General features: G+C 32.7%; 3 protein-coding genes and 1 long non-coding RNA gene across 4 annotated transcripts; 3 read left to right on the top strand and 1 right to left on the bottom strand.

Moving 5' to 3' along the window:
• The first annotated feature begins 29,701 nt into the window (after window positions 1-29,701).
• LOC117692275 (uncharacterized) lies at window positions 29,702-31,205 on the top strand. Its single transcript, XR_010712648.1, has 3 exons — window positions 29,702-29,822; window positions 29,967-30,286; window positions 30,887-31,205. It is a non-coding gene; the product is annotated as an uncharacterized lncRNA (long non-coding RNA).
• A 25,739-nt stretch (window positions 31,206-56,944) lies between these two features.
• On the bottom strand, window positions 56,945-63,734 carry LOC109620440 (protein TANC2). The gene is made up of 2 exons (XM_066082652.1): window positions 63,092-63,734; window positions 56,945-62,460 (listed from the first exon to the last, which is right to left on the bottom strand). The coding sequence occupies exons 1-2, from the start codon at window positions 63,369-63,371 to the stop codon at window positions 61,574-61,576; spliced, it is 1,167 nt and encodes a 388-aa protein (XP_065938724.1). The 5' UTR covers window positions 63,372-63,734; the 3' UTR covers window positions 56,945-61,573.
• A 2,057-nt stretch (window positions 63,735-65,791) lies between these two features.
• Window positions 65,792-78,362, top strand: LOC105342197 (HAUS augmin-like complex subunit 7). The gene is made up of 10 exons (XM_066082653.1): window positions 65,792-65,891; window positions 66,373-66,479; window positions 67,110-67,186; window positions 71,063-71,124; window positions 71,405-71,523; window positions 72,373-72,543; window positions 73,313-73,412; window positions 73,890-74,099; window positions 75,838-75,940; window positions 77,953-78,362. Exons 1-10 carry the CDS (start codon window positions 65,826-65,828, stop codon window positions 78,075-78,077), a joined length of 1,140 nt encoding a protein of 379 aa, XP_065938725.1. The 5' UTR covers window positions 65,792-65,825; the 3' UTR covers window positions 78,078-78,362.
• A 5,209-nt stretch (window positions 78,363-83,571) lies between these two features.
• On the top strand, window positions 83,572-103,700 carry LOC105317739 (interferon-related developmental regulator 2). The gene is made up of 12 exons (XM_034449505.2): window positions 83,572-83,786; window positions 84,772-84,903; window positions 85,619-85,694; window positions 85,857-85,937; window positions 86,225-86,420; window positions 86,785-86,835; window positions 90,228-90,406; window positions 94,000-94,108; window positions 94,243-94,377; window positions 94,669-94,797; window positions 95,450-95,539; window positions 102,155-103,700. Exons 1-12 carry the CDS (start codon window positions 83,765-83,767, stop codon window positions 102,242-102,244), a joined length of 1,290 nt encoding a protein of 429 aa, XP_034305396.1. The 5' UTR covers window positions 83,572-83,764; the 3' UTR covers window positions 102,245-103,700.
• Window positions 103,701-116,248: the final 12,548 nt, after the last annotated feature.

Here is a 116,248-nt window from a genome sequence, read left to right on the forward strand (position 1 = left end):
TATATTGATTCCTCTCTTTGATTGTAGCATTCCCGGGACATTATGCAATATTAATTGAAAATGATGCAGTAGATGATGTGGAATATTTTGCTGTATTTTAAATGAACTGGAAATACATTTCTACTGATACTATTCCGTGAAAATAGATCAAAATAAAGCAAAGCAGATAAAGGATAGCAAAAAAAAAAAAATTTGCTGAATTTCAACGAAAAACGGGATATGTTTCTTTCCTTAAAGTATTCATTTCAAATTGTTACATTCATTATCAAATCAAATCAAAAGTTTTGCGTTGCAGTGACGGATGATACAGAGTATTGGACTATCAACATTTTCTCAATTCTAAAGTTAAAACTCATAACAAGTTTTTAGATGTCTATCTTTTTTCTTCATCTATCTATCTATCTATCTATCTATCTATCTATCTATCTATCTATCTATCTATCTATCTATCTATCTATCTATCTATCTATCTATCTATCTATCTATCTATCTATCTATCTATCTATCTATCTATCAATCAATCCATCCATCCATCCATTCCGGACCTACATATATATCCAAACTATCATTGTATAAATACAATTATATATATATATGAACTACTTCTGGTAGACTGGCATATGTATCAATATAAAAAACGTATCAATACATGATATGATATAAGAATTTTGGAATTAAGTAACTGCATGTTCTTTTTTATGTACCATGGGATACAAATACTGGTTATTTTGTTATGAGGGTATGCGGCGATATTGTACATTTGAGAATAAGACTGTAAACATTTTTTTTAAATGGCTTGTTTCTGCCCAAAACTGGCCAAAAATGTCGCCAAAAGGTAAAAAAGCAATAAATATAAAGTCCTATATGCAATTTTGTTTGAAAAGTATGCAATCAATACCAGGACAATGCCATTTAAATTACCATGAACAGATGTTGAACTGCGCAGCTACAGACTTATTTACGTCCACCATGTTGCCGTATAAATTTTAACGCCTGTCGTGTAAAGCAATTTATAAGGCAATCACGTGACGCGATCCATCCAATGACGTCGAAACATTCTAGTCCGAGGCAAAACAAAATGTAATGATTTTCCATCGTGTTACGTAATCAGGTGTTTTTGGGTCAGAAGTCAAAACTTTGAGTTAAAATATCTTAGAAAGGAAAAAAAAATTATTTATATAAGTAGTAAAGAAGAAAGGATGCTGTACTGAAAAATATTCAAACATCAAAATTTCGATAACCGGTCCTGATAAGGAGGTAAGTGATTCGTTCCTAAAACGTACTTTCTTAGGTATTTCAGGAATATAACGGATTTCTAAACACTTCTTGAAGAAAAAGTGTCCATTTGACAAAAAGGGAATAATTTGAATTCTTATAACTAAATACCATACGTTTTTGCATATCACCCTACATTGTCGGATACCCACATGTGATTTTGTCTTTTGCTAAGTAAAAGACGCGATCATCCGTGGGTATCCGACGATGTTGACCTTAGTGACTATCAGTTTTGGTTTTTGCTTTGTCTTACTCATATGGATTTTGAAAAATGTATTTAAAAAACCGGTTGTGTTTATGAAAATATTGCAGTTACCTGGCCAGACATTTTGGCTGCCATGTCAATGATTCGTTTGTTTTATCTATTGTAAGTTAAGTTATGTGAAGAAAAAGAATTAAAAACTACGATTTCTTGTTTTATATTTCTTTTACTGAAGACTTATAGATGTATAGATGGCGGGCTAAATAATTCAATTTGTTGTAAATAAACAAGAACAGGAAAAAATCCTACCAGTGAGTTCACAACGTAGATTTGTTGGCAATAACTTCATGTTCATTGGTTTGAAAAGCATCATGCAAAAAGGTGTAAGATTATCAAGCGAAACGTGTAATATGTTTAAAAGTAATTTATCATCAATCAGGCATGAAGCAAAGCCCCAACACTTGTACTTGACCAGGTTAAATATGGAAATGAGCAGTGTAAATGAAGATAGAGGTATTCATCCCCTAATTTGGATTTACAGGATTTTGGGGAGTAGCATCTTGTCCCCTGGTTTTGTTTTTCAAGCTTGTTTGGTTGAATCTGCCACCCCTACACTTTCAAAAACGATGATACGTGCCTGTTGTAATTATTTTTATCATCCTTTTGCAAATCGAGTTAGTCAGATCGTTGTTCTTTTAAAGATGCATTATCCGTGCACCTGTTATTTATTCCTTCTGTACACTTAAACACATGATATAATACCGAACTATTTTTCTCTTTTGTAATTTTAAATGCATGCCTCTGACACGCGGGTTTCTGTGTTTATGTCGCAAACCAGAACAGAAGTTATTGTTAGTTATACCGATATGGAATTCTGCAAATTACTCATCGCCGTCAATGAAACACACAAAAACGCTAACAAACCATAAATTGTCATTCCTTATCCAGAGACCGAAAAGACTGAAGATTTTATCTTCTTCTTGAAATGCGTCTCAGAATCACGTACTTTGAGCTCAATATAAATATAAAAAAAAAACAGACTAAAGGATGCAGAAATTTAGAAAAAACAATGTATTAAATTACCAATTGTATGATGTCAAATCAAATTCGCTAATAAAAGTCCATTTATGGACGATTGCTTATCACCTTCAACCGGACAGAAAATGAAATATTAGAATTGTTTACATCAGCAATGCATATCACAAACTCGAAGTACACGTTTGACCTCTCAGAAAAAAGCGACCATTTTCTGGACCTGATATCAAGTCATATGTTTAACCAACAAACACTTTTCAAGATCTACACAGAAAAAGCACCCACAGCCCTTCTGTTTTTAAAGGGTTAATAAAAGGCGAATACATCAGACATATACTAGCAATACCAGTGATCCTTTTATTTTATCTACAATTCCAACGGATTTCAAGACACACCTATCAAAGAGAGGTTACTCTGGTAAGGAAATAAATCGCAATATTTATGAAATGGAAAAACAATAGAAAAAATTAATTGATTAGAACAGATCCGCAATGCAACCAATGGCAACCAAATGTCATGATTACCAAGTATAAACCAATATATTAAGGGTCTTAAAAATGTATTCTCAAATATTGGAATGTCCTTAAACTTGATGCAATATCTAAAGAAATATTAACCGATGAACCTTTCATCTCCTACATTAAACACAAGAACATAGGTGAGATGATAATTTAATGACGCCTACAATAACGTAAAAATCATAATAGGTTGACACCTGATTAGGCGGAGTTAAAATCAAATATAACTCTATTAAAACCTCCGAAACACTCTATGCATCCATAATAACAATATCAGTGTATAACGTGTACTCATAATAACAAAATCAGTGTATAACGTGTACTCATAATAACAATATCAGTGTATAATGTGTACTCATAATAACAATATCAGTGTATAACGTGTACTCATAATAACAATATTAGTGTATAACGTGTACTCATAATAACAATAGCAGTGTATAACGTGTACTCATAATAACAATATCAGAATACAACGTCTACTCATAATAACATTATCATTGTATAACGTGTACTCATAATAAAAATATCAGTGTATAACGTGTTCTCATAATAACAATATCAGTATATAACGTGTACTCATAATAACAATATCATTGTATAACGTGTACTCATGATAACAATATCATTGTATTACGTGTACTCATAATAACAATATCATTGTATAACGTTTACTCATAATAACAATATCATTGTATAATGTGTCATTTTACAAATCGCCGATGATTTATTAATACAAGATAAGATTTCTGGGTCCAATTAAACAGAGCAGGAGAACAGTATTACATCATGTTTGTAATACATAACATTCAGACATTGATATCATAGAAAGTACATAACATTCAGACATTGATAATATAGAAAGTACATAACATTCAGACATTGATATCATAGAAAGTACATAACATTCAGACATTGATATCATAGAAAGTACATAAAAATGTTGATTAAATGGGAACAAAGGTAAAAAAAATGAAATCCAGTCTTTTCGTGATCTTGGAAGTCGCTACTGACATTTCTAGTATTATCCTTCTATATTGAATACGAAGCCTTTAAATCGCTAAACGAGGAAAATTCTAAGAATGTTTCATACCCGAAATATAATTCAAAGTATGGTATATGTCTGCTAAGTCTTTTTCAATCTACCGCTTCTCAAACGTTTTTGAACCCCAGGTCAATTTTTTACCGGATCAATATGTTATCATAATGATTACAATGAGTACGCGTATGGGTACTGCATGATAAAGTCGATGACTTCCGATTGTTGTTCTGAAGGCCCCGAACATTGAGATTTTTTTTAAAATTGGTAATTGCACTACCACTACGGGATAAGCACTTAATGCTTTCAAAGTGAAATTGTTCACTTTATTCCAATATACTTTCAAGCAACATTTTTGTGAGATTCGTGAGAACTTCGTCACTGCGAATATTTCACGCCACATAGTCGTCCTCAAATGTTTCTGAGATAGGATAATCAAACAAGTATACATCTTGATCACGAAAAAATGGTTGCGAAAATTAGTTTACTTCCGGTTAATGACGAAAAAAAGTCGTTGAAAGTAAAAATCGCTTTACAATAACCCTTATTATTTTCATCAAAATTGACAAAAAAAGTCTTTCTGCTCAGTTGTTATTTGTAAATAGGAAATCAAGTGAATCATGAAAATGATTGGTTGTATTTATGATTTTAAAAATAGTTCATTCTAAGATGTACCTTTCTCTACAATAATCAATTTGCTTGTTATTTATGCAAAAGATTACAATGGTACATTATCAGATTTTCCAGCAAAGGAGGGGGATGATTGTTCACTGAAAATTATTCACTTTGAAGTGTACAGTTCTTTGTGCATTCGAGCTTGATGCAGTAGAGTACACGAAATAGCTTACTGAATTTTAAATCAAACACATTACAAATCCCTATTAAATGTTCACCTCCAAAATTACCATTCCATTTAAACCAATCAAAAAAGTACTAAAGAATAGCTATGCGGTAATATAGTTTTTTGCAATTAAAAAACATAAATAAAAATATAAAGTTCCTTGATCTTTTGAAAGATCTCAATTTAAACAAATTACAAATACAACTGCTTCCATTGGAAAAATATTAAGAATTTTGATAGAATAAATTTTATCACGTCATTTTAACATCAAATGCTCTCATTCTTTCTCAGAGAGAGAGAGAGAATGAGAGAGAGAGAGAGAGAGAGAGAGAGAGAGAGAGAGAGATTATTAAATTTAGAAATGTGTTGTTTATCAAGAAGCAAATTATTTCAAATAAACAAAAAACTTAAAAAAACCAATGTTTTCAAAACATTTCTTTATTTTCCTTGAATGATTTATGAGGATTTAAATGGATTCCACATTAAAATACAAAAACAACCAACCTTTAACACATAATTACGTCTCTGAACGTAACAACGAAAACGTCACGAAAATTTTCTGTTTTATTTTGAATTTGTTTTTAAAAAAAATGTTTTAAATGCACACTTATATCATATATGTCATTGTTATTCTCACTATATAATGCTATAAAATGAACTGTAGTCAATACTTGTGATATTTGCTCGTCCGAAAAATATTGACCGGTCGATATGTTTTAATACTGCTGGTTAGGAATGATATCTAGAGGATATCCGTCAATTTTATTAAGGAATGAATTAAATTCCTACTGTAATTTCATGCATATCTTTTACAATTTAATGCTGTGCTATGGTATGCGATTTTAATGATATGCTATGAGATTTCAATGCAATGCTATGAGATGTGTATGCTATGCTAAGAGAAATCGAAATCGAAGACTTAATGATATTTTATGTTATGCTATGGTATGCTATGGTATGCCATAAGATTTGAACAAAAGCGCCTCTATACACAGAAGAGTTCCACTCATTTGGAAGAAAAATTATAAAAAGCCAACGTTAACCACTAATCTGAAGTGTGAGCATTTATTCTTCCAAATAAAAACATTTAAAACCAAGTTAAAGTTATATTGTATTCTAAGCTATGGTATGCTATGGTATGACGAATGGGATTGTATGCTATGGTATGAGATTCCAATGCTATGAGATTTCAATGCTGTGCTATGAGATTTCAATGCTATGCTATGCTATGGTGTATGTTGTAAAAGATATGCTTGAACTGACTCTACCTATGTTATACTATATTATATAACATGGGACAGTTTACGCTTTATAAACTGCAAAAGGGTCTATAAAAAAGCATAAACTGTTCCAAGTTATGTTATACTCGTATACCATAGGTAGAAATTAAATTTATTCCTTATATTTTAATTTTCTACTACTTAAATAAGATATTCCGGTCAATTATTTGGTTAAAATATGTGATTTGTACAAAATTTAAACGTCAAGTGGATTAATACGTTTCGCACGCGCGTCGTATTGTGACGTAGGCAAGTTATGTTATACGATATATATGAATTTTTTTAGCCAATCAAATTTAAATTATTCGTTTTTAATTTGTTGATTCGTAAACAGTGACGTAAATAAACCTTCGACACTCCAAAACAAGGTGACGTCTTAATAGGCAATCAGTCAAGTAAATTAAACAACGTAAACTATGCTCAATGGGACGGTTGCTTTCATAACGGATATAAGGATTTGCAAATTACAATGTACTGTGAAGTAAAACAAGGTAGAACTTCCGGAAATGGATTCATACGGGCGGTAGAATATTACCAGTGACCGTTTGATGCCGACCATATTATGGAAACGGACTTTGCGCAAAACTGACATCGTGAATTCTTTGTTGGGCTGAAAAAATACGGTGATACTGTATGTTTTCAAATACCTAATTTTTTTTGGCTTGTTTCGTCACATAACAAAACAAAAGTTGAATGTGTATTCAGACAACATTGATCATATAAGCTACCTTGGAACGAAAATATTGCCCTTAGCTTCGTGTCCGGCATTTTGACCCTCGGGGTCTGATATACATGTAATCAATGTTCCCCTCAACCCCAGTCAATATTTGTATACTGCTACATTTTGTTTCATTTTTATGATATCTAGTTACTTTTAATAAGACACCCTCTAAGAGCAGTGTTTCAAAGGGTTCAGTAAACAAAGATTCTGGCTAAACGAGACCAGTATACAATAGTATTGCATAAACACTTGGTTATTTCTACAAAATGTAACATTACAATACATCACGTCAGAAACTATTCTAAAACTGACCGCCTGCTGGTCGCGAGTAATAATAGGACTTATATATCCTGCAACAACTTCATGCAGTTCAAACGGCTTCATTAAAATCAAATTATTTTTGGTAGTATATTACCTATGCTTTTTCATTACTAAACTTATCTCACTTATAAAGGTTCATTTGACAAACAAGATCTTAAAATACCACTCAATTTGCTTTAGAGATTCCATTTGGTATCTTTGTGACTTCTGTTAAAGGATTGTTCGACGAAGGTTTGACTTTTTGATAAATAAAACAACACTCTTAACTAACTTTTGCTTTTATTTATAATCCCAATTAAAGCAAAACAACTTCTTTAGAAGTTTTAAATTTGTTAAAAGGTTATGTTGTCTAAAAGTTTTATTGAACTAATTTTTGTTTCTTTAACACTAAATAATTATTGAAGACTTTATCTCGCTTATTTAGTATTGTAAACGTACTGTCATAAAGCTCCCATCCGATATCCACACGACTTCTATTAAACTCTCTCTCGACGAGAAGAGTTTTTAAAAGATGACAAGTTCCTGTCACCCTGTTATACAGAAATCCTGCGCAGTATTCACAAAAGCCTGCACACTCAATCCGAGTAAGATTGAACTGTGTCTCTGTGTAGTTAACACTACCAGTGATAGGAAATAAATCTTTGAAAGTGTCATCTCTCTCGAAATCAAAATTTCTGTTGAGTGTCAAGATATCACAAACCAAGAAACAACTCAGAAGAACAGCAAAATACTCGGAATAAGTCCGTATCACAATCATTCTTATATATTGTTGAATCTGTGAAAGTTTGCAAATGTTGTTTGTGAAACTTTGTAATGATCGTCAAACTACACTTCTTCCAGCTTGTTGCTGTATGTATAGATTTTGACTTTCCCAAACAGTTAATATTGGTTTTAAATGTCATTAATGGAATACAAATATCGTTACAAACCAACAGCCAACCAATTTTTTCACCATTTTGTTATGATTCGTCAAACACTGACTGTGGTGTATATGTATGCAATGTTACAATATCAGTGATAGGAAGTAGACTTTTGAAAGTATCATCTCTCTCAAAATACAAATTCCTGTTATCTGCCATGATATCAATTACCAAGGAAAACTCATAAAAACAGCAAAAAGAAAAAAAGATACACAATCCCTAACAGAACTATCCTTAGAGAACACTTTTAGTGAAAGTTTGTTGTTTAAAGTTTTAAATGATTATTTAACTACAATCCTAACACTCTATGGCTCGTCCTTATATGTATTTTATCACAATTTCAAGCAGTTAATTTCAGAAAACACATCTCATTGGAAACAAAGAGCTTACAATAAAACTCAATATTCTTCAATATCCATTCAATTGGAAAGCTTCGATCTGACGTCAAACAACCGTAACTCTCTTGACAGGTCCATACACTCATATACATATGTAGCAGTAGAGGAACGATTAAGAATAATACGGCATTTACACTACGGCCAACGCGGATCCCTTTTTTTCCCACGAAACGGTGATGATGTTTTAATCCTTTTCGCGATACACCGTCACGGTATTGTCATCCCGGTGATCCAGGGGCCACGATTTTACTGCGATGGTGTAAGACACCGTAACAGGTGTGTGTTCTATATCGGTGATTAAACCGAGAAGAAGAAAAAAAGCACTGATTTAATTATTGTTAGAAATTAGGTAAATATATTATTAGACGAAAAAATCATTATTTTCTTTGAATAATTATTGTTGTAACAAAAACTTCTATGACACTATTGCTACATGTATAATGGTAAGATTGTACAAGAGCCCCAAACATAGCAATGTATTACGCAAAAAAGTCATATACATAAGAGATATAGATATTATTTATTTATGTCTCTGATATACATGTACTTGAGAATAAGTAATATTTTAAAGTATTATTTTTTTTGCATATTATGATACAACCAGACGAGGCTTTGCAGAGTTCTAGACAGTGAATCTTGTCCCCTCGGTGGAAATCCACTATCCCACACACGTAATAATGAATGATACTAATAGTCTAATTGCAGGGAAAACAAGTTATCATGGACGTTCCCAACCTTTTTGTACATTATATGTACCGTTTAAATTGACCTAGACACGATTTGAGGTGAAAGTTTAATTTTTAATTTTTATTTTTCACTATCCCACAAAAGTATATAATAAATGATTATTTTTCTTGCGTTATTTTACATTAAAAAAGATGTCTGACAACTTTCTGTTATGTTGTTCAAAAGATTACTCTCAGTTGTTGTTCAAATAGTGAAAGTTAAGAGTAATGAGAGCATACGAGTTTTTTTCAATAAAAATATGGTGAAGTATATACCATTAAGCAAAACAATTACTTATTAAATAATCTCTATCGATCATTTTGCATTTCACTACAACAGACAACGCTTCTTTACGTTCTAAAGCGGCGTAGTAATACACAGTGTAAGACAGAAAAATCCCCCACCGCCGTGTCACACTAGACAAAGTTAACTTATTTCACACAGGTGATAATGCGAGATATAATTATCTTGCTTGCTCATAAGCTGTTCTTACAAATTAATATTATTTATCTTGTTCGTTAAAGGAATGAGATAACACAATTTGTAAGATACCAACAACTTAAAAAACTTAGATTTTATGTAACGTATCTTACTTTACCATTTAATGTAGCACACAGTTACTGAACTATTTGATGTAGTGTGTAATTACTTTACCTTCTGTAGGTAGTAGTTCCTCAAGCATTTACCGCGTAGTTTACGTTATTTAAGGAATTTTAAACTGTTGTCAAATTATAAAGGGAAAATGAGTAACTAAATGCAGTACTCAAAATTATCTCTAATTACTCTAAAAAATCCCGATGCTTTAAGAGCAACTGCTAGTGTATGTTCCAAATCTGACATTTTCTTCAAATATTTCAACAATTACCAGTCATCATTCCAAATACATGTTCTACATTGGTACGTGAAGTTGAGTAATATGTATAAATTGCTTTTGAAACTGAGATACAGGAATACATGTACCAGCAAACAAAGGCCTTATGATTGTCACTTGTCAAGGCTGGGGTTTGAAATCATGACTCTTTGGATTCCACTCTCCTATAGCAGTGAGCGGCTACCACACTGACCACTCGGCCATCTCAGCAAGACAGAAATCATTACACGGTCGTCAGAGATACAGATGTAACACAGTTGAATGACAGTTTGAGAGGATCAAAACGATACACATTGCATAGATAGATATTTAATTAGTACAAACATTGCAATTAAATTGAATAATAACAAACATTGATATACATGTATAAAAAAACAGTTATTATGTGTTTGTATAAAAGCATTGCTATGTCATTCACCATTATATTTTTATTTTTTCCAAGTACAAGAGCGATAGTAAAATAACTCATAAGGAAATGAAATCATCTCTTGATTCCATTGATTTTAATTTATTTCCTTTATAAAATGATACATAATTCATGAAAACAAGGTACTATGAAAAGAAGATTAACTGTAGCATAAATGTAAACCGAGTGCTGTTATTTTTGTTTCAATTTCATTGCTCAAAGATAAAGAAAAATGCATTACTTACCAATTAAATAATTCTGCATTAAGGGGTGTGTTGTTCTTAAAATTATATAGAAACAACGTTTAAAAATTTACTCTTTTGTCCCTGATACGGAACGTTAAATAAATAGTGAACATTGATTTCTTTAGAAAGGTTAATATTGAAAGTTATAAAGAAGTGGAGAATTTTTGTAACTGGTCTACCTTTTTAAGCATCAAGAAAATAGTCTAATCCACACTTTGCAAAGTGTGCGGGGTCAACTCAAAGGTCAAAAGGGAATAAAAAAAACTTTTTCCTTCTTTATGCTACCAAATATTTAAGCATCCTGTGATAAAACCTCGTTGAATTTGATTTATTCCTTCGATGTGTGGGTTGCCCCATACTAGGACAATCAAAATACACAACAAAAACAGAATTGTATTGTCAAATGACAAACTTACAAACCTCTAAACTACAAAGGGTACGGTGGGAAACCCATGGGTTTTCCCTAAAGATGGCGGCCAAGGAATATAACTTTTGTAAAGTGTGGATTGGTCTTTATTTCTACATCAAAACTCGTGGGAACCTGTATACATGTACAAATAAAAAGAAAAAAGATAAACAGATTCAGATAAGTTTAAACGAAAAAATATCTATCTATCTATCTATCTATCTATCTATCTATCTATCTATCTATCTATCTATCTATCTATCTATCTATCTATCTATCTGATATTCTCTGCCATACATTATCTCCCTCTCTTTGCTAAACATCTAATATATCTCTCTGTCTGTCTCACTGTCTGTCGATCTCTCTCTCTCTCTCTGTCTCTCTCTCTCTCTCTGTCTCTCTCTCTCTCTCTTTAAAAAATTATAAGGCTTACATTTTTTCTAAATTTCTAATGTTTGGTATGTTTTAGTTGAGTGATTGAGGGTTGTGTATTCACTGTATTAAAAAAAAAATATAGACTGATTGTTACCGCCAATACTGCAATTAGTCATATCTATGCTGGTACTGCAGTTAGTCATACCTATGATGTCATGTCATCAGTTTTTGAGCTCAATATTTTTGTGTGTAGAGCCCGTAAACATGGTAGGCGGGCTCATGTTCAAGATCACTTTGTACTGAATGTACTTTTTACTGGAGGAAACTACTTAATTGGTGAGTGTTAAAATATGTATATTGTTAGAATGTTTTCCAATGCATATGTACATTGTGCAGTAGAATTATATTATAGTACATTTGATAATTTTCATACTTTAGTGTAGGTATAAAGTTACTATTTATGCATATGCATGGATATTTCAAGGTTATTATTAATAATACATTGATAAAACTATATGAAGGTACTTATATGTAATTATGAGGCACGTGTGTGCAACTTTGCTAGATTATGTTAGGTTTACAATTGATATATTACGGGAGGTAACTCCATTTGCAACATGTATAATATCATTTAGTTGTCTAGAGATATGCCTCTTTGTTTACATTTGTCGGTAGCCATACTTTGCTAGGGCATTTCAGATTTAAATATCTAGATGCATATCTTACTATGATTAATTAGTTTGTACTGATATATCTGATAGTCATATGTATTATCATTGTCAACATAAATTTGCTAGGATGAATTAGTATGTGTGTGTTTTTGAATTAGTTTATTTACAATATTTTTTCTCTATTTTTTTGTAGTAAAACGTCGTACGTCTATTGATTCGTCTATCGTCTTACGTCTTACGTGTTTTGTACAGTCCAAAATAAAGACGCATTTACAAAAGTATCCAAAGTTTCTTCATTTTACTGGCCAGTAAACTGATACAATATGATGCAGTATCGGATGGGAGAAACTGTGAAATATTGATAAATTTATCAATATTTTGACTTACCTTTAGAGTGTACACGTTTTTCAATTTATGTTATTTCAATTTCTTTTTGAGAGATAATTATATGCACTTATAATCAGTGTAATACACAGATGAATCGTTCACAAAATTTTATCCAGGGGCATAACAATTTTAATTGTAATCTAACTGCTTTATTAAAAAACTGGTAACTTTTTACAATTCATCAGTTTCACGAAAACATCGCCACAAAATAAAGCAATCAGTAATTGTTGATAAAGGCCCCAGAAAATAAAAACAATTCTACAATTGGAAACATTTACTATGTTTTATATGCTTTTACTGAGGTCTTCCTTTCCAACAGAAGACCATATTGTTTTCTTTCGGTTGCCTTCAGGGTCTTCCGTTTCCAATGGAAGACCCTCTCGATATTGTACGCTTTCTTTATTTTTAAGGCTTTTCGTTTCAAATGGAAGACCCTCTTGTTTTTTAACGGTTTCTTATGTTGTTTTCGTCATTAATTTTCATTGGACATTTTCTGAGAGCTATAACTCAGAAACTCTTTAGTACATTTTCTCCAAATTTGCGAGACCGATAGAGCATCAACTGTACCTGCCATAATAACATTTTGAGTTGATGACGTCACTTTCAGTTTGAGATTTTGAGGATTTTTTGAATTTTTAAGGACCATTTTGTCCACGTTACTCCTCTGAAACTAGCAATGATAAAAACGTGAAATTTATATGGATATTAGACAGATGTTATATATGATCCCCTGTATTTGACATTGTGGAAAATGCGCCAGGCCCCGAAGCTCTTCCTTGCTCAAAAATGAACACCATTTGAAGTTTTGGGCAAAGTTTTGTAAATTACGTTTTAACGGGTATATATTAGGGTAAGATATGTTATGCAAAAGTTGTTTTGATTTACCCGGGCTTCATCTAATATCAAGAAAACGTGGCTTGTCTCTGAAATTAAGGCCCAAAAGACTCTAGACTCTTTTACTTGTAAATTTTTACTGAGTTATGATTTATTATTAATCATAGAAGCAAAATGTTGATTGTAAGCTGTTTATGTATACAATATCCTTTTTGAATCATATTTTTCCTTATCTTATTCTTTACAATCGAAATAAAAAACAAACTGCATTGTAGGGTATTCGTAGGAGCGGGCAGGGATGAAAATCTAAACTGAAATGATATATAAATGTATGTGGCCTTAATCCTGTTTGCTGCAGCTGACTGAAAAAAAATAAACTTTTTTATTGTATTTTTTTTTTATATCAGTGAACAGGTATTAAGTATATCTCTTCTCTTAATTTGGATCTTTTGGTCAAACTTTAATTTTCAACATAATTTGTATTACTCTCCCAAATAAGAATTTCTGACAACAAACCGTTTTGAAAAACATTCTGGAGTGGGGGGGGGGGGGCATCCCCAACTTATAGACGTAGAATATACACTATTCTGTTCATTAATGTTAACAAATTAATGTCTCAGGTTTACAACCAATCTGTCGTGGTATAAAAAAAAGTATGAAATTAAAACACGCCAGGTCATGCATTATTATCCATTTGCATGCATATTTTAAACCAAATTTGTAAGATTCAAAATATCTGGCCGATGGTTAACTCGCCCTACACTTTCCGCCATAATGTCAATTAGTCAATCCGTTCCTGGGCACCCCGTTCTGGAATGATCTTTCCATTAATACTAAAATCGCATTAATTGTTCCTTTTTATTTGTTAACTTCTTGAATTAGTAGAAGTCCAATCCAAGGTATCTGTCCGCGATGCATGATGAACTTGTCCTTCACTTTTCGTTAATTAGTCAATTCGCGTTCTTGGATACTCCGTTTTGGGAAGTTCCCAAGCGAATGTGAATCAAAACTAAAAACGAATTGACTCATTTCATTTATTCAACAATTGTGAAATCTTATTTTCTATGTATTCTCTAAATAGGCTCACAGTAGATATATTCACTCTATACGTAATCATTTAATATTATTTCATTGCAAGTATACTATACCTGACTTGGATCCGCCAAAGCGTGTCCATAACCTTACTCTCATGTTTGCTATTTCGGGCTTGTTTATCGAAAATGAAAGTAGTTTTTCTGATTAATTTTACAAAAATAACTTATCAGTTAAAATTCAGTTATATCTTACGGACATCATCCTACATGTGTTGAAATACCAAATGTGTAAGCAAGTACTCTGGTACAGACATTTAGTAGTTTATTTGCAAAATGCCTTCATTTATAAGTATAGATTTTATTAATTTGTGAAAAGGAAGATGTAAATATAAGCAGTAAAATGTTTGGGTTTTTTTTTTGTGGGTTATGAAGGTAGCGATCATTGCTGAAAAAACCACTAACGCTGTTTATGTACTTTTACTCCATTGTCCACCAACTTCACATTCCGCATGAATCACCAAAAAAAAAGCAATTGATTATTTAAAAATAGAGAGAGAAATGATAACATGTGTCATTTGTGTCAAATTTCTTTAAATCAACACTCCAGTAAATGTGGTCTTTACGATTAACCTTGGCGATATAACAAGTGAAGCAAGGAATCGTACTGTAATAATGGTTTTTGAAATATAAACGCCTGTATTTTGTTTGTTTGTTGTTTTGTTGTATATTTCATACCATAATCAAGGTCTACGCTAAAGTGAAGACATTGCTTTGTTTCTTTTTATCCTGATTATTCTTTTTTTAAACTCAGTTTTGTGGATGCGATTTCTCGAGAACAGCATGGACAATTTTTATGAAACTTTTAGAACTAATAGATACTGATCGGAATCTTACTGGAATGCTGATGTCAATTTTGTGTTTGAGATATTGACGTTTTAACGATATTTACAGGGTCGGCTTGTCCGGGAATTTTCTCCTAAACGAGCAGAGATACTGAGTCATTGTCATTCCAAACATTTAATCTATCCTATTGTATGTGATGGTTGCAACCAGTTAATTTTGGCGAGACGGAGAACCCGTGTGCATAAACAGTAGAATAAAGACCACGAATATCGTTAAAAAATTAAAGTCATTCGTGTATGCGGATGTCGGTGTTTCAAAGTGTTTCCTTTTTAAAAACTTTTACAGAGAGTGTAACAGAAAGAAAAGAAACTATTTTATTCAAACTTTAAAAGCTTGAATCAACAGAGTGAATGTAATTTAACTGTATTGATATTGTATAGATATTTCAAATTACTGCTATAAATTACGCGGCATTATCCCTCTATAACTATGACTTCATTGTATTGTAGACATCAGCAAGAAACGTTACTGCTGAAGATAATGAAAGCACTAACGTTTGCTTAGTGTTTTCTTTCATTTTTAAAATTTTCTTTATATCTATATATAGGCCTTCTACCTAAATTCTGAATTCCATGGACCATTTCATTGAATCAGAGGTTCAGACCCAAGGGCGGGGCCAATATGGCCATATAGTTAAAATGTATAAAATCTTAGAAAATCTTCTTCTTTACTCACAAAATAAGTTAAGAAAAACTAAATGCTCGATTCTGATTTCAACGAAGTTTTCAATATAAAATGTGAAATTCATGGTTCCTGGGACAAGGGTTCAGGCCCTAGGTTGAGGCTTACATGGCCATAGAGTTAAAATATATCAAATCTTAAAGATGTTCAATTCCACTCCCATATATTTGAGAAAAAAAATAAATGCATGATTATGATACCCATGAAGCCCTCTACCTAAATTGTGAAATGCATGGCCCCTAGGTAGGCCGAGACCAATATGCCCACATAAAAAAATAATGTACTAGTATTCATTTTTTTGTACTGTCACAGTCATGGGAGATAAAGTCATGCATTGTTAAAATGTTCATAATGCCCTGATGAACCTGCATTTTTACTTAGGCTGTTTGTCATTCATTTCAGTTTTTCCTCCATCTTCAAAACAACATGGCAAATTGTCACTTGGCAATATTGAATTAAGTATGTGTTCTATTTTTGGTAAATTTTCTTTAATATCCTGAATATTGTATACTTGTAGAAAAAAAGCTGTGTGCATTTTTGGTGCAATATAAATAAAATTGTGAATATTGTAAAAGATTGACTATTTAAGGCCTGCGGGTCTTTTATTATCAAAAGTTTACAATTTTTGGCCATTGGAGCTTAGAAATAGATAATCCAAGATTCCGCTGACTCTTGTAACCCTACCCTCCACCACCCCACCCTTACCCCCTCCCCAACATTTCCATGAATTTATGTTTTTTAAGCATCAAAAAATAAAAGTGGGTTAGTAGTCAGATGAGTCTCAGATTAGAATTTAAATACCAATATGAAGCTTAAAATGCAAACATGAGACTCTGACATATCAAACTATGGGCTATAGTACTCAGGTGACTCAAGTTCTATAAGTCTCTTGGATTTTTTGAGCAACGGAGAATTTTTTAGCACATGATTTTATGTTTGTCTGTTCATTTATTTCCAAATTCAAGAGCAAGAGTAAACAGCTTATAGGAAAATAAATTCAACGCTTGGTAAAATTGGAGTTTTTCTTTTCAATCAAATGATACATAATTCATGAAAACATGAAAATTATTATTTTATAGCATCGAGATGGAAAACAAAAAACTAAAAAAAAAGCGAGTTTGATTATTTATGAAGTTGTATTGTTCTTAAACATTAGAGAGAAACATTTTACCAGTAATCTATATTTTGTCTGTAATATGAACTTTGAATAGAAATTTATCGTTGTGGGTGTATTAGTTGAATTCTTTTATTAAAAATATGGTTGAAGAGCACAAGTAACACTATCATTATTTATTTCACTACCACATTTTATTTCATTTTTTCATGATATAATTCATATTTAGTTACTTTTAATCAGACACTCTCTGAGAGCTATGTTTCAAAGTGTTGCGTAAACAAGTCTAGCTAAACGAGATCAGTTTACAATAGTACTGCATAAACACATGGTTATTTCTACAAAATATAACATTACTATACATCACATCAGAACCTTTCCTTTTTTTTTTCAACGACCGCTTTTTTGCCGTGGGTAATAATACGAGTTATATAGCCTGCAACAACTTCCTGCGGCTACAAAGACTTCATTAAAAACTAGATTAACCAAAAACATATCTTTCACAGATGATGTTGAAAGTTTTGTTACAAATGTTATCATTCCACTGACCATCACGACACAATGAAACACAATCTTCATTGCCATTGGCGTCGTTTGGTTCATATGGCTTCCAGTTTATGAATACCACGTTTTCTTTGTTTGTCCACTGGAACACTTCCTCCTTAACTTGGTCACTGGCTCCGATCCACGTATCACAACAGCTGTATGTCGTGCTATCATAGCATAATTCTAAATGGTAGATAAAAAATTTATACGTTAACACAACATTTGACCTTAGTTTTGGTTTCAATAAAAAGGAGTGTCAGATTGAGCGCAAACAATTTGTCCAGACGTAACAGAGACTCAATAGTGGTTGACATAACAAAGTATTCTATGAAGGATAACAGGCATTGAACAGTATGTATCAAGGCCATTAAAATTCGACTCTGATTAATTCTTTTTAAAGTAATCAGTTCATGCTTTTCATTGAATATAAGAATTATGAAAGTTTACCGGGGTCTGCTGGTAATAGATTTTCTTTTATCCATTCGTTTTCCTCCCTTGATTCTATTTGAACAAGATAGGCTTCGGTTTTGTAACAGTGATCCTGTATATAAAACAAGAAATATGTCTAATAAACAATTTTTATCAATATTTTCGACATCACAGTGTTGGCCAGCATCGAGTCGACATTGTGTTAATATCGTATATTTACATTCAACTGTGTTTTTCCATTAAATTCAGTGATGGTTAAATGCCTCTAAATGCAACACCTATTCACTGCGTATGAATTTACGAGTAATTTACATAAGTAGTTCTCAAACAGTAATTTCTATGTTATCGGTTAAAAAATGTATTTTATAAATGTTGTCAAAACACCATGTTTTATAATTATTCGACAAAAAAGTTGACTTTATTGTAAAAAGCAACATTTCAAGAGTTATGTATCATGGATTATATTTCCATGCTCGTTGATCTCCTCTCAACAGTCTATGTGAAAACCAGTTTAAACCGGTTTTACAAAACAGCTGTTCTTGCTGTTACTTATTCACTCCCTCCGTGATCTGCACTTAATATCGATTTATTTAAGTAAACAATTGATTTCTTCAGTAAGGGAATGTAAATATAAGTATTAAATGATTTATTTTTGACGTCGTCGTGTCAATAACTGCCGTCAGGTGAACAGACAAATTATCATAACGCGCTAACGCGCGTTATTCAATTTGTCTGCTCACCTGACGGCAGTTATTGACACGACGACGTCAAAAATAAATCATTTAATGCTATAGTAAACATTTGGAACGTATCCTGTTTACGTCGACATTTCAACATTTCAATGTTGGCCAAAATCGAGTTGACATAATATCCTCATCGTGTGCCTTCTTTCTTGTTTAGATTGTCGACATCGTCGACAATGCATTATTTATTGACATTGAATGACGATGTTAATGTCAAAGAAATGTCGACGATCTTTACTCGATATAGATTAAACATCGTCGAAGTTGCGATGTGAACGATGTTAACATCAAAGAAATTCTGACAATGTCGTCAATGTAAAGTCAATATCAGTTCAATATCGTACGAAGTTATGTTGATATTGTATCAATATTGTATACAATGCAGTGATGAAAAAGAAAGATGTATTAAACATGAGTGACAAAAATCTGTCAGACAAAGTAAGAACACGTGTATATTTTTTCTACTATAGATGAGTTTGTGTTGAAAAGACTGTCCGTGAGTGAAATTCAAAATAAAGATATTCTTGAAGAAAGAAGTCTAAATTTAAAATTTATAATTGTATTTTACATGAGATGAAATTTCACGCAAGAAGATTCATTAACAGTAATAACTCACTTGTATAAATATTCATACAAGATACGTTAATAACTTCGATTTCCCAAGACGTCTCAAAAGATATTTATTTTAACTATGTTGCTTTATTCAACTTATTTGGATATTCGCAATTCGAATATTTTTTCACACTTTTCTCCATTCACATTTTGTAGTTCTATCCTATTGTATTATAGTCAACAAATCACCAAATGGTGAAAATTATTTTTGAAAATGTATAAAACTTTGATCAAGTTATTATATCGGAGTTAATATTTTTTAAAAATCAATGCATCTTAATTTAGTACACTGTGATATATATTGGCGTAAATTTAAGAAATAAAGCCTTTTAAACTGCTGCTTATACGTTCAATTATGTGCCCTATTGGTAAAAAAGTCGGTACACTAACACTAATTAATCGTTCTTGAATGACAAATAGATACATTTTTTAATGTTACTGAAAATCAATAAATCACTATCTAGCAATCAATAAATTATCAGATCACTTTTAAGATAAAAAATTCTTCCCTTTTTAGGATTGGTCTGTATAAGTCGATATATAGCTGAATCAGTTTTATACGTATGTTAATAAAAAAAATGTAGTATAAATGTTTAAAAAGAGCCAAAAACATATTATGTTATACGTTTCAATCAATAATGATCCGATTCTCTATAATGATAATTTTAGGGGGTTCCTTTTCGATACAGATTTTAATTATTTTTTCCATAATTTTTTAAAACAACGTACTATATATTGAGATTGTGTATTTGACCAAATGGATAATATATTCTTGCGCTTGATAAAAAAGGGCTTGATGTTGCATGTATTTGTGAAGAATAACACGTATTTACAAAGAAACTAGTTACATTTCAGCAATGACTACTCTATGAGTTTATACGTACATGTAATTAGTGGCAAAGCTTTAAAGAACACTTACTGTTACGAAAAAAAATGAGAAAGCAAACATATACAATATTTGCTTTTTATTTTTTCTATCATGTCAAGTTCATAATTTGAATCACGTTAATATATTTTATATAACACGATTTTTGAATTTAAAAAAAGACCTCGTTTTTGCCTCCTTTAATCTGATATGATAATCCATAACAAACTGATCAGTTTTTGTAGCGTTTTGTAGAAGTGGGATATAAACGCTGGTTTTGTTAGCAATATCATTTATTAATGTTAAACAATTTTGAATTCTAAAAACTGTATATATATCCAGACGGATGGCTAGCTTGTGAGTTAATTTGAAAATGTATATTATACTGGTATCATTGCACACTTGAAAGCCTTAAATTTCTTACGTAGGAAGAAAACGTAATACTCAGTAGATACCTTTGCTTCTGCCCATGTTGCTTTCAAGTCCAAGTACTTATAGCAATGCGTTTTGTAGAGATGCCATCCCAAACCGCAGACTGTAAGTGTTAATGATTATTATTAAACATGATATAATTCAAATGAGTTTACAAATATTAACGGTAATATATCATGTATATTTTTGTTAACAAAATCACATTTAGTCATTAAACGTTTATTAAAGTTCTATTATCTAATTCCAAGTTTTAAGGGTTAATTTATTGAATCTCTAATATCTTAGAATTAAAAACATTTCATAACGAAACTTTAAAAGAAATATGCATTCTTGGTAGGTTTACAACATATACAGAGGATTAAAAACAATTCTGAGGGCACGATTAAAACTGCAATTTGCTCGACCCGATGATATTCTGCTTGAAGTCCTTCCAAGAATACGTTGTAGAAAGAAGATTAAAACTGAACTCTTTAAGGGTGTGAGATAAGTTTTTAACAAAGTAAGATCACCATGAATTTGTCTTTGTTTACAACATTAAATTTGTCGATCGTTTGTAGTGATTTATTTTCCTTTTGATTAGCAGATTTACATGACTCGCTACATTTTTTTGATTCAATTATCACTAAACTTTATTTTATCTTCGAAAACAGACCATACAGTACTTGGTTTATGAATGGTTGGCATATTTGTTGAATCTTAATTTCTAAGAAATTTTAAAAAATCAACATATAAATAGTAAATTTTTAAAAGCGTCAACATTCTTTTTTTTTGTAATCATTTATATTTCTGGTAAAAAAAAATCTTTATTTGCAGTATATAATTTCAAACTTTAATTAGAAATGTTATATCACTTATAACACTTAATCAGTCGTTCTTAACACGTTTTCGACATACCATTAACACTTTCATAAAGCTCCCATCCTACATCTCGATGACTACTGTTAAAACTTGTCTCGTTGAGAAGAGTTTCCAGTAGATGGCAAGTTCTTAACTCACTGTGATATAGAAATCCGGCACAATATACACAGCTTCCAGCACATTCGAACACACTAGTGTCATTCTTTGTTTCTATGTAACTAACATATGCAGTACTAGGAAGCAGATCTTTGAAAGTTTCATTTCTCTTAAAATGCAAATTCACGTTAAGGGAAATGATATCACGAATGAAGAAGAAAGTCATAAAAACAGCAAAACGTTTGGAAAAGACCCCTAACATGATAATAGTGAAAATAAATGTCCGAATCCGTGATTAAAGTTAACAAATGTTGCTAATCATTGATGATGATCTTGCTACACGTCTGCTGTAGTTTTTGTTTCCCTATTTATATAGCTTTTGACATTGCTAAGCAACAATGACTGGATTTTAAATACCCATGATGGAATAGGAACTCGTCAGCATTGTGGCATATTTTTGCCTCCTACAAGTCAACATGTAAAATAGGTCTATCACTTTGTATGTTGATAAGTAAGATAACTAAGTACGTTGCTATGCAAGTTAACAAATATGTTAGATAATTTGCTTTTAAAATTGGATAATATTCTTGCTAACGCCTTGAATTGTCATCATTCGTGATTAAATAAACAATCGGCTTTTTTATATGTCAACATGCAAATCAATATATGAGTTACTTGTAATCTAAACATTCTACTTATTTATATCAATATGCAAGAATAAGAATTTGTTAATACGCAACGTATTTATGTCAACATGCGAGATAGTAATATCCACAAGCAGCAGATTGAAACAGATAAGTAATATGTATACTTCATTATTTTCATCTATGATATATGTAATATACTGACGCAGGAAGTCTCGTTTAGCTAGACTACATGTAGCTGCAGGTCTCTAGCTTCCGGTCTGAAAAAAAAAACTGGATGGACGACCTGGGAGCTACAGTGCCAAATATGGTATATTTATTGTGCACAAAAAACTTATGCTAGTTTTGGACTGATAAATCTTATTAATACGGAATTTCTGTGACAACAATAAGTACCATTGAATTCTTCATACAAATTACTACTGATATCGTCACTTTACTACACCATTAGAAGATGGAGGCCAGCATTACGTATCTTTTTTTTAAAACATATGCGATACAAATTACTACTAATACCGTCTCTTTACACTACACCATTAGTAGATGGATGTCAACATTACATATCTTGTTTTTTTTTAATATGAGACACAGTAATGTCTGCAAACAAAGGTATTATGATTGAAACTCGTCACTATGACCCTCGTAACCAACTTGATCAAATTCGACAAGACTTCACTGCATGAATGATACTACTTTTTCTGTTATTGTTTACCATATTTCTCATTCAAATCAGAGATACAGCCTTTGTTTTTGTTAGTACATTTACTACAATGTTAAAGTGATACGTTACTGAAAAATTGAATAACACATAGACACATTTTATGCAATTTTACATTATGCCACACATTTGACTTTTTGTCTGAAAAAGGACTATACTTGGAATTGTAAAATATCTGCGCCCAATTGTTACTAATATCTAAATAGTATTGTATCCAAATAAAATCATCATAAAACATTTTGCAGAAGATGTCTATTACATTAATCTTGATATCAGTCATCATTATCCAATAGCTGTTTATCTCGGACGTCACAAAAATTAGCAAATACCCGCAAATTTTGCGAATAAATGGAAAAAAAATGTCATTTTCCTTCACATATTGCATTTGATAGTATAGGTCTGCTCAAGTACAATTTTTACCTATGTTTTTATACACATCTTAGTTAAAAATGGTACTTGACCAAGCATCCGCTCGTCGTTTTCCAGTCAAAAAAGGAGGAAAACACACATTTTTTGCTCCAAAACATTAATTTATCAAAATAGAACACCAACCTTCATGACGACATTTGTACATTATGACGTCCCTGGGGAGATTGCTTTTTCCATACTTTAATATGATTTCAACTGTATTCATCCCAATTTTTAAAGCTCTTTAAGGAAATTTATTTTGGAAGAGAAAAATGCATAATATCGAACATAAACCTTTTTGACTCCTTGTCAATTTGTTTCTCTTTACAGCGATGTGTAGAATTTGTATAGCCAGCCCTGCTGTATACATCGGTTTTGATACACACATTTTTATTTTTTGGAATAATTAAGCAAACAATGCCGCATTTATGAAGTGTTACAACTTTAGGCAAATTACGATGTCGATCAATATTCTGTTTAACGGCATAACGTGTTATTTAACATGACTTATAATTTATCCCCCGCAATTAGTGATATGATTTTTAGGGAAATGAACAAATAAAATTTTGTATACATAACAAAATACAGATACGTTTTTTTATGTTTAAATTATGTTTTCATCACGATATCTAGTAGGTGTGTTTCAGCACAAGTCTGTTAGTTTGAGCACATAGAAAAAGTAGTGACCATTCATGCGCTACTTTGACCTATTGACCCATAATGATGTTATGAAGGAATAACAGCGGATTCCGCAAACAGTGTTATATAAGGGAAAACATTTGCAAGTGCAAATATTCAATAATGATATCAGTGGGGAAACGACTTTTGTATTGTGGGTGATAGACAACAAGAAAACAAGTCTTACATTTCTTATATTTATTTTATTTTATATTTACCATAGATAATAGCTTATAAATCCGCTATAAGTCAATCTTCTCTCTGCCACAATACTCCAGAGGAGCTCATCCAGAATATTGGGAGAGCCAAATATTTATACGATGATAGATAAGAAAAGCTTAATCAAATGTAATTTTATTCGTAAACATTCATAAACAGCACATACTTTTTTTTATCGGTTGTGATTCATAATACAAACTGACAAGACCAGAATTTGCAGCTTGCATTTTATTTTTATGGAATTGTACAAAAGTTATATACAATTTTATCCACTGTACTGAAGTCTTTTCTTTCAATAATTTTGTCGGAGCCATTTTATATTAGTATTAAAAAAATGCAACGAAAGTCAATGTTTTTTTACTTCTTTCATGTAAATGGAAAAATCTTATTTGAAACCTTTCCAAGTCCATCGACTTCTGAAAATAAAAACTTATAGTATATAAGTAATCTGGTGTTTCTAAAACATTTTATAAAACCGGATTTTCGGACTTCGTTTTGTTTCAAATTGATTAGATGCCAGCAGTATCCAATTACCATTTTCAACCATAAACTTACAAACCTCGCAAAATTATTAAAAAAAACCAAAAAAAAACCTGAAGTCAAATAAATCTTGACGTCATATTTGGAATAAAGAATGGTTAATGTTACGTCACAATGGAAATGGTTATCTCCCTGTAGCCGCAAACCTCGCCATACACTTTGGTAACTTTCCGTATGTTTAGAAAATGTGCAATTCTGTCCTCGCAACATAGTGACCGATAAACATCTTTATCCATTTTTTTTATAGAATTTTTTTTAAATATATAACGCAGGACATTGCATTATCTTAATAATAGCTACCATTATATCGGCATTAGCCACCGAATATTTAAATAATACAGTGATCTATATATATCACATTACTTTTAACACTAAATGCTTATTCTGAGAGAGAATTGCAATTATTTTATGCCAAATAAACTTACATGTACAAACTTTGAAATGTTCAAAAACATGTTTAATATATGAAGATTAATATCAAAATTTCATTATTGATTACTTGTAAAATACAATTTGTAAACAAGTTGTTTCCAGTTTGATAAAAAGTACTCAAACATCACGATTTGCTGATCAATTTTTAATTCATCGGAATAACGTTACCTTTTTCGTGAATAAAGTGATACATTATGCATCAACACTTCTCTAAAAAATGAACATAAATAAGTTGGAGCATAAATATCAAACGATATCTGAAAGAATAGTTTTTCATTTATTGTTCATATTTCTTATGTTTTTGTGCAAGATAAAACTTCATGAATTATTGGTATGATGTTCACAATTCAAACGATCGCCCATGGGAATATATGGATTCTGTTTCCGAAAATAAAAGCTGCCAATAAACTCGCAATTTAATTAAGTTCATTGAAATTTGTTGCTCTTTCATGAAATATAAGAAATACTTTTAACATAAAACGATAAATAGAGAATAATGTATGGTAGTCAACAATTTAAAACAAGTATTTGTAAAATGTGCATCATTTAACGTATACATTTTTAATGTCATTGTACAATATACATTACAAATTGAAGTATTCCAAATAAAACCATGCATATGGAATATAATATTGCACTACGTCACAATCAGATGATAGGCTTAGGTACACCATCAATTTGAGACCTACATGCACGTATGATTATCTGGCAAGTTAAAGCTCGCAAAACGGGGAGTGAATGTAACAAAATTTATTATTATTAAAGTTTGAATAAGGATTTGGTGTATTGTTTTAAGTAGTACTAGATTTTGTCCCGTGTGTGCACAGGTTGACATAGCATATGATATCGGACATATATATGAAACAGATACATCGACACATCGTATATATTGTTGATATTTGCATAACCAAACTTTAAGCCTACAATAATGCTATTAATTTCACTACACTCTGCTGAGTTGGAATAATGTAACTGTGTCTGGGGAAAGGCCGTCACCACAGTTAAAATGCCTCCCATTTACCCGTAATGTAGCAGAAAATTGCAGAATCGCTCCAAAACGATTTTGGAGAAAATTAATGAAGTTGAAAGTAACAGTCAAATTGTTCATAACAAACCATTTGGAATCTGTAAATACCTTTCTTCGAAAAGTCTAATTCTATAATTGCAGAATTCAACATTTCTTCAACAACGTTTTTACACACCATGTTGACATTGGAAACTGTGGGGATTTTTTATAGTAAATGCACTGTGTTAGAGTTATCTCCCGTATTTTCCTTGATGGACAGAAAAAAAAATTTCCAATGAAAATTTACACGCATTTGTTTTATCGTCGCTAAGTTTATCCATGCAAATGTGATATTGTGGAAACATAAAATAAAGACCTCCCCTGATTTATCGTGAATGTAATGCGCATGCGCAAGATTGTAAAATCAAAAAAATTCAGATGGTTTCTTGAATTTTTTGAGAAATTCTCTTTGATTATTAATTAGCGAAGCTTGATTGAGAAAAAATAAAAACAAATTAGTAATCTTTAGGTACCAATGATGTTTAGAATATATAAAACAAAAGACAGTACTCTTCCGATTTATCGGTATTAAAGACCAAAAATTCGAGTCTATTATTTTAATATAGTAGACAGTATAGATATTTGTAGCATAATGATAGTGCACTTTCGTATGATTAGCAATACCATAATATACAAGGATTGATCCAAAAGTAATGTCACACTATGCACCGCGTTTGACACTGGCATTGTATCATATCAAAAGATACATCAAAATTTTCCTTATCAAAATTCTAATTTTAAGGAAAATTTTGAATAAATTTTGTTGAACAAGATATTGATGTTTATAGCCTGATACATACGTAACATCACTGCGTTATGAATTTACGTCTTTCTCAGGGTTTGTATTCGTGTATAAATAACATAATTTCAAAATTTGAAAAAGACCCAAACTATACAATATTTTGAAACAGATATACCATACTAGACACTTTCTAACTTTTTAAAAAAAAATTAGGGAACGTTACCGTCGATTCGGATATCTACACAATGCAATTTGTCTCCAGACCAGAGGAAAAAGGTTGGACATGCTAGACGACATTAGACACTAGAATATATACTGGAATTGATATATCAACCTAAAATTAAGAGCAAGTGAACAGGGTTCCCTTAACGTGGTTCCAATATCTGATATAAGTATATGTCATGTTATTTAATAAATGAAATAGAAGATATACGCTCTGAAGGAAACATAAAGCTAGGTTATTACGTCATGAGCTATATCATAAAGCTAACGCTTCATGACTTCTTGAAGAGACCTCGAAAAACTGATCGCTCATGCAAAAAATATCCAATATACTACCCCATCGATTACAAAAGAGAAATTAGTTACTTTATGGAAAAAAAATGAAAAAAAGTAAAATAGAGCATCGTGGCCAATTTTTATAGAGTTGAAAATTACTAAATTCTACCAGAACACCAAAGATCTAGAAATGATGTCGCAGGCGTGCGGCGACTATCCTTACTTCCACTCTACTAAATATATAATCTTCAAAAATATTTATGATAATGCATTAACATTTTCAGATCTAAATTGAAATAGATAGATATCTCAAAGCACAAGTTGTCTCTTTACGTGGATTTTACACGATTTTATTGCATCTGTGACATTACTTTTGGATCAACGCTCGTACCTTAATAAATAACGTAAAGTTGGTCTTTGTAATGTAATTCAATAAATCCTGTCATTTAAGAAATGAATACTGCTTGATGTTCATAATTCTTAAAGCAATATGAGCTGTATTTTTGCCATGCAAGAGATCTCCTCACAGCAGCCAGCATATTACTGTAAGGCAATAATGATCAGAAAATTGCACATTTTGCGAAATTTTTGCAACTGCCATTTGTATGTGCCACTACATTTAGCAAGATACAAAAGACCTATTTAATCCCAGCCGTGGACGAGTATTGGTGCAATCATCAGGAGAATATACTTGCAAACTTTCGAGGAAGGGATATTGCCATTCTTGGTAATTGTGCAACCATTCAATATGCACCAATATATATGTAATGCAAATCTTTATTATACACCCGCTCCAAAAAAAATGGGTATAGTGTTTTACCCTAGTGTGTTGTGTTGTCCATCCGTAACAAAAAATTTTGTTGCTTTTTTGTCGGTAACAATTCATTGCAGATGCTTGAATTTTTAACCCGCTCTTTGTTTAGGCATGCCATACGTTGGGATCTTTTTTTTGTTCCAATTGGACATCAATAAATTTCGTGTTAAATGTCGACTTAGCTTATTTTGTTAATTTACTTCCGAGCGGGGGTATTACTAGTAAGCCTTGGCTCACAGATATCTTGTTTTCGTCTATTTCACCAACTACATGTACGCTAATTAAAAGTTAAGTTCATGTATAGCATCATGGTTGTGTTTTAATTTTTGAATAGGATACGGACGGATGGATAGTATTGGCCATAATGCCCAATATTGCACATATACGTTCATGGAAAACAGCACAAAACAGATTCTTTGTGTGATTACAATGGACAAAAGGATGACCGATCGCAAAAGTACTAATCTTGAAAAGGCATGTTTTGTTAAAGGACTACAGGCATACACAAGTTTTCAGCATTTAACAAAATACTACGAGTATGTAAAACTAAATGAATATTTTACAGACAGGACAGGAAAGGGGGAACAGACCCCTACTGCCTTGGATTAAAGACATTGTCAGCCATTTTTGGTACTCTTCAAAGAAAGCTGAAACATACGAGGAATTTATTGTAGTTTTTTAAAAGAAACAAAAGTAACCCAAACAAAGTTTTTGAGAGAACATTGCTGACTGATTTCTTTGTTTACTAGTATTTCTATATATCTTTATACTAGGGAATTTGGTTTGGCATTCTTCATCACATTCTTGACGAACATCAGTGTGTGTTGCACTATTCAACTAATGGTTTAAATGGCTGTGAGCATGATGATTTGGAGGAACACAAGTATAGAGAGTCTAAGGAATACATTCAGAAGGGTAGTCTTACCCACGAAACATTAAGAAGCATTATCATGGACAAGAGATTACTCGACAAAATTCCTTATTTTTTAATTTTTTTAATTTTAGGTATGCTGTTTCATACTGTACTTCTGCACAGTTCAAATAACCAGTACCGTAATTAAATTTTACATGTACATGCATATTGATGTTTAAAATTTTACATGTACTCTATAGAAGCACAGCGGAACTGGAAATATATCAAAGTTTAATCCTTATGTACATCTCTAAGAGAGAGTCATACAAACCGCTAGCATATAGGGTTACAAGTAGGAACAGACTGGCAGCGTTGGATTACAACATTCACATTGACAGTCTTGCTAAACAAAAATGGAGAAATTAGGTAATATATTTGAACAAAGGGGATTGCCTGCTTTAGTTTTCTTGATGTTTACAAGTACATGATACTTTTAGGTCACAGTGGTTACATATATTTTTTACATGCGTGAATTAAATGACCCATGTTCAATGTTTATTTACTAATTAGGAAGCAGAGGATTTATAGCAAAAGGACTTCAGTGTGGTACTATTACCCTGTGAAAGAAGGAAAGGGATACACCCATATACCCCAGCTTATGGTGGAAATAGTGAGGAAAAGACTGTTGGATCATATTGGGATGAACAGGGTTGTACCCCTCGAGCCTGATGATCCCCGATGGCTGTCAAGTACATTAGCACCTATTCCACCACCACCAACTGAAAAAATTGCCACAGAGCTGAAGTCAAGATTTCAGTAAAAGATCTGTGCATCGGAAACACTGATGATCGATTTGCATTTTTTTTTTCATTTATGACACAATACAATATGTAAGTGCAATATCAAGCATTTCTTGTACTTAATTTGCTAAATATAAATGTGTGTCTGTGTGTGTATACCTTCAGTTTTTTAAATATATGATAATAGTTTGAAATTGATAATGCATTGCTTGTAGTCTTTTATGATTGTGGAGTAATGGAACATTCAGTGTACTATATATAGCTAGCTACATGTATAAGGAGGCTATATGGTCAATACACAGTAACAACCCTTCAGATCTACCTTAAAATTTTAGATTGGACTTTTTAATCCATAAATATTATGTAGTATAATCCATTAACTACTATATAGTAAATAAAAGGTTCTCATAATTTATAAAATTAGCTTTAAAATTTGAATACCATTATTTTCCTATATCTTTACATGAAGCTCTCATTCTAAAGGAGATTAATGCAATATAAAAATGACCACAGTCATCCAGCTCTCCTAAATCTGCTAATGACAAACTGATATACTGGTATGCAAAGTTTGCGTGGTGTACATGTATTTGTGTGTTCTTATAATAATGAATTGCAAAAATTTGTTAGTATTCATCATCTTAAAATTACTTTAATTCAGATACAAATAATGATTATTTTGTTCATTTTAAGCCAAACGTCCATCTTTAAAGCCTGTGTATTGTCCAAAGCTGTCCGGGAATTTGTCTCTTATTTGCCACACACAGCAGCTGGGCACAACACGCCTATTACCTGCACCTACCATAGAGCCACAAGATGAACTGGCGGTAGGCTGTGTGGCGATACCCCCTGTTGACATCCTGGTGCCTTGGTACTGCCAGAACATCTTCCCTGTATCTCTGGGCAATTGATAGTACTGCCTCATCTAGGACCAACATGCCAAAGTCCTAAAATCATTGTTACACTATTTACAATATTTGAACAATCAATAAAATATTTTCATGCATGAAGAAGATGTAGATGTAATCTCACAAATATTTAGCCATTGCATATAGTATTATGGAGACGTTAAATATATTCTTACTGGCAATAATGAAAAGCAGTTCTTCGGGATTTTACCCTCTCTATGTCAGAAGGCATCTGTCTACAGTTTCCACACGTGCACCATGCAGGATGGTGCATCACCTGGTGGAGGACGGTACCCTCCATGCCCTGACATTTGCTCCGATTATTCTTCTAGAATATAGAATATCAACGAGGGATCCCGATCACAACTCTCACCTGTTAAATTGCTAACTGTTTCCTAAATTCAAATAAAAACTAATTAATGATAGTCAATAACATAACTTCTTAATAAGGCCTAAAAAGTATTGTGTGTTTAGGGTAACCCGACCTAATCTACAAAAATGCACTGATCCTAATATTTTTAGATGTTTGTTTTTATTCGAATGTATTTTCATATTTTTTCCATTAAAACCCATGTTATGCTCACCGAGACGAAGTCGGGGGGAGCTTATGCTATTCCCTCTGCGTCGGCGTCCGGACCCTGTTATAGTTTTTGTTGCGGGTCCTGTATCTAAGTTACTTCTTGTCCTGTCCTTTCCTTTAAACTTGCATGGATGATGCATCTGAACCTACTTGTGGAATTGAAAGACTAGGATGCTGAATCTGGGCCATGAATCGCAGAGGAGGGTAAGGTTTTTGGAGCAGGTTAAAGTTTTTGGTGCAGATGCCCTTTGATAGCAATTTCCAAGTTACTACTGGTCCTAACTTTACCAAACTTGCACGGATGGCGTCTTATGATACTGATGCACCAGGCAGGCTTCAATCCTGATTCTGAGCAATAGGTTTTGGATGCTGGAGGAGGTTAAGGTTTTTGGAGCAGGTTAAAGTTTTTTGTTGCAGGTGCCCTTTGATAGCAATATCTAAGTTACTCATGGTCCCAACTTCACCAAACTTGCACGGATGGGGCGTCTTATGATACTGATGCACCAGACAGGCTTCAATCCTGAGTCTGAGCCTTAGGTTACGGATGCTGGATAAGGATTAGTTTTGTGGCACAGGTCACATGTTTTATAGATAATAGTTTGCATAGTTGATTTCACTATGATATAAATGAATTGCAGAGGAAACTTCAGACGCAGAGCCTGATCTCCATTATCAAGGGTGCTAAAAAAAATCTCCTACCTCACTCAAACCTGCTTGATATATGTGTTTGTTGTGAAATGATACAACATGATCCCTATGATATAGTACTATATGATACACATTATTTTCTATGATGCAATATCATATCATATATTGTAAAAAGTTATATGATACAATATGATATTGTATCAATAATTTGTACATTATGATGTGATAATGAATCATAATATTGTTATGAATAGTATTGTATATTATGATACAATATTGTATAATATAATATTGTATATACTATTTTATCACATACTATTGTTTTATATGTTATTGCAATATATAATATCTTATTATATGATACAATTATGTATAATATATAATATCTTATCATATGATACGATATTGTATAATATGATCTTTAATTATGTAATATAATATCAAATGTTTCAATATTGTGATGTATTATGTGATATCATATTGTATCTTATAATACTGTCTGAAATGAACATATGATTATCATACAATTGCTTTCAAATATGAAATATGTATCAAAACAGTATCCATGTAAATACATCCAAGAACAAAAACTATAATTTTCATATGATATGATAAAAGTGGTCTCATATAGGTGATGCCTCGTCTCGGTGAGCTTTGTAATCTGTAATTACCTAATATGTTTAAATATCCAAAATAGGATTTATATCTGTATCCCAACCTACCTAACCTAATTTTTTCATCAGTGTTACCATGCACACCAAAATATTTTTCTCTCAGTTTATGTTCAAGAAAACTGACAAGGGAACCAAATTTAGATATTTGAATGTGTAAAATGAAGAAACACTGTTTAAACTGGGTGTATGTAAAATCAAAATATTTTGACTTGGAGACAATTAATTTTGAGACAGTTATTTTATGTCATGCCTGTAGTTTCTTCTTTCGGGCATTTATAGCATCCTGGAGGTCTCGAACCCTATTGCTCGTCATGCGTTTACCTCCTCTGCCTCGGCCTCGTTTTCTTGACCCAGCAGCTTTTAGTTTTTTCTATTGATAAGCCAATTTCAGAATTTTGTAAAGGATTTATTTGCATTACACCAAACTAACAATATTACTGCTACAGCAGTATACGTTTAAACACATAATAATAATAAAAATTGCGTGCAAATATGCTGACAACACTGTAGTGTACAAATTACATGTAAAGTGTAGGCCCAGAGTAAAATACATGCTATATGTGCATGTAGCTTAGTTATTAATTTGGAATGTCTTTATATCAATATTTATGTCGTTTTTAAGCTGTACATGTTAAATATAAAAATTCTTTAACAATTTGAAGTCCGATCCAAATTATAACATAAAATATTCAGTACTATACAGTAGGCCTTATGTTATAGATATGTCTATAACAGAAGACCCATAAAAATACATTAATTAAAGAAGATGGGTGGATAAGGCGTGTAAAATGCCCATACACGGTCGGACAAGCTACTGAAAAATTAAAATGTCAATAAATCTGATATTTTTTTATAAAAAAAAACATTTTAAACAATAAACATTTTACGTATCATTGATTTTTAACCTATAAACATTTTCAATACTTGGAATATGTTGACTCAAACAGGCGTATACGTATCAAAACCTGCAAAAACTGTCAATTTTTAGAACTTCAGGGCATTTTCTTTTCTAGAGTGGGTCTGTGCTCCATATTTGTCTCACAGTCTAAATATGGTCTATTAGAAATCAAACCGATTTCAATCTACAAAATTGTGGAGAGATGACCCACTATACATTAAAAATATCATTTTGTATCCTAACAACTAAACGTTTCGTTTTGAAAAAATAATACAAGTCCGGTAATTCGTGGTCAAAGTCACACATAATATTTAAACAGCCTACTTTGTTGTGTCTGAAATGGCTAAGTGGTTGGAGTACCTGACATAAGCTAACTTGATATATCTAGGGGTTTTATGTTATGGTTTCGATACCGCAACAATTTCTAAAAATATTTTTTTTCTTATCTTTTGTTAAATATATTAACAACTGAATATAGAAAAAATAAATTCAAAATTGTATTTCACTTCTAAACCGAATGGGCATTTGCGCAATCTTATTCCCCCATCTTCTTTGATTATTTTTAAGACAGGCAGCGGAAAAAATATATTAGAAAATTTCATCGATATAGAGATTCTAATTAATCCATTTTTAAATTTTTTACGAGTCAATAAAAATTAACTGATTTAGCATTTTACGCATTAACACTTGGGGTGGGGGGGGGGGGGGGGTGGGGTGGGGGCTCTTTTCGTTACACAGTGAATCAATGCTTAAAGGTTTCATTATCAATCGTCAATCAAGTAATTATCGATCTATATATTCAAAAGTAGTAGCTTTAAACATCGTAGCTAATAACAAAAATTAACTTTCAGTAAGACTTGAGTTAAAATTTATTCAAAGTTCGGTTGCAATCGTAAGTATTGTGTATACTTCAGCATCCATATTTGATGGTTGACCTCAGTTGACTCGAATGATTGACGTCCAAAAAATGGCGAATCTGCTGCACGTCGTGATTAAAAAACACGCTGTTGCAAGTTTAAATCGGGTAGGGGATTGTTCCTAAGCCGTTTTGTGTATAATGTAGAGTTAAACTATTATAAATGGAACACATATACTAGATTTATTTTTTTTTGTACCAAGATGCAGCTCATTTTGCTTTAAAATTGTTTAGAAGTTGGCCCCTGGATGATTTTTGGGCCTTTAGGTTTATATCCCAGAAATTAACAATTGTTTTGGATCTTTTTGAGAACTGCAATGGTCAACATGAATTATGACTATAAAATCATACTGTTCGAAAAGGATTTTTATTTATACAGGAAATAAATGTATTATACTACATTGTCCGGATAGTTTTTATTGTGACTCCATTAAGCTGATATTATCATACATCTTGTTTTTATTATATTTTTTAATTCATTTTAAGGGTTTCTTGTAATCATAAAACGGATGATTACTCATTATCCATGATTACTCAGCGACGTGTAATCGATTACAGCTGGCCCCACCCTCACCAAAATTTTCAAATTACTCAACTTAGTCCTCAACCAAAATCCTTAAAGAAAAGTTAATTAACTTGAAGTAAAGACTCAGACTTGCGGCTGAGTATCATATTGACTTGAGGAAAGTTGGTGACGGTGGAGCCTGATTACCATCATTAATTACAATTTCTCCCTCTCTTGCCTGTGTTGTGCTAATAACAAAATTAGATAGTCAGAAGACATACGCTCGAAAAGAGAATTAAAGCTGATTGCAGATTTTTCACGCTTTTATCACATCTTTGACATCAATTTTGGATCAACATTCGTATCTAATGATCTGTTATTTTAAACTTTGCAGTTATTAAAAATAACAAGTGAAAACCACATAATCGCATAAAGTTACATCAAGATGCCACAAATGTGCAGTACTAAGTTAATCGTTTTCAAATTGATTACAATTTTTTCTGGGTAAGGAATTCCGATTCTTTTTGAAAAAAAAAAATTCACAAAATCCTATGAAGAAATCATTCAATTTGTTTCAAGGTCAAAGAAAGTTGAAACCATATTTGATTATTTCAAATGCATTATTTGATGTATACAAATTTATATAACACTAAACCAAACAACACAAAAACAAAAACGTCTTTGTCTTTCATATTTCAGGATTTTTTTTATTAATTAACAGCATGGATTTTAAACAAAGTGAAATATTGTTACATGTAATCAAACAATAAAATGTTGCAATTTTTGAACATCAACCATTTTGCTTATCTAGAGAAATATGTCTGAAAGAAAAATCTTTACAATACTATTTAAAATAGAAAAAAGAACAAATATAAAGTATTATTAGGAATTAGGTCAATCATTCCAAGACATATTTTAGATAAAAAGATTTGTTATCTATAAACAACAACCGATTCTTTAGTAATATATTTTACAACAAAGAAAAACATGTCATAACAAGGAAACGTATGTTCTTAGACCAATCTTATCTATCGATTAAACATATTCAGTTATATTCAATACCTTTCAATATGATTATCATTTACTGATATGTGCAATGACGTGTCTTTAAAATGATCGAAATTGCAGCTTATCCAATTCTAACATTTTATGTAAGAAAATTCCACCTAAAGGGACGAAACACTACTTATAGCACATTGTAGCCCTATTATTGTTGTGCTATTTTTTTCTTTCAATTGACAAGGTCAATAATTTACTTTTTTGCTAGTGACCTCGGAATGTTCATGAAAAATGTTGTCAAAATTGTCCACCCTTTCCAAGGTTTCCTTTATTTTGCAATTTTTAGAAATAATAAAACAATTTGTTTGTTGGAAACTGATAAAATACGAATAGCTTTACTATTCAATGATTACTATTCAATGATTCAATGAATCTTTTTAAGCTCTTATTTTGAATTTGCTTTAGTCCAAATCTCCTCTATCAATTTTAAAATTTCTACCCATTTTTGATCGAGTTTTTTTTTTTTTTAAACTTTCTCATAGGAGCTCCAAACCATCGATTGCCGTAATAAACATTATATATTAATATCAAAATGATATATTTCAAATAGTTTGTCTCCTTATTTATGAAAAAGTAAGTTATTTAGTTGAATCATTTTGTGTTAAATTTTCATAGAGAGATAAGCAATTTTTTGAAGAAGCAAACTGCCTATTTTTAATATATGTGTTTGCACCTGCTACTGTATATTTCGGGTATCGAATCCAAGTCATTATTTCGGGTATATCTGAAGTGAGAATGTTCCGAGTCATTCTTCGAAATGGATCATCAAACGAAGATCTGAGTTTATTCCAATAGTCATATTTTGGATTATTATGAAAGAAAGGGGCGTATCCGTATGCATTCATTATTTGGATGATTTCTATTGTATTCTTATGAGCCAACTCAGGAAGTTCTATGATGAACTTGTGATATATCAAATAACATAAGGGAAAATACATCTCTAAAACTGAGCTGAGTTTAAAATTAACATTCTTTGTCTGTCTTTTTAAAACAGACACGTGTTTTAAACAAAACTTGCTTTGCAAAGAATATTTTACATTTGAACAATTGTTGTGTATAATTATGCTTGATTTGTGATATTTTTCAACTTGCGAAAATAAACTCTTAATTGTTCTGTGTTGACAGGCTGTACGAACATGCTTAATGTAACTGACAAAATCAAATGGATGTGTAAATTCATGATCAATATATTTGGTTAATCTATCTAACGTAAATATTTGAAAAAATACACGCCAATCTATCGTGTACGCCTTGGATATAAGGCTACAGATTTCATTTTCAAGACTAGCCAAACATACTAACTTTTTTAGAGACTGTCTATTAATTTTATGAACGTAATGAAAACATGTCCATGCTTTGGAACGTTTTGGAAATACAAATGTATGAAAATCCATCGTTATTTTAAAAAAGAGTGCAGCAAAATGTCTTTGATAAAAACTTGATATGTTTATATCTTCTTGGTATGGCAAAGAATGTTTAAAAAAGTAAGCCAACTGATTCGGTGTAATTAAATATTTGTTTTTACATTTTTTCATATATTCATTGGTTTCTTTGTCGAAAACAGATGATAGCCCTTTAGCTGATATGACATGATAGTAACTGAGTTCTGCTGCATGTTGACAGCACTGTCCACAGTACTGAAACTTAGCATACATTAAGGACAATAATGATTCCATCACAGCAAGATGGGAATATGATTCTAAATAAATGCGCCAAAAATATTCTGTAGTTTTGTGATATACCTTTGGTGTTAAATATTTTGACAGTGGAATGATATTTGGTGATTGATGAAATAAAAGAATGAAATCAAAATCAGCATATCTTCTAAGATCAAAATCAGTCAAAGTCAAAGGGAACCTATTACCTCCTTTCAAAGCAGCTGTTATAAGTCCCTTCTGTGTGCACTTGCCTAAAACTGATTTAACTGAATCCAAAAAACCTGTGCCATTCCAAACGAAATACATTTGCCAGAATTTTCGTTGACTATCGTGAAACATATACCACAGGTGACCATATTGATTTTTACTTTCACATGCATACTTTAAGAGATCAGGTAAAAATATTGAAGATAATAATACATTTGGATAAGATGATTTTTTCATCAGCTGTGCGAGAAAAAAATGCACTTTTCGTTTACTGATTGATTGATAAAATTTTGGAAAAATTACTTTTATCATATGAATCAAATAAAAACGATTCTTTTTTAATGCTTTATACATAAAGACAAAAATATTCCTTTCGCGAATAAAATTTGTTTTACGCAAATCTGTGAAAGCTTTAAATGCAAACATTTCAAAAGCATCTAGTATGTTAGAGCGTTTATCTGAGCATCCTGGTGTTCTAAACAAATCATCAGAATCACAGCCGTAAGGTAGAACTACAATAAGTTCTTCGAATTTAGGCTGGTGAGAAGGCATGTATTTAAAAAGAATGTCTAATGTAGTCATATTGAACTTATCTTGAATCATATAGTGGTTGGGTTGAAATGTTATATTCCAATAACTGTTCATTATCAGTGAGGTAGTTCCCGACATAGCAGCATAATGTAATGGTGTTCGACCTTCAGAATCTTGTTCACTGATGAGTTTGTCATAACTTTCATTGATAAATTCAGACAGAAAATCAATTGGGATATAATTTTGTCTTGATAAGGCAAATGAATGTAAAATGTTTTTATTGCTATAATCCTTAATATCTATAGGAAGCTTGTGGTATTTCATTAATACAGTTATTGGAAGAACATTTCCACATAATGCAGCAGCATGTGCTGGGGTTGACCCATTAAGGGATCTACTTAGCATATGTGAAGCTAGCTTAGAAATAATTCTCAGTCTTAGTAGTATATTACAGCAAGCATAGTGTACTGGTGTAGCCCCAGAGGGATCAGTCAAGTTCCATACATAGTCATATTTTGAAGAGTTACTGATATATGTAATTACCTCTGACGATGAGTAAATTGCTAACATGTGCCAAAATGATACGTTATTGAGGCACAATCGATCATTACTCAGGTCTCCTTCATTATTTGTAAACCGTTTCTTCATATTATGTCGAACCGTACATGTATCATTTAAAGGTAATCCTGATTGAAGAAAATAGTAAATAACATCTCGACTATCAAAAACCACAGCTGTAATAGGAGGTGTCATTCCTCGAGCACTTTCACATTTCAAAGCATTTTCTTTTTGACTAATTAGAATTTTAACAACTTCCAAGTGGTTGTTTTGTACTGCGATGTCTAAAGCAGACTCACAGAAAAATAAACGCCTGTCGTCTTTTAAAGTGTATTTCTTGTAATCGCGTTCGTATGGTAGATTAGGCACGGGAGCGTGCGTAGGTAGTCTTGCTTTGTCTTTTGGAATCCAATAAATAGAATTCGAACAAGGCACGCAACTGTCAACAGCACCGAGCGAGAGTAAATACTTAATGACATGAGTATGGCCACTTTTGGCTCCAAGATACAGAGACTGATTAAAGCTGGAAGTCCAGTCACACAATTTGGATGACATAAGAACTTGAAGTACCTGAAGATGACCATGCTCTGATGCCAGATGAAATGAGTTTAACCCCAGCGAATTTTCATGATATATGTTTATCTTATACCTGAGAAGAAGTTTTAAAACATTTGCATGACCATTTTGAGAGGCAATATTAGCAAGACTGTATCCACAGAATGAAATGTATTTACAAAAATGCATTGGGTCCTTGGAAAGTTTGATTTGAATAAATACAGGAGGTGGTCTTTGATAATTTATATCAGCTCCATTATCAATTAAAGCGGCCAGGGTATTTGCATTTCCAAACGCAGCCGCAATGAAGGATGCTGAAATATTTTCTTTGTCCCCTAAGTCAATTTCCATATGAGACGTTGCAACAATTGATAACAGCATGGTGTCATAGGAATTAAGAGTTGCCGCAATGTAATGCTTAAGAAAACAATATTCATTTTCATGGAGACGGCTATGAACCAAATCAATTAATCTGTTTTCCAAAGATTTATTTTTTGAACTAGCAATGTGTTTAAATACGTCCTTTAACAATATTGAACTAATGTTGTTGGAGCGTTTCCCAAGATAGGTTAACCAATATTCGGATATTAGTCTATGTCCATTTTTCTGAATAATGTAAAAGTCGTCCTCTATATTATCTTTCTTTGAAAAAAAATCAGCAATTCGTTTGTTGGTAAAAACTATCTTACCAGACGATCTTTGCACAAAATGAGACAATTCATTTGAGAGTAATCGAAAATATTTCTTTTGTTCTAATGTATCCACATTCAAAATTGAATACAGTAATGGTTCGTCTATAGATCCATGAGAAGCGCATAATATTTCAAAAATAGGTCGCACATTATCGAAAATGAAACCAAGTATTCGTTTAACATTTAAATGATATATATGTTCAATGTCCTCAGGGGAGTTGCTTATATTTCCCATTTTTACCCAAAAATCAAATGCATGAGTCAAAAATAAAAAATTTCCATCAACAAGTCCTGCTAGTTTTTCTACATTTTCGTCAATGTTTGAACTTCCTAATAAAGTTTGAAAATGCTTTCTGACTAAATCATTCAAAAGCCTTTGACGAATATATATTTTTATATCTCTTAAGTTGTTTTCATAAAATGATGGATTGTCATAGACAATAACTCCTGGCGGAAGATTTATTCTTATGCTCGATATATTTCGAGAGGTAAACAGAAATATTATATTTTGGGGCAAAAGGTGGACTTTTTTAATTAACAAGGAAAAAATGTTGTCATTGCCAATCTCAATGCACTCGTCTAAGGCATCAATTATAAAAATCATGGGATATTTATTCAGTTTTGCTTTTTTAAGTGGATTTAAAACAATGTGATCAAAACATCCATTGGGATCTTGAGTGCATTTTGAATTCGTTAGGTATTTGGAAGCCATGCTTTCTGTGTTCAGTATGTTGTAATATACAGGGAAAAGCCCTGCTATTTTAGCCGCCATATTGCGTACAAAGATTCCTGGGTTAAGGGTTAAATTTGAATCGTATCGACACATATGGATCCCAGCTAAATTTTTGAAAATTGTATACGCTGACGAATGTTTATCAAAGCTACAGGCAATGTGTGAAACTAGTGCTGATTTACCAAATCCTAATTCTGCTGCAATTAAGAGTCCTCTACGATGAGGATGTAGGATTTTGGTCACTACATCTGCAATCATCCATTCTCTGCCTACAAATTCTTCATGACCACTAATGTACGATTTAAAGTTTAAGTCATTCTGCCATGGGAACACGAAGTCCATTGTTTTGCATTCTAAAATAAGATTTTTTTTCTATTTAGGCAATTGACAATTAAAATTTAAAACATGCTATATTCTAATTACAACTATTATTAGTAAGAGTAGTATTTAAAAGTAACAAAACAAAATACGAATTCACAAAGATTCATTATTCATTCAGTGGTATGATTTATAGTAATGGTAGAGCTGTGAACAACAATTGGACAACATGCTCGTGCAGAGATCCCGAGGGGGTCGGGGGTCCTGACTCTCTCTCTCTGGAAAAATCATTCTTATTATAAAATTCAGATAGTAAAATTACCAGTACTGAAAATAGGCTTCAGATACCCCCTCTCAAAAAAGGTATTCCTTGAACCCTCCTCAAGAATTTTTTAGTTCTGGATCCGCCGTGCATGCCGCCAAAACTTCAATTTCTATTACCAGTATAATAGATACTCTTACCTTCTTCAGCTTTGAAACTATACTCAATCAAATTATCCCATTGTAATCCAATAAAGCACAATATTATCCAACATATAATATAATCACATCGCAAACGTCTATGTCGAATAGGTTGTGGTTGATTATCTCTTCCATCTCTAACAACCCTACGTTTATGTCCAGTTAGTTGTGGTAAGTTTGATATCAGATCTGCACTATTTGTTACAATCGTTGGTTCATTTGGATTTAGTCTTACTAAAATCGATGTAATTTCCGTTATTTCTTCAACAACTCTTAGTCTATGTTCATAATTCTTCAGATTACGTAAGCGTCGGTACATTTCTTGGCATTTTTGGTCTGCCCAAAACGCTCTGTGTTTCAATAGAAATGATAGCTTATCTATGCATTGTTGTAGATTATTTTCTTCCATGATGTATGAAGAATTATGTGCAAAGTAAGTATTTCTAATGTCGCGAACATCTCTTAATATTTTATTTTTTCCGTTAAAACCAAAGTAAGAACAGTTTTCAAAAAGTGATATCATGGCACAAATATCCTTTGTAATCGAATTCTTGGGGTGTTTACATTTATGAACAAAAACGTTAGCAACCTGATTTGTTGATGATTCAAGGTTTTCTGTCCAATCTATTGAATCAAATATTTTCCATTCAACACGATTGACCTGTCCTGGCTTGTTCATAAATCGAGAGATTTCTTTTCGCCACGTTGTACATGAATTGCACCATTTTTTGAACTTTGATCCGTGCACATTTGTACAGTTGTAGGCACAAGGTTCAACTCGTTGGCATTTTCTGGATATTTTTTGGTACAAATCTACAACGGAACGGTTCACAGTGTCTTCCAAACCTTCTCTAGTAAATTTGAATGCAACAATCAACGTTATATACCTTTGAAAACGTTCATCATTCACAAGATTCGTGTCGGAACTAAACGCCATTTTAGGAGAATAATCAATAATATATTGTTCGGTTGAATGGTTTTTGCTTGCTTTTAACTTGAAAACTTTATGACTGCAAGTGTTTAGAATTAGAGGGCAAAAGGGTGATATCCCGTAACATATCAGTATCGGTGTATTTGGCTCCTTTTATGCAATGAGTAATAGGAATACAAGATAAATTTCAAACAGAGAGAGAGAGAGAGAGAGAGAGAGAGAGAGAGAGAGCTTTAATAGTTTCGTTCTTTTTTTATTGACGTAATTATTGATGCATAACCATTATAAATGATTTTGTATATATTGTTCTGATTTGTGACCCTTTCTTAGTTGTTTAATTTGAATAATAATGCCGTTCTTTTTGACATTTTACAAAAAAATTGATTTGTAAGATATGAAGATGCATTAATAATTAAAATACACATGTTAATGAGATAAATATAATTCTTAAACATACATGTATTTTTATTTTTTTAAATGTTATATAACATATATTACATGTCTTCTTATAACATCTTTCAGGGAAAGATTAGATGTAATGTATAAAGGAATGTACGCGGCTATGTTGAGGCTGTCCGAAGCTAAATATATATCGAAAAATGATACTATTTTAATTATCGAAAAATGCTTTAACCGAGTGAGTTTCTTTAAACTTTTATTACATAAGTTAACAGTGGCATCCAACACTATATTTGATGTATTTTTGTGACGTCATATATTTTTCTTAAGCACGTGACGGGTGTATTCTAACACGGTAAATAATCTAAAAAAATCGCATCGGCACAAGTGAATGATGACATTAAATCAAAAATATTTTTATGAAAAATCCTTCGATAAGTAATGTATTTTGCAGTTCTTGCTCGGGTTTCATATAAATATTTCGTTTATTTGAAATATTGTCAAAACATTTTGCACTGCCATCGAAATTAGGCACATTTTTACCTTTTAGGCTCGATTTACACAAAATCGGGTCAATCGGTAGGTTTCCCCCAGCAAGATTCACTGGTACTTATTTTCTCTCCCGATTTCACGTAAAATATACTACTAAGATTGTTTTTATCTTTCACTTGTGCCAAGCCGTTTTTTATATGCACATACATGTACTAGTATATCACCATTCATTAGATTACACGTAGCAGGGGGAGTCTCAAAACCATTAGTTTATGAATAGTTATTTACCTATTACGAAACTTTAAAACTGTTGATTTTTTTATACTCCATATCGGTGATATTGAATTTAGTATCACTAGTATTTACAACAGTGTCTATGTAAAGGAATGAAGCGGTTTTATTACGCACAATGAATATCACTTATTACGTTACGATACATTCCCTAAGAACGATCGAAAGGAATGCAGATCGTGATGTCAAAGTTAACTATGACGTCATATCTTATGAAGTACAGACAAGTGACTTTTTACATATCGCTGTGAAATTAATCGGGCAGCCTTAACATAGCCGAGTAATTATGATTTAAATTTCAGCTCCGAGTTTTACAAAATTGATTAGAATCTAAATAATGTGTTTTTGCATGTATATTATGTACAAATGTAATTCAGCGTTCAGTCACAAAATGAAATAAAACATGTATATTTTCCTCCCAAAGAAACTAGGATTCCCTTACTCAGAGGGAGTAGACGATTCATGGATCATAGAAATGATCTACAAGCCAGGAGAACCGAGGATTAAATTGCTTCAATGGCTCTTTTCAAAGTGAGTTTACCAGAGTATATTTTTGCTCACCGGGTGTGTTAATTTTTCAAAATATCAGGTAGTCATCCCCCCCCCCTGAAAAATAATTTTAAAAAAAAACAAGAAAAGAAACTAAAAGTGACAGTCCAGAGTTGTTTCTAAGACCCGGGGGCGGGGAATTCCCCTGCCTAAAATAAAGTGGCGTAATAACATGTACCCGGCTATCTTTGCATTTCAAACACGATGTAGCTATCAGCTAGACCCCCCAGACCCCCTTCTACTTTTTCATTTCTTCCTTCTACTTTAATTTTTAGAGACAACCCTGGGACAGTCACAGAAATCTAGATACATGTGTACATCATGGTATTTCAAAACTTTTTATTATAGTACTGTACATGAATGTATATTACTACATACATGTATTTACATGTCCCTGTGTATTCCAAAACCGAAATAAATTTTAGGGTAAAAAAAAAATAAGACATATCCAAGATATTTTTTATTTTAATATTAAAAAATGTCCAAAAACATAAAAATTTAGCTACATTTTCCAATGTCAATAAATTTTTTTTAATTGCTGGTTTTTTTGTAGGTTAGATTCAAAGCTTCATGAATACATTGAACCAAGGTTTGCAACAGCAGAGTCGAAACTAGACTCCAGAGTTCAAAGTAACTATGAATAGGTGTATTGCATTTTAAAGTCAATTGCATAAGTAGTAATATAAGACGCATTCGAGAGTCATGATTATCCCTAAATAGGAACTTAATATTGAACCCATTCCCTGATGCAAAAGGATAAGAAATTAAGGATTTTATTTCTAAAATTGGAAATAGAAAATTCAGATATATATTGTATACATGTATTTAATCATTGGCTGTCACAGATGAACATGATGAACACACAGTATTTTTCTTTAAACATAAGATAAAACATTTGTTGAGTAAGTTTACCAAAGTTTAATATTTTATTCATTTAAGTTAAAAAACTCAAAGCATAAATATCAAATATTTGCTGTCAAGAAGAAACATGACAAAAACATCTTCAGTTCCATTTTACAGTTTTTCCCTTTTGAGATGCCAACTTCAAATGTTCTTTTAAGTCCATTTGTATTTTATTGGGCAATTTGTTCATTTTAGAATTAAAGATATTTCACTTACCAGTAAATTAAGACTGCAAATTGACAGACATTTATCATTTTTAAAAAGGCAAAATAATATATAGGTATCAAAGATTTACTTGTACATTGACAGGGTTGTTGTTTGTGACATCCACGCTTGGTCTGTGTAGATACGATGATGTCGATCTGATTCGGGTAAGCCTGTTAATTCATTGTATAAGTAATGTTTTTGATATTCAGCTTTTTTTTGGTCAGGAAAAGAAAAAAAATTAAGGGGAGGGGGATTATATGGGGGATTGATCAAATAATCAATATTTTTGTATTACATGTACTTGGTATGAATTGCTCTTATGCTTAAGTTTGAAAACTATTAACACTTTATAGAAAAATAATTACATGTAATTCTTCAGTTTGACATGATTTAGAAATGTACAGTCACATATTTTCATTCATATCTTAAACAAATTACACTTGTATAGTGCTAGTTACACAGAGTTTTATTTTCACTCTCCAGCAAGCAATTAATACTCTAATCCAACATTTATTGCTGATGACCAAGCAGTGCTATTTAACTGGTTAATGTGGACTAATTTTAATATGAAGTTAACATTTCGTATTAAAAAGACATGATTGCTGTGAAATATGTGTGCAACAAAAGGGTAATCAAGATCATCACAAATTTTTCTTGCACAGGAATGAAAATTAGACAAGTTTATATTTTATATACATGTTTTATATAAATATTGTTTGGACAATCCAGGGGGTCACTGGGGGCAGTAGGCAGGACGCCTTTATGGACAGGCTGATTGACCTTGTATGTATCAAGGACGCAGCCGATGACCCTGACAACAAGGCCATGAGAAACCCTGGTGTAATCAGGTATTGTAGCCAATGGAAACAGAGCAATAACATAGGAAATGCTCAGCTTGTTTATTATATAGGTGTACATGTATAAGTGTTTATAGGGGGGAGAGTAATGTTAACTTTTTATTTTCATTTGTTAAATATTTATTTGTTACCTTTAGTTATTTACATAGGCTTTATTTATTCATCATTATCTCATTATCCAGAGAGAGAGAGAGAGAGAGAGAGAGAGAGAGAGAGAGACTCACTAAAAACTACCTATATAGACATCTGTTTGATTGTTTTTTAACCTTAAGATAATTTTACTTTGAAAAATGTGTTAGGACATGCAGGAATTGATAGATATATTCTTGTAGAAACTGCAAGTATATACAGTCATGCATGTTTTAAAAAAAATAATTTCAACATGTATTATCATCTATTATGTGTTTTCCATCAATTTGTTATCAAACAATGACTGTTTTCACCATTTCATTTTATGTTTTCAAGCAAGTCTATGTGATTAAATAGGGGAACCATTTTAAGCACTGAGTTTCATGTATCAACTTTTAAAGCAATTTAGTATTATTATTGAGACAGAGAGTAACATTTGTTTCCTTGCACTGATTTTTTACAGTGAGTCCATGGCGTTAGACAACCAGTTTCACCATGATTCACATTTGATGAGGTCGCTACTACATCAAGAGAAGGTGGACTCTGTTCTGAATTCCCGCCTCTCCCTCCTCCCCCCCAGACTTACAGAGGCAGTACGAAGTAACCATGGTTGAACGAGGGGTGGATAAAGACAGGTATTGTAATTTGGCCTGGAGTTGACACAATATTATTCCTTCAAACATTCAAGTAAATACAATAAGTTCTAACCTAAGATCTTTGGTTTGAAATGAGTAGGGCTATCTTTTTAGATCATTTACATTGAAAGTTTGTACAATATTGAAAAAGTTATTGTAACACACTTAACCAGGATTTTAGTATGATCATTCATAGACATTCAGACATAGCAAGGCCATATGTTTTTAGTATTAATGGTAATGATAGAAAACACCTATTGACTAATTTCCCTTCACAATCTCAGCCCATGGGCCTTAACTGTCTCCAATTTAAATCAATTGAATATCAGTGTCTCGAAAGTTACAAAATCAAATTTGTAATAGTAATGCTTAATCAAAATTAAATTGCATTGAATTATGATAATTTGCTTACAACTATTACTACTAGAAGTTTTTTTCAAGCAGATTTTTTTACTAAAAGCTTGAATTTATTAACACAGACAAAAGTTTTGACAGTTTTCCACTTATTCGATTAAAAAAATTGAAAAACAAAATGTAAATATTTTCAGCTGAATTTGTAAACATCAAGTCACTCTAAAGAGAAGCAAATCTCTCTCAAAATTTGTCTCTTTTTTATTATGTTATTTATATATTGATATATCTTTAGACGTAAACGAGTAAGCACAGACTTACAAAAGTGTTCTAATCAATTTTTTTTTACTTTGTCCGTTGATCTGCAATGATTCCTTTCTCGTATTAGAACCGTTACTGCTTTTCTGTTTATGCATGTAATGTGGGGTGGTTTTTTAACTATTGATTAATTTTTTTCTATCATACACTGTATACAGGATAAGTTTTACCCCATGTTATTAAGGTCTTCCGTTTCCAACGGAAGACCTTGTACTGATTCTGTTGGAAATTCTTCATTATTATTAAGGTCTTCCGTTTCCAACGGAAGACCTTGTACTGATTCTGTTGGAAATTCTTCATTATTATTTTTCTTCTTCTTTTTCTTCTAGACGTTTCTTTAAACTGTAATATCTCACTTGTTTGTCATTAAATTTTATTAAAATTTTCAGGGTTTATTGAAAATGATAATAGCTTACTATAGCACAAAAACTTGTGAAATCGCTACTTCCGGTTTTGAGTTATTCCCCTTTGAATATTTTTTTAATGGGTCTCGTGTACCTGCAAAGGCTCCGAGTTGATCCGTAGCAAGTAGTTTTAATTTACAAATCTTTAATGTAGACATCTTGAACGTTGTCCTCCTAGTTTTATATGTTTGATTAACCCACGTTTACTCCTTAAACAATTACATCGAAATTTATGTTTCAAAAAATGTTAAATTTTGCTAATATCTTTGCTCAATAACGTTTTAGTTGTAAATTTTTTCTAGACACATATAGAACAAAAGTTGTGCAAAATATTAAGAGCTTTCATTTGATACCATAAAAAAGGGGCTAGTCCCTAAAATGAGGGGTCTAGAGCCCGTAAAAGTCTTCACTTCATAACTCTAAAACGGTAAATTTTTCGATATGGGCGTCGCTGCAAAAAATGTTGTTTGTGACTTTATTGATCTCATTAAACTGTTTTTGTGTTCGAGTATTGCATAATGTGAGGGAAAAGGTAATACGTGTTGACCAGTACTCGCGGCAATTTCGGCAAGTTAACGAAACTCTACATCACCCGCGGCCGAGAAAATCGGTCACCATGGTCGCGGCTGGGCTACCTAGCGGTCGCGGTTATCTAATACACGAGAGTTGCGTCTCTCATATACGAGTTTATTTAGCCGCGAACTCAAGAATTGTTTTAGTTTTGATTACACATTAGTCTAGTTTATGGACTAAACGATTCGGTGTTAATTAAGAAATTGTTCAGTTAATTAAGAAAAGCAATGTCATTCTCATCTAAAGCAATATCAGACATAGATCAATTGTGGGGTTTAAGTTTAAAATAAAGAACTTTTATTTGATAGAATATGGTCATTATACTGCAAACTTTACAAATCGTCCTAGGTTCCGAACTGTGCGTGTCTGCGCGTTGTACCTTTACGTAATCTATCCTTCGTCCACGACTGAGGAGATCAGCCACGGCTGCACTACCTAGCGGTAAGCGGTTATCTCATACACAAGATTCGCACACCGCGACGCACACTTAGATGAATATGAACGTGTTTGAGTTTATATAGTCGTAAATACAAGAACTGTTTTAATTTGATGTTATAAAAGTTTGTCCATCTTGTATTTATTTAATTAAACATTTGATTGAAAATGAATATTAATGAACGATATTACTCCAAATCGGAAACATCGTCAGAAATAAATTAATGGTTGGTTTGTATATCTAACATTTTTACCCCCCCCCCCCCCGAAATATCAAATGATGATCATCCCTCGCACATGGCCGAGGAGATCCAGCGCTAGTGGACGAGTGATCCGCGGTCGGCTCGTGTTCTTCTACATATACCTTATCACGCATTCATGTTTCATATTTTGCACGGACAGAACTATATTTATTATGTTTTAACTATTATTTAGGTTTAAGATGTAAAGATAAATTTATTTTACTTGTACAGCTGATTAAGCATTGATTTAATTATACGATAGAGTAAAAGGTACTCATATTATAATCAAATGTTACATGTTTGCGGTAGGTGCTAGCACGATAAATGAATGTCCTGAATTGTCCTAAATTGAGGCATTTGATGATTATTTGAAAGAATATTCAATATTGAGTTTTAAACAACTTAAGATTAGATTCTATCGGTCACATATTAATCACTCTGCAGTTTTTCTAATACATGGTTGTTCGTTTGAGTGTGGAAGCGAACTCATTGCTGCGTGCCCCCCCCCCCCCTCCTCCCGCCCCGCTGACAAGTGCTCGCGATGTATTTTTTTTAAATTGGCGAAAAGATATCCAGATATGTCGAAAATCATTTTTGGCGACTTCTTCTTATGTGTAACATTTTCTCCTCAACGTGTTTCACTTTCCCACCCGTTTGTTTATTCGGTCAGTCTGTGTTAATTCAATCGCCACATGCGACCGAAAATCTTGTGTCGCTTTAGCACACACAACTCAGAACATTTGTAATTGAGTAACAGTTGGACGGTGCTTTTATTAACAATAAGACTATTATTCGAAGTCAATCATCTTCACATTAAAGATGTGAAATTCTTACCTGAGAATGTGGCTAATAAATCAACCTGTTGACCACGCTAAACTTCTGTATGAACAGAATAATTCATAATATATTATAATTGAAAGTTGGAAGTCAAACTTTGACACATTGAGGAGAAAATGTTACAACCTTTTAATTGAAGTTGTGTATTATGAGGTTGTAATGCAACTTAATTTACTTACAAGGTTAGCTACAGCCAGCTAGTAGAATACTAATTTACGGTGAACAATGAATACCCAATATATCAAAATACAAGATAAATAGTTTCCAGAACTATAATACTATGCATGTGTAAATGAAGGTTGCACCCTCATTTGTATAGCTGTAGGTGAGGAGGTAAAGGTGTATCAATATACATACAATGTATGACTGCACATACGGATTCCGGACCGTGGCTACAGACGATACACATGATAGTATTTTAATACATCAATGCGCAGTTTGATCTAAAAACTGACCAGTTTCATAACTTCTTCGAATTTCTCTAACACGGACTGTTTAATTCCTTCCCAGAATTCCAATTTACGCAAGCGCAATTGAAGTTTTTATTTTCAATTTTATAAATCAACCCACTGACATAAAAATAAGGATTTTACATATTATTACATAGTTTAGAGATGTGATATTCATTTCTGTAAACAAGGTATTCACGTTACATAGCGGTGTCTCTATGAAACAGCACCATCTGGTGTACAATTTAGATGCTCGCTTTTGCATAAATTCTCCCGCTGATCTTTTTTTTTTTAGCTTGTTATATATTATTTTGAATGTCCAAGTCTACTCGTATCATTAAATAATATCAGACGACACACGTTTCCCTATAGAAAAGTTCAGAGATGCCATCAATTTTGACTAATAACTAAATTTTGTCAGCACGTAACTTTTCTAAACTTGCACATAGTCTTCAAAAATTTAGAAAGATTTAAATAAAGAAGTTATCTTAGAGAAAAGGTTACGTGTTTTGTAGGCGTATTCGGTTTAAAAAAAAATACAATTCCTGACATGAATCATGAGTACATACTGTTTATAACAATGCTTGCTACCCTTTGAAAATTTTAACTCGCCATTTAACATCTCATTTTTAAAGAATTTTTGAAACGATTATATAAACTGTGTTCGACAAATAGTTTTCCTAAAATATTTTCTTCCTTTCTTTTTCAAAACATGTTTTATATACAGGCTTTCAATCACAACACGTTTTTATAACAAAAGCAGAACTGAAAGTTTAGTCATTATGATCGTTTGACACCATATCACATATATTTTCAACCCGCAGCAACAACGGAAGACCTACTCGTGGCTTTGCCACGAGCTCTGCTCTAGTTTTTCTTCTTCTTTTTCTTCTAGACGTTTCTTTAAACTGTAATATCTCGCTTGTTTGTCATTAGATTTTATTCAAATTTTCAGGATTTATTGTAAATGACAATAGCTTACTATAGCAAAAAATATGGTGAAATCGCTACTTTCGGTTATGAGTTATTCCCCTTTGAATATTTTTGTAGTGGGTCTCGTGTACCTGCAAAGACTCCGAGTTGATCCGTAGCAAGAAGTTTTAATTTACAAATCTTTAATGTAGACATCTTGAACGTTGTCCTCCTAGTTTTATATGTTTGATTAACACACGTATACTGCTTAAAAAATTACATCGGAATTTATGTTTCAAAAAATGTTAAATTTTGCCTGTATCTTTGCTCAATAACTTTTTAGTTGTAAATTTTTTCTAGACACATATAGAATAAAAGTTGTGCAGAATATTAAGAGCTTTCATTTGATACCTTAAAAAAGGGGCTAGCCCCTAAAATGAGGGGTCTAGATCCCTTAAAAGTCTTTGCTTCATAACTCTTAAACGGTAAATTTTTCGATACGGGCGTCGCTGCAAAAAATGTTGTTTGTGACTTTATTGATCTCATAAAACTGTTTTTGTGTTCGTGTATTGCATAATATGAGGGTAAAAAGTAAAACGTGTTGACCAGTACACGCGGCAATTTGGCCAAGTTAACGAAACTCTCCCTCGCCCGCGGTCACCGTGGTCGCGGCTGGGCTACCTAGCGGTGAGCGGTTATCTAATACACGAGAGTTGCGTCTCTCATAAATTAGTTTTTTTAGACGCGAACTCAAAAATTGTTTTAGTTTTGATTACACATAAAAGTTTATGGACTAAAAGATTTGGTGTCAATTAAGAAATCGTTCAGTTAATTAATAAAAGCAATGTCATTCTCAATCTAAAGCAATATCAGACATAGATCAATTGTGGGTTTTAAGTTTAAAATAAAGAATTTCTATATGATAGAATATGGTTATTATACTGCAAACTTTTCAAATCTTCCTGGGTTCTGAGCTGTGCGTGTCTGTGCGTTGTACCTTTACGTAATCTTTCTTTCGTCCACGGCCGAGAAGATCAGCCATGGCTGCACTACTAGCGGTATGCGATTATCTAATACACCGGATTCGCACACCGCGACGCACACTTAGATGAAGATGAATGTGTTTGAGTTTATATAGCCGTAAATACAAGAACTGTTTTAATTTTATATTATAAAAGTTTGTCCATCTTGTATTTATTTAATTAAACATTTGAGTGTAACTGAATATTAATGAAAGATATTACTCCAAATCGGAAACATAGTCAGACATAAATTAATAGTTGGTTTGTTTATCTAATAAAATTTCCCCCCCCCCCCAAATATGAAATGATGATCATCCCTCGCACATGGCCGAGGAGATCCAGCACGATCCAGTTCTTCTACATGTACCTTATCACGCGTTCATGTTTCATATTTTGCACGGACAGAACTCTATTTTATTACGTTTTCAACTATTATATAGATTTATGACAAAAATAAATGAATTTATTTTACTTGTACAGTTGATTAAGCATTGATTTAATTAAAGGATAGCGTACAAGGTAGTTTAAAAATCAAATCAAATTATAATCAAAGTTCCATGTTACATGTTTGCGGTAGGTGCTAGCACGATAAAAGAATGTCCTGAATTGAGGCATTTGATGATTATTTAAAAGAATATTATAGATTAGATTCTATCAGTCACATATTAATCACTCTGTAGATTTTCTACATGGTTGTTCGTTTCAGTGTGGAAGCGAACTCAGTGCTGCGTTCCCCCCTCCTCCCGCCCCTCTGACAAGTGCTCGCGCTGGATTTTTTTTAAAAATTGGCGAAAAGATATCCAGATCTGTCGAAAATAATTGTTGGTGACTTCTTGTTATGTGTAACATTTTCTCCTCAACGTGTTTAATTTCCCACCCGTGTGTTTATTCGGTCAGTCTGTGTTAATTCAATCGCCACGTGCATCCGAAGATCTTGTGTCGCTTCAGCGCACACAACTCAGAACATATGTAATTGAGTAACAGTTGGAAGGGTGCTTTTATAAACAATAAGACTATTATTCGAAGTCAATCATCTTCACATTAAAGACCTAAGAATGTGGCTAATAAATTAACATGTTGAACACGCTAAACTTTTATAGTTATGAACATAATAATTCATAATATATTATAATTAAAAGTTTGAAGACAAAGAAAATTTGTTCTTCGGAAATACGACTACATTAAGCAATGCAGTCGATCACCATAGAAATCATCAAAGTACTGCAACTGTCGACAGATTTCTTATTTCTTTGAAAGACCATGATAATTCACTTGACTTGCAGACTATAATATAGCGACATATCTGCCTCCCAAAAATATATGCGCTTCTCAAAGTTACACTAAGTGAGATAGATGTGCGTTATTGGGAATTTTATTAATTGCTAATTGTATGGAAATTGATTAAAAAAATTTTTTAATTGAAGTTGTGTATTATGAGGTTGTAATGCAACTTAATTTACTTACAAGGTTAGCTACAGCCAGTGGAATATATGTGGCTTTTATGTGAACAATGAATACCCAATATATTAAAATACAAGATTATATATAGTTTCCAGAACTATAATACAAATATGCTTGTGTATATGAAGGTTGCACCCTCATTTGTATGGCTGTAGGTGAGGAGGTATAGGTGTATCGATGTACTTACAATGTATGACTGCACATACGGATTCGGGACCATGGCTACAGACGATACCAATGATAGTCTTTTAATACATCAATGCACAGTTTGATATAGAAACTGACCAGTTTCATAACTTCTTCGAATTTCTCTAACACGGACTGTCTAATTCCTTCCCAGAATTCCAATTTACGCAAGCACAATTGAAGTTTTTTTTTAAATTTAATTAGTCAACCCACTGACATAAAAATAAGGATTTTGCATATCATTAAATCGTCGAGAGAAGTAATATTCATTTCTGTAAATAAGGTTATTTAATTCACATTACATAGCGGTGTCCCTATGAAACAGCACCATCTGGTGTAAAATTTAGATGCTCGCTTTTGCATAAATTCTCCCGCTCATCTTTTTTTAGCTGATTATATATTATTTTGAATGTCCAACTCTACTCGTATCATTAAATAATATCAGACGACACACATTTTCCTGTAGAAAATCTCAAAGATGTCATCAATTTTGACAAATTACTAAATTTTGTCAGCACGTAACAATTCTAAACTTGCAAATAGTCTTCAAAAATTTAGAAAGATTTAAATAAACAAGTTATCTTAGAGAAAAGGTTACGTGTTTTGTAGGCGGGTTAGGTTTAAAAAAAAAAAAACTACAATTCCTGACATGAATCATGAGTACATACTGTTTATAACAATGCTTGCTACCCTTTGAAAATTTAACTCGCCATTAAACTTCTCACTTTTTATAGAATTTTTGAAACGATTACACAGATTGTGTTCGACAAATAGTTTTCCAAAAACTTTTTCTTCCTGTCTTGTTCAAAACACATTTTATATACAGGTTTTCAATCACGACATGTTTTTATAACAAAAGCGGAACTGAAAGTTTAGTCGTTATAATCGTTTGACACCATATCACATATATTTTTAACCCGCAGCAACAACGGAAGACCTACTCGTGGCTTTGCCACGAGCTCTGCTCTAGTTTTTTATCCTTTACACTTGCAAATCGCTTCACCAACTTCTACACTTGCAAATCGTTTCACCCAGTCTTAAATTCGCCCAGACACAATAAAATATAGATGTTCTTTCTTATTAAGACAGGTTTTGAAAATTGTTCTGAATTCGCCCTGCGAAATGAAACGGGTGAATATTTCCCAGTATACAGTATAAAAAGTGTGCTTGACTTATAGATAAAATAAATTTGTACTATGAATATTGCAAAACTCGTTACAGTTCCAACAATGAACAATATTTAGTACATATAACAACATAGTCCGAAATATCTGACGTTTTTCTGGCTTTTTTAACGATTTTTATATTTACTTGCCAGGAAAACGTCAGAATCGGCGCCATTACGAAAACTGGAAATTTCGCGGCCTCCAACTGGAGGCGGCATTCTCGGCCCGATTTTAAATACTTGCGAATCGTATCAAATATTTAACTCACAACTTAACAATAAAAAAATGACTTTACTACTCACTCATATCGCTCAAAATTAAATATGACTCCGTATTTTGATAATAGAAGCACACAATTACAGTCAACCGTATTTTCGCTGTCTTTTGAGATAACGAGTCACGTGACTCAAATCGCAATCAAAACAAAGCTCGACAGTTCGATAAAAATGTGTTGAACAGACGCTTTGTAGAGTAAACAAACCCATTAAAGCGATATGAGTGAGTAGTAAAGTCATTTTTTTATTGTTAAGTTGTGAGTTAAATATTTGATACGATTCGCAAGTATTTAAAATCGGGCCGAGAATGCCGCCTCCGTTTGGAGGCGGCGTAATTTCCAGTTTTCGTAATGGCGCCGGTTCTGACGTTTTCCTGGCAAGTAAATATCAAAATCGTTAAAAAAAGCCAGAAAAACGTCAGATATTTCGGACTAATAACAACATAAATGTGATATCATTGTTCAACGTTTAATGGCTGCAGTAAGTAACAAAAGTTCTTGATGTATTGGTTTATTCTTTTAAAAAATCGAAAACTAATTCACACACAACATTAATTAATAAATCGACATGATATGCACATTGAAAGACATTAATACAGATAACTGCTCAGTCTAACGCAAAAGGAAATGTTGTCATCAAGACATCGCAAAAGTAGTAAAAATATCAAATCATAATAACAATGAACAATACTAATGAAGCAGTTTTGTTCAACACATCATTTAAAAAACAGAACTTTAAACAAAAGCAGTGTCAAGATTGTCTTAGAGAGGCATATTTGCATAAATTATTATCAAATTCGTTTATATGTGTGTGTGGGGGGGGGGGGGGGGGGGTGGGTCATACAAAAATTACAAATGAATAAAATGTAAAACAAACTGTAGGTTTTCGATAACAATAACTTCACGGATATATTTTTAATTAATCAATCAAAAAATCCAACGTTTATAACAAAAAAAGAACCAATAAAAAGCTCAAGATACAGAGAAGATAATTGCCTGGTATACATATATCTCCACAATATATCAATAAGTAAATATAAATGTACATCATGCTCAAATGTCTTCATCTACCCATATTATTTTAAAAACAGTAATATTAATTTTGAAAAGGTCTTTTAAAAGGCTTATCTCTCTAATAAAAATGGTTATTAAGAATTTGATTTTTTTTTCAACCCTAGTTCATCTAAACAAAAAAAAAGTAAAACAATGCAATGGATTAAAAATGTAAAATGATCATTGTCTAACTAACAAGAAGTGAATTTTCATCCATTTACATAAACACGTTGTAATGAATGATACATAATAGTAATCTGTAATCTTCATTTTAAAATCATTCCAATCTACTTAACAAAAAGGAGATAATCAAGTGTAAAGTCTTGCAGGTGTTATAACCAAAACTGCAGTGTTCTGAAAATTCTGAAACTTCCTCATTTAAACTATTTTCTAGGTTTGATTATAGGTTTGAATTTTAAAAAGTCAAAACTGTTTAATATAAACCTCTTTAAGTTTTTCTTTATTTTTTATTTTTGTTCAATTACACAGTGCAATATTCTATCAACATTCGAAGTGAGGTTTTTCATAGTGAATTATTGTTTTCTAAGAGATGTCTCATACCACCTTAAGTTAAATTTTCATACATAGACAAAGGAAGGCTATGAGATAATAACGTCTGTTTCTCCTTTTCAGAATAAAACTCGTCTTGTTTTATTTTTGATTTTGGAAATCTTATCCATGATAGGATTTCAGGCACGTCCGAAGTGAGAATATACCGTGTCATAGTTCGAAAGGGATTAGCAAACGGAGAATTGAGTTCATTCCAGTAGTTATATTTTGGATTATTATGAAAGAAAGGGGCGGATCCGTATGCGTTCATAATTTGAATGATTTCCATTGTATTCTTTTGCGCTAAATCAGGAAGTTCTATAATAAATCTGTGATAAATCAAATAAACCAAAGGAAAATACATCACTAACACTGACTCTATTTTATGATTGACATATTTTCTTTGTTTGTTCAAAAAAGCAATGTACTCTAAACAATGCCGGCTGTTTGAATGATCGGCTAAATATAAACATCCGTTGTAGACAAATGTATCTGCCTTATAGTATTTTGCAACAGGTAAGAATACATTATTATATTTATTATAATGACAGGTTGTGCGAATATGCTGAAAGTAATTGATAAAATCAAATGGTTGTTTCAGGCCATGATCAACGTATTTTTGTATGTCTTTGAGAGAAAATATTTGGAAAATTAAATTCCAATCCACCTGATACAATTTAGATATTAGGCTGCATATTTCATTTTGTAGACTGGCCAATAGTACGAACTTCTTAAGCGACATTCTGTTAAATTTATGCACAAACTGAATACATGCCCAAGCTTTGGAATGTTTTGGAAATACAAATGTACGAAAATCCATTACTGTTTTGAAAAAAAGTGCCCCAAAATGATTTTTATTAAAACTAGTCATGTCTAAATGTTCTTGATAAGGCGAAAAATGGTTAAAAAAGTAAGCTAGTTGAACTGGGGCAATTTGATATATATTTTTACAATTCAATATTTCTTCCTTTTTAAGAATATCATAAACAGACAGAAAACCCTTTGCTCCTAAAGTGTGATAATCGCTGAGTTCCGCTGTATTTTGTTTACAATGGGAAGAAAATATTAGCTTATATGACGATTGCATAATAACTTGCAAAGCTCCAGGATGTGAATATGGCGTAGTACCTGGAAATATTAAACGCACGTTTGAAGCACCTATATATGTTAATTTAGGTGATATATAATTAAACTTTGGTGTAATACATGGTGCGATTTTATGTACAATATCAGCAATATCAAAATCGACAGGTTTTCTAATACCTGTTCTGAGCAGAGGAAAAATATTTCCTCCTTTTATAGCAGCTTCCAAAAGATTGATCTGGGTACATTTCCTGAGTATTATATTTACCATATCGTAAAACTGTGTTCCATTCCATGTCACATACATTGGCCAGAATTTTCCCTGACTGTCGTAAAACATATACCATAGATAGCCAAACTGTTTCCTACTCTCACATGCATACTTCATAAGGTCTGGCAGAAATGTTGAAGACAATATCAAGTTCGGGTGTATTGATTTTTTAAATAATAGAGCAAAAAACGATTGCACTTTTGTTTTACTGATTGATTTATATATATTTGGTAAAAGAACTTTTATCATGTGAATAACGTAAAAACGGTTCTTCATCAACGCTCCATGCATAAGTGACAAAATATTTTTTTTCCGTAAAAGATTAGTTCCTTTTAAATCTGTTAATGCTTTAAATGCAAATATTTCAAAGTCGTCTAAAATTTCCAAACGTAGATCGGAACACCCCGGTATTCTAAACAAATCATCAGAGTTGCAATTGTAAGGCAGTTGTAGGGTAAACTTCCCTAATGTTGGCTGTAGAGAAGGCATATATTTAAAGAGAATGTCCAATACAGATGAATTAAACTTGTCCCTAATCATATAGTGATCAGGTTTAAAAGTGAGATTCCAGTAATCACTCTCTATCAGTAAAGTATTTCCAGACATGGCAGCATAATGCAATGGTGTTCGACCATCAAAATCTTGCTCACTTATTAGTTTGTCATAACTTTCATTGAATATATCAGACAAGAAAATTTCTAATTGTGGCATATCGTCTACTGCGTGCATGGCAAAATAATGTAAAAAATTCTTATTACTGTAGTCCTTGATATCTATTGGAATTTCTTTGAATTTCATGAATAAATATATTGGAAGAACATTAAAGCAAAGAGCAGCAACGTGAGCAGGTGTCGATCCATTACGGGTTTTGTCCAATGTATGTGACGCTAGCGTGATAAAAGGTTCACCTTCTATGCGAAAATTGCAAAAGGCATGGTGGATTGGTGTAGCTCCATTATTATCCGTTAACTTCCATACATAATCATATTTCGTTTTTTTGCTTACATATGTAAACATATCTGATGACGAGTGAATAGCAAACATATGCCAAAACGATAATTCATTTTTGCAAAATCTATCATCAACGACATCTCCATCATAATTTGTAAACCGTTTCTTCATATTATGTCGAACCATGCATGTATCATTTAAAGGTAACCCTGATTGAAGAAAATAATAAGTAACATCTTGACTGTCAAAAACCACAGCTGTAATAGGGGAGGTCATCCCTCTAGCACTTATACACTTCAAAGCATTTCTTTTTTGGTCAACTAGAATTTTAACAACTTCTAAATGGTTGTTTTGAACTGCAATATCTAAAGCAGATTCGCAAAAGTATAAATGTCTATCATCTCTTAAAACAAAATGTTTGTAATCCCGTTCGTATGGTAAATATGGGATTGGTATGTTAGTGTGAAGTCTGTCTTTCCCTTTTGGGATCCAATGAATAAAATTTGAGCAAGGTACACAACTGTCAACAGCATTTATAGAGAGTAGAAACTTTACAACACGAACATGACCATTTTTTGCACCGAGATAGAGGGCCTGATCAAAGCTTGAAGTCCAGTTACACAATTTCGATGATATAATAATTTTAAGTATGTGCACGTGAGCATGCTCAGAAGCGAGATGGAACGAATTGAGTCCAAGGGAGTTTTCATGACAAAGATTGATTTTATACTGTATTAATAGTTTTAAAACATTTGCGTGACCATTTTGGGAAGCAATGTTTGCAAGGTTGTATCCACAAAATACCTTGTATTTACAAAAATATATAGGGTTCTTGACAAGTTTAAGTTGAAGAAAAACAGGCGGGGGTCTTTGATAGTGTATATCAGACCCATGTTTAATCAAAGCGGCCAGGGCGTTTTCATTACCATACGCAGAAGCAATGAAAGATGCAGTTGATCCCCCTGGGTCTCTCGTATCAATATTTAAATGAGGCATTGAACGAATTGCTATAAACATAGAGTCGTAAGAATTCAAAGATGCCGCAATGTAATGCATCAGAAAAGAGTATTTATTTTTATTAATGCGATTATGAACCAACTTGATTAATTTGTTTCTTAAAGATTTGTCTTCAGAACAAGTCACGTGTCGGAATATGTCCTTTAACAATGTCATACTAACGTTAATAGCATGCTCTTTCTCAAGATTAGCTAACCAAAATTTGGCAATAAGTCCATGTCCATTTTGCTGATAAATGTAAAAATCATTTTCAATATTATCTTGTCTTGAGAAAAAATCTGCAATTCGTTTGTTGGTAAAAACTACCCTACCAGATGATATTTGTATAAAATGGGATAATTCATTCAACAGTAAACGGGAAAGATACTTTCTTCGCTCCGGGTCATCAACATTCAATACCTCATAAAGTAAAGATTCCTCGATAGATCCATGTGATGCACATAGTATTTCTATTACAGATCGCACATCTTTGAATATATTTTCTGTTTTACTAAATATTCTTAAAACATTTAAATGATATATATGATCCATTTAAGACGGAAATGCGTTTATATTGCCCACTCTTACCCAAAAATCAAATGCATGAGTTAAAACCAAAAAATTGCCATCTACTAGGTCTGCTAGTTTCTCTAAAGTTTCGTCTAAGTTTGAACTAGACAATAATGATTGATACTGTTCATTGACAAAATTATTTTTAAGTCTTTGGCTTATATACTTTTTTATATCGCCTAAACTTTTCTCCCAAAATAAAGGTGTCTGATAGAGAGAAATCCCTGGTGGGAGGTTTACTCTGATAGATGATATATTTCGAGAAGTAAACAAAAATTTTATATTGGGGGGCAAAAGATGAATTTTCTGATTCAACAAGGTAAAAATATTTCTAGGACCAATGTCAATGCATTCATCCAAGGCATCAATAATCATAATTATAATATTTTGATTTGATTTTGATTTCTGAAGTGGATACAAAATAGTATGATCAAAACATCCATTAGGATCCTGAATGCATTGTGAATTGGTCAGATATTTAGATGCCATGTTTTCTGTATTTAAAATGTTTCCCAATTCCGGAAATTGTTCTGCAAGTTTCCCTGCCATATTACGTACAAAGATTCCTGGACTAAGAGTTAAATTTGAATCATATCGACACATATGGATTCCAACTGTTTTTTCATAAATTGGATATGCTGACAAAATTTTATCATGGCTACAAGCAATGTGTGAAATTAGTGCTGATTTACCAAATCCTAGTTCTGCTGCAACCAAGAGTCCTCTGCGATCAGTATGTAGTAGTTCGTATGCTATATCTTCAGTCATCCACTCTCTTCCTACAAAATCCTTATGAGCACCGATATATGATTTAAAGTTCAAATCACTTTTCCATGGAAATATAAAGTCCATAGTCTTGCAAACTGAAACTAAATCAAATCATTTTATTTAGATGACTGCAAAAATTAATACCTTTAAATCTAAAAAACATTAAATTTTAAATACATTGTTGTTTTGTAATTCTCTTAAAATTATTTCATTAACTTGAACATTTTTTTCAGTGAACAAAGAAAAACACTTACTCTTTGGTAAAGTGCCCATAAATACATATATGCAAGAAAGGCAACTGTTTTTCAAATAGTGTATGCTATACGCTCTGAGTAACCATTGTCTATACTTCATCTTGTAACAAGAGTTTAGTGTTTTTGTTTTTTGGCTGAATGACAAATTTCGTGTGATTCTTTGTATCCATTTCTCACTGTTTTATATGAGCATCTAAAATAAAGTGGGGAGGGCAGTGTCATGTTGTAAATTTTGAATTTACTGGGTGGGTGTAAATACAAAATTTACAACATGACAGCAGTTTGATACTTTTAAAAAGGACAATTACATGGACAGTCTTTTTTTTGTTTGTATGTTTTGTTTGTTTTTGTTTTTGTTTTTTGTTTTTTTGGTGTTTTTTTTGGTGTTTTTTTTTTTTTTTTTGGGGGGGGGGGGGTTAATATGGTTTTAAATGGAAATGCTTTAAAAAATACATCTAAGCTTCAACTGTTGAATTACCTTTCTCTGATTTGAAACCATTATTCGTACTCCTTGGGATTTCAATAAAATGGTAGCATAACAAGAGCACCAGCAGTATCAGGTCAAATCTCCTGTGTAATGGGCGGGTTAAAGGTTTGCTTTTAATGTTCGATATTAGTTCATTGGCCTTCTCCACAACAATCATTGGTTCATTGTGATATAGCATTATGAAGGGTTGCAGTATCGATCTAGTGTCCGTTATATCATTGTACTGTACTCGTCGACTAGAATCTTTTAGGGTACATACACGTTTATACATTTCTTTACACTTCTTGTCGTTCCGAAATATTGGTTGACTCAAAAGAGTAGATAATCTATCTAGACAGTATTTTATATCCTTTTCATCTACTGAAAAAGACGAATTATGTGCAAAAAATCGTTTCTAAATTTACGAATATCTTTGAGAAGTCCTTTTTTCTTTCCAAAGGCAAAGTAAGAACAGTTTTCAAATAATGAAATAATATCGATGAAATCGTCCGTAATCGATTTTTTCGTCTGTTTACATTTATGAACAAAGATATTGGCGATCTGATTTACCGTAGACGAGTTACGGCAGTCCATCCAGTCTCTCGAGTCAAAAACGTTCCATTCAACTCGATTTACGTGTCCCGGGTAAACCAAAAATAAACTTCGTACATGTGCTGCACCACTTTTTAAACTTTGACCCGTGTATTGCAGTGCAGTTGTCGATACAAGGTTGCATTTCATGGCACTTGTTATAGATCTTCTCATACAAATCTTTCATGGAACGTTTCACAATACCCTCCAAACCTTCTGTAGTAAACCTCATCGCATTAATGAGCGTGAAATAATTGTTATGTTTCTCATCATAGGCATGGTCCTCTCTCGATGGAATCGCCATTTTGAAGTGTCAATGAAAAGAAAAATATTTAAAAGACCTGACTTGTCAAGTGCAGACAGGAAAATTTGTCTGAAAGGTATGCATTCCTGAGCCCTAAAGAATATAGACATGCGTTTAGAATAAGTTTACATTCGAACATATTTTTTTTCATTGATAAAAACAGCAATTTTTGAATATGATCCCACTGAAAAAAAAAAACCTCTCGAATTCATCTTTGTAAATTTAATTTGCATCATAAAGGAAACATTTTATAAGTATGTGCGGCCATCTTATACATTTGAGGATAAGAATGTAAACTTTTCTTGACCTGGCTTGTTTCTGCCCGAAACTGGCCAAAAATGTTGTTCAAAGATACAAAAACAATAAATATGAAGTCCTACATGTCATTTTGTTTGAAAAGAAATGTTTACATTCTTTTTCTCAAATGTGTAAGATGGCCGCACATCCCCCTTAAGAAATGTTTACATTTTTCTTCTCAAATATAAAAGATGGCTGCACATCCCCCTTCAAGGGGCTTGGTCCCGATTTTAGTCAAAAAAATACTTTTCCGATTTCAAGGTTTACAATGCTTCAGTAGGGCATTTTTAAAAGGCAGTTATAAGCGAGTTGAAGAGCTTACAATTCTTTGCTATGTTGATAAACCTTTTGTTTAAATTTTGAATGTTGAAGTGAAAATTTCAGTTTTAGACCTAAATTAATTAAAATAATGTGTAAAACGTTACAAACGGTTTGTTTATGCTTTAAATGAATAAGAAATTAAGGTAGACAAATCATGCAGCTTGAAAAAGATTTTTTACTGGTATATTGAACTTATATACGTAAACAAAAGCAGAGCACGGGCCTTGTTTACATGACAAAGAATGGTGAGCCCTGCATGTATCTTGCTTATAACCTTATGACTGACTCTCAAATTTCATTTGATCATTAGAAATGCATTCCTAGAGCATTGTAAATAATAAAAATAGAAAAATAGAATTTGACCAAAATCGTGACTATGCCCTTTCAAGTGGAGTAAAAATGAAGGTATGAATGTGAAATATATATAGTCGAGTAAAATAAGTACATGCATATTAAATTCGATACTCGATGTATATATATGTGGTAAAATTCATATATACATATGTATAACACTATGGAAAGCTATAGAGAGAGAAAATCATGCATTTGGCGATTTACCATGAAACTCGGCGTAAAATTGGATAAAATGAAGTTTAAACATGGGATTCACTCCGAGTAAATTAAACTAGAAAAACTGACGGTGTACATTTGAGTAAAAGATCATTAAAATTTTGAAAAATAAGCTGCGAAAAAAGGGTACATTATTTGAAACTCAACTTAAAATGAAATAAAATGAATGCTAAACAGTATGTTAAGCCGTTGGAATCTCGAAATTACTTTGGGTAAAACTAGTAAATTAAACTTAAAACTCGGCGAAAAATGGAGTGAAAACATTTTAAGTTGCCAATAGTGGTTACATTACATTTGAAACTTGACGTTAAATGGGATAAAATGAACTTTAGAAATGCGATATCTAATTAAATTGAGTAACGTGAATAGATAAAACTTGAAGCTCAATGTAAAATAAAAATCAATTAATTTAACACGAAACTCGAAAGTAATTCGAGTTTAGTTTGAAACTCGACGTACCGTGGGATAAAATAAACATATATGGAATATAAGTCGAGTAACAGAAGCTGATCAAATAGTATGTTAAACTAGTTGAGTGATATTTTAAAAGATTAAAATGATAATAGATATAAACAGATAAAATCGGTAAAATCACATAAAATGTATTTTTTTAATATCGGGATCGACATTCTCAGATATTGTTAGAAAAAAAATGTAAACAATATGGCGCTCAGTTCAAAAAATGTGAAACAGAAAAACTTATTATCATCATTCAGAGAAAGATTAGATGTAATGTATATTTAAATTATGTCTTTCTGATTTAAAAAGTACATGCATAACTAATTTGATGAAGAAAATATAGAATTCAAATCGTTGAACATGTCTAATGATATAATTGAGACGGGGACCTCTGCAGGGACGTAACGTTATATATATTTATATATAGTATATACGTCCCTGATGGAGAGATCCAAACCTTTGCAAGAACTTCAAATGAAGAAGGGGTTTGTCGCCATCTTTTTGTCTCAAAATGCAAAAAAATGTTAAATTTCAAATGACAAAGCCACAAAAAAACTTTGGATAAAAATACAAAAGCTAACTTGAGAAGTGGGTGTTGGTTCAGGGACATAACTTACCTAAAAGTTAAACATGCTTCACCCAGCTTGGCCTCGGCTTTGTTTCTTATTGTCTGTTTCTTTGTCGTTTGAAACAGCAGTATCTCATACAGTAATATCAATTGATGCTTATATGTACCTAAAATTTTCTACAGAAACTAGGATGCCCTTACACAGAGGGAGTAGACGATTCATGGATCATAGAAATGATCTACAAGCCAGGAGAACCGAGGATTAAATTGCTTCAGTGGCTCTTTTCAAAGTTAGTGACCAAAGTTTCACAATATCATCAATAAATTCATTATATGAGCAAGTTATCATTTAAATGTACTTGGATCGGTTGAATTAATTTTTCCGTAATTCTATTTAATTAACAAAGCTATTTATATGAAATGTATTCACTATTATTTTATTGGGGGGGGGGGGGGAATCCTTAAATTAAACTCATTTATATGTGAAAGAATGTTTTACATTAAAAATAAATACAGCATTATTTGAACCACATTGCACAAGTTTACCAATATTACTCTATTTTTCACGCAAAATTGATCAGACATTTGAGACAACAATAAACTTATTTTTTTAGAACCATCACATTCATCTAAAAAATAGTAAATATCCCGGCTAGTTGTTTTGTCAGTGTCTTGATGATTGAATTTGTTAGTTCTTATCTTAATTTTCATATCTAAGTCAACTACCAAAAAATTTTTCTTCCCTTGTCCAGAACCTGCTATTTGTCTGTTCCAAACTCAAAATGAAGTCAATAGACATTTTTAATGAACGCAGTAAAATTTCATTGCATGCATGTGCTTTCATAATTTTTAATGGCCATAGTTCCCTCAAAATGGAGGGAAATCTATTGTTCATTATTAAAATTGTTCTTGTTTTTCAGGTTTGACTCAAAACTTCATGAATACATCGAGCCAAGGTTTGCAACTGCAGAATCAAAACTAGACTCCAGAGTTCAAAGTAATTAATTTGTGTTTTGCATTTCCAAAAACAATTACATATCATAATAAATAAGTAGAATCATAAGTTTATATAGAATATTGGACCTGTTCCATATGGCAAGGACAAAAAAAACAAGATATTTTCAAAATTTGGCATTAAACAAATATTGTGAAAGCATACATAATAAAATAATAATGTTGTTACCCTGAAATCTTCTGAAGTTTTGATCTTTTGAAGTGAGCAAAGTATTTCTCTTTAAGGAGATTGGATTAAACCCCTCTACAATAAGGTTCAGTGATAACTAAACTTATATGGTGTCTTGAACAATAATTTCCTACCTTTTCTGAGATGTTTAGCATGATTCATTACTTGTTCAAAAATTAAAGGTCTGCTACACAAGGGGGTTAATTACAAGTATGTATTTTATTGCATTGTACATTTTTTAGCTCACCGAGACGATGTCAGGGGGAGCTTATGCTATACCCTCAGCGTCGGCGTCGGTGTCGGACCTGGTTAAAGTTTTTGTTGCAGGTCCTGTATCTAAGCTATTACTTGTTCTATCTTCACCAAACTTGCATGGATGATGCATCTGGACCTACTTATGGACTTGAAAGACTTGGATGCTGAATCTGAGTCCTAAATTTCAGATGCTGGAGGAGGCTAAGTTTGTTGGACCAGGTTAAAGTTTTTGTTGCAGGTGCCCTTTGATAGCAATATCTAAGTTACTGCAGGTCCGTACTTCACCAAACTTGCATGGATGGTGTGTCTTATGATACTGATGCACCAGACAGGCTTAAAAGTTGAATCTGAGCTATAGGTTTCGGATGCTGGAGGAGGTTAAGGTTTTTGGAGCAGGTTAAAGTTTTTGTTGCAGGTGCCCTTTGATGATTATATCTTAGATACTACTTATCCTAACTTCACCAGACTTCCATGGATGGTGCATCTTATGATACTGCTGCACCAGACAGGCTTGAATGCTGGATCTGAGCCATAGGTTTCGGATGCTGGAGGAGGTTATGGTTTTTAGAGCTGGTTAAACTTTTTGAAACAGGTGCCCTCTGATGATTATATCTTAGTTATTACTTGTCCTAACTTCACCAGACTTCCATGTATCGTGCGTCTTATGATACTGATGCACCTGACAGGCTTGAATGCTGAGTCTGACCCATAGGTTTCAGATGCTGGATATGGTTAAGTTTTTTGGAACAGGTCACATGTTTAATAGATAATAGTACTATTTCAAACTTGCATAGTTGATTAAACTGTAATATGAATGAATCACACAGGAAGCTTCAGATGCAGAGCTTGATCTCCATTATCAAGGATGCTAAAAAGAGTATCTTAGTTATTACAGGTCCTAACTTCACCAAACTTGAATGGATGGTGTGTCTTTTAATACAGATGCATCTGACAGGCATGGATGTTGAATCTGAGCCATAGGTTGCGGATGCTGGAGCAGGTTAAGGTTTTAATTGCTAGTGCCCTCTGATGATGATATCTTAGTTATTACTGGTCTGAACTTCACCAAACTTGCATGGAGATGCGTCTTATGTATACTGATGCACCTGACAGGCTTGAATGCTGAATCTGAGCCATAGGTTTCGGATGCTGGATGAGGTTTAGTTTTTTTGGAACAGGTCACATGTTTTATAGATAATAGCTTGCATAGTTGATTTAACTATGTTATAAATGAAACGCAGAGGTTGCTTCAGATGCAGAGCCTGATCTCCATTATCAAGGATGCTAAAGAAATTTCCTACCTCACTCAAACCTGCTCGAAAGATAGATGTGTTTGTTGATAAATGATATAACATGATTCCTATGATATAGTATTGTATAGTATGAAACACTATTGTTTAATATGATACAATATGATATCATATGTAATATTATAAAAAGTAATAAGATATGATATGATATTGTATCAATTTTTTTGATATTTTATGTTATGATATTGTATCATGATATTGTTATGTAAAGCATTGTATATTATGATACAATATGGTATAATATTGTATTGTATTATTAATTTATTATTTTATCACATGATACTATTACATAAGATATTGCAAAATATAATATTGTATCCTATGATACAATATTGTATATTTTATAATATTGTATCATACGATATTGTATAATAAAATTATATGATATTAGTTTCTGTAATATAGAATTATATCACATGAAATTGTATAATATGATACTGTAATATTATATAATATCGTATCATACGATATTGTATAATATGATATTGGTTTATAATATCATTAATATGATGTATTATCACATCACATGAACTTGTATTGTATGATACTGTAAAATATATTATTGTATCATATGATACAATATGTATAATATAATATTGTATTATATAATATTTTACTTTATCACGTAATAATTTAATTCTGGTTGTAACACGCTATCTGATTGGTTGAAAATTTTAGTTTATATCGTATAAAGAATGTTGCCTACGTCATAATAAGACTAACGTCAAAAACGTATCAATCCGCCTGACGTTACGTTTGAATTTTGTACAATTTGATGTCATTTCATAGATCAAATGACTGTTTTTATCAACAATTGACAGCCAAAAAATTAAATTATAAGGAATGAATTCAATATTTATTAATTTTATACGATATAAAATGGTTTGGAACAGTTTACGCTTTTTCATAAACCGCTTCGCGGTTTATAAAGCGTAAACTGCCCCAAACCATTTTATATCGTATAAAACAAATAAATATTGAATTCATTCCTTAAGTATTGTTTCATTTGATATGATACAATGTTTTCTCGCATTATCACCGGTGTGAGATCGGTTTGTCCGGTGTGAGACAGCAGTGTGAGATTTTTCTGTCTTACACTGTGTATTACTACGCCGTTTTAAAACGTAAACAAACGTTGTCTGCTGTAGGGAAATGCAAAATGGTGCATTGAGATTATCCATTAAGTAATTGTGTTGCTTTATAAATTACAATTTATCTATTTTTAATTTAAAAAACTGTCGTATGCTCTCATTTTGACTTGCACTATTTGAAGCACGTGGAGGGATAAACTGAAAGTAATCTTTTGAACGTCATAACAGAAAGTTGTCAAACATCATTTTTTAAGGTAATATAATGCGAGAAAAATAATCATTCATTATATACTCGTGTGGGATAGTGAAATTTCACCTCGGGGCCAAGATTCACGGTCTAGGACTCGGCAAAGCCTCGTCCTAGACTGTGAATCTTGTCCCCTCGGTGGAATTTCACTATCCCACACTCGTAATAATGAATGATTCTATTAGTATCAAATTATATTGTATCATATGATACAATATCATATTATGTATCAAAAATGATACAGTATCATACAATATCAAACTATATTATACAATATAATATCATATGTTTTAATGATGTATTATGTAATATGGTATTGTAATATAATACTATATTGTTTTATATATTATGATATTGTATTATTTGATCAAATACAATAACGTATAACACAATACAATGTCATATCATACGTTACAATATCATATCTCATCATTGTTTATTATGATAAACTATTGTATTATATGATATATGTTGTAAATATGATAGGATGCAATATTTGATTTTATATTATTGTAATGATTAACATATGAACATAAGATTATCATACAATTTTTTAACAGATGATATACGATATTGTGTCAAAACAGATTCCATGAATATCCAAGATCATAAAGTATGATTTTAATTTAATATGATAAAGGTGGTCTCATAAGGTGAAGTCTCATAAGGGTGATGTCTCGTCTTGGTGAGCTTTGTAATCTGTGATTACTTATGTTTAACATTTGAATTTATCAAAACCAATGAATGCATATTTCTCAACATTCAACATACTGATTTACATTGACAGGGTTGTTGTTTGTGACATCCACGCTTGGTCTGTGTAGATACGATGATGTCGATCTGATTAGGGTAAGCTTGTTCACGTTTGTAATCATTGTTTTAGATATTTTCTTTAATGAGGCATAACATCCTGTGTTCAATTGAGAATTTTTTTTTTACATTTTTTTTTGGGGGGGGGGGGGGGGGGGGGGGGGGCTTTTCCAAGGAGAGAAATAAATAGGTTAAAGAGTTGGTTTGCATGTCATGTGGTGACAAGATTGTTGTCATGATCATCACAGAATTTACTTGCTCAGGAAAAATAATTAGCTTTCAGTACTTTTATATAAAAATACTGTTTTGGCTTACACAGGGGGTCACTGGGGGCAGTAGGCAGGACGCCTTCATGGACAAGCTGATTGACCTTGTATGTATCAAGGATGCGGCCGATGACCCTGACAACAAGGCCATGAGAAACCCTGGTGTAATCAGGTAGTGTAGCCAATGAAAACAGCAATAGCATAGATAATGCTCCTCTTGTTGATTATATAGGTGTATATGTATGCTGTGAAATCATTGAATTTTGTGGGGGCCAATTTTCGTGGATTGTGGGTTTTTTGCTTATTTGTGGGTATGTAATTTCGTGGATGCGTCGGTTTTCTGTTTCAGTAAGAAAGATAACTCTTTCTAAATTTGTTTTCATTGCATGAGGATGTAAATTCGTGAGGGAGGGCTACCAACAAATAATTACCACAAAAATTGAGCCACCACAAATTCTAATGATTCCGCAGTATGTGTTTGTATTGGGGGGGGGGGGTTAGAGAGGGGAGTAATGTGAACTTTTTATATTCATTTAGTATGTATTCATTTGTTACCTTTAGTTATTTACATAGGTATTATTCATCATTATCTATTTAGAGAGAGAGAGAGACTCACTAAAAACTACCCATATAGTCTATATAGTCTGACATCTGTATGATTGTTTTTCACTGGACCCTTTAGATAGTTTTTCTTTGAAAATTTGTAAGGGCGCTTTGAAAAATTTGTTAGGACATTCTGGAATTAATTGATATATTCAATTATTATTATTCTTGTAGAAACTGCAACTATACATGTATGTTTTTGAAAGATTATTTCAACATGTTATGTACTGTATGTTTCCAATCAATTGATTATCACACAATGGCATGTTTCACTATTTCATTTTATGTTTTTAAGCAAGTTTATATGATTTAAATGGGGAACTATTTTATGCATTTTCATGTACCAACTTTTTCAAGCAATTTAGTATTATTATAGAGACAATATGAAGCATTTGTTTCCTGCACCAATCTTTTACAGCGAGTCCATGGCGTTAGAAGACCAGTTTCACCATGATTCACATTTAATGAGGTCGCTACTACATCAAGAGAAGGTGGACTCTGTTCTGAATCCCCGCCTCTCCCTCCTCCCCCCAGACTTACAGAGGCAGTACGAAGTAGCCATGGTCGAACGAGGGGTGGATAAAGACAGGTAATGTAATTTGGCCCGGAGTTTACTCAGTGTTTTAGGTAATATAATGTGGCCTGGAGTTGACACAGTATTACCGCGGTATTCCTTCAAGCATTCAAGTAAATACAATAAGTTCTAACCTAAGATCTTTGGTTTGAAATGAATAGGCCTGGGGGGCTATCCTTTCAGATCATTTACCGGTACATTGAAAGTTTGTACAATATTGAAAAAGTTATTGTTACACACTTAACCAGGATTTTAGTATGATCATTCATTAATGAATAAAGAAAACTGAACAGACATAGCAAGGCCACATGTTTTTAGTATTATTGGTAATGATAAAAAAACACCTATTGACTAATTTCCCTTCACGTTCTCAGCCCATGGGCCTTATTAACTGTCTCCAATTTAAATCAATGGAATATCAGTGTCTCAAATGTTACAAAATCAAATTTGTAATAAAACTGCACTTACCATAAATAACAATTAAAAAAAAAAAATTATCCTCATTATCAAGTGCTGTTTTGTAACCAGTTACTGTTACCATCATTTCAACCAAGTTACAGTTTTACCGATTTGAAATTTCTACCTCTATGAATTTATATTCTGTTTAGAAAATTTTACAAATACCGGTACTTAGTAACTTCTTTTACTAGTATGTACTTATGGATTTGTTTTCATTTATAAAATGTACATGTGTGTAATCAATCAAAAGAATTTGTGAACATGCTTTTATTAATAAATACTATTATTACATTTAAATATTTATTAAGTTTTTTCTTTTGTTTAGGCCTCCAAAGCAAGATTTGCATAGTTTAATGGAGTTGGCTGAGAAACTTTCACAAGACCTTCAAAGACAACAGGAAATTCTGAGAGAAGTCAACAAAAGTGTAAGCTTCTCAGTGCATATTACTTTATTTATCCCCATGCACCTCCAATATAACAAATTTAATTGTCATTGCTTTGAGATGGGAGATAACAATGAAAGATGATCTTATACCTGCTGCTTTCTTTTTAAATGCTTTGAATTTTTTTTTTTAAAGAACTTGTTTTATGCTATTTTAACCCTTTGGAAAACGAGGGCTCTCTATAAACCTAATGGGTATTCCACCCTTCTTCCTTAAAGTGAAATTAATTACATGTTTCTGTAAATATTATTGATCTGCATGTTTTAATATTAAAAAAAAAAAAAATCTGGTTTCACACATGAATTTAGTACCAAACAGCATTGCAACCTATCAATTTTACCCATGAAATAATTGATCAATTTTGTAGTTAACTTACTGTGATTTTGTATAATTTAAGTTCAATCTTCTCCGACATTGAAATATCATTTCTTTAACTCTTAGCATAATTTTTCATTGCAGTTCACATATGAGACACCTGATTCATCTCGAGGCGAGATTGCAAGCAAGACAATGAGTCTGGTGCTCTCTGAGTTATCTCAGCTTGTGGTTGGGTTTACGTACTGCTACGAGAATGAGATGAGTCACTGGTGCAACAAGACCCCTCCCATTCTGAACGAGTTGGGTCCCGCCTTCAAGAGAGTGTACAATCTGCTTCAAACTTTTATCAAGGTAAATGACGTTAAATTTATTGAAAAATTGCAGTGTGAAAACACCAAAATTGAACTGATTTAGAAAAAAATTGTTAAGTTAATCATCTCCAAACCATAATTTTGGCGCATAAGGCTGGTGCATACACATTTCTCTTGTGGGATTTAGCTGTCCATTGCAAGTTATTCCCTAAGCCGATACTCATTGTAGCTGTGTGGACTGAGACAATGTACCTGGTAAAAAAAGCGCTTTGTCTGAGGACAGAACACATTAAGTGACCAAAGTAGGGCTCAAACCAGCAACCTTTGGATTACTGGCCTTAATTACACAAAACATGTTATCTATTACAGCTGAGCCAAGTGCTCCAAACTAAAAAAGTTTATGAGAATTTAAAAATAAAACAAGGAAAAACAATTTCATATTCAAATATATTTTGTCTTCAAATGCAGACCATGTATAAGGATATTCTGTTTAAATGTTTTTTATTTACACAAAGCCATAACTCAGGCCAAAATAAAATTAGTGTTTGTTTGGAAGTGCCTCCCCCCTCATTAAAATACCCCCCGCTGATAAAAAAAAATTCCCTCCCTCCTGGGTCTAGAAAATTCCAAACAAACATTTTTTTAAGGATGGCCTTATCAAATGGCCAAAATTTTAAGTGAGTGTATTGAAGAGGAACAATGTCCTTCATATGATGCATCCTGTTTCATTGTCATTTGATCAGCTCGAGATAATGTCATGTGGTTTTTAGATAAGTATAAGGTCAAAGACCTTGTTATGTATTGACAAATTTTGAACACACCGTTATAAATGTGCATTCACTTTAAGGATCCACCTTTTAAATTTCTTATACTAGTATGTAAAAACCAGAATCATTGCAAATAATAAATCATACTAATAAAACAACATGTAATTAATTATTTTCATCAGTTAAACCATCTATAGATAATTTTTGTTACCAAGATAATGACATGACCATAATTTCTTTTTCTTAAAATATTTTTTGTTTTGTTTATTTAAAATAACTTTTGTATTAAGTTAAAGATTTGGAAGTATATATAGAAATACTGTAGAAGCACATATTTTCTTTGGGTCAAAATTTTCGTTGTTTTTAAACCAAATAAAATTTTGTTGGCACTTTATTTCCTCATATCGCAATCTCTAAAATTTATCGCGTATAAACTCTGTATTTATTAATCTTTGGGTTAGAAATCCGTCATGGATATAATTTCGCTGACCGTTATGCCAACGAAAATATTGAAATTAAATCCTCAATGAATATTTCTGCTTATGCAGAACATTATAACCATGATAACAAAATACAAATGATATTTTGATACTAAATTAATTTGCAGAGGGTCATTGTTTGTTTACAGATAATGATGTGGATTTGAAGTCTTTTTTTTGGGGGGGGGGGGGGGATACTGTCCACAACAAAATTTTGTAATCTCAAATGAAGGTGTCCAAGTAGAGTAGTGGACAATGCACTAGCTTCTCACCACTGCGACCCGAGTTCGATCGACAGTGGTTGTATGTGATAGGGTATGGCGGTAGCTCGCTTAGACACGTGGGTTCTCTCTGGGTACTTCAGCTTCTTCCCACACCAATGACCCCCTCACGCTAACATTCGTGCCAACGAGAGATATTAATATAAGCTGTAGAACTTGTTAATCAATTGTTGTAAAATAAATAAAGTTCAGGTTTTTTTTTCTCAAATGAAGTGTTTGAATATTGATGATTATACTCCTTACATTTGTAGCTGTTGACAGATTTTGAGTCCATTAGGGAATCCTACACACACTTGAGCAGGGACACCAAGCAAAAAATAAAGGAATCTACCTCAGTGAAGAAATCTAGTCTGGGTATGTCAAGTTTTATTTTTTCAAGTCATCCCCTGAAGTTTTACGTATGCAGCTGTGTGTTTACTTCTCAAAGTTTTTAACTGGGTTTTCCAACGGAAAAATCTGGTTAATAAAATGCCGGGCGGATGGGTGGGCGGCTGCCAAAATGGTACCCTCATTGTACAGATAACTCCTCCTACAGTTTTCAAGATAGGAAGTTGTTCTTTTGCAGATCAATTGTACATATATCATCAGAAGTGTGCATATTGCTAGGATTTTGATTTCTGATAATTAATGAAAAAAATTACCAGCTTTTGAACAGTCATTTTTTAGCAAAATATTGCATATGGGTTACTCCATTTCACTGGATACGGTAGGTAGTGTGTATCGATTCAGGGTTGACATGGATTATTGATAGTTCACATAAAAGAAAACGGTTTGCTGTCACATTAACAGCTTTTCACTTGTTTATTATTTTTTTTAACAATGTTTCATCCAATTCCCAGGAGGATTTTTTTTAAAGATGACACAAGTCCATCTTTACAACGTGCTTTGTGATTATGTTACACCAACTCGACAATTGTGTGGAGTTCCGTATTCACAAAGCTTTGACGTTGTGAAGATGACACAAGTCAAGTTTCCCAAATTTGAGTTTTTTACTATTTCATTTTGAGGGATTTTATTTATATTGATCCAATAGATTTGCCTATTTGAAGTGTAATGCTATTTTACAAATTTAACACAACCCTGTAGGCTATATTTAAAAATAGTTTTCAATTGTCTCCTCAAGATTTAAAGAGTGTTTTCTTTCCTTCTTAGTTTCCACTTTCCTGTTGCTATTGTTTTCACAAAATCTTAGAAATCTATAATTTTAGAATGACTTCTCACCCATTATAATTGTCAATTTGTCAGACAAACCCATACAGCACTTTCCACTCAACATATCAGCTAAAGAAAACTCAATTTAATGACTTCAGACTCCAAGTTAACATATTAACATCAGTTTTGTTAACTATCTTAAGACGAATGGTACATGTACTTTCAATTTTATTTTATATCCACTAGTAAGTCACAGTTTTGCAACTGATTGCTGTAGAGATGCATTATTATGCCCCCCCCCCCCCCCCCCCCCCTTTGATGATATTGCTTTGCTGCTGTCAGTCCACCAACTTCCGTTCATTTTTTTGCGCAGAGGTTGCACAGACTGAAATGAAATTTGGTATCCGTATACAGTTTTAACGAAAGAATGTCTAAGTCAAATTCGATTTTGGGTACCATCAAGAAATTTTTGACAGTCATGAACAGTGGACTTTCGAAAATTCCAATTTTTTGCAGTTTCCATTCATTTTCTTTGCAAAGGTCTAGATGGGATGGGGACATAAGTGTTTCACAAACATCTCGTTTGTTTTAGTCGTCAGGTTCCAAGATTTTAATGTTGTTTTTATTACTGGATCAAGGAACTACAGAATCATAAATTTTGATAATTAGCCATTTTGGCTAATGTTGTTTTCTAATCAGTTTCTTAAAACAATAGAGAAAAAAAAACCATAGATATTTTAACAGGAACAAGTCTGAAAATTGGTCAGGAAAACCCCTTCTCAACACATATTAGTTATGCATCTACTTTCTCCTGCCAATACAATAATCTATTTTAAAGCAGGATACTGGGAAAACCATTATCTTTAAATTATCTCTGGATTGTAACTGCACAATAATGATTTCTTTTCAATTGACAATCTCTGTGCACCATGCATGAACAATATAGATACACTTTTACACCAGCCCTCATGTTTGAAATTATCTAAATCACATCTTGAATTTTTGTTATACTCCGGTACTCCCTATGAACAAATCAAACCACAAGAAAAAGGTCACTTTTTATTGCATTTTATTCATTTTCATCAAGCATTCCATGAATTCAGTTTCCTCAATCTCCGACTACCTACCTTGTGACCTGAAATAAATCAGTCAAGCAAATTTTTAAAAATATGAAAATTTAAATAATTTTTCTCATTTTATCTGTTTTGAAATAGGGGCAGTGGGACAAGCGATGCTGGAAAGTTTCCAGGAATGCGTGAGCGTGCTTGATGAATCGGTTCATCGCAAGGCAGCGAATTCCAGCCATTCCATCCTCGAGGTGTCCAGACTTGCTAAGTGACAGCATTAGCCATTATGTTGTCAGCTTGTAGTTTGAAGTTGAAATGGGGGAAGAGTCCAGGAGCTTGGGATTTTCATCCAGATCAGCCTTTGAAGTGTGGGGCTTTAAAATGAGAGGGTACTTTGTTTAGCCTCATACACCAGTAAATGACACAAGACATTTGGTTGTTATCAATACAGCATAATAAAGTTGTGATTTTAAGCCAAGAAACACCAACAGATTATTTGATAAACCTGATGAATATTATGAAGTATTATGATCATTGATAAAATATAACAAAGTCTTGATGAATTGTGTTGTTTCTTGAAAATTTCCACTGTATAATCGAGACACTACCAGTGCATACGTAGAAAAAGCTATTTATAGACGCATTCATGATTTACTTTCATGACTGATTATGGTAATCTGTTTAACCAATGGCAAGATAACTTCCTTGTACACCCCAAATATGCTTATCAGTTATTCAACCTTGAATAGTTACTAGTATGTCAAATCTCTCTACCTATTCATGTACACGATAGATACGTCGGATAAAATTGCACATTTCTAACAGCCACACACATTAAATCAAGTAGTTACTGCAAGATCTGGCAGAAGTCATTTTAATTATCTCCAACTTTGAATGTACTGAGATATCATTATCTTGTTTTGCACGCAGCAATATCCATGCTGTGGATATACTTGCACAGATAAATTGATGAATATGATCAATGATAAAAGCGATTATCATAGTGAATGGCTGACATGGTCTACAAAGCAGAGCAAGTCCTAGAACTTACAAGTGAAGGGACCCTACACAAGTCTCAAATACCAATTCCCTTTAAAGGTTTGACGGACTCTACATGTAGTATGACTGACACAGTATTAATTGCAGAGGTCCCTATACTTGCAAGTTTCAGGACCATGCCCGTACTAGTATAAAGCAAGACCATTTACCTTTCATATTCTGAAGGATTGTACTGCACCCTTCAGGGGGCCCCTATTGGCCACCTTTGTACAGTGTTTTTCTTAGCTGGATAGCTTGTCATCTGACTGAAAAATAAAAACTTGTAGGCATTAGAAGGGAATACACAAAAGTACATGGTTAAAATGGTTTTTAATATATATATCAACTTCAGATTTTGTAAAAAGGTACATCATTCCGACTAAAACAATGGTTTTGTTTTAAAAATGTAAAATGTTACAATTCTTATTCAGTTCGGTGAATGTTAATTGTCATAATTTAACCAGCTATAGACAGTTCTTAAGTAAATGTTTAGCTACAAGATACAGCAATTAATTTTCTTTTCAATTGTTCATTTTCTCTTTGCAAACTCAGATTTTCCTTTTTTAGTTGACTTATCACTCCCTTTGTTCTATGGCGTCTGCTCCTGACTCCATTTCGGGGGATTTCTCCAACTCTTTTTCCAATAGTTCTGCTTTGGATTCCATCGCACAAATGGAAGAAATCAATTCGGATTTGCTTAGGCGCGATATTTCATCACACTGAATAGAATGGTATGCTTCTTCGAAGTCTTTCTCCATAAAAGCCTTCGTATCCTGATCAGCACTATTTATAGAATCGTTGATATCATCCATCTGGAATAACAATGAATCGTCTGCTATCTCTGGCGCAGGTGGATCAACAATGGACGTATCAGAGTCGTCGGAATACTGCAGCCGCTGGCCCCAAGGGTCGGGGGATTCAAAACCAAGATACTCGCAGCTATACGTACAGTGATCGTCCATCAGAAACTGGGTAGAATTATGTGGGGCTTTTGGACTGTATTTGGGTCTCAAAACAGCTTGGCGCTTTTTCACGCCCCCGCGATTTCTCCGCATGCGGATCTTCTTTAATGGAGAAACACCCTCCTCTGAGTCGCCATCATAAGCTTGATAGGGTGATAATCGTTCGCACTTTAAACAGTTTTCAAGATCACCGTTGGAATCACTAACCTCATTATTGTCACGAACATTCCTATTCTTCTTCTTGCCCCGCCTTGTCTTTTTCCATCGAACGAAATTTACTTCTTCTAGAAAATCCATCCTTTCTTTCTCTGAATATTTCTCGTTCATTAATTTTTGGTTGTTGTTCTGTAGATGAATAGTGTTCAGTTCCATAAGCATTTCAGAAATGTACAAATTTGTTTTCTGTGGTATACAATACGTCCTACTCAAACCACGAGTTACTAGGAAATACGTTGCACGACCGTTGCCAACTCCTTTTATGGATTCAGCCCACGTGACTAATTCGTCGTAAAAACGAATATCACGTCACAGCATGAAATCCCTTCGTTGATCATCGTCAGTAAAACGTTTTCAACCCTCGATCCCGATCTAAATTATACTCGGAAAGAAGGTATTTTGATGAACACATAAATGATTTATTTTGTAGCTGCTATATTATGAGATCGTTTCAGTACAATACAATCATATGCGATCTTTAAATTTATTTCTGTAGTTCAATTTTTCGTTAGTTCGACGAATCACTATGTTGAACTTGCAAGCATGAGATCAATTAATTAAGTTTTCAAATGGATTTAATTATGAAAATAAATCATTAAATCACATTCATACACAAAACCCCTGATACTGGGTAATTGGAAATGGTCAGAGTAGAAATTGTTTGTACATTTGGTTTTGGTCTGCATATGTTTGGGGTGGGACAGTTAGTTACAAATTGATATTTTTATGTGCCTATCCATGAAAAAAAGTTATTACCAAAAAGTAAGAAAACATATTTTAATGAAGTTATATTGTGTATATCCTAAAAAACTAGTAATAAGAAAAGAATTTTTTTATAGTGTTCATACAGCAGATCTAGAAATCAATAAAAACAAATTAAAATATACCGGTATATTATAATTCAACATCATGTTATAATAACAAAAATTTAAAACAAAAAAGTTTAATTTTTTTTTAAAAAGACCACCAGTTGGATTTGAACCCAAAACACTGAATGTATGTATTCCCTAAATCCAGGACGAAACCATTGAGCCACGGAGACTTGTCAATATATGCTCTATAAAGTACTGTTTGAAACAACACTGTCATAGCAATGGACTTTGTTTTTTATCCTTCAAAAAATAATTTGAAAAAGTACATAATTAGTCGTCTCTGGGTCATCTCTCCATCTTTTTTTAAAAAGCGACATTTTTAATGTTGAAATACGTTACCTTTACACGTTTCAAATTTGTGGAGAGAAGACCCAGAGACAACAAAATCATTTTAAAACAGTTGTAAATAAGTAGGATTTTGCATGAATTGCATCGTGTTGCTATATTTAGACCCATATTATAATAAAACCTTTTGCATTTCAAATATTTTTCCACTCATTCCACATCCAACAGAAACCAAATAACGGTTATAATTCGAAAAATATTCAAAATTAATTGATAAAATTTTCACTCTTCTTGTGCGCCCAGATTCCTGCCAAATCTACATCTTAAGCGCCCACATTCTTTATCCTAACACTATCCATAGAATAAATCAATTAAAAATGAAAAAGAAAAATAACTTGGAAAAACACCTATATAAAAAAAGGCACATATAGGCCTAAAACATCATGCTAATGTGAAAATATACAACAGAATGACAGTGGATGCATGCTTTTAATATTTTTATTTTTATTTACATTTTGCAGATACGTACGTAGTTATATAATTACATGTCACCATTAAACATTCTAGCTGCCATCTCTGAAATTTTCATTAAAAATTCATTAATTTTACGAATACATTAATAGAAATATAAATGACTTAAGAAATATTTTCATATTTTTAGGATTTAAATTAAAGATATAGGGCAAAGGAAATTTATATTTGCGTTTGCATATTTCAAAAATAGAACGAAATGTGTTAAACACGCGTATGCTCGTCTAGGAAACGTTGAAGTGCAAATGGACACGAAAAGCGTGACATCTAAGACGTTACAAAATGCCGACTAAGGCCTTTTTTTGAAGCACGATCATATAAATTAAGTCTGAATGAACATTCGTGGGATCGTTGCACCAGTACCTATGGCTGACGTTATACATTTTTGTCATAATAAAAAAAATTAACATAAATACCACAACCTACTGTGAAATTATACGGAAGGGGTTAATTTTTTTTTATTATGCATGTACATATGAGAAATATATATATTAAAGTCACCAGTACCTGTGGATCCGGCGGTGTTAATGATCGATTAATTCTAATGCAATCCATTTATAAAATTGAACGCCAATAACCTTGTAGGATATCAATGCATCGATTAATCAGTGTTTTATTTGCATGATTATTTTTTATTATCATCACAAACATTTTCACAATCAATGTTACCAAAATAATGATACTTTGTCGGATCGACGATGTTAACAATGTATTACATTTCTCAATATGAAATTTAATTCTTTGTTATACGTAAAAAATCATCTTTCCAGACCAGTTGCAATTCAAGATCTCTCGAGTTTCTGACGAGTTGTGCGGATCAGAAACCATTGACTTAGGAAGATCATATTATTAACTATATTTAAGAGCTCATGCATGCAAATTCTTTACTCAGTCTCTTAAAGTAAAAGGTGATCGAGAGGGTCTGGTGGGGTGGGAGTATAATATCGCTTTTATATGAACTGTTCATACAATGTACTATTTTTACCTAATTCCCGGGACCCCTCCTCCGACCTGCAAGCTGATCTTGATCCAACCCCCCCCCCCCCCATATATTTTTTCAAATATTTGCTGCTAGTTTACTCGAAAATTTACTTCAATTACAAAATTGAAATTACGTGAATAATATGAAGTAAGATTATATATTTCAACGTTTCAGTATTCCCATTTGTTTAAAAAAGCGATCATGTATCTTCACAAAATCTTCAAGGTTCTGAACAGCCTAGCAATCGGAATATATGTTGATTCATTTGTGGTAAAAACATCAAGTGTCAATTACGAATTAACACGCCTGCTAATTACACATATTGTTCCGCTGCATGGGCGATGACTCTTTTATAGATGTCGATAGCCAATCTCCCGCTGTTTCAGAACTTCTGCCTAGCTTTTCCACTCCATCCAGGTGGTCTGCTAATTAATTCCGATTTATGATTGAGTTAGAATCGCTGCTGAACATGCTGAATGGGAAAGTTCAGCTAGGGCGACGGAGAGAGTGTCATATGAGCTAAACCTGCATGTTTAATATGGGTAGATTAAATATTCATATTGAGATACCTCCCAAAATAGAATTCAATTCCATGTTTGACTTTACTTATAATGTACACATATATAAGACAGTGTATATAACACAGATGGTGTATATTTTTTGTAGGAAAAAAAAACTAACAAGGAATATTGGGCCATATTTTGATCGGGCTCGAATTCTTTTAAAAGCACGTGATAAACACAGATTTTTGTCTTATTTCTTTTTTAATTTCTTGGTAGATAAGGGTAGCATTAATACTTTAATCTAAAACTAAACTATCAAAATAAATTCAGTCTTAATTTTGAGAGAAAAAAAGTATCATTTCTATAAAAAGACCGTTCTAAAAATAGCTCGGAGTGATTGCCCTTGTGCAACACACAACAGCCACGACTTTTGGGATTGACCATGCGGATGGAGTTTTCTTGTGATAATAACAATTTAACGAAAATTTATTTACCAGATTTTCATATACGAAGGCATTCGTGTTTAAGAAACTTTAAAAGATATAAAAGTATAGGTCAATTGAAATAATAATGCCGAAGAAAAACAAGAAAGGTAGGTACAATCTCGCGCCATGACATGTACGAATCACATGTGCATGTTTTGGGGAGACGCAGTTACAAGCCTTGGCTTTAAAACGACAGTTATTGTTTAACAGATTGAAGATCATTGTTATTTATTAATATTGAAAGTTAATTTCAATGATCTACTCATAAGAACTCCCCAAAAGATCGATTTACGTGTATTTTGAATCGTGTAGGGGTCCTTGACACGCTGTGAGAAGCGATTCCTAAGTGCGGAATTCCCAATAGTTGATTAACCATGGATATTGGAGTAAAAGTGATCTAATAGGAAGAGTTTCTATTAAAAGATATATACATATTGCAATAGTTCATAATCGTAAGCAGTGAAATAAATGTAAAAAAAACTTCCCGTAAGATTCTTCTTTTTTCACCATATGGTTGATCTTTACTCAAGATCGATCTGGAAAAATCTATTAGCCATTAACTCTAATGAGATTATATGAATTGATATTTAAATTTGTATTATACTTCCTCTTCAATACAAAACTCTTAGAGAACCCTGGGATATAGAGTCCCTAGTTAATGGGGGTATGGGGCATACAGGGGTGGGATAGGGGGAATGGCTGAGTGAAGACACAAGTTAAGTTCGAGGTTAAATGGTTGAAAATAATTCCATTGAGAAATAAGTTGCTTCCCAAATTTGATTTCAGTTTGGTCATACATTGGTTCCATGGTGAACCATAAATTCCTGCATACTTGCCATTTTGATAATTTCATCAATGATGTTCATACTCATTCCAAATTAATATCAAGATACACCAATGTAGGAAGAAGGAAGATTTTGTGTTAACCATAATAAAGAATAAAAATTCAGACATTGAATTTTTGAAAGTCTCATAAACTGTAAAATAAAAAAGATAAAGAAAAGTTGAGCAAAAGACTTAAGTGACGTGTTGCAAGCCTAATAAAAATAGTAAATGTGTTTTAATATTAATAAAATGAATTTTCTTGCACAGGGAAGGGGTTTAAACCGAAGGCGGGACTAGATTCCCTGCCAGGCAGTGATGATGACAGAGAGACGGCTGATAACTGGAGTACAGCTAGTGTTTTATCTGATGAGGGAGTGAGCAGCATCCCCTCAGAGGACGGTATGTACCTTAATACCCCACCCCAGCCATTATGTCCCAACCCCAGTCATTAAGTCCCCACCCCACCCATTCTGTCCTCACCCCAGCCTTAACGTCCCCACCCCACCCCACCCATACCCACATGACTGTATACTGTGGAATCATTTGTATTCCTGGGGGTCAATGTTCGTGGGTACCCAAAATATTCCTGGTTTGTTGGGACTTAGTTTTGTTGGTAGTGTAAATTGGGACAGTTTTAATTAAGATTGTGAAAAGGTTTGTGGGGATGTAAATTCGTGGGTATGGGTTACCCACGAAAGCCATGAAATTGGTCCCCCCACGAACAATGATGATTCCACAATATTTCAATCTTTACTGTAAGTTAAAGAGCTTATAGAAGGTCTCCCTTTTTTTTCATTGAACCTTTGTGAATTATTGAAATTATGCAGATATACATGATATAAATTCTAATCTTAATTTTGGGACAGAATATTGAAAATTGGTCTAAAATTAATTGTTATATTTACACTACTGAGCATAAGATTTCAATTCAATCTCTCATGAATGGTACAATGTCCTTATAAGATTGTTTCAACTATCAGAGACATTTCAAAATTTTCAATTTTCTGAGAAGTCTCAAGAATGTTTTATTTGAAATAAAAAGCTAATATTTTTAAAATGAGGTGATTCTAACAGCTAGAAACTAACATTCTTGTTTAATCCATGGAATGAACAGGTCCAGATGAATCCTCTGCTCAAGAGAATTTTGAAGACAAGTTGAAAGACTGTATTGATGGGCTTACAGAGAAAAGGTATTGAATAATGAACAATGCCCATATACAAATTAATTGATTTTTACAAGTATTCACTTAAATGATCAAATCATTACTCAAGTAGTATGATTTTATTAGTTTGTACCATAGTAAGTATCTATAGGCAGTTAGTGATCTGATTTCGTGATATATTTTTAACAGTGCTCAGAGCAGGAAGAATGCATTGGAAGGAGTGATGAAAGCCTTGTCCAAGAAATATCTACTGGATTTCCTAATGGACAGGTATCAACAATATTTTCTCAACCTTCCATTCATTTACTATATTGTACCATTAGCCATGAATGATAAAGTTAATAAAAAAAATGTCAATGTATCCTTGAAAGAAGAATGCTGTGTTTTCTTTGTATTTTGTTTAGAACATTTTGATATATTTGTGAAACTATATGTAGTACTAAACCCAATTTTAAAAGTGTAGTTTTCATCTGAGAAATTAAAAGGTTAAAGTATCCCTCAACTGAACCAAGAAATTATGAATATCTCATGCAAGATTGGCCTATTATAATTGATAGGAAAATGACCCTATCTGACTACTTGCTGAGGTGTCTGAAGAAAGGGAAGGGGGAGGAACAGGTGCTTGCTGCCAAGTGTCTGAGCCTGCTGTGTGTACAGATGGGGCTGGAGGCCGAGGACCTGTTCACCGAGATACAGCCCCACCTACTGACTGCCATGAATGACAACTCTGTGGCACTGAAGGCCAGGTCACAGGTGAGAGAGAGAGAGAGAGAGAGAGAGAGGAATGAATGACAACACTGTTTGGAGTTAGTAGATGTTGAGTTAGGTTTTTGGAGTATGGAGTTTGTTGGGGAAATTGAAAGACTAAGTATACTGACTGAAAGAAGCATGTAAAATATTGGAGTTTAAAACATTGATAGAAGTTTAAATAAGTCAAGAAAAGAGAGAGAGAGTGAGAGAGAGAGAGAGAGAGAGAGAGCTAGAGCTAATTTAGTTTCATATAGAAGTTTTTTTGAATAAAAAGATGATGAATCAATGTTTTTTTGGTTTTGGCACTGATAGTTTTTGTGTTGTAGTAAACATGAAAAATTCATTGTATTTGATATTTTTTTTTCAGTGTGCTATTGGCTTGGCTGTCTGCAATTTTGTATCCTGTTCAGATATTGATGTAAGTCAATTCTTATATGTAGTCAAGTCAGTTAACCTTACAATATGCAGTTATTTTTCACATTATATATTTAATACACATAGATGTTTTTTTGTTTTAGAAAAAAAAATTCTAATCATTTTTAGCTCACCTGAACTGAAGGTTCAAGTGAGCTTTTCTGATCACCCGTTGTCCGTCGTCCGTCCGTCCGTCCGTCTGTCTGTCTGTCCGTCCGTCTGTAAACTTTTCACATTTTCAACTTCTTCTCAAAAACCACCAGGCCAAATTTAACCAAATTTGGTACAAAGCATCCTTATGGTAAGGGGATTATAAATTGTTAAAATGAAGGGCACAGCCCTTTTCAAAAGGGAGATAATTGCGAAACAGTAAGTATAGGGTGCATGTCTTTAAAAATCTTCTTCTCAAGAACCACTGCACCAGAAATGCCAATATTTACACAAAAGCTTGTATATATAGTGAAGATTCTAAATTGTAAAAATCGTGACCCTCGGACCAAAACTGGGGCCCCAGGCGGGGTTCAAATTTTAACATAGAAATACATAGGAAAATGTTTAAAAAATCTTCTTCTCAAGAACCACTGCACCAGAAATGCCAATATTTACACAAAAGCTTGTATATATAGTGAAGATTCTAAATTGTAAAAATCGTGACCCTCGGACCAAAACTGGGGCCCCAGGCGGGGTTCAAAGTTTAACATAGAACCACATATGGAAAAGTTTAAAAAATCTTCTTCTCAAGAACCACTGCACCAGAAATGCCAATATTTACACAAAAACTTGTATATATAGTGAAGATTCTAAATTGTAAAAATCGTGACCCTCGGACCAAAACTGGGGCCCCAGGCGGGGTTCAAAGTTTAACATAGAACCACATATGGAAAAGTTTAAAAAATCTTCTTCTCAAGAACCACTGCACCAGAAATGCCAATATTTACACAAAAACTTGTATATATAGTGAAGATTCTAAATTGTAAAAATCGTGACCCTCGGACCAAAACTGGGGCCCCAGGCGGGGTTCAAAGTTTAACATAGAACCACATATGGAAAAGTTTAAAAAATCTTCTTCTCAAGAACCACTGCACCAGAAATGCCAATATTTACACAAAAGCTTGTATATATAGTGAAGATTCTAAATTGTAAAAATCGTGACCCTCGGACCAAAACTGGGGCCCCAGGCGGGTTTCAAAGTTTAACATAGAACCACATATGGAAAAGTTTAAAAAATCTTCTTCTCAAGAACCACTGCACCAGAAATGCCAATATTTACACAAAAACTTGTATATATAGTGAAGATTCTAAATTGTAAAAATCGTGACCCTCGGACCAAAACTGGGGCCCCAGGCGGGGTTCAAAGTTTAACATAGAACCACATATGGAAAAGTTTAAAAAATCTTCTTCTCAAGAACCACTGCACCAGAAATGCCAATATTTACACAAAAGCTTGTATATATAGTTAAGATTCTAAATTGTAAAAATCGTGACCCTCGGACCAAAACTGGGGCCCCAGGCAGGGTTCAATGTTTAACATAGAAATACATAGGAAAATGTTTAAAAAATCTTCTTCTCAAGAACCACTGCACCAGAAATGCCAATATTTACACAAAAGCTTGTATATATAGTGAAGACTCTAAATTGTAAAAATCGTGACCCTCGGACCAAAACTGGGGCCCCAGGCGGGGTTCAAAGTTTTACATAGAACCACATATGGAAAAGTTTTAAAAATCTTCTTCTCAAGAACCACTGCACCAGAAATGCCAATATTTACACAAAAGCTTGTATGTATAATGAAGATTCTAAATTGTAGAAATCGTGACCCTCAGACGAAAACTACAGCCCCAGGCGGGGTTCAAAGTTTAACATATAACTACATATGAAAAATGTTTAAAAATTTTCTTCTCAAGAACCACTTCACCAAAAATGCCAATACATACACAAAAGGTTGTATATATAGTGAAGATTGTAAAAATTGTGACCCCCGAACAAAAAGTGGGGCCCCAGTAGGGGTTTAGATTTTAACATATATAGGAAAATGTTTTAAAATCTTCTTCTCAAGAACTATAGTGCAACTGTTTGGGATATTACTATGCATACATGTACATCCTTAAATAATGTAGATTCAAAAAATTGTAACTCCTGGACAATTGATGGGCACCAAGAGGGGTTCAAAATTTAAACATTTTAAAAAACATAAAGGAAAAGTTTAAAAAATTTTCTTCTCAAGAACTACAATGTTTTAGTTTGTGGAATTTCTATGCATGCATCCTTCGCTTATGTAGATTCCTAATTGGTAAAATCGTGACCCCGGACCAATACTGGGGCCCCAAGATGGGGTCAAAGTTTATTATAGAAATATAAAGGTAACATGTTAAAAAATCTTCTTCTCGAGAACTACAATGCTTCAATTTGTGAGATTACTATCATGCATACAACCTTGGATAATGAAGGTTCGACAGTTTTAAAATAGTGACCCCTTGACTAATACTAGGGACCCAAGATGGGTTTAAAGTTAAATGTAGAAGTACCGGTATATATGGAAAATGTTTAAAAATCTTCTTTTCGAGAACTACAATGCATCAATTTGTCAGATAACTACGTAAGCACCCTCAAAAAGTGTAGATTCAAAATTATAAAAGCCGTGACCTCAATCTAATACTGGGGCCCCAAGAGGTGTTCAAAGTTTAGCATAGAAATAAAGAGGGAAAATGTTGAAAAATCTTTTTCTTGGGAACTATAATGCTTCAGCTTGTGAGATAACTATGCAAGCATCCTTAAATAATGTAGATCCCAATAATAAAAACTTTAGCACTGGACTAATACTGTGGCCCCAAGAGGGGTTCAAAGTTTAACATAGAAAGATATATTGAAAATGTTTTTAAAAAGTTTTTCTCGAGAACTATAATGCTACAGTTTGTGAGATTACTATGCAAGGATCCTCAAATTGTGTAAACTCTAATGTAGTGGAACCAAGAGTTATCTTTCTTGATGTTCTGTACAGTCTGAGAGTTATTCCTCTTGAAGTGGAACTCTTCTACGTTCAGTTTTTCAGGTTGTGTACGTGCGGTCCCACCGCAGTGCTACATATTTTCATTCCTATGTTACTATTTATGTTGTTCAAGCCAACCATAAACCTCGGACCATAACTGGGTCCCCAGAAAGGGGTTCAATGTTTAAAATAGAAAAAGCATATGCTACGAAATGTAATGTTACAAGGAACTGCTGTTCAGGTGAGCGATGTGGCCCATGGGCCTCTTGTTTTTTTTGCATTTAAAAGAAATATTTGAATTTATTATTGAGGTATATTGAATATTGAACTATATATTAATATATATTGAACAATGAACAATTAAAAAAAAATCTTAAAAGAGATAAACTTGACGTTGAATGTTCTTTCAGGTTGTGATGAAAGTATTGGAGGCCCTGGAGGGAATCTTTAAGAGTTCCTACAGAAAGGGAGATAAATCCATCCCCTCCCACCCCCCGGAGACCACGCACCTTCACGCCAGCGCCCTCGGTGGCTGGAGTCTACTGCTCTCTATAGCTCCCTCATTTCTAGTGACGAAGCTGTTAGAAAAGTAAGCAAGGCCAATTTACTCTTAGAAACATCAGCATAATGATATGAAACCTGGTTTGAAACTATAACGGTGTAACAGTTGTGTATATCTGGAAAACCTTATCTTTTTAGCTTTCCTCACAATTGTGAATGAAATTTCAATATCTCTGCTCTTTTCTTTTTAAACAATAGGCAGCCAAAATCTTGCTTAATATTTATACATGTACTTCAACTTTTGGTACAAGTAAACACCTATCCAAATCATTGCTATTTACTGATTATGGCTTACGGCCATCTAGTTGCCGGATAATCTTTACGGCAAAGAGTTCAGTTATCTGAACATGCGCGACAAAAAATAGTTCTATTCGATTATTGCAAAGTTAACTGTTTGTCGTTCATAATAAATATCTTTAAGCAAGATTGTATTTTCCATATGTTATTATCACTTATGTTATTGTAACCAATATGAATTGACTTTATTTAAACAAACTCGAAATCTAACGCGAATGAATATTAACTGCAGTGTTTTCCCTAGGCCGTTTTTGCATAGAGGTAGAGGCCCCCGCCATGCATCACACAGTGCCGCCATGCTTTCCGCTATGCATACTTACATGTATTATAAGCAAAAAATCTTTTCCCAATTATTTCAGATCCTAACAGTGATAAGTAAATGTAAAGTTGTCGTTATTTCGTTCAATCTTCATAAAAACGTTTGCACCCATAGAGAGCGTCGCTAACTTCGATCGACATCGATCTCAGCAAGGGGGAAAGTGTTTAACCATGTTAACGGTTAAAGAACTGAACTTATGATTGAGGTATATTGAAACTGGGAGTATAAATCGGTAATAAATGCATAAATAGAAGGGCAATTACTACTTGTTTTAATATAATGTGCCTTCTTCGACACCTCCGCCATTATCGAATGTTGGGGATTTTCCAAGATCTAAAAATAGCACAATGTTCCCTCGATGGACTTACCTTGGTTGTGCTATGATTGAACTGTTTATTTGTCGTAAAAATATTGGAAACTTGAGACCAAATGTAATCAAATAAGAAAACAATATGCAGTTAAGCTTGATTGCAAGTCATATACGAAAGCGATGTCACATTACTATAACATAGAGACATCGTATAGTATCCCCGAGTACCCAAACTCCGTCACCATAAGCAGAAAACCTCCCGCGTTTCTCTGTAAATTATTTTTTGTGGTTTTTATCATTTGCAAACACTAAATATAATCTGAAACAATATAATTTATAAAATTATTAACAAAAATATTTTTATTTTTATTCAAATAAGCCCTCTGAATACGAAGTTTATCACGCGTGCTTATTATATCTTATGAACCTAACTCCGTCACCCTCATGCTCTATGATATGGCAGGGAATGAAGACACATTAACAATTTACTTAAAACTCCATTTGTATCTAGGCCAACTTATAATAAGTAAAAATGGTGCATACAATTTAAATTGTATTTAATTTCATCGAAATGAAATGATCGCCAGAATAAAAAATGGGTCCATGTAACAACAATCACAATGACCTTTTCAGAATGTATGGATGTCGTTTGATTTCTGTCCTTACATATTTCAAATATATCATATCATTAATTAATATATTACTTATTATATTATTTATTTATTACATTTTTAGAAATGTAGCATATTCTAAATAGCGATATACCGGAGATATCTATACCCGGTATAAGGCAAAAGTATTGGCATGAGCGCTTTGACGTTATCATCAAGAGTATAGTGCATAAAGGCTATTGCAGACTGAAAAAAAATGTATCAATTACCTTAATCAAAAATGTATTACATGTAAAAGTTTATCTTGACCTCTCTAAAAATGGCTGACCACCGTAATGATCGAATGGGCCCGCATATCAGAAATATCGATATTTTAGTGCACCCGTGAAAAAGTTTTAGCTGATTTCACACAATTAATGGTGCATAAAATGAACAAGGTTTAATTCTGTTATTTTTTGACACATTCTTAAATTTAACCGTTGCAAATTGTTGACATTTGATTAAAGATTTTTGACATGTAAAAAATGACGTCATAATCGTACTTGATTTCAAACGGCGAGGAGTTTCCCGAAAGTGACGGAGTTAGGGTAGTGACGGAGTTAGGGGACTATGCGATATGCCTCTGAAAATGACTGTGTACACATGTCATGTGAAGAGAGACTGACTGCAAAGTTATAGTGCAGTAATTAATTTTAATTAAATTTGGTGTCAAAACAAGTTTGCTGTAATGCATAGTTCTGCCTGTTTCTTGCCCCCCCCCCCCCCCCCCCTCCAAAGAGTTTATCTCTGTATAAAGGGGAAAAAATAAAACAGAAGGTATTAGAACTGCCTTGTGAATCTATATTTCTTATAAAAGCTTGTGAAGGTCAGCCTCTTAAAAAAGTAGAAATAAACCCAGAAAATATGAATAAATATACATTTATGAAATACAAATAAAATGGAATAATACTTGTTGGTGTAGATTTCATGAGAATTCATTAATTATAGTACATAACATGCAGTACATTTCATCATTTGGTTATATTATTTTTACGCGCAGTGATTTCGCGCTGGCTGTGTCGCTGTTACGTGTTACATGGTGGTTTCAATCAGTTGATAAAAGAGGCGTCTAGATTTCAATCCTGTATGTTTCGGTCACTAAGGTTCGACCAATCAACAAATGGGGCATGTTGATATTGGTCCTGTTAGTTTTTATAGATCTATGAATTACATGTAGCTAGTTACTTTCTATAGAGCTATAAATAAACTAAAGTTTCCGTTAGAAATAGAGGGAATCATACTGTAAATATAATCATATCAAACCCGTAAGCCATTATGGCCCTTCAGGCCTTTGATTTTTGAAACTTCCTCTCTCTTTGTTGTATAATTTTCTATAATTCATACTTTGGGCCTTATTATCATTGAACTTGACTTGATTTTAGACTTCTGCCCCTTTGTTATTTCCTGAGTTTAGACATAAGCTATATCTATGAGTTCCTGATTATAGACATCAGGCCTTGTCTACTTACCTGTTTTTATACATATCTCTGTACTTACCTGGCTTTAAACATATCTCTGTATTAATCTGGTTTTAGATATGTCTGTGTACTTACCTGGCTTTAGACATATCACTTTACTTATCTGGTGATGAAAATACCTCTGAACTTACCTGATTTTAGAAATAATGCTAAACTTACTTGGTTTATACATATACCTATACTTATCTGGTTTTAAACATGTCTATGTACTTCCCTGGCTTTAGACATATCTCTTTACTTACCTGGTTTAAGACATACCTCTGTATTTACCTGGTTTTAAACATGTCTATGTACTTATCTGGCTTTAGACATATCTCTTTACTTACCTGGTTTAAGACATACCTCTGTATTTACCTGGTTTTAGACATGTCTATGTACTTAACTGGCTTTAGACATACCTCTGAACTTTTTGATTTTAGGCAAACATGTATCTTTAACTTTCCTGATTTTAGACATAACTCTAGACTTACATGTTTTAAGCATATCTCTGGGTTTACCTGGTTTACACATTTATCAGTACTTACTTGATTTTAGGCAAACATATATCTTTAACTTTCCTGATTTTAGGCATCTTGAACACCTGCCCGACCTGCTACACAGTGCTGATGTAGAACTTAGAATAGAAGCTGGTGAAACTATTGCTCTTCTTTACGAGTTAGCCAGAGAAGAAGATGAGGTAATGAACACCATAGCATCAGGCCAACAATACATTGTGAAATATACAAAATTCCGACGGGGGTCTCAGATTGTATCTATTTGTGTTACAGTCACTGTTTTAGCATTGAAAGGACATGACATTTTCTTGTACAGGACTACGAAGGAAAAGATATTGACAGTCTTTGCGAGACTTTGAAGAAGCTGGCCACTGACTCTAACAAACACAGGGCCAAGAAAGACCGGCGTCAACAAAGATCCAGCTTCAGGGACGTCCTCCGGGCAGTAGAGGTCATTCTCTCCCTCTCTCTCTCTTTGTCTATCTCTCTCTCTCTCTCTTTGTCTGTATATCTCTCTCTCTCTTTTTCTCTCATATCGCAGCTTATATAGCTTTGCGAGTTGCACTTAATCAATTATAACATTCTTATGTTGTATGGTAATCATTTTCTTTGATCTACTTTAGCAAATTGGAACATTTTTGGATCATAAGGGTACATTTTATTTGTATTTAATACATCTGCTTGTCTTGGACATCTGACATAATTATACTCGTTGTTAAATTTTCCGTATTTTATTGAATAGGAGGGAGATGTACCAGAGCTGACCATTAAGTTTGGAACAGAGTCAGTCATCATTGACTCTTGGACAAGGAAGAAGCAGTATGATGCCTTCTGTGCCGTGCTTGGTTCAGGTGTCTACCAACATCTACAGGTAAAATGTGTGCTAAAACTTTTTGGTTGGGCTATCTAAATGCTAAAACAGGTGTCTATCAACATCTACAGTTAAGTTTTGAACGACTCTCATAGGTAGTGTTACCTTAAAACTTAAACAGGTGTCTACCAACATCTACAGGTAATTTGTGCACTAACCAAGTTACAAACACAGGTAGGGACACCTTTATCTGGCATTTACTTACATTTCTATGTACATATGCTGTAAATGTAGTATATTTACTAAGTAAATATGATTTTTTAATAAGTTAGCTTGGATTTGATTTAGCGCTTTTTTAAATGTACTTATTTATCTGCTTATATATTTTACATTTGGCGGTGTACTTGATTTAGCGGACGACGCTTTCTGCCAAAAATGCTAAATAGAATACACAGCCAATTGTGTAATATGTTTACAGTAAGATGGCCCTTTTGAGGTGTATACCAATATTTTTGTAGGGGTTCTTTATTCCAACAGGATTATAATGATAACTTTTCTACATTCATATTGTTGTGGAGAGAATTTGTAATAACTTTCTTTTTTTTAAATTCAAATTATGGATCAATTGGATTGATTTTCATGTGTATCTTTTATTCCATCAGAGCTAAAACTGCATTGCATCAATCTAGTGAACCGTTGTTTCGTTTTGTAGGATAACTTTGTAGTTCGAGAAGTGTTTGGACTAGGGGCACCCATACCTGTTGGAGCAAAACCAGCTCAGAAGATAACCAAATGGGAGCGGGTGAGTGAGAACAGGGCGGCTTTGTTATTTCATGTAGGGTTTTCAACCCTCAAACAGAAACTAAGATTTCCAAAAGAAAAGAAAAATCAAAATATTTTTAAATGCACACACTCTCAGCATAGTTTGCAAGGCAAAAATTGATAGAAATTGCATCTTTTATGCTAATTTGATTGACTCCAAGGGAAATGTTATTTTTTTGGGGGGGGGGGGGGGGGGGGTTGGTCGTTTGGTTGGTTGTTGCAAGATTTGCAAAGGGGAATAACTCAATTTTTTTTATCTAAAATTATTCTTTTTTTCAATGCTGTGATAAAATTAATCAGTGCTGCACCATTTGATCTAAAATGATGGTGCTGGAGACCCAAACAATTATTAGCTCACCTGAGCTGAAAGCTCAAGTGAGCTATTCTGATCACATTTTGTCCGTCGTCCGCCTGTCCGTCCGTCTGTCCGTCTGTCCGTCTGTAAACTTTTTACATTTTGAACTTCTTCTCTAAAACTGCTTATCCAATTTCAACCAAATTTGGCACAAAGCATCCTTATGGGAGGGCGAATATAAATTGCAGAAATAAAAGTTTGATCTGTATTCAAAGCGGAGAAAACCTTGAAACTGTAGAAAAAGGGGGGTGCATTTTTAAAAATCTTCTTCTCAAGAACTACCGAGGCAAATTCAACATAGTTTAGCATAAATTATCCTTATGGGAAGGAAAATATAAATTGCAAAAATTAAGTGGTAATTTTGTTTCAAATCTGAGTTATTACGAAAATAATAATAAAGGAAATGCGTGTTTCAATCAGTTTAATAGCTTTGGGTTCGGCATCCGGTAAAATGATTCCATACTTCTAAAACGAGGTTCTTTGTTTAAAGCAGCCATGACATTATACGAAAAAGGGTCGATCTGACTATGATGAATTTGCTTGTTGTGCAACAGTTCGCGTATGAAGGGAAATTTTGAAACATACAAAATATATTGGTGCCGATTTTGTGAAGTAAATTGAGGCTAAATATTTCAATGCGTTGACAGTTTTCACACATGACGTTGGTGTTAGCTTGTTCTGATTTTTGTTTCGTTCTCATTATGCTTTGTAACCTGGAAACTATCGTCTGTATTTCGTGATTTTTACGTATCAAATCAAACAGAGACTTCGGTAAATCAAACAGTTAACTGTTTACCTGCGCAAATTAAGCAAAATCGGATGTAGGGGTACTGAAATACAATTCATTCTATCGGTAATTCGGCATTATCTTTTGCGTAATGGTACATGTAGATTATTGCAATAGGTTTTGTTGAGATGCTCGGCATTTTTTCGAGTTTATTCAGTTTAAATAGAGTTTGATATCGCTGACGGAAATATGTAGGTATATACATGTATATATATGATTCATTTCGAAAAAATAAATTGTGTTCTTTATTTGTTATACATGTAGTGCATGTTTCTTGTGTTTAATTGTTTACAATTTCTATTTACTAACCATATTTGAGTGTTAAGCTTCGAATTATAAGCAAGATACAGCGATTTGCTCACAATTCTATGTTTGTACACGGATCTTAAAAACTAAAGCTTAAAAAAGTAAAATATTTGTCAATATTTATTAAGAAAATTTTCAAAGTCTGTTCTTCCAGAAACCAACTTCAACAACTTATTGTATTGTAAACTTAACCTTTTTAGCTCACCTGAGGGTGGGGCCACAATGGGGGGTCGAAGTTTAACAAATGAATATATAGAGTAAATCTTTAAAAATCTTCTCCTCAGAAACTAATTAGCCAGGAAAGCTGTAACTTGTGTGAAAGCATCATCAGGTAATGTAGATACAAATTTGTGAAAATCATGATCCCCGGAGGTAGGGTTGGGCCACAATGAAGGATCGAAGTTTTACATAGGAATATATAGAATAAATCTTTAAAAATCTTCTTCTCAGAAACTAATCGGCCAGGAAAGCTGACACTTGTGTGGAAGGATCCTCAGGTAGTGTAGATTCAAAGTTGTGAAAATCATGACCCCCGGGGTACAGTGAGGCCACAATGGGGGATCGAAGTTTAACATAGGAATATATAGAGTTAATCTTTAAAAATCTTCTTCTCAGAAACTAATCAGCCAGGAAAGCTGAAACTTGTGTGAAAGCATCCTCAGGTAGTGTAGATTCATAGTTGTGAAAATCATGGCCCCCGGGGGTAGGGTGGGGCCACAATGGGGGATCGAAGTTTAAAATAGGAATATATAGAGTAAATCTTTAAAAATCTTCTTTTCAGAAACTAATCAGCCAGGAAAGCTGACACTTTTGTGGATGCATCCTCAGGTAGTGTGAATTCAAAGTTGTGAAAATCATGACCCCGGGGGAAGGGTGGGGCCACAATGGGGGATCGAAGTTAAACATAGGAATATATAGAGTAAATCTTTAAAAATCTTCTTCTCAGAAACTAATCAGCCGGCAATGCTGAAACTTCTTTGGAAGCATCCTCAGGTAGTGTTGATTCAAAGTTGTGAAAATAATAACCCCTGGGGGTAGAATGGGGCCACAATGGGGGGTCGAAGTTTAACATATGATTAAATAGAGTAAATCTTTAAAAATCTTCTTCTCAGAAACTAATTACCGTATTTTTCCGACGATTAGTCGATATTTTTTTTCTGTGAAGCAGAGCACCCGACTTATCGTCTTGTTCGACTTGTCGTAGGCTCAAGGCCAGAAAATTGTTAAAAATAGCATTAAAAATCTTGGTTTTAATCATCTTGAGTTGGCTGTGTGATTGAAAATTACGTTGTTGAATTCACTGTTCGTCTTTAATAATTATCATTTTCACTCATCTGTTAACACTTAAATACATAATAATAACAACAGTTATTAAAAAATGTTACATTGTCTTTAATCAATTAAAAGTTTTACCGTTCCGTTTTTATAAACACATCGTCACATGGTTCTATGTATCACTAGTAGGAAGATAACATTGCGCAGTAAAATTGAAACCAAATTTGAATGGAAGAAAATATTGCAGTAGGTCCGGGAGATGTTTTTTAAATTTAATTATTTTATTAGTAAAGAGTTGTTAGTGGAAAGTATAAATCAGAAATATTTTATGGTCAAATTCAATCTTAAAATACGTAATCGGCAATTATCAATACTACTGTTTATACAATAGGCTGACACCGGTTGTGTTAAAGGGTACCTGCAGCCCAGCCGATGTGAAACATATGTTAAAGAGTTTATTTACCAAAATTTAATGCAAAAAACCGCATCGAAATCGGTGCAAAAATAACGGAGTTACGCCTCTTCAAAGTGGCTATTTTTACCTGCTTTGGGAAATTTAATCAAGAGAAAACAGAATTAGGCGATAACGAGGCTTCAGCGGAAGTGACGTCACGAGGTCAACGGGAGGGAAATTTCCTTACAAAGCTATACAAATTAAATTCGATTTTTCAGCCAAAATGATCGATAAAGGTCTAATGTTTTGACGTATCTTGTTATTTTAAGTATTTTAAATTTAGAAATTTGTATCCGTTATTATTTTATTACAATCAGATTTCTTTTTAAAGGATTTTAAAATTTGTTATTCTCGTCGCATTTTTACCAATGAATACGATATCTTGAAACGCTTACATGGGCTGATTTATGTTCATTATTCATTTTTTGATTACATAATATCTTTCACACACGAGTGATCCGAGACAATGACACAGGTAAACAGGTAAACTAACGAAGCCACTGCTCCAGACACACGTGTATCTGGGGTATGTATACACAAGGTACACGAGTCTGGTGAACAAAGAGAGTTTCACACCTCTAGACTGGTAAATTGATTTGTGTATAATTAGCTACTCAATTGTTAAAAGATAAAACAGAAAAATAAATTAGACTGTGTAAAATCAAGCATTCGTCAGCTAAAACATGTGTATAGTCCGTCAATCAGTGATTAAAGAATCATGCATGATACTATTAAATAGTAAAACTAATGTTCGAAGTAAATGCCTTTCAATTGTTACTTATCTAATCACTTAAATAATGACCAGAGTTACAATTCAGCAATTGAAACCTTTTTTATGTGATCAAGTAATTATTTCGGAAGTAATTACGGTGGTGTTTATAATTTCTTATTTTATAAAGTGCAACTTTCTTTCGAGCGCTATGGTCAGCAATTAAACGCTTTAAATACATGCAACTCCGTTTAGCTTAAATTGTAATACTGACAACGAATCATTATGAAATTATCTGAATAAACTGTAACATTCTGACAAAGGATGTAAATAAATGTAAAATTAAATTCCATTATCGTATTTTTAAAAGAATACGAGACAGACTTAATCATGCAGCCATCTTGGACTTTCGCCTTGATCCGTTAATAATCCCGTGTATGTTTGTTAAAGAATGCATACTATTTTGATTTTTATTGGTCCGATATTAATATTATTGAATAATCGGGCGACACCATTTGTAATGTTATGCCTTATACGAGGAATAGACCCCGAGTTACCTTTTACGAAATATCATTATGTATTATCAATATTATTAATCAGTTAATAATGTCACTGAGAAATCATTCGAAAGAATGGCAATATTAACAAAATATGTTTCTTATAACAATAATGCTTTGATTAATTGTCATTTTGCTTCATATGGTGTGCATTTATATGTAAAATGTGTTACACATTTGACGAAATTCATGAAGCAAACAATTATCCGAATTCGGCATTTTTGTTCGATAAAATACAAGTTAAACTCAAACAACAGTATAATTAGTCATCCAGGGTTGATAAGGAAATAAAATAACAGAAAAAAATGTTCATATATCGATAAAACAATGCAAGAAAACGAACAGTTTTCACACGATATTCCTGTTTCTCATACAGCGGCGTTGACCCCGTGACGTCACAGTTCATCTCGCGCCAAATCGGCTTGATTCAAAACTCGTTCAGGTGTGAAATCGGGTTTTCCCCAAATATCTCGAAAACTACTTACGCGATCGCTGTAACATTTTCAGGATGATGTTTTTACACATAGATCTCCATTATATCAAAAATTGACCGGCACTGCAGGTACCCTTTAATAATCTTGTCCTAAGGCTGAGATCTTTACGGCAATTTCACTCCCTGTGTATATAAGGAGTACCGTTAAAAGAGTGATTATAGTTCATTGATTAATTATTGTCCAATTCTTTGATTATTGTTAGATAATTTTTTTAGGAAACGTATGTATGTCGTATATCGTCATTATCAAGTCGTACAAATGATCGATCTTTTTCTAACAGTGTCTATGTAAAACAATAGCGTGTAACTGCATTACTGGATACAAAGTAAACAAGTTTCATCAAATCATAGTAATTGCTAAGCTTTCTGCACTTGAGATCCCCCTTTGAAGTCCGACAGGAGACAGGTGCATGCCTATGACACCGGAAATTGTTAAACAAACATTGACCATGCGCCGAGTCAACAGGTGGCTGGTTATGTAATGGCAAATATACTGGCGATAGTCAGAGTGGATAATTATTTTAATGCTTGGGAATAAAATATTTCTGACAAAGTAAGTTTAGTTTTGCAGTTTGCGGGAATTGTTAAAAATGCAAGCGACTTTGTAGATGTTGCCGGTATTTGAAAATATGATGCATAAGTATAAAGCGTTATTGTTTAAATGTTAATCATTAATAATAATTGGTAGCAATATCGGGGACATCGTGGCTTCATACACTGATAATGTTACTGCAGTTTTATATGCCATTTTGAAGTGATAAGATCGACGTATGCTCTGAATCGACGAATCGTAGGATTTTGTTAAAATTTTGGCTTAAAATGAGCAATTCGACGAGTCGTCCGCATCGACGAGTCGTCGGGAAAATACGGTAGCCAGGAAAGCTGAAACTTGTGTGGAAGCATCCTCAGGTAGTGTAGATTCAAATTTGTGAAAATCATAACCCTGGGGGTAGGTTTGGGCCACAATGGGAGGTCGATGTTTTACATAGGAATAAACAGAGTAAATCTTTAAAAATCTTCTTCTCAGAAACTAATCAGCCAGGAAAGCTGAAACGTGTGTGAAAGCATCCTCAGGTAGTGTAGATTCATAGTTGTGAAAATCATGATCCCCAGGCGTAGGGTGGGGCCACAATGGGGGGTCAAAATTTAACAAAGGAATATATAGGGTAAATCTTTAAAAATCTTCTCAGAAACTAATTAGCCAGATGTTTCTTTATAATTGTTAAGACTTTGGCCCCAGGACAATTCTTTGGCCTCCCGAGAAGGTTCATAGTTTGATGTACGTTTATATCTAATATATAAACTATTGTTAAGGGATCATTTTGAGAACTGCAATACTCAACATATGATATGACTATAAAATCATCTTGTTAGAAAAGGGACTAATGATTATAAACATAAGAATATCCAGGGGAAAATGGATTTTATTTATACAGGATCTACATATACATTGAACATTGTCCAGATAGTTTGTATTATGACTCCAATAAGCTGATTTTATCATACCTATTGTTCCTCAGGTGAGCGATGTGGCCCATGGGCCTCTTGTTGTTTTTTGGCTGAAGTGATTTTATAATTGTAAATCCTTAAAGATATTAAAGTTTGGAATGTAAAAACTCTTGGTAAAATAATGTTTATGCTTTAATTTGTTCTCTCCAGACCCATTACAATGCTGCTGCTTTCAAAGCCCTAACCAAAGCCCGGTCCAAGCACCGCGATAAACGATCCGTCATGATGAACGGGGATTAACAGGGCGACGTTACTGGGTGACTTCTGCGTTTACTGGAAGACCTCTACAAGAAAGAAAAAAAAACCTCCAGCTTCATAAACCTCTCTCAAGCTGTACTACTATTATCTGTGATTTTGTCATCAGTGATGTCACTGATGATGTCATCATCAATTTATGATGTAAAAGTGTTATGGTGTAAATTTGATTTTAATGTAAAATGTATATATTAGATGTGTGCTGATTTTTTAATCTTAAATGTATGAACTGTGCTATTTTGTTTGATTTTTTTTTTTCATCTGCAAGTGTAGAACCTAGTATTTAAATTATTGATATCATTTTCATTGTTTATGGTTCAGCATTGGCTATGGGTATGACACCATATATTTTTTTCTTTGTTATACTATGATCTGAGTTATAGAATGTCCCAGGCAATTTTTTGTTCATTTGTTGATATTTTTCTGGTCCTCATGACATCTTTTTTTCCCTTGCTTTAGTAAAGTACATGTACACAAATGTACATTTAGGTGAAACACATGTTTATTTTTTTTTGGTTTAATTTTGTTTTTCGCCACAATTGTACTTGAATGAAAAAGTAATGCTAATGGTATCTTGACCTTGAATGCGAAAGGTCTTATTTGAACATTATTATTTGTTCTGCAGTATAAGTACATATATTTTTGGGACAGAATGGAACTATGTTCAAATCACCATTAAATATGATTTATTTTAGAAGTAAAAATGATTATAATGATAATTAATAACCGATGCATCAGAAAAAGAAAGAAATATAAAAAAACTGTCAAACGACTTGCATAATACTGATGTTAAAGAAAGTTTTCTTCAGACAGATAAACTGCCATCATTTGTGATGGTGTCACTTTGTTTGAGAGAATTACTTTGGAAAATGAAATCATATTTGCGTGTGTTGTCTTCACTGCCATTCATACAATGTAAATTGACCCCCACCCCATCTATATAGTTTTATTGATTCAATACTCAGGTAAAGAGTTTTGAAATAAAAATATTTTGTTTTATTTTGTAAATTAAGGTTAATTTTACTATTATCATTGTTCTTATAAAATACAATATGGGAAATTTTCAAGGACAAAATTCAAGTTGTACCATGTCGGACAAAACAAAACCCAAAAACATTTGCGAGTGAAAAATAAAAATTACTGAGTCAAGGAAATACGTGTAAATGGTTGTTCCTTATTTTAAAAATATTATTCATGTATTTATGATTTTAAAAAAAGTGATTGTACATTCAGTCCATAGTCATGTTTATCTATCTGTGAAAGAGGGTCATATTTGTTATTCTTATGGTTGCAAGTGAGGCAAAAATAATTAAGTGACTTTAAAAGAATATAAACACTCTTAAAACATTTTGGTTTAATAGATATCTGTTTGAATGTTGAACTCAATGTTTTTTTGACCGCCTTACAGTAAAAAATAAATACATACATTCTGAAGACATTATAGTGAATGTTCTTCTTTAAATATTGAAGGGACTGTGAAAGAAGAACACTTGGGAGAAAGATAATTTTTGTTAATCTGTGATAGGCATGTGCATATTTTCTAAAAAAAAAAAAAAAAAATAAATAAAAAAGTGTTGGATTTAAATCAGATTCAAGTATAGCAGTAACCAGTTCAATTGGTCCATACTACGGTGACAAATGTACTAAAATATAAACTTATTCAAATGTATATTATTACTTATTAGGTTTGTTACTGACTGTTTAAAGAAATTTGTGGGGTCGGTAAAGTCCATAGAAGGCTCGGCTCCGCCTCGCCTTCTATGGACTTTACCGACCCCACAAATTTCTTTAAACAGTCAGTAACAAACCTAATAAGTGTTTTGTTTTGTCGAGGACCTAAAGTTTGATATGTAAACAAACGTTTGTGTCGAAAATCAGTTCAAATAACGTTACGTCCGCCATGTTGCGCTATAAATTTTGACGCTTGCCTTTTAAAGAAATTTGTAAGGCAGCCACGTGACGCGTTTCATCCAATGACGTCGCGACATTCTAGTCCGAGGCAAAACAATTGTTTTTGAACGGGAAGAAAAAATTGTTTTCACATGTATAAACTGCGTGTTACGTCGTGTATCTGCCGGTGTCGGATCGTGTTGCGCCATGTTGCATCGTGTTTTTTCTTTTTTTCTTGAAGCCGTAACAGAGGACAAAAGTTCCATGGTCGTGGCCATATTTAGACCATGTTGATCTTCTTTAGAAGAAGAGTATAAATAATATAATGTGTAAAAATACCCAAATGTATAGATTTTTTTTATTAAATAACATTAAATTTTAAGTAGATCCGATGGTTCATTTGTTGACTATCTATCCTAAAGAAAAGTGAAATTTCATTTCACCCAGGATGCACATTCTAACGTTACAATGTAGTTAACAAGCCTATGGCAGTGCTCAGGATTCAAAGATACATCACTTCTTTAAGGTCGGTAGCGGGTTTAAAATTTTGCGCCCTCTGCGCAGGGTATTGCGCATTACTGTTTTAAAACACAAATTTAAAGTAAAATGTTCAATGATACAGGTTATCAAGTAACATTTTTATTTCAGAAAAATTACTTATCAAAAAATTATTTTAAGTGAAATGAATCGTTAGAATAATGTCAGAAGTATTTTAATTTTTTCGCCGCTTCTTCAAAATTGACGTTATTGTCGTCGGAGTCAACGTCTTAGGATGACGTCAGTTGAGACTCTGACGTAACAATTCACAAAAATTAACGTCGTGCATTTTCTATTACAGCGTCAATGATTAAAATCAAAACTAATTTGCAAAAAAAACATATACGCGACCCTTCTACATTCTGTGTGAGTGGAAATGTATTTTTTCTTCTAATACAAATAAAATTAAATTTCATTCGTAAACATCCTTTTGTTTTATACAATTCTATAATGTAAAATGGCTGGCACGGCACGTTTATAGGATCAAACTATGAGGACGGATAGCCTAAAAACCATCCGGTCAATTTCATTTTAATTTGGCAAAAGTTTACTTATACGTTAACCTTTCATCTTTGAAAATTTATAGAAAATCGTATGATTGTGATTTTTTAAACATGAAATTGAAAATCAAAACCCTCATTTCCTGTATAATCCTATATAAAATGTCGGTGATGAATCGGACATACGACCAAAATTTGAGCATGACAAACAGATAAACTATCCGGTCAATTTACTTTATATTTTGCACATAGTTCACTCATTAGTTGACATTTCACTGAAATTTTTTTTAAAGGAAATCGTATGTTTGAAACATTCTTCCCCGAGACTCCTTAAAACGATTTTGCTTTACACTTAGATTAGTTTTTCCGAGCGTTCCTGTATACGTTAAAAGAGAGACCACTCGTGTTGTTAACAGTTCTATTTATAAGTGAGCGAAGCTTCTCATCTTTTATGAAAAGCAAACAACCATAGCGAAAACAACATTTAAGGAAAGTGAGGGAGGAAAAAAAGAAACAAATGATTACTTTTTTGGAAAGACATTTAAGATAGCAGTTATTAAATGAAGGCATTTTTTCGTTATCAAAGTAAAGAAAATCTACAACAAGAAACTTTGTGATTTATATAGTTTATAAGATGGTATGGGACACCTTCGGGCTTTATTGGATTTGTTCACGCTCCGATCAAAATTACACCTCATATTACTCAAAGAAAGATTCCTTATTACTTATATTTATATTGTTTGAAGCCTTTGTACGATTATATATTACATGTAAATATGAATAAGCAAACCCCGCTGGCACCCCAAATATACGTCACTTAAAGCTATGGGTTATATAGTACAAAATCGATACATAATGTTATCACAGGCTAAGGCACTGGAAAATGTAAATACTTCCACTGGTTTAGAATTTTCAAAATTTTACAATATTCAACTAAAAAATATGTTTTTAATACTTTAGAAAGGTAAAAATTATAAAAGTTACAGCGGAATTCGAACTCATGAGTTACAGATTTGTAGGTAACGCTCTAACCCATTGCGGTACGCTGTTAAGTACACTTTAAGGAAAGAAGTTTTAGGGGGGAAAAGGGGGAAAAAAGAAAAATTAAAGGACTATATATGGTTTGAGCCTAAAATGGCCCCCTAAAATGAACATTGTCATTTTACTGTAATTCTTTGTTTTATTTGTACAAATATACATTTGGAGTTTTTTCATAATTTTTATTTTGATTTTAAAGCCCACAATTTAAAAATATGACATTATAAAGTTTACCTTTTCCCGCCATTTTCTCATTTTTAGCATAAAACGGCTTGTTTTGAGGCAGTTTTTCTTTAAGGAAACATTGAGCGACTGCTTGAACAAACAAAATATTTTCACCAAAGATGTATCTCCCCAATACTTATAAGTGACAAAAAGTTCGTTCTTGTTCAAAGAGTCGCTCTATATTTCCCATTCGAAAAAAGATAAGAAAAATGTAAATTTTTGATTGATTTTGATATTGAGTTATAAAAATAGCGTCACTTCTGACGTCATATATACAGCCAGGGAGTGCATATAAATCAAATAAATAGGTGAAACACATATTTCATGTCATCTCTTTTATAAAATAACACAACAAATTAATGTACCTGAATCATTTTAAAAATAGCGAATTTTAGGGGCCAAATTTGACTAATATCATATATAGTTCTTTACTGTATATCTCGATCGAAAGTACGTCACCGCATGGAGTTATCCCATACCACTTTAAGAAAATTTTTGATGAACTATTTCTTCTAATCTTTTTTAGGGGGAGGGGTTAGTAACTGCACCTGATGTGACAAATGTGATGAAACGTTTTCAAACTGATATACTTCAATGTTGTAAGTGAAAAAAATTAAGTAGATTTATAGGTGGAAAATAATAAAATCTGCAAAGTTTTCGCGATCTTATTTTTACACTGTCGTATATAGAAATCCGTTTTTACAAACACGTTTACGCCCAAATATAAGTAGAGATGACTTCCTGGATCGTCGCTTATCATATAGATCTTAAGTAGGTAAAGGTCACTTCCATATTGTGGCTCTACATTCTTTCGAAATCAACAATAACACAAAGCAAAACCTTGTAAAAAAAATCATCCTAAATCTTGATGTCAATGACATCACAGCGCGGTGGATTTAAGAGACGGCTACTGAATTGCAAGCCAAGATTTACTATTTTTAGGTCTTTGAAAATTTTGAAAATGCATTTTATGGCCAAATATCGTACCATTCACAACGTTTAAAACGGAGTTTATATATGATGAAAAATGGCACACTTTTATCCACATTTATTTAGTATATCAAGACGATTAACGCGTTAGCTATTGATCCGCAATTATAGAGTTCGACATCAGCTAGGGCTTTTTTTTTTTAGGTCGATGTAGGCTACGACAACTCGATAACTCGTGTCAATTTCAGTCTTGTCAGTTTCTTGTCAGTTTTAGCCGCTGTAGATTTCGACATTTTAGATAAACGGGGCTTGTAAATTTCAGTCTTTCTGTCTTTTAGAGCTATGAATTAGAACCACTTTAACAAGAACCTGGCCCCGAGGTTATAAAACTTTCTTGAGTACGATCTCGTACTCCAAATCGTACTCCGTGCTCCAAATCGTACTCCTACTCAAGATATCGAGGTTATAAAACTTTTTCATACTCCTACTCGTACTCCGGCTGAGTACAAAAATGCGATTTTCTGAGTAAGCTTTGAAGCTTTCTCAAAGTCGTACTCAAGACATTTAATCTAAATAAAATGCAGTGCAAACATATAATATTGTTCATATTGTAACGTTGCTGTATTATACGCTCTAATTTATATCATATTTACATGTATATGAATTAAAATGGAAAGTTTTTACCATTTTATTAATGACATATCTAGATATAAAGGAGGTGAATTTAAGAGTAAGGGCGAACTGCAACCAAGATTATCAAAATAACTTTTAGATAGTTTGCTTCATTAATTAATGTACATATACATGTATAACTACGTACAAAATACTATCGTTGAAAAGCTCGACTTTTTAAGAATTCTGTGTTTTGTCAAATACGACCCATACACCCCATCATTTAAAACAAAGACATCAATGTACATGTATCGTTATTAATTAATTTCAATGAGATGTACCTGCTGGGTCCATTTTTTTGATTATAGTGAAAATGTAGGTTAGTTCTAAACATTACAAAGGATGGGGGATGCATAAAAGTCTAACGCTTTCTATTATTTACTTATTAATCAATTATCATTTATGTTGCATGCCACACAACTTGGAAAGGGAAACATTTTATAGAATAAGCGGTAAATCAGTGGCGGAGTAAAGGAGGTCGCACCCGGCGTCCCCCCCCCCCCCCCCACAGCCCTAAAGAAATTGTCCAAATAAATTTAAATCATACTCCTTCTGGCATAGAAAATGTACAACTTGCGAGTCTTAATTATTTATTTTTTTTAACTTGGGGGATTTCTCTACATTAGACTGTTTCAATGGTGCAATATGAAGAAAACGCGTGTGTTCAATGGTGTAACTAAAAAAACCCAGGAAAAAACATTTTGGTTACGCTGTCCTTGGGTTCAAATATGACCAGTCATCCATAAACCCGCCTTTAAGTAATTGGTTATACTAACTAGTGTTTTAACGACTCTTGTAGTGTCAAAAACGCTGTGAAATTTAGAGTAATTTTGAACAAGGTTCATATCTTTTTATCTCGAAATATCGATAATAAAAACCTATTTTGAAAGTTAACAAAAAGCAATCTTACTTGGAAATATAGAAAGTAATCAAGAATCAGCAGTAAGTAATTAAAACGCAGGTTAAAGGGCGTTAGATGTAAACATAAAAATAATATTTCGAATTTTTAAGTTTTGTATTGGCAATATTTTTAAAATTATGACGTACATATTTGGCTTCCTAGGTGACCATACATACTACATGTAGCTGCAGAGATCTAGATGTGTTCTTTGTCTAATATAGGCCGCAACTTCTTTTTAATTTTACTGCGGGAAGGTAGAGTATCCATTCCGAACCATCTACCAGTATTTGATTTCTATTTTCCAAATATTAAAGAAATTTTACCATGGAACATCATCTACCTTACGATCTTTATTATTTATTTCGAATTAAAACATCGAGAGCATAGACATGTCTAAGTATACGTAAGGTGAAATGCATTGTTTGGTTTAACATTTGATTATAAACGCTCGAATATAAGGATGGTGGGTCCCGGTGACCCCGTAGTCTTAAGTATTATATTAGTATCTTTCTACAAATAAAATTTGGTGTTATGACATCAAATTTTATTCTTAAATACACAGTTATGGAAAAACATTAAGTATGATCGACGTATATATTCTGCTCGAGAATTCGGGTAATTTACAGTTAATTAAAAGCTTGTTTATGTAAAAAAAAAAGAAAAAGAAAAAAGATAACACTTAAATTAATCATAACCCGCATGATAAAAGCTAGAATTTAAGAGAGAGAGAGAGAGAGAGAGAGAGAGAGAGAGATTTGAAGGGGATTATTGTTATTCTATGCAATCGATTGAAAATACATGTACTACTTAAAATAGCTTCTTCGCATTTTCATGTGAGAGATTTTTCTCTATATAGCTTAGCTGTGGGAATATTCATCTCTTAAATTGTTTAATTTTATTAGCAAGTAACTATTTAGATAATTCATATAGCTATTCCTTTTTTATCTAAAGTAACCAAATATCTATGTCAAATGCATAAAAATTAACACATGTATTTCGAATTTTAAAGATGAATAGGAAAAGGCTTGCTCAAAAATATCAATGGACGTTACTTAAGATTAAAAATGACACAGTATGTATGTATAAATTCTAAACACACATTTTCAAGCCTTGACTAAGTGAGAAAAACTTGAACCATCAATACAAACCCACAAAAAGGGGTACAGCAACTTTAGTACACAGTTTCCTGGACTTTCAGTAGGATGTAACCATCCATTTCTTGCGTCACAACAAGTTAAAATGACGCTGGTTTCAAGCGAAATTCATACCGATTGCGTAGCCTTATCTCAAATGCTAGACAAATCGTGTTGATTTCAAAGGGCCATAGCTGTAATGCCAGCAATGAAATAGACAGGCCTACGTCACAATGCAGTTTGAAACAACTACCCAAAGTCCAGATAGCATGACTACGTTGGGCCAACGTTGGTAATTGGTTGTACCGTTGGTCGATGGTTGGCGTTGGGCACACAATCTCACAACATCAAGACTTATATACTTTTTTAGATTTCGTATATATGGTAGTTAAAGCATCAGACTGGTGAACCACAGAACATGAGTTCGAATCCGCCCAGGCATTTTGTCCATATTTAATGAATTAGATTTTTGAACATCATAGTTTTTGTCGAAAATGCATATTTTTCGCCTATTTGACCAACTTACTTCTTTTTCATCATACTATCCATGATAATCAAGTAATATCCTGCTGATTTGAGAAATTATTTCAAGGCGTACTGAGCCATCTTAATATGAACAATTTTGAAACACTAAATATGATTTAAAGATGACGTTATTTCAATTGAACTGATATTTCAGCATCTTCTACCACTTAGAGTGATTATAATTGTTCGTGGCTTATAATTACTATCCCATCTTTCTTTAAGTAACACTTGGTGAAGTTTAAATTGATGTATGTAAGGGGTAAGTACATCTTACTTTCCATTGGAGTGACTTTTTGTTAATGAAATCTTTACCGTTGTGATAATGCATATCATTTTTTAAAAATGAGCCCAGGATCTTTCAAATTTTAAACTCTCTAAAATGTTGATTCATTAGTTCCCTCTCATTGAATCTGAAGCTTCACACCGCGAGTTGAAATATGTTTGTTGAATCAGAGGGTCAAACTAAAGATGAGAGATTTTGCGAAAGAAGATAGGTGAATAAGGGATAGATAAGATACTATAAAATTAAAATATCAACAAATTTCACAATTTCTTTCTAAATTATTGAAAACAATGAATATTTACACTTGCATCGATTTATAACCTTTAAATATGTTAAATATTTAGAATAGGTAAATTTAAACTGGCGTATGCGTGTCAAAACTTCCAAAAAGTTTCATTTTTAGAACTGCAATGCCTCTTCTTTTATAGAGTAGGTCTGGGCTCCATATTTTTGCCATCGTCTATATATAAGGTTTAAAGGAAATCAGACCGATTTCAATTAACAAAAACGTGGAGAGATGACCCGCTATACATTAAAAATGTCATTTTGTATCCAAACAGTCTAACGTTTTAGAGAGATATTACAAGTCAGTAAATTCGTGGTTGAAATTGCATTAAGCATTTCACAATAAAATTTGTTGTGACTGAAATGGCTCATTGGTTAGAGCACCAGAAATTAGCTAACATTATAGAACTAGGGTTTTTAGGTTGTGGGTTCGATACCACCAAAACTTTCAAATTATTTTTTTTCTTATCGTTTGTTAAAATATTCAAAACTGAATATACAGTAAAACACGGTTATAGTGAATTGACGCTTACAGCGAAGTGATTTTCAATCCCCTGTGACTTAATAACAAGTTGTAAACTTGATGGATGTTAAAGAATTACGCTTATAACGAAGTAATATAGCCCATCCCTAGGACTTCGTTATAAACGTGTTTTACTGTAGTTAGAAATTATGCTTTTGTAAACTTGTAATATAACATCATCTACTCTAGTATATTTGGTTGAAAAAAAAAATTGAAATTGTTTTTTTACGATAATACCAAAAGGGCATATGCACTATCTTTTTCCCCCATCTTCTTTCAATCGCAAACCTTTGTTATAAGATATGAGTCGAATACTTGGTGCGCATAAGAGTTTAGGTTACTGTTTACAGTTATGTAGCACGGAGATTTGTTTCTGTAGAGAGCTTTTTTTATAGTTAAAAGTTGTATTCAACACTAAACGTGATTGGAGGATGACATTCTCCTTTAAAAGACGAACGGAACACTCCGGAAAAATGACTAATGGTATCCACAAGACGTATAATGCATGCCAAATTTTTTTTTCGGGGGGGGGGGGGGGGGGAGGTGAAAAATTAATTTGTTTTAAATTTGCATTAAAAAAAAATATTCAAAATAAATATTTTGCTTAGCCTTTTCTGGTCCCGCGCATGGTAATTTAAAAACAATTCTTAGAATAAATAACAAATGAAACGATGTTAATTTTTTAATTAGTAGTAAATTTTATTTTTAACTCATAAACCAACACAGATCAGCCGACGGCATTGTAATTGTACTAAATATTGAACATAACAACGACACTATTACACTTATTAAACTTGACATGTATGCTCCAAATACTGAAAACGATATACATAGTAAGCTTTGTTAAAAAGTAATCAAAATAGATATCAATGTACTGTATTAATGAAAATAATATAATTCTTGTTTGGTGACTTTAATTGCTCTATGTCAAAGGAAAACGACAAAAGTTTAAACGGATTTAAAAAAATTTACAATATCGATTTGAACTACTTGATTGGTGGCATAAAATAAAACCAAAACATAATGGGTTCACCTGGTTTAATGGCAACAACTATGCTAAAAGTAAATTAGACTATATATTTTTGACGCAAAACGGAAGACCTTATAGTATCGTACTGTTTCTTCTTCTTACCCCCCCCCCCCAAAAAAAAATAAAAATTGTGCACGCAATTTCTGGGAAACCATCCAACCGATTTAAATCATTTCTTCAGAGTTGATTGAAAGTGGTCTGAATACATTTTAGTTTACAATATTTTTGCCATAGTCACCTACGATTTATCGCTGATTTGTAGCTTTTACGACCGACGCATCTTCTTGAAAACTATCTGAGATTTGAATATGAAATTTCAGGATAGGTAGACCATACTCTGAAGTTGTGCCTATTTGTTTTTGATTTCTGCTTTACGTCTGTGGCTCGAAAATGTGGTACGAATTTTCTTCCTCTTTTTTGTCCACAAGAATTCTAAGGGATTGCTCGATAGAAATTCTTGAAATTTTTAGGAATGATAAAAAAACTATATCTTGAGGATGTTTTTTTCTTCATTTTTTTCAAGGTTCATTTCTTGATATCCGTTTCCTGTCCCGCAACAAAAAGCTTGTGACTTTGAGATCTCAAAATTGAGAAAGATTTGAGCATTCAGACTTTGTAGGATTATAGACCTATACTTGTAGATGTCTTTAAACTATTTTGTTTTGTTCGTCATAACTTCCGGTCGTAACCGGAAGCACTTCAATTTTTTTTTGCATTTACTTTATTTCATGTAGAACTGAAATATAAGTATTAGTCCTTACATATGTCATCTAACCGATGTAAAATATCTATTTCCGGTGAGATATCTCAAATATCTCAATTAGCCTTTTCAAAATAATGTTTTACCCACGAGATCTCAGAAAGTCAAGTGATTAATACACGAAACTTATATAGATGATAGACATTTGATAGAAAATGCGTTTACCGCTTTCATCTGTCAACCGTCACTTCCGGTCCTCACCGGAAGGTTTCAAACAAATCAGCTGTTTGAATGTTCAACTGTTTTTCTTTGACAATTTTAGTATAATTCATTAACAATAAAGTGCAGTTGTACAATATTCAAGAAATACTCACTTTTATTTTCACTGAGCATTTCCGTTTGTCTCTTTCATTCAAGAGACAAAAAAAACAATGACTCCATGCACGATATCACTAAAACGGTGACGATGGAACAACTAGACTTTGTTGGATAATAGCCCTAAGTATGTATCCGTGTTTACATTATTTTGTTTGATTCGTCGTAACTTCCGGTCGTCACCGAAAGCACTTAAAATTGTTTTCCTTATTTTTTTTTTATTTTACATTTGAATGATCGAATATATCAGTACACATTCTTAAATATGTCTATACAATGTTAAATAAACAAACATTCTATTTTCGGTGAGATATATCAAATATCTTCGATATCTTTTTACAAATTTGATACCCGCGAGATTTTAGTCACTGTAAGTGATTGAGACACGAAACTTTTATGAATGATAGACAACTGATTGAAGATGTGTTTAAGAGTTTTATTTTGGCAACTTCCGGTACTCACCGGAAGGGTTCAAACTATTCATGTCTTTCACATGTTTAACAGATTTTCTTGGTTGTTTCATCTTGCATGATAAACAGTGATGTACACTAGGTAAATGTACAAGAACTACCAGCTTTTTTTTCATTAATCACTTTCGTTCATCTGTTTCCGGTCTCGAGAAAAAAAACCTAGTTTCACCAGGATCTCAAATTTGGACAAGATTATCGATATGTCATCGTATCACATAAAACAAATCGGACGGAAGACCTACTTGGAAGTGTCTCGCGAACGAAATTAAATTTATGAAAAACTGAATGTATACCTTAAGGAGAACTGAAAAATATGCTTAAAGAAGAAAAGTTCATACACAATACCAATATATAGGACCACTGTAAAATGCCTAGGGATCCACATTGGGCACAACAATGAAGAATGTAATTAAAAAGAAAACTGGTAATGCAAAAAAAAAAAAGATTCTTGGCGAATACGAAAATTGATGATCTTTAGGAAATGTCAAATAATCAATTCTTTAATTGTCTCTAAACTTTTATATGAAGCAAAAATACTTGAATATCCAGAACAAAATATTATCAAGCAAATAAATAGAAGTATTTTATTGTTTCTCTGAGGAAACAGAGAAAGCACATGTCGGAGGGGGGGGGGGGGTATCACCGACTGTTAATTAAAAATCAAAGCTATTAAAGCAGCATGGGTTTCAAAGCTTATACAATCTGACAATTTTTATAACAATTAATAAACTCTTGCATTAGAAAAGATAATTAAGACGTATCCTATTTATTGAATAGCAATGTAACAAAGACAGAAGACCTAAACATAAAATACCTTCTAAAATTTCTATAAAGAAGTGATATGTGCCATTAATAAGTGTAAAAATAATTTTAAGAAAAACTTCAAATTCAAAATATATGGTTTAATAAAAACATAACTTATAAAGGAAAACCTCTGGGGTTTTTTCAGCATGGACTGAGAGTACCTAATATTTGTAAATGATGTTATTTTTATTTATGCAGATGGATTTATAACATTAGAGAGAATTAAGAGCACGCTTAAAACTACAAACAACTATCTGTGAGAGTACAGTCAAAACTGTCAAAAGTGCCCTTCAAAAATATGCTTCAAAAACAAACCTACGAGATTCAGCAAAACGGAGGCATTTAAAATTTGTATTTAATTTTCAAGGCCATATTAAGTCAATTGAAGGGCAAAAGTCAAGCTTCTTTTATAGTATCTTACTTCAACAAAACTATAAAAAAACACCCTAAAATGGAAAGTGTATGGGCAAATACTTTTTTACTTGATGACTCTTTCGTTTGGAAAAATATCTTTACAGAAAAAATAAAAAAAAACCTATCGCATAACCTTTTAACATTTAACAATATGTAAGCAAATGGAAAACAAATTTAGACAAAAATCGTATCAATTGTCATAGGGAAGAAGATTTTAAACATCTTATCTTTGATTGTTATATTTTTCAACATTTATGGAAAAAATATCTGAGGTTTTAAACGTAAACATGTCATGGAAAATTATTGTTGCTGGTTTTCCAGCATTTTGTAATGGAAATACATTTGTTTTAAACAACGCAACATCATATGTTGCATATAAAATGTATAAATATAAAATGAAATGTAGAGTAAATATATCATATAATAGTATTATGTTTCTTGAAAAGTGCTCTAACTCAGTTCTTCTTTACAACAAAACCCCCTAAAAGCATATCATATAATTTCAAAATTTTAAATACATCATGTGAAAAATTGTAATAATCCAAGGGTGACCCGGCCTTTGGAGCATAACTGGTAGGGGTCTCTATAGTGACTTTATTCTGAGTCCCCTATTAACTGATTGTGTAAATTAAATGTTTTTTAATTATATGTACATGTATTTAATGACATAAACTGAATACATAGATATTAGATATATTCGTTATATAACAATACTATTGTTTCATACATTTCAATATTCTAAATGCAATGTATG

This window comes from Magallana gigas, chromosome 4 (genome assembly GCF_963853765.1).
Source record: "Magallana gigas chromosome 4, xbMagGiga1.1, whole genome shotgun sequence".
Lineage (NCBI taxonomy): Eukaryota > Metazoa > Mollusca > Bivalvia > Ostreida > Ostreidae > Magallana > Magallana gigas.

Coding starts and splice junctions, on each gene's coding strand:
- LOC109620440 (XM_066082652.1), bottom strand. CDS start 63,371: ATGTATAAACGTGTATGTACCCTAAAAGATTCTAGTCGACGAGTACAG. Junction 62,461..63,091: donor TGGTTTCAAATCAGAGAAAG/GTAATTCAACAG, acceptor GATTTGATTTAG/TTTCAGTTTGCAAGACTATG.
- LOC105342197 (XM_066082653.1), top strand. CDS start 65,826: ATGGCGCTCAGTTCAAAAAATGTGAAACAGAAAAACTTATTATCATCA. Junction 65,892..66,372: donor CATTCAGAGAAAGATTAGAT/GTAATGTATATT, acceptor AATTTTCTACAG/AAACTAGGATGCCCTTACAC. Junction 71,125..71,404: donor ATGATGTCGATCTGATTAGG/GTAAGCTTGTTC, acceptor TGGCTTACACAG/GGGGTCACTGGGGGCAGTAG.
- LOC105317739 (XM_034449505.2), top strand. CDS start 83,765: ATGCCGAAGAAAAACAAGAAAG. Junction 86,421..86,784: donor CACTGAAGGCCAGGTCACAG/GTGAGAGAGAGA, acceptor TTTTTTTTTCAG/TGTGCTATTGGCTTGGCTGT. Junction 86,836..90,227: donor TATCCTGTTCAGATATTGAT/GTAAGTCAATTC, acceptor ATGTTCTTTCAG/GTTGTGATGAAAGTATTGGA.